This window comes from Hyperolius riggenbachi, chromosome 9 (assembly GCF_040937935.1).
Source record: "Hyperolius riggenbachi isolate aHypRig1 chromosome 9, aHypRig1.pri, whole genome shotgun sequence".
NCBI lineage: Eukaryota > Metazoa > Chordata > Amphibia > Anura > Hyperoliidae > Hyperolius > Hyperolius riggenbachi.
Window position 1 is genome coordinate 126551193 of NC_090654.1, and position 144179 is coordinate 126695371.

At 45.9% G+C, this 144179-nt stretch overlaps 1 protein-coding gene across 1 annotated transcript; it reads left to right on the forward strand.

The window, feature by feature from the left end:
* Positions 1-2862: 2862 nt before the first annotated feature.
* LOC137533559 (Fc receptor-like protein 3) lies at positions 2863-109532 on the forward strand. The gene is made up of 9 exons (XM_068254926.1): positions 2863-2914; positions 22804-22821; positions 39771-40016; positions 53003-53272; positions 70595-70873; positions 74500-74664; positions 104913-104978; positions 108076-108101; positions 109281-109532. Exons 1-9 carry the CDS (start codon positions 2863-2865, stop codon positions 109320-109322), a joined length of 1164 nt encoding a protein of 387 aa, XP_068111027.1. The 3' UTR covers positions 109323-109532.
* Positions 109533-144179: the final 34647 nt, after the last annotated feature.

Consider the following 144179-nt stretch of genomic DNA (forward strand, 5'->3'; position numbering starts at 1 on the left):
CACTTCAATTCTCCTTTAACTGCTCACTTTTTTCACTGTAGTGGTCCTTAAACAGTTGAAATTTGACAGTTGGAAAATTACAGTTTAAAAAAGACAGTTCGAAAATGGCAGCTGAAAAACTGTTTACATTTGGCAGTTGAAAAATGACAGTTGAAATTCAGCAGTTTAAAAATTACAGTTGAAAAACAGCAGCTTAAATTTGGCAGTTGAAAAACAGTTGAACTGTCGTTTTTCAACTGTCATTTTCCCGCTGACATTCTCCAACTGTTGTTTTTCAACTGCTGTTTTCCAACTGCCATTTTCCAACTGCTATTTTCCAACTGTCATTTTTTAACTGTCATTTTTCAACTGCCATTTTCCAACTGTCATTTTCTAACTGCCATTTTCTAACTGTCATTTTCAACTGCCATTGTTCAACTGTCATTTTCAACTGTCATTTTCCAACTGCCATTTTCAACTGTCATTTTCCAACTGCCATTTTCCAACTGCCATGTTTCAACTGCCATTTTCCAACTTTCATTTTCCAACTGCCATTTTCCAACTGTCATTTTCAACTGTCATTTTCTAACTGCCATTTTCCAACTGCCATTTTTCAACTGTCATTTTCAACTGCCATTGTTCAACTGTCATTTTCAACTGTCATTTTCCAACTGCCATTTTCCAACTGCCATTTTCCAACTGCCATGTTTCAACTGCCATTTTCCAACTTTCATTTTCCAACTGCCATTTTCCAACTGTCATTTTCAACTGTCATTTTCCAACTGCCATTTTTCAACTGTAAATTTCTAACTGCCATTTTCCAACTGCCATTTTCCAACTGTCATTTTTCAACTGCCATTTTTCAACTGTCATTTTTCAACTGTCATTTTCCAACTGCCATTTTCCTAATGCCATTTTCTAACTGTCATTTTTCAACTGTCATTTTCCAACTGCCATTTTCCAACTGTCATTTTCCAACTGCCAATTTCCAACTGTCATTTTTCAACTGTCATTTTTCAACTGCCATTTCCCAACTGTCATCTGCTGTTTACTTGCTGATAAGGCCTAATTAGACAGGCTAATCTCTCTAGACCAGGGCTTTGCACCTGTGGTACACGTACCACCGGTGGTACTTTGCTGTTGGCCAGGTGGTACACACCAGGCTTGGCTGCCACTTGTCCTGGTCATGTCCTGCCTCCACAAAGTTTGGCTCCCCCTTCCTCTCTCCTTGCTGTGCTTCTCTGCGGCATACTTCAGACCTCAGATCAGTGGTGAAAAGACAACCAGGCGACCGGTGCACAGTGATGGCGCAGATACAGAAATTGACATCACTGCTCACTTCCTGTATTTGAAGTAAACATGCCATCACCGTGCACCGTTTCCCTGACTGTCTCTTCACTGCAGCTGGCTTACCGATTATGAGGTGTGAACTATATCGCAGGGCAGCACAGCAAGGAGTGAGCAAGGGGGAGCCGAACTTTGTGGTGAGTCACTGCCTAGCTCTCAGCTTTCTAGTGGTGGGACTAGGCTACCTATAATTAAGCAGGGGTGGGGGAGAGGAACTTGCAAGGCTACCTATATTGGCAATCTACCTGCAGATTGCCAATACTGACAAAATGTAGGCTAGCAATCTAATTGTAATCTTTTCCCCACCAATACCTCCTACTTTTCCCCTCCCATATGCCCTCTTTTCTTAAAGTGTATCTGTAAGAAGAAAGTGTCCCCGGGGGGTACTTGCCTCAGGGAGAGGGATCCCCTTCCTCCTCAGTAGAGGGGATCCAGCACTGGGAGCCCCAAAGTTCTCCTCATCGATGTGCGCATGCACAGTAGCTGCTCTCCGGTCAGGCTCCAGCAGAAACAGCCAAGGCCGATCACGTCCAATCTTCTGTGCAGGCACACTGGTGGTACTTGAACATTTTCAGGCGATAAAAGTGGTACAATTAGTGAAAAGGTTGAAAAGCCCTGCTTTAATGGAGTGATCAGATGTTGCTGTGCAACAAGCCTCCATACCACATATAATTCTTTCTGCACCACTGGATAACACTGGATAATGTGTGTACATACCGCTGAAAAACATGTTAACATACCACATACTATTCTTCATGAAACATTGGCTTAAGTGTTTACATGCCACATATAATTTTTCATGAACCACTGGCAAAAGTGTTTACATCCCACATATGATTCTTCATGAAGCACTGGATGCTACATGAACTCATCGGGGGGGGGGGGAGGGCACTGGATAATGTGTGTACATCCCACATATCATTCTACTCATACAAAAAAAATATATAATATTTTACTAAGGGCTCTTTCACATCTAACAATACCCTGCGGCGTGTCGTCGTGATGTTGCAGTGACGCAATCAGCGGCGGTAGCTATTAATTCACCCGACGGGAAAATGTCGGCTCCCGCTGATTAAAAGCTCCCGGGTGCGTCGAACCAAAACGCACCGAAACGCAGCGTGGGTGTGAAAGGTAATATGAAAGTCTATGGACTTTCATTTTACCTTGGCTAACGCAAAGTATCGACTTTGCCTTACACAGCAGAAAACAGGTTCTGGTGTGAAAGAGCCCTTAGTACTGTAAAATTAGATTTTGCCAGGATTTGGTACCACAGACACAATGGCTATCACAAACAACTTCAGGAGAAGGATTTATGCTTGTAGAGTTGCTAAATTAAAGAAGACAAATCTGCAATTTCCCTGTATGTTAAAAAAATGGAATTGGGAAGTGATGATTCAGATTTCAGAAATATGACCTTTTGTTGGCCTGTCTGTAGTGTATCATATTTCCTATACGTAGGTACTCTTTTTTTTTTAGAACTGGCAAATTCTATGTTGAAAAGCAGTGTTATTTATCACAGAAGTCACACTGCAGAAAATGGCTGGAGTGATATGCAGACTACAGATTCCCTGTCATCTCATCCTTGCTGGTAAGTTTATGCATGATGATTCTCAGTGCTATGCCTGAGGTCTCTGGTAGAGCCAGTCACAAAGGATTTGATCTAGACGGTAACGTTTCGGTGATTATCAAGGTTTTAATTTTCCTTTGACTTGTGCTTCCGCTTACTGTATATAGCGTATGAGCCACAGAGACCTTCAGTGTGTTTATTGCTTATCTACCAGAATTTCTCAAATCTATCTAGATAAAATCTTGACCACAGTAATTATCCTGAAGATGTTTGTTGAGATAGCTTATTAAGATTATTAAGGCCCATACATTACTTGATTGTCCACAAAGCGATTAAGCAATCAACTTTATTGGGTGATCAGCAACACTGATCAAAAATTGATTGGCTAGTGGCCCTGTCAGGCATGGACTCACCCCCACCGCCAGCGGTAGTACGAACGCCGCGCTCGCGGCTGACGTCATCGGGACCCCGAACTTCCGGTCTGTCCCGGCGGCCTCCTCCTCCGCTCAACGGGTCACTAGGAGCATGTCTCAGCAGGGCAGGGCAACGCGCGCACGCACGGAGCGTCACGCCCTTTATGCCCTGAGAAGGAGGATCCCATGAGCAGATTGCCGGGACAGTTGCCGCCCCTTTTCTGACGTCATCGGGGGGGGGTGGAGATTGCTGAAGTGACAGTCTGCATTTAAGCAGCAGACTGTCAGTATTCTGTGTCCGCTGTAGCGATCACACCTGTGTTAGCTCTCGGATCCACAGTATACCTATATATTGGTGCGGCCAATATATAAGTACTGGAAGACCATACCATTGTGATTTATCTGTGCCTTTGACCTTTTTGCCTGTTTCTGACCTTGCTCTTGCCTCATCCTCTTGTACTTCTGCCGATCTTATCTCCTGTTGCCGACCTTGCCTTGTCTCTCGTTTTCGCCTCTGAACTTGTATACTGTACCTTGATATTTCTGATCTCCTGTTGCCGAACCCCGGCTCGCTCTTAGACTCCGCCTTAGCCTCCTGATATTGTACCTTAATTGCCTGTGTGTGTACGACCTGGCCTGTCCGACCTCGAGAACCGACCTTGCTGTCAGAGGCGGTTCCTCGCACTGACAGTGACCCTTCCTATTTAGGGTTACTTTCAGTATATCCTTCCTGCTGGCTGCCCGACTCCTTCTGTCTAGGAGAGCTTGGGCTGCGGAAGGAATCTGTACAGTACGCCTTGCTGTACTGAGGCCTAGTCCTCTAGTGTTACTGTTGCACCAATCACTACACTCTTTAGGTACCAGAGGTTAGTTAATATATCGGATTGTCGGTGAGACTGCAGCTCACTTATAATCAGATATATATCTGCATTCCGGTGATACTGCAGATTACCGGCAATCAGACTCTCTCTGGGCCTATCTACCTTCACAGAACGTGACAGTACAGCGGACCAATAATATGGATGCTCTGGTCCAGCAGGTTAACAACTTGACGACAGCCGTCGCTCAATTAAACCAGACCGTTAAAGATCAACAGGTCCAGCTTAACCGTCTAGCAGAGGTTGTGCAAAACCTGCAGGCACCAGTTAATCCCACTCCTGTTTTGCCAGTTGAACCCAAAATGTCGTTACCCAAGTTGTTTTCAGGGGAACGCTCCGATTTCCGTAATTTCCGGGATCGGTGTCAATCATATTTTCAAATGCGTCCCATTTCCTCTGGTTCTGAATTGCAAAGGGTCACGCTCATAAAAACCCTTTTGCAAGGAGACTCACAGACATGGGCCTACAGTTTACCCGTGGGTCATGAGGCTCTTACCTCTGTAGAGAATTTTTTCGAAGCCATGGCGGTCGTATATGACGATCCAGATACTTCCGCCACCGCTGAGAGGAGACTAAAAAGACTCAAACAGGGTCAGAACTCAGTAGAAATCTATGCTGCAGAATTCCGCAAATGGTCATTTTCCACCAGGTGGGAGGCGCAGTCTCTCTTGGATCGCTTCCTAACAGGGTTGTCTGATTCTGTGTCAGAATTAATGTTGAGTCATCCTGAACCTAGAACTTTAGATGAGGCTATAAGTCTTGCTATCAAGATAGACCGCAGAGTACGGTTTCACAGGTCTACCAGGCAACGACCCTTCATGCGCTCACAGCCTTCCACAAGTTTTGCCTCTTCCTCTTCTACTGAGGAGCCCATGCAGCTGGGTCACTCTAAATTATCTGAGACAGAGAAATTAAGAAGGAGGAAGGAGGGTTTGTGCTTATATTGTGGGGACAAAGGTCATATCGCCTCTGTTTGTACCAAGAAGCCGGAAAACTTCTCCGCCTAGGGTTAGTCGGGGGTACTACCCTGGGCGAGAATTCCATACCTCCAAAAGATAAAATCCTATTTCCTATTTCCATTTCTTGGGACAAACAAAACATTGCACTGCAGGCCTTTGTTGATACGGGCGCCGCAGCCAATTTTATGGATTTTAATTTAGCACTTAAATTAGGCATTCCAGTGGTTCCTCTTGAGAAACGCATTATAGTCACTGCAATTGACGATTCCCCATTACAAGGTAGTCAACCTGTCTCTATTACTCCTGAATTAATCTGTACCGTTGGGGTATTACATTGTGAAAAATTACGATTTTACCTTATCAGAATGCCTTCTTGCTCGATTATACTGGGGCTTCCCTGGCTACGGCTACATTCTCCACAGATCGATTGGGCTTCTGGTCAGTTGCTGTCTTGGTCATCCTACTGTCAGAAGCACTGCATATCAAAATGCCCTCTTCGTGCCACTCACTTAACTCCGCAATGTTTACCTCAGCCTTATAGCTCCTTTGCCGATGTGTTTTGTCCTCGATCGGCCGATTCACTACCTCCTCACAGGCCTTATGATTGCCCAATCGAGCTTAGACCAGGAACCATGCCCCCTAGAGGTCATCTTTATAATCTCACAGGACCTGAAAAGGTGGCCATGAGGGAGTACGTTCAGGAGAACTTAGATAAGGGGTTCATTAGACCCTCTAGATCTCCCGCGGGGGCAGGATTCTTCTTCGTGAAGAAAAAAGATGGGGGGCTGCGTCCCTGCATCGACTATCGAGCCCTTAATGCCATAACGATAAAGAACCGTTACCCACTTCCCCTGATTGATGACCTTTTTTCTCAGGTCACAGGTGCCCAGATCTTCACTAAACTAGATCTCAGGGGAGCTTACAATCTGGTCAGAATCAGACAGGGTGACGAATGGAAGACGGCATTTAATACTCAGGATGGGCATTACGAATACCTAGTCATGCCCTTCGGTCTGTGTAATGCCCCCGCTGTTTTCCAAGAATTAGTTAATGACATTTTTAGGGAGGTGGTGGGGAAATTTGTGGTCGTTTATTTGGACGATATTCTGATCTTTTCTCGCAATATCAAGGAACATAGGTCTCAGGTCCAATATGTATTACAAAAGTTACGGGAGAATTCATTATATGCCAAGTTGGAAAAATGTTTGTTTGAGATCAATGAAGTTCCATTCCTTGGCTATATCATTTCCAGATCTGGGTTAGCTATGGATAGCAGTAAAGTTGCGGCAGTTTTGGACTGGCCGCAACCAGTTGGTCTAAAAGCTTTACAACGTTTTCTGGGTTTTGCTAACTATTACAGGAAATTCATAAAGGGGTACTCTGCTCTGGTAGCTCCCCTTACTGACATGACTAAGAAAGGGGCTAATGTTAACAATTGGTCTCCTGAAGCCATTTCTGCTTTCTCGAGTCTTAAAACTGCTTTTTGTTCTGCTCCCATTTTGCACCATGTCGATTCATCCAGGCCATTCATCGTGGAGGTAGACGCATCAGAAATTGGGGTTGGGGCAGTCTTGTCACAGTACTCCGGATCACAAGGGAGACTTCACCCTTGCGCATTTTTTTCGAAAAAATTTTCTGAGGCAGAGAGAAATTACGATATTGGGAACAGGGAGCTATTGGCTGTAAAATTGGCTTTTGAAGAGTGGCGACACTGGCTGGAGGGGGCGGAACATGTTATTACGGTCTATACAGATCATAAGAACTTGGAATATCTGAAGGGGGCTAAGAGGTTAAATCCCAGGCAGGCACGGTGGTCTTTATTCTTTTCTAGGTTTGATTTCATCATCACGTTCAAACCTGGAAGTAAAAATATCAAGGCTGATGCTCTTTCACGATGCTTTGACATTGAATCAGTACTGCCCTCCGAACCAGAGCCAATTTTATCCGAGAAGGTGGTGTTAGCCAGTATAGACTCTATGGGGGATATTGCATCTGTTCTGCTTCCCTACCAACAGGATAGTCCTGCAGGGAAACCGTCCGATCTCATGTTTGTACCGTTACAGTTCAGATTACAAATACTTCAATTCTTTCATGCTCATAAGCTAGCTGGTCACCCTGGAGTGGCTCGAACTAGAGAATTATTGTCCAGGAGCGTCTGGTGGCCTTCTTGGAGGAGTGATGTCGAGGATTTTGTTGTATCTTGTTCAGTGTGCTCACGGAGTAAACCCTCACGTGTATCTCCGGTGGGTACCCTCCAGCCGCTGCCCATACCCTCCGAGCCCTGGACTCATGTATCCATGGATTTTGTGGGGGAGTTACCACCCTCGGACGGTAATACGGTGATCTGGGTCATTGTTGACCGATTCTCTAAAATGGCCCATTTTGTACCTTTGAAGAAACTTCCTTCCGCTAAAGAACTTGCTGACCTTTTCGTAATCCACGTTCTTCGTCTTCACGGGGTTCCTGAAAACATAGTATCTGACAGGGGGGTGCAGTTCGTTTCGGAATTCTGGAGAGAATTTTGCAAGGCACTGGGAATCACCCTCTCCTTTTCTTCTGGGTTTCATCCCCAGACCAATGGGCAAACGGAGAGAATGAATCAGTCCTTGGAACAGTATCTCCGATGTTATGTGGCTGACAATCAAACGGAGTGGGTTCAGTACTTACCATATTCTGAATTTGCCCATAATAATCTTCGGAGTTCTTCCTCAGGGTTTTCACCTTTTCAAATTGTCAATGGAAGGTCCCCAAGGTTTTCATCACTCCCTGTCAGGACCTCACCTTTCCCTGCTCTGGAGGTCTGGCAAGAGACGCTAAGATCTCTTTGGAGGGAGGTTAATAATAATTTAAAGAAAACAGTGTCGGTCCAGAAACAACAGGCTGACCGAAGACGTTCTCCCGAGTGGGAGTTTTCTCCCGGAGATCTTGTCTGGATCTCTACTCGGCACATCGCCTTACGACAGCCATCAGCAAAACTGGGACCTAAATTTATAGGTCCATATCCTATAGCTAAAAGGATCAATCGGGTATCTTATCAAGTGACATTACCTCAGTCAATGCGGGGAGTAAGAACATTTCATGTGTCATTACTGAAACCCGCAGTACATGCGGACTCTGGTCCTCCTCCTGTGCTTGTTGACGGTGAACCTGAATATGAGGTTGAGAGAATTCTGGATTCCCGGTTTGTTCAGAATTCTCTTCAATACCTGGTTCATTGGAAGGGTTATGGCCCGGAGGAGAGATCCTGGGTACCAGCACATCAATTTCATGCACAGGAACTCATACGAGAATTTCATGATACTAATCCTGATAGACCTTCATTGGCGCGTTCGGAGACCACGCCTCAGGGGAGGGGTAATGTCAGGCATGGACTCACCCCCACCGCCAGCGGTAGTACGAACGCCGCGCTCGCGGCTGACGTCATCGGGACCCCGAACTTCCGGTCTGTCCCGGCGGCCTCCTCCTCCGCTCAACGGGTCACTAGGAGCATGTCTCAGCAGGGCAGGGCAACGCGCGCACGCACGGAGCGTCACGCCCTTTATGCCCTGAGAAGGAGGATCCCATGAGCAGATTGCCGGGACAGTTGCCGCCCCTTTTCTGACGTCATCGGGGGGGGGTGGAGATTGCTGAAGTGACAGTCTGCATTTAAGCAGCAGACTGTCAGTATTCTGTGTCCGCTGTAGCGATCACACCTGTGTTAGCTCTCGGATCCACAGTATACCTATATATTGGTGCGGCCAATATATAAGTACTGGAAGACCATACCATTGTGATTTATCTGTGCCTTTGACCTTTTTGCCTGTTTCTGACCTTGCTCTTGCCTCATCCTCTTGTACTTCTGCCGATCTTATCTCCTGTTGCCGACCTTGCCTTGTCTCTCGTTTTCGCCTCTGAACTTGTATACTGTACCTTGATATTTCTGATCTCCTGTTGCCGAACCCCGGCTCGCTCTTAGACTCCGCCTTAGCCTCCTGATATTGTACCTTAATTGCCTGTGTGTGTACGACCTGGCCTGTCCGACCTCGAGAACCGACCTTGCTGTCAGAGGCGGTTCCTCGCACTGACAGTGACCCTTCCTATTTAGGGTTACTTTCAGTATATCCTTCCTGCTGGCTGCCCGACTCCTTCTGTCTAGGAGAGCTTGGGCTGCGGAAGGAATCTGTACAGTACGCCTTGCTGTACTGAGGCCTAGTCCTCTAGTGTTACTGTTGCACCAATCACTACACTCTTTAGGTACCAGAGGTTAGTTAATATATCGGATTGTCGGTGAGACTGCAGCTCACTTATAATCAGATATATATCTGCATTCCGGTGATACTGCAGATTACCGGCAATCAGACTCTCTCTGGGCCTATCTACCTTCACAGAACGTGACAGGCCCACATGCTGCAAGCGAGATCCTATGTGATTCTCCACTAATCCAGCTAAACAATGTTCTGCCTCCTTTGAAGAAAAAATCGATTCTGTGTTGATCATGTGAATAGAAGCCGATTCCTTCAAGATTGATTATATTTTCCATCCTGCCTAATTGAATAAATTGATCGACCAGATATTGGCCAATTTCTACCTGTCGAGCAGAATGGAACATAATGGATTCTCCCCTGATCCGAGCAGGAAAATCAAGTAATGTATGGAACCTTTAGGGCCCTTTTTTATGAGAGATTGAAGGTGGTGAACTCACCACCTGTCAGCTGCTCCCTTGAACCAGCTGATTTAAGTAGCATGTGGGCCCCAGGGCAAAGGTAACTTGGCGGTCCCCTACCAACCCCAGCAAAGAAGTCCGCTGCCTCCCACCCCCTCCCGGTCCCCTGCACGATGCATAGCTGCTTTGTAATAAATCACCTGTCCTGGCAGTTTCTCCGTCTATGCTCTGTCCTCTCTGTGAAGCACATTATGTGTAAAGAACATGCGCCATCTTATGAATAAGAGGCAGGAAGCGGGAAAGAAAATAGAGCCTGGATGGAGCAGCTGCTGAGACAGGTGAGTTATTACAATGCAACTACACATCATGCAGGGGCCTTGGGGAATCTGGAGTAGTCGGGGGAGATCATTTGGGGAGGGGGGGAGGGTGTTGGCGTGGGGACCAGCAGCGGTTGGGGGTGCTGGTGCAATTGTCCCCTTTGAGCAGTACCGGCCTTGCAAGTGCTTTGTAGCACTGAGCACAGGTGTTCACTAAGCAGAAGTTCTGCATTTCTGCATATTTCTGTTGTTGCCGTTGAAGACACATAAAATGGACCTTCCCAACAGCTGTACTCATACTTTATCTGCCCGCCACCCCCACCTGCATCAACCTTAGCTTTTTTATCTATATATGTAAAATTGGATGTATGTGTGTATGTATGTGTGTATGTGTGTATGTGCCGCGATCACTCGAAAACGCCTTCACTGATTTGATCGAAACTTGGTATACAGATCCCTTACTACCTGGGATGATATGTTCTGGGGGTCTCGCGTCCCCCCTGCACAACTGGGCGGAGCTACAAACAGCAAATCAGATTTCACCCATTCATGTCAATGGAAAAAATGTAAAAGACAGCCATTCTCACAGTAATCAAGCCAGAGTCCCCACACCTGGCACTGTTGGTCACTTGGTGACTAAGGTCACAAATCCAGGAAAAGTGGGCGGAGCATAAAACAGCCAATCAAATTTCAGCCATTCATTTGAAATGGGAAAATGTAAACTGCAGCCATTCTTACACTGTTAACCTTCCTGGCGGTAACCCCGAACGTAGTTTGGGGTAAGCCGCGTAGAAGGATTTCTCAGGTCCTGCTGGGCCGATTTGCATAATTTTTTTTTGCAACACGCAGCTAGCACTATGCTAGCTGCGTGTGCACTCCGATCGCCGCCGCTCCGCGCCGATTAGCCGCCGCTCGCCCCGCCGCCTTCCCCCCCCCCAGACCCCGTGCGCTGCCTGGCCAATCAGTGCCGGGCAGCGCTGAAGGGTTGAATCGGGACTCCCAATGACGTCACAACGTCGATGACGTCATCCCGCCTGTCGCCATGGCGACAGGGGACGCCTTCCAGGAAATCCCGTTCTTTGAACGGGATTTCCTGATCGCAGATCGCCGGAGGCGATCGAAGCGGGTGGGGGGATGCTGCTACACAGCGGCTATCATGTAGCAAGCCCTGGGCTCGCTACATGATTTAAAAAAAATAAAATAAAAAAAAACTGCTGCGCTGCCCCCTGGTGGTTTTTAATAGACCGCCAGGAGGGTTAATCGCAGGGTTCTCAAACTTGGTACACTTGGTCACTGGGTGAATGGGATTAATATTCAGGAAAGTGGGTGGAGCCTACAACAGCCAATCAAAATTCACCTATTGATTTTCAAGGGGAATATTTACATTGCTACCATTCTTACACTCTTAATGGCAGAGGCATCAAACCTGATACAGGCAGTCATTGGGTGACTGGGGTCCAAATTCAATAAAGGGGGGTAGGGCCACAAACAGCCAATTAAATTTGTTAGATTGATTTCAGCCATTCTGTTATTGGCAGGGTTCTCAAACTTGACACAGATTCCCACTTGGTGACTTGGATTAATATTCAGGAAACTGGGTGGAGCCTACAGCATACACTCTTAATAGCAGAGGCCTCAAATCTGGTGCAGTCAGTCACTGGGAGACTGCCAGACTGGGGTTTAAATGTTTAATTTCAATGAAAAAATGCAACTTATTGATGCCAAATACCCCACAGCTTATAAACTTGGTCATTGAGCGACTATATGTCTAGGTTAGAAATAGTGGGCGGAGCCAAAAACAACTAACTTTTTACATGGAAAAATATAAACTGCAGCCATTCTTACACTGTTAATGGCAGAGTTCTCAAACTTGACATACTTGGTCACAGGGTGACCGGGATTAATATTCAGAAAAGTAGGTGGAGCCCAGGCACGTGCAGAGGGGGGTGCTCTGGGTGCCCAGGCACCCCCCCCCTTTTAAAAGCTTCAAAAAAGGACCCTCTTGGCGTGCAAAATAAGCCCCGCCCTGACCGTGATAAGCCCCGCCCACCCGCAGAAAGCTCCATCCCCGCCTGGGACACTTTGAAGTGAAGAGGCCCAAACATGAATCCTAGTGTGGCATACTGACCTCTTCCCTCCACCTAGGACCCATAGTGACCTCGACCTCCCCCAGCACCCATAGTGACCTCGACCTCCACCTATTACCCACTGTGACCACTCCCTCCCCTAGCACCCACAGTGACCTCTCCATCCACCTAGCACCCATAGTGACTTCTCCCTCCACCTATGACCCATACTGACCTCTCCCTCCCCAGTACCCACAGGGATATCTCCCATCACCTAGCACCCACAGTGACATCTCCCTTACTCAGCACCCACAGTGACCTTTCCCTCCATCTAGCACCCACAGTAACCTCTCCCTCCCCCAGCACCCACAGTGACTTCTCCCTCCCCCTAGGACCCATACTGACCTCTCCCTCCCTAGTACCCACAGTGATATCTCCCATCACCTAGCAAGCACAGTGACCTCTCCCTCCACCTAGCATCCACAGTGACCTCTCCCTCCCCCAGCACCCACAGTGACCTTTCCCTCCACCTAGCACCCACAGTGACCTTTCCCTCCACCTAGCACCCACAGTGACCTCTCCCTCCACCTAGCATCCACAGTTACCTCTACCTCGTCCTAGCACCCACAGTGACCTCTCCCTCCCCAGCTCTAGCAGTGATCCTGCCTACCCCAGCACCCACACTGACCTATCCCTCCCCCAGCACCCACAGTGATCTTTCCCTCCCCCAGTGGCTACCTTCCTGTCCCCTGCAGCACCCACAGGGACCTCCCAACCCATAAACACCACCTACAGTGATCTCTCCCATTGTCAGCGCCCACAGCGACCTCTCTCAACACCCAGCATCCACTCCCATCTCCAGTAACTACACTGACTATCCCAGCACCCACAGTCACCTCCCCTTCCTCCAGCACCCATACTGATCTCTTCCTTCCACAGCACCCACAGTGAATTACCCTTCCCCCAGCACCCATACTGACCTCTACCTCTCTTAGCAGCAACTATGCCATTCACAGCAGCACCCATAGTGACCTCCCCTTCCTCCAGCACCCACAATGACCTCTACCTCCCCCAAGACACACAGTAACCTCCCCCAAAGGACCCACAGTGACCTCCCTTTCCTCCAGCACTCATATTGACCTCTACCTTCCACAGCACCCACAGTTACTCCCCCCCCTCCAGCACCCACAGTGACCTACCCTTCCCCCAGCACCCACACTGAGCTCTACCTCCCCCAGCAACCACACTAACCTCTACCTCCCCTAGCAGCAACTATGCCATTCATAGCAGTACCCACAGTGATCTCCCACCCCCTGCACCCACAACAATCCCACCAATATTCAGCACCCACATTACACTCAACCAGTAACCCCCACAATAGCAAGCACCCAGTACTTGCACCCTGCACCCAATACTCACATCCGGCCTCAATATGGCACTTAGTACTTGCATCAAACAGCCACATGACACCCAGTACCTGCACCCCTTCACCCTATAGCTAACACCCAGTACTCACACCCACACCACATGGCACAGTACTTGCACCCAGTCCCAACATGGCACTCACTACTCACACCTGCACACCGCCTTCACATGGCACCCACTATCTGCACTCACATAACTAGTACTAGCACCCAAAGTACCTGCACACAGAACCCACATAACACACAATGCCCACCCATAGCTAGCACCCAGTGCAGGCATGGCACCAAGTATTCGCACCTATGTGATACCCAGTACCTGCACCCAACACCCACATGCTTCATCTGCAGTAGTTCCAGTTGCACTAAGCCTCCACTTAGTGCCCAGTACAAACACCAAGCACTCACATATCACATCCAGTACTTGCACCCACAACTCACAAGGGACTGAGTACCTGCAATCAACACCTTCATGATAGTTGATATACACCCATACAGCCAGAATCCACATGACACCCTGTGTCAGCACCCAGAACCCACATGACACCCAGCATCTGCCTTTAGCACCCACATGACAACAAATACCCTACTATCCAGCATCCATCACCCATATGTCACCATGTACTCACTCCCAGTACCCACTTGGCACTCAGTATTTGTATCTAAGACCCACATATCCCCATAATCAACACCCACAAGGGACAGTACTCGCACGTCACCAAGCTCCAAAGCCATTATATGCACCCAGTACCCGTCCATGGCCAGGACCCAAATAGCACCTAGTACCCATCCTTGGTCTGAACCCATATGGGAGAGTACTCAACCATGGCACACATCCAGACCACACATGACACTCCCTACTCACTCATGTCCAACACTCACATGTCTCCCTGTACCAATTAACACTCACATGGCACCCACTATTGTTTATCACCATCTGCTATTCATTCAGCACCCAATACTGCATAGCACCCACTGCAAATAAACACCCAATACAAACTGGACCTTGGTACCCACAGCAGCTTGACACAGACTGTACTTTGGCATCTCATCACCCACTGCAACTTAGCACAAAGTGAACCTTTGCATCTTACCACCCACTGTATCTGGGCACCCGCTGCACCTTGGCACTTACTGCAGTTTTGCATCTACTAATGCTTAGCAACCACTGCATATTGGTAACCACTTATTCTTTGCCTGAAAAGAAGCTCGGGTGCTGATCAAGAGGGACAGAGGTCCCAGTAATGAAAGGTGAGTCTGTGCCTCCACTGTGGGCTCCACTGTGCCCACTCTAACCCACTAACAGTGGGCACCTATCACTGCTGATTTGAGGGTGGTGGCACCAAAAGAGTTGGTTGGAAGGAGACACAAAGTCTGCTTGATACTGCTATAAAGGTATAAGTATCTGCAAGTATCTGCACCCATGCCTAAAATTGCACCCAGTACTCACACCTGCACACAGCCTCCACATGGCCCCCACTATCTGCACCAAGCACCCACTTAACCCGTACTCGCACATAAAGTACCAGCACCCAGTACAGGCATGGCGCCAAGTATTCGCACCCATGTCACATCCAGTACCTGCACCCAGCACCCACATGACATCCAGTACATGCACCCAGATCTTACATGGCACTAAGTACTCCAAACATCAAGTAGGACCGGCACCACTGCAGAAAGTAGTATCAAAGCTCTTTTATTACATCAAGCACGGCTCAGCAATGACAGACGCTGTTTCGGGCTATGCCCTTTATCAAACTGCAACAGCCTTAGTGACTACACCAGTGAACAAGCCTTTAAATAACCCACCCCCAATAAAAACACCAACCGGTGTCCTGCTGGGCGGAGCAACAGGCGGACCTGGTGGGGAACTACATACAATAATATGCAAAGGTAATCTGAGTCATTTACCTGTCATCTGTGATCTGGATGGACGCCATTACCACCAGCGTTTAAACTCCAAGAGGTTTCCTGAACGATAGGAGGACAGATGGGCTTTACCGAAACTGTATCCTCCAATGGACGCACAGCGCACCGTTGCCCGAGGGTCGCAGTCAGATGACGCGGCCAATTTTACCAAAGGGACGCATCCAATGCGTCTCTGCATGCGGACGTCACATCCGGTGTAGCCGGAAGCGACTAACTCAAAGTATATCCGCAGCTATGGAACGCAAACAATGCATATCAATACACGTACACCACGCCCAACTGATGCGGACGTGGCATACATGTTGACTGCAGCCAAGCGTGGTTGCTAAGCAGCAAAAAATATACAACCTCGGCACCAGCCGCGTATGGAGTCAACCAATGCGCCTGGGTCCAGGGGACATAAGACAGTGTAAAGGACAATAAGGTCAAGGTGTCACAATGCACCACATGACAAGTAAACACAGGGGCTAATAAAAGACCCAAAAGCACTGATGCCATCCACAGGACCCAAAAGCACTGACCGACCACAACATGGTACAAAAATAAAAACAAAAATGATTTAACATCCGGATTTATACAGGTAAATGAATCGATACCTCACCCTTCACCAGGTCAGCCACAGTCACACCCAGGGGTATCTAAAAGCAAAAATAAAGAGCATTTGTAAATACATATACATGTATCAGTACATTAATCAATAAAGTAAAAGTAAATAGATGAAGTGGTAAGTGGATACACAAAGGTAACAATCCCCACAGGAAATGTACTAACGTGGATGGATACAAAACCCCAAGTCATATTCACGGTTTAAACCCCGCAGTTCTAATGTACCCAATCTCCTGATTCAAGATGCCTCTTTCCTCAATAGTTCTGTTTCCCTGTTCCCTCTCCTCCAATCCGGAGGGACAGAGTCAATGACTGTCACTTTAAGTTGAGACACAGAGTGTCTCGATGCAGTAAAATGTTTAGAGACCGATTGACCCTTTAATTTGTGTCGTATATCCGACTTGTGAGATGATATGCGATCTTTTAATCTTTGTGTAGTCATGCCTACATACGCAAGGCCACATGGGCACTTGAGCATGTAAACGACATAGCTAGAATCGCAAGTGTAACGTCGGTTTAAATAGAACGAAGTGACCTGGGACAGATGGGTAAACTTGTTACCCTTCAACACCATCCCACACATGTGACATCCTAGACAGGGAAACATCCCCGTATTTTTCCCGACTACATTAGTCTGTTTCCTAGGAGTCAATTTATCACGAATCGTCGGTGCTCTTTTAAACGACATCATGGGTGGACGGCGAAATTCGGAAATCTGAGGAAAAGCATCTGAAAGGATCCGCCAGTGCCTGCGGATGACCCGAGACACAGCATCACTGCAGGCACTGAAGGTTGACACAAATGGTAATCGGGGGCCTATCGGTCTCAGTTTGTCCCTAGCACGAGGTAACAATGTAGAGGGTGGATACCCCCTTCTGTAAAATTTACTAGACATCTGTTCCCTACGTATTTCACGAGTAGATTTGTCACTGACGATCCTGTCAATTCTACCCAACTGGCTAGATGGAATACTGTCTTTAGTTCCAGTTGGGTGGAAACTTGCGTAGTGTAATACTGATATGCGGTCCGTGTCCTTGGTATATAGGTCAGAAGATAAACAACCTTCCTCCCTAACAACCAATGTATCCAAAAAGGAAATGGATTGTACCATTGTGACGTACAATCCATTTCCTTTTTGGATACATTGGTTGTTAGGGAGGAAGGTTGTTTATCTTCTGGCCTATATACCAAGGACACGGACCGCAATTCAGTTTTACACTACGCAAGTTTCCACCCAACTGGAACTAAAGACAGTATTCCATCTAGCCAGTTGGGTAGAATTGACAGGATCGTCAGTGACAAATCTACTCGTGAAATACGTAGGGAACAGATGTCTAGTAAATTTTACAGAAGAGGGTATCCACCATCTACATTGTTACCTCGTGCTAGGGACAAACGGAGACTGATTGGCCCCCGATTACCATTTGTGTCAACCTTCAGTGCCTGCAGTGATGCTGTGTCTCGGGTCATCCGCAGGCACTGGCGAATCCTTTCAGATGCTTTTCCTCAGATTTCCGAATTTCGCCGTCCACCCATGATGTCGTTTAAAAGAGCACCGAAGATTCGTGATAAATTGACTCCTAGGAAACAGACTAATGTAGTCGGGAAAAATGCGGGGATGTTTCCCTGTCTAGGATGTCACATGTGTGGGATGGTGTTGAAGGGTAACAAGTTTACCCATCCGTCCCAGGGCACTTCGTTCTATTTAAACCGACGTTACACTTGCGATTCTAGCTATGTCGTTTACATGCTCAAGTGCCCATGTGGCCTTGCGTATGTAGGCATGACTACACAAAGATTAAAAGATCGCATATCATCTCACAAGTCGGCTATATGACACAAATTAAAGGGTCAATCGGTCTCTGAACATTTTACTGCATCGAGACACTCTGTGTCTCAATTTAAAGTGACAGTCATTGACTCTGTCCCTCCGGATTGGAGGAGAGGGAACAGGGAAACAGAACTATTGAGGAAAGAGGCATCTTGAATCAGGACATTGGGTACATTAGAACCGCGGGGTTTAAACCGTGAATATGACTTGGGGTTTTGTATCCATCCACGTTAGTACATTTCCTGTGGGGATTGTTACCTTTGTGTATCCACTTACCGCTTCATCTATTTACTTTTACTTTATTGATTAATGTACTGATACATGTATATGTATTTACAAATGCTCTTTATTTTTGCTTTTAGATACCCCTGGGTGTGACTGTGGCTGACCTGGTGAAGGGTGAGGTATCGATTCATTTACCTGTATAAATCCGGATGTTAAATCATTTTTGTTTTTATTTTTGTACCATGTTGTGGTCGGTCAGTGCTTTTGGGTCCTGTGGATGGCATCAGTGCTTTTGGGTCTTTTATTAGCCCCTGTGTTTACTTGTCATGTGGTGCATTGTGACACCTTGACCTTATTGTCCTTTACACTGTCTTATGTCCCCTGGACCCAGGCGCATTGGTTGACTCCATACGCGGCTGGTGCCGAGGTTGTATATTTTTTGCTGCTTAGCAACCACGCTTGGCTGTAGTCAACATGTACGCCACGTCCGCATCAGTTGGGCGTGGTGTACGTGTGTTGATACGCATTGTTTGCGTTCCATAGATGCGGATATACTTTGAGTTAGTCGCTTCCGGCTACACCGGATGTGACGTCCGCATGCAGAGACGCATTGGATGCGTCCCTTTGGTAAAATTGGCCGTGTCATCTGACTGCGACCCTCGGGCAACGGTGCGCTGTGCGTCCATTGGAGGATACAGTTTGGGTAACGCCCATCTGTCCTCCTATCGTTCAGGAAACCTCTTGGAGTTTAAACGCTGGTGGTAATGGCGTCCATCCAGATCACAGGTGACAGGTAAATGACTCAGATTACCTTTGCATATTATTGTATGTAGTTCCCCACCAGGTCCGCCCGTTGCTCTGCCCAGCAGGACACCGGTTGGTGTTTTTATTGGAGGTGGGTTATTTAAAGGTTTGTTCACTGGTGTATTCACTAAGGCTGTTGCAGTTTGATGAAGGGCATAGCCCGAAACAGCGTCTGTCATTGCTGAGCCGTGCTTGATGTAATAAAAGAGCTTTGATACTACTTTCTGCAGTGGTGCCGGTCCTACTTGATGTTTGGATTGCTGTGGGTCTTTGTGGGCACTCAGACCTTGACCTTGGCACCCGGGTATTCTACTGCTGTGGTGCTCCTTCTGGATGTCGTTGTTCACATGGCACTAAGTACTTGCAATCAACACCCCCATGACACTCGATACCCAAACATAGCCAGAACCCACATGACACTCTGTACTCATACCCAGAACCCACATGGCACCCAGCATCTGCATTCAGCACTAACATGACAACTGTCAGGAATATTGGGGTGCTTATGATGTAAGGATAACAGGAACATATTCTTTCATTTTTCTGCCTGTGTTCCATGTAGGTCTGCTAGAAGGGAGCTGTTACCTTTGATTGCTTGGGGCAAGGAAGTGGGTATTGTCTTGACCATATGAGGTGCTTTGAGTTTCTGCTAATGGGATTATCTGCCTGGCTTTTTGAACTCAGGAGACGGCCCATTGTCTCAATACACAAAGCAAGCCTAGTCAGGAAAAGTCTAAAACATGTCAGCTTGTGGTGAAGAAACCCTATTTCACTGTGAGGAAATTAAATTATTGGTGGAGTTGAAAAGCCTCACTTAACAATCTCTTGATGTATAGACATTGTAACCTGGGGAAATTGGGCTAAAGAAGTCTTTTGTTGGGTGTGTGTACTATAGTGGATGTTGGATCTCTGGAAATCCAATTATGACTGAGGATGTAATTAAATCTAGCTTCCCCCCGTCCACACAGGCTTACAGCCTCGAGGCGAATATTTCATTATAAAAACCAGGGGACAGCTACCTCAAATCAGTTCTCTTCTGACGGTAGCGGCGGCTGGACTCCCAGCCTAAGCTAGTGGACTCCTGGTCTAGCCAGAACTGTGTCCGTCCACAAAAAAGTCCAAGATTCTTCTATCTGGATCCCTTTATTTTGGTAAGCAAAATCGCTTTGTGTGTTATCTTTGTAACTCTTAATTTTGTAACTTTTTTACTTTGTTTTTTGTACATCTTTTGTATATATTAAGTTCTGCATTGTTCTATGTTTTTATGGAATATTAAATCATTATTTAATAAGCTTGACTTCTGCTGTGCTAAACTAACACTCATAGCCTAGAAGAGACTGCAGTGTAGCTGTGTATAAGTCCATGCCTAGTTGTATGTTTGAGCAACACTACCATATGAAATTGTAATTGCATTGTGTGTGGGGGCGTTTGTCATACGTGGGCCTAAAGCGCGCAGCTGACCCAACGTACGAAACGCCAGTGCGAGTAGCTAACAGTATCGTTCGGATAGACTGTTAGTGGTTTTGCGTCACTATAGTGTAAGATTGCAACGGTGTGTGTGTGCGTAGCGCTCTCGTATTTGGCCTAAGCGCAGAGCTGACCCAAATACGAAAATGCAGATTGCGTATTGAGCACTCGATAGCTGAGTGAACGTGTCTAGAAACGCTAGTGGTGGCAGTGGGAAGTGTTTGAGGGGTTCCAGCCTTGTTTGTAGCTTAAATAAGGCTGTTCCCCACTTAATCTGGTCAAACCCGCAGTCGGGAACCGTATACGCAGGCGTGCCGTGGGCCGGTTCCTGACAACAACCAGTACCCCCCTAGCCAGAAACGAGGATGGGGCATGCGGGGGAAGATGTTGCCAGGCCCCTTTTTTAAATTTGAGCACCCCCCACTTAAGGACCCTCTGCACGGCCCTGGTGGAGCCTACAAGAGCCAATCAAAATTCACCTATAGATTTTCAAGGATAATTTTGAAACTGCTGCCATTTATACACTGTTAATGGCAGAGGCCTCAAACCTGCTACAGTCGGTCATTAGGTGACTGGGGTTCAAATTCACTAAAGGGGCGGAGCCACAAACAGCCAGATTTCTTTGCTGGATAAACTGCTTCCATTAGCACAATTTTGATGCCAGGAACCCGAAAGCTCACAAACTTGGTCATTGATTGACTGTGTGTCAAGGTTACAAAAACTGGGTGGAGTCAAAAACAGATTTTTCTTAAAAATGTAAATTGCGGCCCTTCTTCACTGTTAATGGCAGGGTTCTCAAACTTTGCACAGCTGGTTACTGGATGACTGGGATTAATATTCACCTGCTGATTTTCAAGGGGAATAATAAAATTGCTGCCATTTTTGCACTGATAATGGCACAAGCCTCAAATCTGATCCAGTTGGTTATTGAGTCTCTGGGGTTCAAATTCAGAAAAGGGGACAGAGATACACACAGCCAATCAGATTTGTTTAATTTCACTGGCAAAATACAAATTATTGATGCCAAGGACAACAAAGCTCACAAACATGGTTATTGAGTGATTGTGTGTCCAAGTTACAAAAAGTGTTGGAGCCAAAAACAAATTTCACTGGGAAAATATAAACTGCACCCATTCTTACACCATTAATTGCAGGGTCATTACCTGGCAAAATGTAAACTGCAGCCCTTCTTCATTGTTAATGGCAGGGATCTCAAACTTTGCACAGATGGTCACTGGGTGACTGAGATTAATATTCAGGAAAGTGGCTGGAACCTATAATAACCAATCAAAATTCATCTGTTGATTTCCAAGGGGAATATTTAAATTGCTGCCATATTTACACTGGTAATAGCAGATGCCTCAAACCAGCTACAGTTGCTCATTGGGTGACTGGGGTTCAAATGCTGTAGAGGGGCAAAGCCACAAACAGCCAATCTGATTTGTTTAATTTCTATGGGAATATACAAATTATTGATGCCATAGACCCCAAAGCTCACAAACTTGGTCATAGAGTGTTTCTGCGTTAGGGTTAAAAAAGGGGGCGGAGCTAAAACCAGTCAATACATACATGGGCAAAGCCGGGTCACCAGTGGGTGGAGACAAATATAAATTTCACTGGGAAAATGTAAACTGCAGCCATTTTTGCACTGTTAATGGTAGGGTTCTTAAACCGTGCACAGTTGGTCACTGGGTGACTGGGATTAATATTCAGAAAAGTGGGTGGAGCCTACAAAAGTGAATCAAACTTCACCTATTGCTTTTGAAGAGGAATATTTAATTGCTGCCATTCTTGCACTGTTAATGGCACAGGCGTCAAACCTGGTACAGTTGGTCACTGGGTGACTGGGGCTCAAATTCAGAAAAGAGGGTGGAGCCACAAACAGCCAATCAAATTTTTTTTTCATTTCAATGCAAATTATTGATGCCAAAGACCGCAAAGCTCACAAACTTGGTCATTGAGTAACTGTGTGTTAGGGTAAGAAAAAGTGGGTGGAGCCAACACCAGCCAAATACATACCCGGGCAACGCCAGGCAATCAGCTAGTGTATATATATATATATATATATATATATATATATATATATATATATATATATATATATATATATATATATGTGTGTGTGTGTGTGTACATATACATATATATGTGTATATATACATATATATATATATATATATATATATGTATCAACTTATTCCTCAGTGCAACTTATTACATACTTTACTGTGAATAAGGCAGCAGCTTAGCAATTGGTATTCTCTTTGATCCATGTAGTAATATAAATGACCAATTACGACGAATAAGCTTAGGCCTATTAATAACTATATTTTCCTTTGTTCTTTGTTACAGCTTTGCTAGCCCAGTCAGGTAAGTTATTACACACCATGATTGCTCACTACGTAGAGCTTGAAAGATGTCTTAATGTCTATATGTGTTTCCTTTAGAAGTGCCCATTTGTGCACCGGTGCAAAATGCATTATACACCATATAGGACTACAACAAATGGCTGCTGGAGTCCACATTTGCGGACATGTTTTTCAGTGTATACTGAGCATGCACTATGAAAAATAAGTTCACGAATGAAGACCCCGGTGGCCATATTAATTTTTTTAACCCTAGAATAATTGCTGTGGGTCTATGGGAGAGCAGAGGTCGAGGCAGAGAGGTGACTTCACGTTGGGAATCCCCTGGCCTAGCCATTAATGGGCCAGGTATATCATTACAACTATTGATGCATGCAGCACCACAGCAAAGCCTACATACAATTTAAAACTGAAAATCACTACGCTACATGGACTTTGGTCATGGCCGCCCGCTGTAGTGAACCTAACATAGAGGTTATTATTATTATTTAGTACTAATATAGCGCTGACATGTTCTGTAGCACTGTACAGAGTATATATTGGCCTGTCACTTGAAGTACTCTTGACTCGCATATTGCCTAACCTGTAAAAAAAAAAAAAAAACACCTAATAACTCACCAACTCCTGGTTCCCTTTGCTGTCTTCTCCGCCCTGCCAGTTCTTCCATTCCGCTGCCATGTCCTCTTATATCTGCCGGCATTTTTGCTGCTATGGCCCTGACCCAGTAGTACTTCTGGGTTACTTCCGGGTCAGCACCATAACAAAGAAAATACCGGCAGATATGAGAGAACACAGCGGAACGGGAGAACTAACAGGGCGGAAAATACAGCGAAAGGGAACTAGGAGTAGGTGAGTTATGCAGTGGCTTTGTTTTTAACAGGTTAAGCAATATACAGCATTCAGGGGCGTAACTAGAAATCACTGGGCCCCCCTGCGAATATTTGGATGGGGGCCCCCCCCCCCCATAGGTGCCAAATAATCGTAATGGGGCAGCGTTTCACTGTAAATTAATTGTAAAGTGGGCAGAGTTCACCAGAAAATCGTAATGTGGGCCTTTAGAAAATCATAATGTGGGCAGAGTTCACCAGAAAATCGTAATGTGGGCACCAGTCACCAGAAAATTGTAACGTGGACAGCATTCACCAGACAATCGTAATGTGGGCAGCGTTCACCAGAAAATCATAATGTGGGCAGAGTTCACCAGAAAATCATAATGTGGGCAGAGTTCACCAGAAAATCGTAACGTGAGCAGCAGTCACCAGAAAATTGTAACGTGGACAGCATTCACCAGACAATCGTAATGTGGGCAGCGTTCACCAGAATATCGTAATGTGGGACAGAAAATCGTAATGTGGGCAGAGTTCACCAGAAAATCGCAATGTGGGCAGCAGTCACCAGAAAATCGCCATGTGGGCAGCAGTCACCAGAAAATCGCAATGTGGGCATCAGTCACCAGAAAATCCTAATGTGGGCAGCAGTCACCAGAATATCGTAATGTGGGCAGCAGTCACCAGAAAATCCTAATGTGGGCAGCAGTCAGTCACCAGAATATCATAATGTGGGCAGCACACACCAGAAAATCCTAATGTGGGCAGCAGTCACCAGAAAATCCTTATGTGGGCAGCAGTCACCAGAAAATCGCAATGTGGGCAGCAGTCACCAGAAAATCGCAATGTGGGCAACAGTCACCAGAAAATCGCAATGTGGGCAGCAGTCACCAGAAAATCCTAATGTGGGCAGCATACACCAGAAAATCGTAATGTGGGCAGCAGACACCAGAAAATCGCAATGTGGGCAGCAGACACCTGAAAATCGCAATGTGGGCAGCAGTGACCAGAAAATCGCAATGTGGGCAGCAGTGACCAGAAAATCGTAATGTGGGCAGCAGACACCTGAAAATCGTAATGTGGGCAGCAGGCACCTGAAAATCGTAATGTGGGCAGCAGTCACCAGAAAATCGTAATGTGGGCAGCAGACACCTGAAAATCGTAATGTGGGCAGCAGGCACCTGAAAATCGCAATGTGGGCAGCAGACACCTGAAAATCGTAATGTGGGCAGCAGTGACCAGAAAATCGCAATGTGGGCAGCAGTGACCAGAAAATCGTAATGTGGGCAGCAGACACCTGAAAATCGTAATGTGGGCAGCAGACACCTGAAAATCGTAATGTGGGCAGCAGACACCTGAAAATCGCAATGTGGGCAGCAGTGACCAGAAAATCGCAATGTGGGCAGCAGTGACCAGAAAATCGCAATGTGGGCAGCAGACACCAGAAAATCGTAATGTGGGCAGCAGACACCTGAAAATCGTAATGTGGGCAGCAGTGACCAGAAAATCGCAATGTGGGCAGCAGTGACCAGAAAATCGTAATGTGGGCAGCAGACACCTGAAAATCGTAATGTGGGCAGCAGACACCTGAAAATCGTAATGTGGGCAGCAGACACCTGAAAATCGCAATGTGGGCAGCAGTGACCAGAAAATCGCAATGTGGGCAGCAGTGACCAGAAAATCGCAATGTGGGCAGCAGACACCAGAAAATCGTAATGTGGGCAGCAGACACCTGAAAATCGTAATGTGGGCAGCAGTGACCAGAAAATCGCAATGTGGGTAGCAGACACCAGAAAATCGTAATGTGGGCAGCAGACACCTGAAAATCGTAATGTGGGCAGCAGACACCTGAAAATGGCAATGTGGGCAGCAGTGACCACAAAATCGTAATGTGGGCAGCAGACACCTGAAAATCGTAATGTGGGCAGCAGGCACCTGAAAATCGTAATGTGGGCAGCAGACACCTGAAAATCGTAATGTGGGCAGCAGACACCTGAAAATCGTAATGTGGGCAGCAGACACCTGAAAATCGTAATGTGGGCAGCAGGCACCTGAAAATCGTAATGTGGGCAGCAGACACCTGAAAATCCCCCTGTGTGTGGGCAGCGGGCAGCAGCGGGATACATACCTTCTTCCTTGCGTTCCATCGCCGCCTTCTCGCTCTAGCGGCTGACGTCACTTCCGCTTCCGGAAGTGACGTCAGCCGCTAGAGCGAGAAGGCGGCGATGGAACGCAAGGAAGAAGGTATGTATCCCGCCGCCGCTGCCCGCTGCCCACACACATTCACTAGCTGGAGGGGAGAGCCCCGAGGTGAGGGAGAGGGGGGAACTTCCCCTCTCCCCGCCGACTGTGGGCAAGGCTTTCCCCTCATGCTGCCACCCCTCCAGCCCCCAAAAAATGGCCCCGAGCGGGCCCCAGGGGGGGGGCCGGGCCCTCCCGCGGGCGCAGGCGCTGCAGGGCCTATTGCTACGCCCCTGACAGCATTGCAAGGGCGTGATTGGGGGAATTCCTCCCCTCCCTTATTCGACGTTCTAGTCAGTTGAAGATTTCTGTTGAAGATTTTGGCTGACTAGAACGGGGACCCCTAGGGGCAATGGAATGACAGGACAAAACAGGGCTAACAGCATTCAAAACCCCTCTCAGTTCAGGGCTCTTGAACTGTCCCTCAGAGGGGATCCCAATCTAATCCCTATCATAGCTACTATCGTGTAGTGTATGTATCGTAGTCTAGGCAATTTTAGGGGAAGACAATTATCTTTTCTGTGTGCTTTTGGGATGTGGGGGGAAACCGGACTGACCAGAGGAAGCCCACGCAGACATGGGAAGAACATACAAACTCTGTGCAGATAGTCCATAGCGGCTGAGATTCGAACCGGGGGACCAAGTGCTGCTAAGTGAGAGTGCTAACCACTTCCCAACATTGCTGCCCACTAGTGCTAATGATGTGTTGTACAGCCTTGGCCCTGAACTGCTGCCCAAAAGATCAAGTCTTCATGTATGTACAAGGGTTTAGTTACAAACACTAGTTAGGATTCTCCCAGGGAATATTTGCAACACAAAACGTGTTAAGTAGTTTGGAATAGTTTCATTTCTCTGTCTGCTATTTGTGAATTACCCTCCAAAGTTGCAGGGCTGCAATGGGGTTGAAATGTTCCCCTTTCCTGGTCAACCTAAACATGGAATGTTTGGGAGGAACTATGCCAGGGGCGTTGCTAGCCCTATTTTGGGGGGCCCGTGCCCCCAATCTGTCCTGGGGTGCCACAGATCTCTTTCCCAGGGGAGCCTGCTGTCCCCTCCTGGCTGCCGCTGCCCCCCCGGCTGTCCCCACGGCCAGAGCGTCAGACCTTGATCAGAGGGCGACCAGATAGAGCGGGCTCTAGGACCTAGTGAACACCGCTGATATACAGAAGTGACATCACTTCCGCATATACAGCATGGTGCGCCCGGCGCCTGCTCTATCTGGTCGGGTCGCCCACTGATTGAGGTCTGACGCTGCTGGCTGTGAGGTGAGGGGGGCACCTGTCACTCACTACCTAACGGGGGGGTGCCTGTCACTCACTATCTAACGGGGGTCCCTGTCATTCACTACCTAACTGGGGTCCCTGTCACTCACTATCTAACGGGGGTCCCTGTCACTCACTACCGAACTGGAGGCGCCTGTCACTCACTACCTAACGGGGGTCCCTGTCACTCACTACCTAACCTGGGGGTCCCTGTCACTCACTACCTAACCTGGTGGTCCCTGTCCGTCACTATCTAACCTGGTGGTCCCTGTCACTCACTACCTAACCTGGGGGTCCCTGTCACTCGCTACCTAACTGGGGGTCCCTGTCACTCACTACCTAACCTGGTGGTCCCTGTCACTACCTAACCTGGTGGTCCCTGTCACTCACTACCTAACCTGGGGGGCGCCTGTCACTCACTACCTAACTGGTGGTCCCTGTCACTCACTACCTAACCTGGTGGTCCCTGTCACTCACTACCTAACCTGGAGGTCCCTGTCACTCACTACCTAACTGGGCGTCCCTGTCACTCACTACCTAACTGGGGGTCCCTGTCACTCACTATCTAACCTGGTGGTCCATGTCACTCACTACCTAACTGGGGGTCCCTGTCACTCACTACCTAACTGTGAGAAAACGCGGAAAAGCCGCCGCGTGTACTGACAGCAAGGCAGCTGGCTCCGCGTCCAGCACGGTGGTTTGTATGCAGCAGCATGCGTCTAACACTATGATAGATCGCGGAAAAGCCGCCGCATGTGCTGGCAGCAAGGCGGCTGTTTCCGCGTCCAACGCGGCGGTTTGCACGCAACAGTGTGTAGCTGGTTCTGTTAGTGCACCTGGATGGAGAGCTACGCGCGCGGCTGCCAGAAGTCAGGACCTTTACACCAGTTGGAGATGGATCAGCTGATCAGGACGATCAGCTGATTCCTGCTGGACTCCTGATTGGCTGAGTGGCTCGGGCGGGGTGGCAGAGTCCTGCAACTATATATACAGCTTGCTTGCCAGTTGCTGGTTGTCTGCCAATGCGAACACTTACGTGGAAGCATTCAGACCATAGTCAGATCCTACAGTGTGTTTGAGCCAGGAGGACCTGGGAATTCACACTGAGCCAGATTACTTCTCTTTATCATTGTATATACTCCAGACTAGTTCCAGGGTGCTAAGACCACGGACCTCGCACCCAAGACTAGGGAACTGTATTATCATTTGTGTTATACTCCAGACTAGTTCCAGGGTGCTGAGACCATGGACCTCGCACCCAAGACTAGGGAACTGTATTATCATTTGTGTTATACTCCAGACTAGTTCCAGGGTGCTGAGACCACGGACCTCGCACCCAAGACTAATAACATTTGTGTTATTCTCCAGACCTGCTTGTGACGCCCATCTTCCAGGGGTCACTAGCCACCGGGTCTTCTTGCTATTCAGCCTGGGACTCCGCCCCCTTGGATGTCTCAGGCTGCTGCAGGATTTCTGCACTTCCAAAGGGAGGTATTTCTCATACTGCCAAGGACCACCTGCTCCTCGGGTGGCCCTCACTCAAAGTTATTACTGTTGCACCAAACACTCACACTATATAGGTGTCCAGAGGTTAGCAATATATCTGTATTATCGGTGATTCTGCAGATCATCAATAATCAGGTATATATCTGTATTCTTGGTGATACTGCAGACCACCAATAATCAGATTCTCTCTGCGTGCTGACACCAATCGTTACAGAATGGCAGACCCAACCCAAATGGACGCACTGTATAGACATGTTGAAGTCCTGACCGCCGCGGTAAACAATCTTTCCGGGACAGTTTTGAACCAACAGACCCAGATCAGCCAGTTATATGGGGCTATTCAGGAACTTCAATCAGCTATAAACTCAGTGCGATCTCCTCCTAGCACAGACATACGTATGCCTGTACCTGAAAGGTTTTCTGGTCACAGATCTGACTTCTAGAACTTTAGAAATAGAGTGTTGTCGTACTTTGAGTTGAGACCTAATTCTTCGGGAACCGAGACACAGAGAATTACGTTTATTAAGACTCTGTTTTCAGGGGATTCCCAGACCTGGGCCCTAGCATCAGTTGAGTAATTTTTTAAAGCTATGGCTATAATTTATGATGATCCGGACATTGCCTCGACCGCTGAGCAGAAGCTCAAGACGTTGCAGCAGGGCAAGGATTCGGTTGAAAATTACGCAGCTGAGTTCAGGAAATGGGCAGTATCTGCGAGATGGGGGCCAGTTGCACTCTTGGATTGTTTTTTGGCAGGGTTGTCGGATGCAATTTTTGATGTGATGATTGGACATCCTGAACCCAAATCTGTAGACGAGGCAATTTCTTTAGCCGTGCAGATAGATTGCCATTTGTGCTACCAGAAACAGGTTTGTGGTAGAAATGCTAGAAGGTCTTTCTTAGACGACTCTGCTCGCTCTCCATCACACTCAGACGAGCCGATGCAAATCAGGTATACAGGGCTGAGTCAAGCGGAAAAGAGTCGCAGAAAGCCAATAAAGAGTGGTTTATATGGTGCTAAAGGCCCAGAAGAATGTTGTCGCCTGGGTTTAGTCAATATCAGAGGTGCGCGATCCTCATCTCTAAACAAAGATCATCTGCTTCTCCCTGCTCGATTATATGGGAAGGTCAGACTAGTTCCGCAGAAGCCTTGGTAGACTCCGGTTCTGCGGCAAACCTCATTGATTATGATTTTGTTAAAAAATTGGGGATACCTTTGTCCCCACTTGACCGACAGATTCTGGTCACTGCAGTGGATGACTCTCCGTTGCAGAGTAGTCAATCTCTTCTTCAAACCCCTTTGTTGTCATGTTGTTTAGGGGCGTCACATGAAGAGAGATTTCCTGGTTATGCCCATGGCAACCTCCACCATTGTTCTTGGTATGCCCTGGTTGCAACTCCACTCCCCACAGATTGACTGGGCTTCAGGTCAGCTGCTGGAATGGTCAGCTTATTGCCATCAGCATTGCTTGGGCTACCAAGATACAGGTTGGAGGAGTGGCAGTGCAGGTAAAAGCAGAAGCTGTAGTTAAAGGTGCCAAGCCTGAGACCGGCCTACCTCGAAGGGTGGTCAGGGCACCTGCGGAGACGGTGGAGGGCTGGATGCCTTGTCTGGGCCCTTGCCAGCGAGACATTTTAGGGGGTAAAACATCTCGTCAGACTTCACCGGGTACATTACAAGATTTACCAGTGGCAAGGAAACCCCGGACTCTGAAAGATCAGACTAGTAAGAGAAAGTCTGTAGAGTGGGACTTTTCCCCAGGGGACATGGTGTATGTATCCTCTCGGCATGGGGCCCTGAAGCGATTATCAACCAAACTGGGTCCTACATTCATAGGACCATTCCCAGTGATCAGGAAGGTTAATTTTGTCACCTATGCTGTCGATCTCCCAGCCAGTATGAGAGGTGTAAGATCAGTCCATGTGTCTCTGTTGAAGCCAGCAGTACACGTGGACTCCCCTCCCTCCCTCCCTGTGATGGTAAAAGATCAATCGGAATGTGAGACCGAAAAGATTCTAGACCCACTGTGAGGAAACGCGGAAAAGCCGCCGCGTGTACTCAGAACGGGGCGGCTGATTCCGCGTCCAACGCGGCGGTTTGCACGCATAGGCCTACATCCAGTAAGATGGCTGAACGCAGAGGAACCGCCGCATGCCTTGATAGCGGTGCGGCGGATTCCGCGTCCAGCACGGCAGGTGATTTGCAACACATGTCTGGTGTGGCTGGGACTGATAGTCCACACAGGTTCAGAAAGACGCGCGCGCGCGCAGAGAGGCAGAACTTTTATGACAGCCAGAAGAGAGTCAGCTGACCAAGCCGGTCAGCTGACGATTCAACCAGTTCCCATTGGTCCAGCACTTAGGGGAGGCACTGGAGAGCGCTTTGCTATATATACTGGGTGCTGTTCATTCTCTGGTTGTCTGCTGTTGCGATCACTACGTGGAAGCACTCAGACCTTTTGTCAGATTCTGTGTTATATCTCTGTTATACTTCAGACTAGTTCCAGGGTGTTGATGATCACGGACCTCACACCCAGATTAGGGACTTGTGTTATATCTCTGTTATACTTCAGACTAGTTCCAGGGTGTTGATGATCAAGGAGCTCACACCCAGATTAGAGACTTGTGTTACCAACCTGTTATACGTCAGACTAGTTCCAGGGTGTTGATGATCACGGACCTTACACCCAGATTAGGGACTTGTATTATCATTCTGTTATTCTTCAGACTAGTTCCAGGGTGTTGATGATCACGGAGCTCACACCGAGACTAGGCATTGTATATTATCTGTTATGACCTTCTGTTTTCCTGACCATCCCTCTGCTTTCTGATTCGGTACCACGCATATCTGATATCACGTTGCCAAACCCTGCCTGTCTTGGATACCGAATCAGCCTTCTGTCTTTGTACCTTATCTGTCTGTCTGTTGCCGACCTAGCTAGTCCGACCTCGAGAACTATCTCCTCTGTTTAGAGATAGTTCACAGATAGTTGACACCCTTGGTGTCACTTAAACTCTGGTCCTTCCCTCACTCAGCCTGACTCCCCCCCTTTGGGAGCCTCAGGCCGAGGAAGGAGCCTGTCCTTCGGGCAGTATCCCATACTGCCTTGCATCCCCTTTACGGGGACCCTCCTCAAACTATTACTGTTGCACCAAACACTCATATTACTCAGGTGTCCAGAGGTTAGAGATATATCTGATTATCGGTGATACTGCAGATCATCAATAATCGGGTATATATCTGTATTCTCAGTGATACTGCAGATCACCGGTAATCAGATCCTCTCTGTGTTACACCGATCGTTACACCCACATTCTGAAAGACCTGGTGGGAAGTGTCCGGAGTCCACTCCTCGGGGGGGGGGGGGTTCTGTGAGAAAACGCGGAAAAGCCGCCGCGTGTACTGGCAGCAAGGCGGCTGGCTCCGCGTCCAGCACGGCGGTTTGTATGCAGCAGCATGCGTCTGACACTATGATAGATCGCGGAAAAGCCGTGCATGTACTGGCAGCAAGGCGGCTTTTTCCGCGTCCAACGCGGCGGTTTGCACGCAGCAGTGTGTAGCTGGTTCTGTTAGTGCACCTGGATGGAGAACTACGCGCGCGGCCGCCAGAAGTCAGGACCTTTATACCAGCTGGAGATGGATCAGCTGATCAGGACGATCAGCTGATTCCTGCTGGACTCCTGATTGGCTGAGTGGCTCGGGCGGGGCGGCAGAGTCCTGCAACTATATACACAGCTTGCTTGCCAGTTGCTGGTTGTCTGCCATTGCGAACACTTACGTGGAAGCATTCAGACCATAGTCAGATCCTACAGTGTGTTTGAGCCAGGAGGACCTGGGAATTCCCACTGAGCCAGATTACTTCTCTTTATCATTGTATATACTCCAGACTAGTTCCAGGGTGCTGAGACCACGGACCTCGCACCCAAGACTAGGGAACTGTATTATCATTTGTGTTATACTCCAGACTAGTTCCAGGGTGCTGAGACCACGGACCTCTCACCCAAGACTAGGGAACTGTATTATCATTTGTGTTATACTCCAGACTAGTTCCAGGGTGCTGAGACCACGGACCTCGCACCCAAGACTAGGGAACTGTATTATCATTTGTGTTATACTCCAGACTAGTTCCAGGGTGCTTAGACCACGGACCTCGCACCCAAGACTAGGGAACTGTATTATCATTTGTGTTATTCTCTAGACCTGCTTGTGACGCCCATCTTCCAGGGGTCACTAGCCACCGGGTCTTCTTGCTATTCAGCCTGGGACTCCGCCCCCTTGGATGTCTCAGGCTGCTGCAGGATTTCTGCACTTCCAAAGGGAGGTATTTCTCATACTGCCAAGAACCACCTGCTCCTCGGGTGGTCCTCACTCAAAGGTATTACTGTTGCACCAAACACTCACACTATATAGGTGTCCAGAGGTTAGCAATATATCTGTATTATCGGTGATTCTGCAGATCATCAATAATCGGGTATATATCTGTATTCTTGGTGATACTGCAGATCACCAATAATCAGATTCTCTCTGCGTGCTGACACCAATCGTTACACTAACCTGGTGGTCCCTGTCACTCACTACCTAACACGGGTTCCCTGTCACTCACTAACCTGGTCGTCCCTGTCACTCACTATCTAACCTGGTGGTCCCTGTCACTCACTATCTAATCTGGGGGTCCCTGTCACTCACTACCTAACCTGGGGTCCCTGTCACTTACTACCTAACCTATTGGGCGCCTGTCACTCACTAGCTAACCTGGGGGTTCCTGTCACTCACTACCTAACCTGGGGGGCGCCTGTCACTACCTAAACTGGGGGGGCTTCTGTCGCTAACTAAACTGGGGGACTCCTGGCGCTACCTTAACTAGGGGGCACCTGTCACTACCTAAACTATCCAGGCCAGCCAGCCCAGTATCACCACCAGCCAACCAGCCCAGAATCACTGTCAAAAAGGCCACAGCATCACCACCAGTCAGGCCAGCATTTACTTCAACAGCCCAGCATTACCGCCAGCCAGGTCACAGCATCACCGCCAGCCAACCCGGCCACAGCATCACTGCCAGGCCTTTCAGCCCACACATCATCCCTAATCCAGCCAAAAACGGTATTGCCAGGCACAGCAGCCAATAGAGGAAAATTCAGAAGCCAGGTGAGAGGTGTCTACCATATTCTGCCTATTTATGTGAAATGCTGTCTATTTATGTGCCTCGTGACTGCTGAATTTGTCTTGTTGGGGGCCTCATGATTTGTTGGGGGCCTCAAGATTGCTGAATTTGTCTTGTTGGGGGCCTCATGATTTGTTGGGGGCCTCATGATTGTAAAGATTAAGGAGGTTGGTAAAACTTCAAGTAGCCCATTTCGTGTAAACAAAATTGGTAAATGTGTTGGTAAAAATATAAAGTGCATGGTAACCAATGCTCGGAGCCTTGCAAATAAAATAGACGAACTAGAGCTCATTCTGAATGACAAAGGCTATGACATTGTGGGAATAACCGAGACATGGATGGATGAAAGCCATGACTGGATAGCTAATTTAAAAGGATACAATGTGTTTAGGAGGGATAGAACAGGGAAAAAAGGTGGAGGGGTTTGTCTCTTTGTTAAGAATTCTTTTACAGCTGTCCTCAACGATGAGATGGAGGAAGATTGCGAAGATGTGGAGTCCGTTTGGGTAAATATTCATGGTGGATATAAAAGTTGCCAATTGCTTATTGGGGTATGCTACAGACCACCTCTTATTAATGAAGCTGCAGAACTGCGATTACTACAGCAGATTGAAAAAGCTGCAAGTAAAAACGAGGTCATAATTATGGGCGACTTCAACTTTCCAGACATTGACTGGGGTATTGAGGACTACAGGACAATTACTTGACTCAAATGGTAACGGAACCAACTAGGGGGAATGCGTTACTGGATCTGATCATTTCTAATAGACCAGATAATGTATCAAATGTGCAGGTTCAAGAACATTTGGGAAATAGTGATCACAACATGATAACGTTTGATCTGGTGACTGATAGGCCACGGGGCAGCAGGACCACTAAAACTATGAATTTTAGAAAAGCAAAGTTCAATCAAATTAGGCAGGCACTAAGTTTGGTGAACTGGGATAATGTACTACAAGGGGACGACACTGAAGGGAAATGGCAAGCTTTTAAACGTATTCTCAATCAATATTGTAGTATGTATATCCCATATGGAAACAAAATGTCTAGGAATAAAAAAAGGCCTCTATGGATGAATAGAAAGGTTAGGGATAAAATGAAGAGGAAAAAGAATGCCTATAAGGTCCTAAAACAGGAGGGGACTGAGGCTGCACTAAGCAATTATAAGGAGTGCAATAAAAATTGTAAAAAAGAAATTAGGCTGGCAAAGATCGAAGCTGAAAATCAAATCGCTAGGGATATCAAATCTAACCCAAAAAAGTTTTACAAGTACATCAACTCTAAAAAAAGAAAGGTTGACTGTATAGGAATCCTAAAGGATGAGGGTGGGAACTCAATGGTGGATGACCAAGGTAAGGCAGAGTTATTAAATGCTTTCTTTGCTTCTGTCTTCACAAAGGAAACAGCACTGTTGCAAATTACAGAGGCAGAAGAGTCTCAATCTTCTAACTGTAATATTAAATACTTAACGCAGGAAGAAGTAAAGGCAAGACTAAATAAATTAAAAATAGACAAGGCACCTGGCCCGGATGGCATGCATCCTCGGGTCCTAAGAGAATTAAGTTCAGTTATAGCTAAGCCCCTTTATCTTATCTTTTGTGACTCTCTTGCAACTAGCAGAGTCCCAGTGGATTGGCGTACAGCCCACGTTTTCCCATTATTTAAGAAGGGCAAAAAATCTGATCCAGGAAATTATAGACCTGTAAGCTTAACATCAGTTGTATGCAAACTATTTGAGGGGTTACTAAGAGATACTATACATGACTTCATAGTAGAAAATAATCTTATTTCTCAGCATCAACATGGGTTTACTAAAGACAGGTCCTGTTTGACTAACATGCTCAGCTTTTATGAGGTAGTGAATGCTAATATGGATATTGGGAATGCTGTAGATGTGATATACTTGGACTTTGCAAAGGCCTTCGACACTGTTCCCCACAGAAGTCTGGTGCAAAAGTTGAGGATGCAAGGACTGGGGAAGAGTTTGTGTGCATGGATAGGGAACTGGCTAATGGACAGAAAACAAAGAGTTGTGGTCAATGGATCGTACTCAAAATGGGAGACTGTTAGCAGTGGGGTCCCACAGGGGTCTGTACTGGGTCCAGTGCTCTTCAATTTATTTATTAATGACCTAGTAGATGCAGTAGTGAGCAATGTTGCTATTTTTGCAGATGATACAAAATTGTGCAGAATCATCAACTCTCAGGAAGATAGTGTCATATTGCAACAGGATCTGGATAGGATGGCTATATGGGCACATACATGGCAGATGAAATTCAATGTTGACAAATGTAAAGTCATGCATTTTGGTCGTACCAATGGTCTAGCACCATACAAAATAAATGGGATACAGTTGGGAACATCAAACTTGGAGAAGGACTTAGGAGTACTCATCGACAACAAGTTAAATAATCGTACTCAATGCCAAGCCGCTGCAGCTAAAGCGAACAAAATTTTGGGATGCATTAAAAGGGAAATAAAAACTCGAGATGCTAGCATAATATTGCCCCTGTTTAACTCTCTAGTAAGGCCACATCTGGAATATGGAATTCAGTTCTGGGCACCACATTACAAAAAAGATATTGCAGTTTTAGAGCAGGTGCAGAGACGAGCTACAAAATTGATACGTGGGATGGAAGGTCTCGCTTACCAAGAAAGGTTAGATAAACTGGGTTTATTTAGTCTAGAGAAAAGACGCCTTAGAGGAGATCTAATTAACATGTATAAATACATTAGAGGGCAATATAATAGCTTGGCGGATGAGCTTTTTGTCCCTAGGCCTTCTCAAAGGACTAGAGGACATGAGCTGCGCATGGAGGAAAAACGTTTTAGTCATTTATTTAGGAAAGGGTTCTTTACAGTAAGAGTGGTTAAGATGTGGAATGCATTGCCACAGGAAGTCGTTATGGCAAACTCTATACCTGCATTTAAAGGGGGCTTAGATGCTTTCCTTGCGTTGAAAGACATCCATGGCTACAATTACTAGGTTATGCCTAATGATGTTGATCCAGGGATTTTATCTGATTGCCATCTGGAGTCAGGAAGGAATTTTTCCCATTTGGGGCTAATTGGACCATGCCTGGTGGGGGTTTTTTCGCCTTCCTCTGGATCAACAGGGGTATGTGGGGGACGGGCTGGAGTTGTACTTTGTACTGGTTGAACTCGATGGACGTATGTCTTTTTTCAACCAAAATAACTATGTAACTATGTAACTATGAATTTGTCTTGTTGGGGGCCTCATGATTGCTGAATTTGTCATGTTGGGGGCCTCATGATTGCTGAATTTGTCATGTCGAGGGCCTCATGATTGCTGAATTTGTCATGTCGGGGGCCTCACGATTGCTGAATTTGTCATGTCGGGGGCCTCACGATTGCTGAATTTGTCATGTCGAGGGCCTCATGATTGCTGAATTTGTCATGTCGGGGGCCTCACGATTGCTGAATTTGTCATGTCGGGGGCCTCACAATTGCTGAATTTGTCTTGTTGGGGGTCTCATGATTGCTGAATTTGTCTTGATAGGAGCCTCATGATTGCTGAATTTGTCTTGTTGGGGGTCACATGATTGCTAACTGCGAGACTATGGGAAAAGCTGAATCCTCATCAAACAATAGCATTAAACCTACTTTTTTTTAGCTTTTTAAAACAGAAAAAAAAACTGGGAGGTTGTAAAAAATTTAATACATTTTTGAGGAGTAGGATGGATGAAATTGTTTATCTTCACAGTTTATTTTCAACTTGGATTTTCCATAATGTTCATGTATGCGTTAAAATGTTTGTACAGTATTTAGTTTAAATTGCTGTTGCCACTTTGCGAATTTTGGGTTGCAGTTTGGGCACCCGGCCTCCAAAAGGTTCGCCACCACTGTCCTAATCTAATGTCCCACCATTGCTAGGTTCATGTAAATTTGTCTCCACTCGTTACCACACCCACATTCTGGTCCATGGCCCACCCATTTTTCGGTGCACAACGTGATCCTCATATTTTTTGGCGCGCTAGCTGCAGTGTGCTGAATTCTGCTGCCTACAGTATGTACAGTATACGCTGTTCTCTAGTGCCTGCACTGTGTGCTGATCTACCTCCAGTATGTACAGTATAAGATGTTACTCTGTGCCTTTACTGATTTTTAACGAGCTGTATTGCATGCTGATCCCTGCTACTTTCAGTATGTACAGTATTAGCTGAAAAGCCTGGTACACACATACAATTTTGATTAGCCAATTTTAGCTCTGTTCATCAAATTCATTGTCTGTTGGCCCACTTACTGCACGGGGGTGGTAAAATTGGTCAATGATTGACCAATCAAAATTGTATGTGCGTATACATCTTTGATCTATGCCTATACTGATTGTAAATTATCTAAATAAAGGACAGGGGGCTCCATCCAATATTTCGATGGGCAGGCCCGTTATCTGTAGCTTACACCGCTGCTAAGTTCATGTACATTTGGCCCCACCCTTGGCCACGCCCACTCACTGCATGGTCGCACCCTTTTTTTTTTTTTGCTGCCGCATATACCCACCCTCCTAGTGCCCACAGGTGCCCCGATCTCCAAGGACCCTAGAAATGCCCCTGAACTATGCCCATTTGTAGTTATCAGGTGGTGGAATATGGAAGATATACAAGTGATTTATTAATAATATGGTAGGGTTCAGAAGCAAAGCTCCAGAATTTCATAGCTTTTAAATTATAACAATTTTAATCTTTTAACTATGAACCATCAACCAGAAAATATTGATTTACTAAAATCAAATTTAAAAGAGGATTGCAGGGAGACAGTGCCTGCATGAAGACCTTCAGAAAGAAATATGGTGGGAACACAACCATTAGGACCTCCAGCTGTCATCCATAGAGTACTATATGTGGTGTCTGAGTGGGTGAATTTAATTGAGCCAAGTGGAAGTGTTCCACACAAGAGAGACTTGAGCTAATAGCAAGGGAATGCATTAGACAGTAGGGTCGTCACCAGTAGACCATAAAAAGGGCCAGAATTAAAACTCGTCAGATTTTGCTACCAGTACCAAAATTTTACAGTATAAATAAGGCACTGATAAAGGACTCGAGATCACAAGGCACACAGCAGGGAAGACACAGCTGCAGCAATAAAGGCCACAGGGGATCAATACTGGACAGATGCTGGCTGCAATTGGGAACCAGGAGGTTTTAATATCTTCACTTGGGAACCAGTTGGGGTTAATGGCTGCAGAACTTTATGCAGTACAGACAGACATTAAAGGGAACCCAAGGAGAGAGTGAAATGGAGACTGCCATATTTATTTCCTTTTAAGCAATACCAGTTGCTTGGCTGTCCTTCTGATCCCGTGTCTCTAATACTTTTAGTCATAGACTCTGAACAAGCATATGCAGATCAGATACTCTAACTCAGCTGACCCAGGTTTTACTGGATTAGCCAAATGCTTGTTCCAGGGTTTTTACTGAGATACTACATATGCCAGAAGATCAAAAGGACTGCCAGGCAACTGGCATTGTTTACAAGGAAATAAATATGGCAGCCTCCATATAACTCTCACCTCAGGTTCCCTTTAATGTCTCTTGGTCTGCAAGTGCAGAGCCAGTAACCCTCATAGTCCCCACTTGCAGCCATCAGCTTTCCTGGCGTGACATTCTTGAGTTTTTGAAAAATTCCAACTTAAGGGGGTCAAATTTTGAGGTCGTCTTATACATGAGGTCGACTTGTATCCAAGTATATACAGTAAGTCTACCATAAAATATGGTACAACACTAGCCTGCACCCTCACATATCGCAGTTGATGAAGAGGAAGGCTAACAAAATCCTTACAAGGCTTGGCTCAACTAGAGCTTTCCCAACTCCAAGCGGCATATTTAGTATGATTCAAAATTTATAATTGGGCTTTCTTTGTTTTATATGGTATATTAAGAGAGGACATTACTTTTCACTCTTTTATATCTTACAGTCCTTTGTGATGTCTTATAGGTGCTAAAAGGACCCTCATGGTGACCTTCAGTCCTGACTGGAACAAAGTATTGCAAGGGGAGTCTATAACAATGACTTGCCATGGAGAAAGCTACGTGACTTATTACTGGTATAAGGATTATGAGGTGGTGGCACCTGGACAGAGCTATACAATCCCATTTGCCCATGTTGGACACAGTGGAATCTATCAGTGCCGGACAACTTCTGGAACCAGTAGTGACACATTCAGACTGGATGTCATTGCCGGTGAGCTGATATATCAGGTTTGCTTTAAAGAACATCAGTAACTGTATCTGTAGGACTGATACTAAAGAGAACATTCCTGGACTTCAATGTTCTTACTTTAGCTTTAAGACGTATGGAAAATGACCAGCACCATATGTAGTATTATGCTCTTTTTATTTAATCAAAAGTCATGTACAGCCTTTATCAGCAGCGACGTTTCGGAACGCAGCTCCTTTCTCAAGCCAGGCATATACAGACTACACATTGCATCACAGTACATCCATTTATATATACAACATGATGGGCTATTAACCAATCCCGTTGGCCTGAAGCAGTGGCCTGATGGGAAGCTACATTTCTTGTGGCCCATTGGTCGCCACATTCTGAGTCCCTCCCCTCTCGAACACACATCTTATGCTGCAGTACGGGCGCCCTGCCCTTATCCGCACGTGTGCATAGCGCCGACATCCTGTGCCACCCACTGTCGTCATAGACGGACCTGACGAGGTACCGCAGTGCGGTGACGTCGATGGGAGTGGCCTGCCATGCCACTCTCACACCCACTATGCTATGCGGCCAATGGAAAAGCTCAGGGGAGCCCGCCCACCGCATCATAGTGACACGGTGTGTTGCAGGTAATCCCCCGCTGACCATTGGCTGTTGTAACACGGAAGTTGCAAATCGAGCTCGTCTGCAGTATAATACAATTTTATGCATTAGCAATGATATATAAAGACATTAGGCAAGGCTTTTTAGAAATCGCAAGGTGACTGCAAATCAGGAGAATTAAAAGACATACTAAGAATAATGAATAATATATAAAGACAAAAATAATAATAATGCGTAGACCACATACGTGGAATCGCATGTAATACAATCTTTTATTTTGAATTTTGTGCCTCTGTAGGAGTGTCTGATCTCATCCCCTTTAATTACCGAACTGCAGTGCACACAGTTTAACCACTTGCCGACCGCACACTCATAACGTGCGTCGGCAAAGTGGCAGCTGCAGGACCAGCGACGCAGTACTGCGTCGCCAGCTGCAGCCTAATTAATCAGGAAGCAGCCGCTCGTACGAGCGGCTGCTTCCTGTCAAATCACGGCGGGGGGCTCCGTGAATAGCCTGCGGGCCGCCGATGGCGGCTCGCAGGCTAGATGTAAACACAAGCGGAAATAATCCGCTTTGTTTACATTTGTACGGCGCTGCTACGCAGTAGCGCCGTAAGGCGGATCGGCGATCCCCGGCCAATCAGCGGCCGGGGATCGCCGCCATGTGACAGGGGACGTCCCGTCACTGGCTGCACAGGACGGATAGCCGTCCTGTGCAGCGACGATCACCGGGGGAGGCAGCAGGTAGGAGAGGGAGGGGGGAATTTCGCCGCAGAGGGGGGCTTTGAGGTGCCCCCCCCGCCACCCACAGCAGGCAGGAGAGATCAGACCCCCCCAGCACATCATCCCCATAGGGGGGAAAAAAGGGGGGCAATCTGATCTCCCTGCCTGCACCCTGATCTGTGCTGGGGGCTGCAGAGCCCACCCAGCACAGATCAATCAAACCAGCGCTGGTCCTTAAGGGGGGGTAAAGGGTGGGTCCTCAAGTGGTTAAAAAAGGAAAAGTGCCCCTCCGGGACAGTCCACGGTGGCCAGACCGCACAGTTTGTCTATCAGCATGTACCAGTTTATCTCTTAAAGATAAACTCTGACCAAGAATTGAACTTTATCCCAATCAGTAGCTGATACCCCCTTTTACATGAGAAATCTATTCCTTTCCACAAACAGACCATCAGGGGGTGCTGTATGACTGATATTGTGGTGAAACTCCTCCCACAAGAAGCTATGAGGACCGTGGTACTCCTGGCAGTTTCCTGTCTGTTAACCTTGTTGCATTGTGGGAAATAGCTGTTTACAGATAGTTGGCAGATAGTTTTCCCCGATATTCAGCAATTTAGAAATATCCCCATCTTTTCTTACAAAAAAGCTCCCACCTTAAGAGATAAACTGGTACATGCTGATAGACAAACTTTGCGGTCTGGCCACCGTGGACTGTCCCGGAGGGGCACTGTTCCTTGCTTAAACTGTGTGCACTGCAGTTCGGTAATTAAAGGGGATGAGATCAGACACCCCTACCGAGGCACAAAATTCAAAATAAAAGATTGTTTTACATGCGATTCCACGTATGTGGTCTACGCATTGAAGTGCCCCTGCAGTCCTACATTGGCCAGACCACACAGAAAATCAAAGTGCGTCTCTCGTCGCACAAACATGCGATTAGAGAACGATTTTTTTTAGTATTTATAATCTATTATTTATTTCTATTTTTTATTTTTGTATTTTTATTTTCCATTTATTTTTATTTATTATTTTTGGTTATTCCTTATTTTTTATTCTCAATTTTCAGATTTTTATTGATTTTTATTATTTTTATTCTTATTTTATTTTTGTCTTTATATATTACTCTTAGTATGTCTATTAATTCTCCTGATTTGTAGTAACCTTGCGATTTCTAAAAAGCCTCGCCTTATGTCTTTGTATATCATTGCTAATGCATAAGATTGTATTATACTGCAGACGAGCTCCGTTTGCAACTTCCGTGTTACAACAGCCAATGGTCAGCGGGGGATTACCTGCAACACATCGTGTCACTATGATGCGGTGGGCGGGTTCCCCTGAGCTTTTCCATTGGCCGCATAGCATAGTGGGTGTGAGAGTGGTGTGGCAGGCCACTCCCACCGATGTCACCACACTGCGGGTAGCGCAGGATGTCGACGCTATGCGCACGTGCGAATAGGCGCAGGGCTCCCATACTGCAGCATAAGATGTGTGTTCGAGAGGGGAGGGACTCAGAATGTGGCGACCAATGGGCCACAAAAGGTGTAGCTCCCCATCAGGTCCGCTGATGATGCGTACCTAACCAGTTGGCCACTACTTTAGGCTAACGGGATTGGTTAATAGTCCATCATGATGTATATATAAATGGATGTACTGTGATGCAATGTGTAGTCTGTATATGCCTGGCTTGAGAAAGGAGCTGCGCTCCAAAACGTCACTGCTGATATAGGCTGTACGTGACTTTTGATTAAATAAAAAGAGCATAATACTACAGATGATGATGATCATTTTCCATACGTCTGATGAGAGTCTGCAGTGCTGACAGACTGACCAGGCACATCGATATCTACAGCTATTGAGGTGTGCTCCACCGCATACAATTGCTTACTTTGGCTTTAAGGAATGAAAGTTAGTGTTTGAACCTTGAGCCATATTTACCACCACATTTATATTACTGCTGTTAGTTCATCTCATCTCAAAGTAACGATGGCCTATTGCAATTTTCATTATTACAAATGTTCATACAGCTACACAGAAACGTTATGACCAGGGGCGTAACTACTGTACAAACCATGGGGCTTCCCCAGCAAAACTTGTTGACTGGGCCCCCCAATGTTTACACCCCTTCCCTTGCCTACTCCTGATGCCCCTTATAGCCTGGGGGCCATCTCACAGGGGCCATAAAACAAGTGTGGATATCATAATCTTCACACCCATAACAAGTGTAGCCACAAAAACACCTGAGCTGAAAGATGGACCTCTTTATCTGAGGGAGTGAAATCATAGTTGGGGCCCTCTTATAGCTCTGCCCCCCCCCCCCCTGCAGTAGCAGGAGCTGCCCCCCTCAAGATACACCCCTGGTTATGACCTCTAATTAGTTTTCAGAAGAGCTACTGCTGAAATCCGAAGTCCCCAGCTGCAAATACAGTATAAGGCACTGGTTTATTATCCACCCTGGCGTTCTGATTAAATCGCCAGGGTGGCTGCGGGAGGGTTTTTTTTAAATTAAAAAAAAACTATTTCATGCAGCCAACTGAAAGTTGGCTGCATGAAAGCCCACTAGAGGGCGCTCCGGAGGCGTTCTTCCGATCGCCTCCGGCGCCCAGAATAAACAAGGAAGGCCGCAATGAGCGGCCTTCCTTGTTTTGCTTACATCGTCGCCATAGCGACGAGCGGAGTGACGTCATCGACGTCAGCCGACGTCCTGACGTCAGCCGCCTCCGATCCAGCCCTTAGCGCTGGCCGGAACTTTTTGTTCCGGCTACGCTGGGCTCAGGCGGCTGGGGGGACCCTCTTTCGCCGCTGCTCGCGGCGAATCGCCGCAGAGCGGCGGCGATCAGGCAGCACACGCGGCTGGCAAAGTGCCGGCTGCGTGTGCTGCTTTTTATTTCACGAAAATCGGCCCAGCAGGGCCTGAGCGGCAGCCTCTGGCGGTGTTGGACGAGCTGAGCTCGTCCAGACTGCTCAGCAGGTTAAAGGATACCCGAAGTGACATGTGACATGATGAGATAGACATTGGTATACAGAGTGCCTACCATACAAATAACTATGCTGTGTTCCTTTTTTTCTTTCTCTGCCTGAAAGCGTTAAATATCAGGTATGCAAGTGGCTGACTCAGTCCTGATTTAAACAGGATGTGATTACAGCATGACAATCACTGATAGGAAATTCCAACTATAAAACACTTTCCTAGGAGCAAATGGCTTCTGAGAGCAGAAAAGAGATAAAAAGGGTCAAAAGTTCATAGCTTTTCGCTCTGGCATACGTCAATGAATGTGTCATTGAGCAAAAACAATAAAGCAATTTTGCTTCGGGTGTCCTTTGAGTCTTGCAAAAGGAACACAGGCAAGTTCTAGGTAGGATCAGTAATACATGTTCACATGTTTATCTCATCACGCCACATGTCACTTCAGGACAGGTATCCTCGAAAACTAAATTCCAATTATTCTAGAATTTAGTGTATAGAAAGTATACACCTCATACAACCTCAAAATGTCAGGTTTAAAAAGATTCAAACAACAACTTTTTTCTTGTATGATAGAAGCACTTTTGATATACAAGAATATAACGATATTCACCATGTTAGAAAAAAACACCAACAATCAAATCGGTCTCTTTCTGCTTCCATGAAGTTCACTGGAGAAAGTTTTGAGTTTACCCAAATCTAACATTAAACTATTGCGGTCCTCATTCAGTTCACGCCTACGATTTCTCCTAGGTGATATTTTCACATCTTATCAATAAAATATCTTTTTTTTTTTTTCCACTTTAGTTTTTAATAGTTTTTTTCATAATATACATAGAAAGCGATGTCAAGGTTACAGAGATAAAATTTGCATTTAACAGTTGACTACAGTTTTATACTATCGCATTATGGACCTTAAATGCAAAAGGGGCCTGAAAATTCAAGTCCTGCGGCCCTTGTAATTATGAGCAGTCCAGTCTTCCTAGGGAAATACCAGATAAAGGGGGATAAAGTAAAATAAAATAAAATGAACAGGCATAAACAAAAGAAAGAAAAGGAAGAAACAAAGAAATAAAACAAAAAAAAAACAAAAAAGAGAACCTAAGTCAAAAATAAAAGCCAGTTGAAACTAAACCAGGACTATCTTAGCCGGAAACTGGTCTCCTTCATGCTTACGAAGGTGGGGATACTCAAGGATGGAGCGAGGTCCACACCTCCCATGGCTCCCAAATCCTGTCAAAGGCCGGCATAGTTTCCCTAATATAGGAGGTCATTTTCTCCATTACATATATAGCTTGAATTTTGTTGACCAACTCTGGTTTCGTGGGGGGAGGGGATTTCCAATATTTAGCCAGAAGGGCTTTAGAAGCATTACATATCTGGCCCAGTAACTTGTTCTGGTGTCTAGAGAGCCCCGTTGTTGGTCTATGAAGCAAGGCCGCCCAAGGTTCAGGCGTAATTTGTTTCCCAAGAACCTCAGAAGCCAATGAGAAAGTTATGGACCAGAAATCGGCCACCAATGGACATAACCACCAACAGTGTAATTGATCTGCAGAAAGCAAGCAGCCACGAAAACATAGCTCTGTTTGAGTCAATCCCCATTTGGCAAGCGTGACCGGGGTCCTGAACCAGTCATACATCAACCTGTAGTTCCTCTCTTTGGTTACTGTGTTTTTGGAGGAGCTAGCTATAGCCGAGAAAATGACCTCCCATTGTTGTCCGTCTAACGTTGTCCCTAACCTTTCCTGCCATTTAGTCATAGCCTTGGAGGCCCCAGCATGCTTAACATACCAGAGGTCATAATACATGGAAGATATAAGGCCTTCCGGAAGGGGGTATGAGGAGTAAGTGGACTCAAGGCTGGAACGTGTGAACTGTAAGCCCTTTGCCTTTCTAGATTGTATAAAATGATGGAGTTGCAAAAATCTGAAACTTTCAGCGTTAGTAATCTGGTGTTTCTCCTGTATCTGAGGCCAGGAAAGAATAGAACCCTCTGAGAGTAGATCCGCCACTGACATAATCCCCTCATTCCTCCAGACACCCCAGGCCAGGCCACAAACCCCAGGTGGGAAGTCAAGGTTGTAGAATAAAGATTCCATCCCTGAGGGAGAGGCTAGTTGAGGTAACATTCTGCATAAGGATTTTTTAATACTTAGTGATTCGGTGATTGGTAACCACGGAGCATCTGAGCCTAAACAGGGCCTAGGGGTCCATAAAAGGTACTTGATGGGGAAGGGGTGGATCATTTCCTGTTCAAGGTCTACCCACCTTACTGAGCCCTGGGGGGAAGACCATTGGAATAATTGGGCGAGTCTGGCTGCATAGAAATAATGTAGTAAGCTAGGGGCCCCCAAACCCCCCTGGAGTTTGTGCCTGGCCAGATATGCGTACTTAATGCGAGGTCTACGCCCTGCCCAGATAAAATTTGTGATTCTAGACTGGAGTGCCTCTAAATCTTTCCTAGCAACCCTAATGGGCAGAGCCCTGAAGAGATATAGTAACTTTGGGAGCAGCGTCATTTTTACTGCATAGATCCGTCCCAATAAGGAGATGCGGTAGTGCTGCCACTCGTCCAGTAAAGAGTGTAGTTTTCTAAACATTGGGGTGTAGTTGAGCTTATAAAGGTCCTCGAGGTCGTGCGATACTGTAACCCCCAGATATTTGATTCCCCCATGTTTAAATTTGAAGCCAAACGTATTTGAAAGTGTAGCGCAAAGCTCCTCAGAAATATCAAATGGTATAGCTTCCGATTTGATTTTATTGATTTTAAACCCAGAGTGTTGGCAGAAATTGTCAATTTCACTGAAAAGATTCGGGACCGAGATTAGTGGGTTAGTTAATGTGAAAATTGTGTCATCAGCGAACAACGCTGTCTTGAATTCCAGTGCCCCAACCGTTACCCCCCTAATATCTGGAGAGCGCCTCACTTTAATGGCCAATGGCTCAATGCACAAGGCAAACAATAATGGGGACAGGGGGCACCCCTGTCTAGTTCCATTCTTGATCGGAAAGGGGGGCGAGGTGATGCCCATGTTGCAAACATAGGCTGAGGGGTTGGTATATAGGCTTCTGACCCCATTAAGAAACTCTCCCCTGATCCCAAATTTCTGTAACACCAGTCGTAAGTACCTCCAGTCCACCCTGTCGAACGCCTTCTCCGCATCCAAAGATAGGAGGAGAGAAGGCGTCCGACAGTGCTTCATCCTGGCCAGGAGTCCTACTATTCTGCGTGTGTTATCCGTAGTCTGTCTCCCTGCAACAAATCCTGTCTGGTCCGGATGGATAACACTTGGGAGAATGGGGTTAAGCCTGTTTGCCAAGATCTTCGAAAAGATCTTGACATCCACATTAATAAGTGATATGGGCCTATAATTCGTTACTTCCGCAGGGTCCCGCCCAGGCTTGGGGATAACTACAATCGAGGCGCAGGACATTTCAGGAGGAAAGTCTTCCTCCCCCCTTAAGATTTTGTTGTAAAGGACTGTAAGTTCAGGAGCTAAGATTTGCTTAAAGGCCTTGTAATACGCTGCTGTGTACCCATCCGGACCAGGGGCCTTAGATGACTTAAGTTTCTTAATGACCGTCATCACTTCCTTAACCGTAATTGGGGCATTAAGAGATAAACTCAGTGGGGATGAGATCGTTGGGATTGGGATATCATTTAGGTAATTCAACATGTCAGGGGCGGAGATCCTAGATCTATCCGTGGTAGTGCCATCGTATAGCGACTCATAGTAATGTTGAAATTGTCTAATGATTTGTGTAGGGTCGTGGGTAAGCCTCCCTGAGTTGTCCCTGATAGGGTTGAGCCTGTTTAGGGCCATTCTGTTGCTCAACTTTCTGGCCAGCATAGTATCTGGTTTGTCACCCTTTTCATAATAAATTTGCGAAGTGAGACGCATAGCTCTCTCAGCCTTTTGGAAGAGAAGAGTCTTAAGCTTGAGTCTCAATTCCTTAATCTGGTTGAGTAAAAGAGATGAGGGGTTCTTGGCATGAAGCAGTTCTAAGCGTCTCACTTCAGCTTTCAAGGAGTTCGCCCTGGAGATGGCTTGCTTACGTTTAATAGAGGAAATTTTGATGAGCTCCCCCCTGACAGTGGCCTTATGGGCTGCCCACCTAATCCCCTGTGAGGTATCTCCCACCAGGTTGCGACCAAAAAAAGAGGATATCTCCGAAGTCAGTTGCAACTTAACCTCTTGGTCCACTAAGAGGGACTCATTGATGCGCCACCTGCTGACCGGGCGCGGGACCAGAGAAGAGAAGGCTACCTGAACAGTAGCGTGATCAGACCATGAAATCTCTGAGTGTTCAGCCTGGACTACCTCTGCCAGCAGGGGCGCATCCATAAATACGAAGTCAATGCGGGAGTAAGTGTCATGGGGGTTAGAATAAAAGGTATGACCTGTCTCCCCTGGGTGAAGCGCTCTCCAGACATCCCATGTTCCCGTGTCTGCCAGGAATTTAAGTAAACATTTGGGGGTGGATCTAGCACGACCTCGAGGACCATCTAATGAAGCGTTAAAGTCGCCTGCAATGATTAATTTACCTTCTTTATGCGACAAGACTTTGGAAGAAAGCTTAGCTAGGAAGGGGCGTAAACCTTCAGAGGGGGCGTAGACAGCTACTAATGTCAATACCAAACCGTTGGCATCTCCAGATAGGATCAAATATCTGCCGTCAGGATCTCTAATAACATTCTTAACCGTAAAGTTGAGCCTCTTATGAAGGACTATGGCTACACCACACTTCTTATGTGGGGCTGAAGCGAAGTAGGTCTGGGGATATTGCTTATGCCAGAATTTGGGTTCTTTGCTATGGACATAGTGCGTTTCTTGTAGAAATATAATATCCGCCTTCCCTTGTTTATAATATTGACAAGCAAGGCGTCGCTTTTGCGGGGCGTTAAGGCCCTTTACGTTATGAGTAAAAACTGTTAAAGGATTAGCATAGTTATGGGAGACACCCTGAGGGGACCTCGATTCAGCCGTTGTGAATAACATTATAGAAGATAATGGTGGTGCGGCCATAGTTACCCAGCCAAGGAAAAATCCTATAGAGAGCCCTATAATTCAACCCTTGATTTAGGTAGGTGTGCAAGCAGACTTTACTCCATCGACTAGCATTCCGGCTAAGAAGGATAGTACATATAAAAACTGGCATAACATGAAACAAAAATAAGAGAACTCGCTGCCTTAATAGACTACCTGCTGTAAAGAGAGAAGTAGGTATTCTAGTCTGACAGCAGGTCTGGCTAACAACAGCATGTAAAACAATACTCAACATTAACATAAAAAACAGAGAGACATGTAACCACATGCCCCGAGCGAACATTAAACTAGCTGCAGTCAGAGACCGCAGTTTAGTCCGGGGCTATAGCACCTTCGTACATGCCGGGATAGCACGACAAATGCTCCAACCGTTGAAGCCACTCAAAAGTGCATAATTCTTATGCAGGCGACCGGTGGCGGTTATTGGCTGTTAAACACAAAAAAAAACACAGCCTATGGGAAAATGTGTGGTGAAATAGGAACAGACACCAGGGAGAATCAACCAGGGTTGGAGGATGTAGATCCAGGACTGGAGGGGTTACTGGTGAGGTCTTCAGCCCTTTCGTGCCCCCTTCGACTATGGCCTGGAACGCTAGACCATTCAGGCTGAGGTGGAGAGAGTCTCTTGGGGGGAGGGGAGACCGGTGAGCGAAGTGGTTTCTCCACTTTCAGTCCCAGCTTTTGTAGGATCTCGGGTATAAATTGTGGATCAGAGATGACGAGTTGCCGTCCTTTGTGGGGGATAATGAGTTTAAAGGGGAATCCCCATTTATATCGGATTCCGTGTTTAGCCAGGACTGTGGTGAGGGGTTTCAGGCCCCATCTTCTGCTGAGGGTAATAGGAGACAGATCCGGGTAAATAAAAATGTTAGCCTCTTGGAATGTCACCTGCGGGAGATTGCGGGAGGCAGTAATGATTGCTTCTTTGGTGCTGTAATAATGAAGTTTGGTTATGATATCCCTGGGGGGATTACCCTCTTTAGGTTGTGCTCTTAGAGCTCTGTGTGCTCGATCCATACGGAATTCCGTATCTGGGAGATCGGGGAGGAGGTGGCGGAATAATGCCAAAAGATACACTTGAATCTCCGTAACAGACTCAGGGATCCCCTTTATTCTTAGGTTGCTGCGTCTATCCCTGTTCTCCTGATCTTCCCTGGCGTCATAGAGCTCAGCAATGTCTGCGCGCATTTCATCTATGTCCGTGCCCACCTGCTTGCAGTAGGCCCAGACCCCATCCAAGCCCTGCTCCGTTGCGTGGATCCGCTCCCCGAGAGCAGCCACCTCGGTGCTTATTTCTCTAACTGTGTCAGCGTTTGAGGCCTTAATGAGCTTCTCGAGGTTAGAGTAAAGCTTTTGTAGGTCCGCTTTGGTTACCCCCGTCAAGTCGGAACGCTTACCGTCCTGCCCCGAGTTGTCTCCCAGAGGTCGGGCGCCATCTTGGGCCGGCGCGCCCTTCTGCTTGCCGGCAAAGAGTTCCGGAATTCCGGGGTCCTGACTCCCCTGATTTTTCTTGGGAGGCATCCCTAGGAGTTCAGTGGTGACACGCTGATGTGCTAATCCACGAGAGTGGGAAAGGACGGGGCCCGGGCAGCTGATTTGTGGCTAGATCTGCCGGAGCTATTCAGCCATGCGTCCTCCCGGAAGTCAGGTCAGGCGCCGCCCCAATAAAATATCTTTTTAAAGCAAACCTGAGCAAAAATAAACTTATGAGATAATGAATTACTGTATATGTGTAGTACAGCTAAGAATTAGAACATTAGTAGCAATGAAAAGAGTCTCGTATTGTTTTCCAGTACAAGAAGAGGAAGCCTTTGCAGAGTGGTGCATAGTGCCCTTATAAATTTACCTGTTCCTGGCACTAGATTGGCTCTCCTTTTCCTCCATCAGCTCTCCTCTTCCTTCACTGAGTGGCGCTGCAATCCTGGCATACTCTTCTAGGTCCCGATCACATGATATGATATCGGGACCCAGGGGATGATGTCAGCGTTACAGCACAGCTCGGTGGTGGAAGATTCCACCACCCCTCTTCTACCACCAAGCAGCGCTGTAACACTGATATCATCCTCTTGATCCTGATCACATGTTATATTGTGCGATCAGGACTCAAAAGATGATGTCAGGATTGCAGCGCTGCAGGTGGAGGAAGAGAAGAGGAAGTCGAGAGCCAATTCAGCATCAGGAACAAGAAAATGTAAAGTGCTTCCTGCGCCACTCTGTATGGCTACATAAGGCAGCCCAAGTTTTGCTAGCTGAGGTTGCCCTGCCCTGAGTTGTCTCACACAAGATAACTTGGGCAGGGCTGTTTAAAGGTTAAAAACAAAATCCAATTAGCCAACCTCATCCAATTTGAACAAGTGGGGTTTGTCTAATATTGGAAAGCTATGAATTGAACAGTATAATCCTCGAGATAAACTTTATCCATGAAAATAGCTAGGTCTTAGTCGCCCCACTAACTCTGGAACATTGAAGTCAACTGGTTTCTCTGTAGCTTACTTGGACTACTAGGCAGAGCCGGGACAAGGTCCTCTAGCACCCAAGGCTGAGACAGCAAAGTGCGCCCCTCCATCCCTGCCTCCCCATCCATCACACACTGATTGCTATTAGATTAAGAGGCGCCACAGGGCCCACAACCTCCCCAAAACCTTCATATCTAGTTATCTGGCTTGCAGTCACTGCCATGTATCCCTTTTATTATTTCTTTCTGCTTCAAACACAATTAGGAATGACAGCTGAATGAATTCTGCGCCCCCTCCCACCCTGCGCCCTGAGGCTGGAGCCTCTCCAGCCTATGCCTCGGCCCGGCCCTGCTACTAGGCAATCTACAGCACATACCAGGGCCCTGGCAGTCTATGCCATGCCCTTTCCTAAAAGCCACAAGTGGAAGTGAAAGGCAGTGCACCCTGTGGATTATAGTAGTGGTCAACTATGCAGGAGTGCAGTGGTCAGGGCCGGTTCTCTCATGAAGCAAGATGAAACATTTGCATCAGGTGTAGAGATCACAGGGGCAGCATGTTTGTCCTGTGTTTACACTAACAGCGTACAGTCAGAGTAGGAGGAGAGTCAGGTGAAGAGGTCATCATTGGGGAAAAGCAGCTTGTTGTGCTGTGTGAGGAGAGGAGAGGCAGATGCGCAGCAGTGTTTTATTTGACTTACACAGCAGAAGGGAGGAGTTGGCACTGCAGTCCTGACTGAGGAGGAATGTCATGGCTGAGGGTGAGCAGTTTGTTTATCACAGACTCACAGCTACCTAGTGTGCCATTGTGTTGAGCTGCAGCATGTCATGTGAGAATTGGAGCAGAGTAAATTGTCGAGTGTTGTGCGATCATGCCAAATCGGGAGGGGGGGCGGGGTGCATCCTCACAAGTTTGCCACAGGCAGCAAAAAGTCTAGAACTGGCCCTGGCAGTGGTCACATGAAAGGTTATCTTTAAGAAGAAAAAATAATATGTTTGTATTCAGGAACTCTGTACTTTTGGAGATTGAGGAAGGTGTATGTTTCTATCAGGCTTAATTAGTAATGCAGTGCAAGGAAAATATATGTATGAATAATCCCCTACACCAACCATTTAAATCATCTCTTAATTCATCTGGCTCCAAAAATTTCAAACTCAGTCCCTTCAGCCAAGAGGATATTAATATTTATAGTGTGCTGATTGTTATATATTACAGGTGTGGTCATCCTGCAGGCTCCCTTCAATGTGTATGAGGGGGAAGACCTTATACTGGCATGTCACAGTTATCCTGGGTATCCAGTAGTGCGGACATCATTCTACAAAGATAGAATCCCCATTGAGCCCACACTCGAGAATCTCAGCATATTAAGAATTCCAGGAAACAGTAATATAATTGGAAAATACAGATGTGAACGATTGTTATCACTGTCCACTGGTTATGCATCTTTTGCAGATGAAATATATATAGGCCCTGAACACATCAAAGGTAATTTTCTTCTTAGTACATGTTTCTCTGCAATATTGAAGCATATGTATGTTGCATTTACATCAACACCAACATCCTGATGGCATCATGAATTGGTACCCTAGACAGAATGAAGTCTTAACCAGATCCCACAGCTGGCTACGCCCAAAGAGAATACTGTTTTACATAATATTTACTTGATTACTATATTTATTTATTTACAAAACTGGCCTAATGTATTAAATGTTCTTGGTTGTGCAGCATTTCACCAATATAATCCTCTTAACTGAATACAAAATATGTAATAAATGCCCCATATCTGATCCTTAGACTCTTGTGGCTGGCAGGTCTAGCAACACTGCTCCACACTTTCTTGTACCATGTCACACTGTCTTCATCAATGGAAAATGGGCTGATGAGAGTCTTCCAGGCCATAGATTTTTTTACAACTTCACACAACTCTTTATTCTATGCAACCATCTAGATTTTGTGTCCAGAAAGGTGGAGACACTAATTTTGTAGACCCTATCCCTGAGCCAAAGCTTACTGACTAACTGATATGACTTTAGGACTTACAACTTTGGGGCGGTATCTTGAGAGAATGTCAGAATATTTCCATTTGGATCAATGTTTAGGAACAAGGGCCTCTTCCTCTCACCTTTTGATCTAATCTACTGACCCCTTATTTATTAATGAGAAGTAAAAAAAACTGTAAAAATATTGTATTGGAAAAAGACACAATGGACCATGTGTGCAAGCTACTTATCACCCGACATTGCTCAGGATTTACTGGCAAATTAAATTCAGGCTTAAGCGATGTCTCAGTGAGAATAGCCTCACTCAGGCGGACAGTAGTTATCCGCCTAAGTGTTGCTTGCGGTGATGGGTAGTGAGGCATTTGTGCTGTGGTGTTGTCCTTCAGCACCACAGCATTACTGCCTCGCTCCCCTGGGAGATCTTCTGCACCCATTGCTTGCCACAGCTTCAGCCCCAGGCTCTCCAGATTCACTCAACGCCTGCCCCTACGTGCCAGGCATCCCTGGCACCATTGCTCTCTGAACCGTTGGACCGGGACTTCTGCCACTGTTCCCCTCTGCTTCCAACATCTAAAACAGAACACTGGAGACGCAGCAAAGCATCTTAATAGCTCTCTTAAGGGCTCCCCATTGGCCGACTAGGTGGACCAACAGCCTGTATGGGTAAGAAAGAGTTTAAAAAAAATTTAGAGGGGCATTCCAATTTTTGTTTTTAATCTACTGAAGGATTTCTCTAACCCCTTCTCATCTGCGCAGGCAGGTATAGCCAGGATGGCAAAATCAGCCTTATTAGGCCATACCAGCCCAAATGGTACATGATACCGGGGGCTCTGTAAGAGAGGGGTGACAAAGCCTCCCCCTCTTCTACAAAGTAATTAATGGACTAGGGATTCATCCCCAACTCTGGTGCCCAGGAAGAGGTGGAGGAAACTATCCCATGTAAGTAGAGATAAACCCTTGGGATTAAGGTAGCATCTGGGAGCCCCTTTTAATAAGGTGAATCCTAGATGTCTGTCCCTTTCCAGGTAAATAGACATAGAGGGTCACTTTTGAACTACTACCTATTTAGGGATTAGAATAGTAAACCTTTTTAGTGAATAAAAACCCCTTCTTTGGTTTTTCATCTGTCACTACATTCTTCTTTTAAATCTGTCTTCTCCTTTAAATTTTTATTGAAGTATCCTCCTGCTTTGTTTCTGGGCAACCCCAGTGCTGTCGGTCCCTGCCCCACCACTCTGGCGACCAAGCACCGCATTGCTGCACTACCCTACCCACTGTGAGCATTTGCTGCACTGCTCATTCTTGCTAGATCTCCTGCACTACACTATTAAGGAAGCCCTCCCAAAACATCTTCTAGTCTTCTGCTGAGGCTCCCCATTTTTGTATCAACCAATGAGAATCCTCCCTTAAGAGGATTTTCATTGGTCAGTTTAATGGACCAATAGCATTCCTCCTTAGGGAAGATTCTTATAGGTTGAATTCCTGGATCAATGGGGAGCCCTGGTGGGAAGCTAAAAGATGCTTTGTCAGGGCTCCCTGGATAGTATAGCAACGGAGAGCTGGCAAGAAGGAGAAGTAGGGGACAAGAAAGGTTTTTTTTTTTAATTTCTACTTTATTTTTATACTAAATTTTATACTAAATGGGTAAGGAGGCAAAAATTATTACATCTACCTATTTAAAAGACGGGCATTTTGGGTCTCCTGAGTAAAGAATGTAGCCTACAGGTACCACTGTACAACACTCACCCCTTAAATATTGCAGAGGGATCAACTTCCGATCACTGCGGGAAACAATATACAGTATGAGCGTGTAACTTAAGAATTAACATTATTACATTTTCTGCAGTGCTTTACTATTATTTTGAATGTATATAGAATCTTTTGTAGCACTGTACAACAAAGAATACAAAGTATACACTATTACTAAACAGTGATAGGGTACGGGTAATACACAACTGAAGAAGTCAGCTAATTAATTGTACATAGAATTGGGTAATCTGTACCCAGATAATGCTGGCCATACATCACTCAATGTATGGCCAGATCGACCATTAGATAGATCCCTCTCTAATTGAATCTGATCAGAGAGGGATCTATTGCCTGCCCATACACTGCCCAACAATTTCCAATATATTTCAGCACGAAATCGTCCTGCCGGGCCCCCCAAGGGTAATGTGTCCCCCTCATGCCTGTGCTCTGTGTTTTAAAGTCAGGCCTCTCTGCCAGTATGACTCCTGGCCTTCTCCGTTGCCCACTACCATAGAGAGCGCCAGTATCTTTTGATTCGGCACATGCTGTGATGTCACACATGCACCAGTGTCACGTGGTACAGGCGCTCATGGCAGAGTGGTGAGACTTTGAAATACGAGGAGGGCTCAGGGCACTTTACATTTCGGGGACACCAGCTGGGGGTCTGTTAGGTCCATCAGTCATTACGATATCAAATGCAGTTACCTTCTCAAACTAGATCAAGCCCTTACGACCAAGATTTTTCCACCATTCCCAATCCAATTTTACCAATTTTGTCCAGAAATTATCAAAAAATGATGGAGCTGCTATTTTGCAGTACCAACTCTCTTACAATTCGATAACTTTATTGACTCGGAAGGCTGATCGGGCCTCAACATCAAGCTTGCCTGGAGAGGTGAGTTTTCAGGTTCCATCAAAAATGGTGAAAATGTGATGAACAGATCATGGAAGGAAGTTCCCAGGGCCGGTTCTAGACTTTTTTCCACTTGAGGCAAGCGTGTGAGGATGCCGCCCCCCCCCCCCTCGATAGGTAGCCTGGAGGGGGTAGCAGCCAGGAATGGGGAGCAGCGGCCACAGCAGTAGGGAGGGGGGCAGACCCCCCCTCCCTCACCTGGGGCTCCCCTGTCCAAGCTCCCCCTCCACTGAAATGTGGTGGCTGGCATTGCAGGAAGTGACTCGGCGAGCGGTGGAGTGCAAGGAAGTAAGTGAGTAATTCCCTGTTCCCTGTTCGCTGACCCAGGTGAGGGAGGGGGGGGTCTGCCACCCTGCTCATGTAGGGTGGTCTCTAAAAATAAGTGTGGATATGTAAGAGGGGGCTAGACTGTAAAGTGCTTTTTAGGTTTGAGTTAGAATCTTGAATTGTACCCTCTGTTTAATAGACCCAGTAGAGGGACTGACAGAGAGATGGATGAGTGGTGGCACAGAGTTTATGATAGACTGTAATGGGGCCACCCGGTTAGCAAGTAGGCCACAGAGGAGAGAGTTGCAATAATCAAGTTTGGAAATATTCAAAGCTTTTCACGAGTAATTTTAGTGCAAGAGTGGGGTTAATGAGAGAGATGTTATTAAGGTGGAGACACTAGGAGGTGTATAGTTTATTAATATGTGGTTTTAATGAGAGAGTCACATCAAGTATTACATCTAGGCAGAGATCCTGTGGAGCAGGGGTTTTTAAAGTCCAGCCAACACTGATTGTTATATATAATATGGTGTAGGAGTTAGCGCTTTTGCCTTGCAGTGCTGGGTCTCCAGGGCATATCCCAGCCAGGGAACTATCTGCATGGATTTTGTATGTTCTCCCTGTGTCTGCACGGGTTTCCTCCCAAAACATACAATTAAGTTAATTAGCTTCCCACTAAATCAGCCCCCAGACTACGATACATTCACTGGCATACAACTATGATTGGACAGTGAGCCCCTCCGAGGGACAGTTAGGTGACATGACAATATACTCTGTACAGTGTTGCAGAAGATGCAGAAGATGTTGGCGCTACATAAATAATAATAATAATAGTAAAGATATTAATCTAGTAGAAACTCTTAGATTTAGAAGTCTGTAGATCATTAATCACTTTGACTAGGGCTGTTTCCATTGAGTGACTGGGGTGGGAAGCCAGATTGAAGGTGCTCAAACCATTAGTGGTAAAGTAACACACCAAGTCTGAGTGAACATGTTGCTGAAGTAATTTGAAAGAGAAGAGAAAAAGGGAGAGAGGGCAGTAGTTTGGCAGGGCAGTAGGATCCAGGAGGTTGAGGGAAAGGTTGAAGTGAAAAATTAGTTATGATGGAAGAGGAAGGGTAAGTAATAAGGTAAGGAGAAAAGGCAGTGGGACGTGATTTAGAGATTAGAGAGTAGAGTATGTAAGGACTAGGCTTCTCTCTGGCGCTGTTTCCGGGTTTTGCATTACAAACATTATTATCTATATATATAATAGACTAAGTGCCTCAACCTTCAAGCAAGAAGAAGAAGTACTTTGCATGAGAAAATGTATGCGTGCTCAAACACCAAGTTTAAGGCCTCTTTTCCACGGACTGTTGAGCTGTGTGCTCAGCAAGCAGTTACCAGGCAGCAGCAAGCAGTTACCAGGCAGCAGCAAGCAATTACCAGGCAGCAGCAAGCAATTACCAGGCAGCAGCAAGCAATTACCAGGCAGCAGCAAGCAATTACCAGGCAGCAGCAAGCAGTTATCATGCAGCAACAAGCAGTTACCAGGCAGCAGTGAGCAGATACCAGGCAGCAACTAGTGTTGGGCGGCGAACAGTGTTCGCCACTGTTCGGGTTCTGCAGAACATCACCCTATTCGGGTGATGTTCGAGTTCGGCCGAACACCTAGTGGTGTTCGGCCAAACTGTTCGCGTTCGCCCGAACGGCTCAATTCCTGGCCGAACCTGGCCGAACAGGGCCCCTGTTCGGCCGAACAGGGCACTGTTCGGCCGAATACGGCCCCCCTATGGGGTCGCAGGCATAAGGGGGGAGCATGCCCCGATCGCAGGGGGGGGCGGAAATTCCCCCCACCCCCTCCGCTAGCGCTCCCCCCTCTGCCCGCTTCCCCATACAAAAGTTTAAGGAAAGTACCGGTGGTAGTGGATGGCCTGGCAGTGGCACTGTGGAGTGAGGAGGAGGAGTCCGGAGAGTGACGCGTTGAGGGAGGCCGGGCAGCGGGCGTGAGCTCAGAGAAAGGGCGGAAGTACCACAAGGGTACTACCGCTGAACCGCACGCTGCCCGGCCTCCCTCAACGCGTCACTCTCCGGACTCCTCCTCCTCACTCCACAGTGCCACTGCCAGGCCATCCACTACCACCGGTACTTTCCTTAAACTTTTGTATGGGGAAGCGGGCAGAGGGGGGAGCGCTAGCGGAGGGGGTGGGGGGAATTTCCGACCCCCCCCCCCCGCGATCGGGGCATGCTCCCCCCTTATGCCTGCGACCCCATAGGGCCCCTAAAAGCGGGATGTTCGGGGAGTTCGGGGTTCGGCCCGAACATGCCGAACATCGCGGTCATGTTCGGTGAACTTTCCCGAACCCGAACATCCAGGTGTTCGCCCAACACTAGCAGCAACAAGCAGTTTCCAGGCAGCAGCAAGCTGTTACCAGGCAGCAGCAAGCAGTTTCCAGGCAGCAGCAAGCAGTTTCCAGGCAGCAGCAAGCAGTTTCCAGGCAGCAGCAAGCAGTTTCCAGGCAGCAGCAAGCAGTTTCCAGGCAGCAGCAAGCAGTTGTAAGAGTTTGAGAGGCATTTTACTGCCTATCAATTGTCCGTGGAAAAGAAGCCTACCCTAGCAAATCTGGCTTTGCAAATCTGGCTTAATTGGCTATTCATGAGGCAATGCTCATGCAAATTTGCTTTTGCATGCCAAACTATGCAGGGTCAAAAAACCAATACCGCAAAGCGGTCGCCCTTCTACATGCCAGTGATGAGCGAAAATGCAAAAATTTGTTTCGATAAATTTTTACAGAATTTTCGCCTAATTTTGTTTTGACGGGCAAATTTTCCATCTAATTTTTTCACGTTAATTTTCGCCTAATGCCAGTCATTTTCGCATTACTTGCGTATAATTGCGGACATTTTCCACATAAGGGCATTAGCGCCCGCATTCAGAGAAGTTTCTTGCGCATTATTGCTGGCATTTTTCCGTATAAACGTCCGCATAGATTGAATTTCCATGCGGATTATTGTGGACATTTTTCCGCATAAGGGCATAAGCATCCACATACAATGAATTTTCGATGCTGGTCGAAAACGCAAATATTTCTGAAGATTTTCGTGAAAATTCGCCCAAAAATGAAAACGGGATTTTCGAGGCGAAAATTCGCAAGCAACACTGCTACATGCTACAGTAGCACTATCCAGGAGCGCCACGGGGAGGGTTCCCAATGCCCCCTTCTTATACAACCGGGGGAACAAAGGGTCCCAGGCTCTCTCACTGCCTGGGAACCACAGCGACACCCCCCCCCCCAAGCGTGGCCAGCGTCGGGGAGAGCCGTCCACACCCACCTCCCAATATTAAAAACAGGCACTTACCTTAACATCCATTGCGTTCTACTACATGCGCATTAACTTGGGGGCACCACATGAGAAAGGAGTGAAGCATGGGTCACCCCGAGCTTTAGAGCTCAGAGCTGGCTCACATACAGCACTCCAGAGGGGGGGAGGACAGGTGCAGACAACTCACTCCAGGGCTCACACCATCGGAGCAAGCCGTCCACCACCTGCCTCCAAAGGATACAAACTGCAAAAAATGCTTTCCATGAGAAAATGAATGCGCATGTAGCAGAATGCAATGGGCGTTAAGGTAAGTGCCTGTTTTTAATACTGGGAGGTGGGTGCAGACGGCTCTCCCCGGTGCTGGCCACGCTTGGGGGGGGGGGAGGGAAGAGTCGCCTGCGGCACCTAGCCTCCCCCTCCGGGGTGCCGCTGTGGTTCCCAGGCAGTGAGAGAGCCTGGGACCCCGCGGTCCCTCCGGTTGTATAAAAAGGGGGCATTGGGAATCCTCCCTGTGGCGCTCCTGGATAGTGCTAATGTAGCATGTAGAAGTCATTTTCGCATCGAAAATCCTGTTTTCGTTTTTTGGAAAATTTTCACGAAAATCTTCAGAAATATTTGCGTTTTCGACCAGCATCGAAAATTCATTGTATGCGGATGCTTATGCCCTTATGCGGAAGAATGTCCACAATAATCCGCATGGAAATATAGACTATGAATGTATTTTGTAGGTACTGATCTTTTGCAGGAACGGATCTTTTGCAGATACTGATCTGTTGCATGTGTGCAGCATCTTTGTGTGCATCATCTTGCAAATATTTCTATCTGATGGGGAGTGCAGCTCAATAGAATAGACTGTGTAGGTGTGGCTCTCATACTACATGGAAGGGGGTAAAATTGGTCTGTGATCTTTGATTTTTCCAAAGACTTTTATCTGATGTGTGTACCCACCTTTATTCATTCTTGCTTCAAGGTTGAGGCACGTACTCTATTAGATAGATAGATAGATAGATAGATAGATAGATAGATAGATAGATAGATAGATAGAAGATGCGGCGTATGCTACGACGCGGGATGGCTAGTTGTTATTATTTAGTATTTACAGTATATAGTGCTGAAATCTTCCACAACACTTCACAGAGTATATACTGTATATATCTTTACCCAAGAGGTGGCGCTCAAGGTACACGTGTAGATGTTAGCACATATAGAAATACAGGCAAATTATAGCAGACAAAACAAATGAGTCCTTGATGTTAAATATAGTCCACAATCAATTGTAGATATCTCCAGTTCAAAGGACGAATATAATGAGTTCCAGCAGAATCAACGTCTCAGGCATTAACCACCACCAGCACCCTTTGTGTGCCACTCACCGAATTGACTGACCACCAGGTCAGTATGAGCCTTGGGACAGTTCCCAGGTCGTCCCCCACCTTTCCGACCACATCAACAATCCACTTTAGTCCCAGAAGGTTTCTTCAATGTCAATCACCTCAAAGAAAACTCCACATAGTGTGATACCGTATAAAAATTGTATTTATTTAAAACATATTGCACTCACATGCTCCAAAGGATAAAATCGCCTAGAGTTTTAAAACGGGCTCTCCCCCGTATGGATGGCCAGGGCTGGCAGGCTACAGATCCGCCGGGCTCTCTCCCATCACCGCCGCGCGCTCGGTGTGTGGTGGATTCCCTTCCGCGTACCGCCTCGCCGCCTCCACGCCAGTCCGTGTAGCCTCAGTCCCGCTTCCGCATCAGGCTCCGCCCTATCGATTTCGTCACACAGTGACTCATCAGGGGCATGGAGCCTGATGCGTGCTGCGGGGATACTTATGGGACAATGCACATCTCGCGCATGCTCCCTCCAAACTTCCCAAAAGCCTGCAAACCCGCCATCTAGTGTTCGATTTACATATTGCACCAAGTTTAAATGCCAATACAAGCCACATCTACTAAGGCTATCCTATTAATATGATCATTAAGATCATTTTATCTGACTGTAAAAGACGCCATCATGCCAAAAATAATTGCGTTCTAAAGCGAATTTAAGTAACCTCAAAATATATATTCTCTGGTCATCTTTAATTTTCCCTTGTCGTTTGAAAAAATAGTCCACCGCCTCCAGTCCCAGTTCATGCTTAATATTAGTATATAATGAGGCGACATCCATTGTCACCATAATTTCCTCCTCATTCAGTTCTTCCCCCTGTATGACCTGAAGCATATGCTTCGTGTCCTTCAGTATATTGGGCAGGTCCTCCACCAAGGGTTTCAAAAACTCATCCAGATATTGTCCCAACCTGTGTGTGACCGATCCTATCCCACTAATTATGGGACGTCCGGGGGGTTCAGTTTTATTTTTGTGCATTTTTGGAACCTGATAGATAATAGGTATCCTCGGCCGGGAAAGCCTACAGGTTATGGATGGAGGGTGGATGGGGGTGGGGGTAGAGGGGAGATGTATAGCACCACATACAACCTGGCGGATGGCAGGAGTGGTATACCACACACCACATGCAACCCCAAAGAAAGTTGTATGGAGATAATTATAATTATTTTTAGCACACAGATGTATTGTAGTATGCATTAATTGAGGGATCTCTCACCTCTAAGAGGGTATCGTATAATGTTTTTTATTTTTAGGATTTTTAATCTTAATGATCATATTAATAGGATAGCCTTAGTAGATGTGGCTTGTATTGGCATTTAAACTTGGTGCAATATGTAAATCGAACACTAGATGGCGGGTTTGCAGGCTTTTGGGAAGTTTGGAGGGAGCATGCGCGAGATGTGCATTGTCCCATAAGTATCCCCGCAGCACGCATCAGGCTCCATGCCCCTGATGAGTCACTGTGTGACGAAATCGATAGGGCGGAGCCTGATGCGGAAGCGGGACTGAGGCTACACGGACTGGCGTGGAGGCGGCGAGGCGGTACGCGGAAGGGAATCCACCACACACCGAGCGCGCGGCGGTGATGGGAGAGAGCCCGGCGGATCTGTAGCCTGCCAGCCCTGGCCATCCATACGGGGGAGAGCCCGTTTTAAAACTCTAGGCGATTTTATCCTTTGGAGCATGTGAGTGCAATATGTTTTAAATAAATACAATTTTTATACGGTATCACACTATGTGGAGTTTTCTTTGAGGTGATTGACATTGAAGAAACCTTCTGGGACTAAAGTGGATTGTTGATGTGGTCGGAAAGGTGGGGGACGACCTGGGAACTGTCCCAAGGCTCATACTGACCTGGTGGTCAGTCAATTCGGTGAGTGGCACACAAAGGGTGCTGGTGGTGGTTAATGCCTGAGACGTTGATTCTGCTGGAACTCATTATATTCGTCCTTTGAACTGGAGATATCTACAATTGATTGTGGACTATATTTAACATCAAGGACTCATTTGTTTTGTCTGCTATAATTTGCCTGTATTTCTATATGTGCTAACATCTACACGTGTACCTTGAGCGCCACCTCTTGGGTAAAGATTTGTTAATGATTAAGAGGAGGCGAACAGGTGTCATTTAAGTTTTCCACTGTGAGCGCTACCTCTTGGGTTTTAATATACTGTATATAGTCTTGTCACTAACTGTCCCTCAGAGGAGCTCACAATCTAATCCCACACCATAGTTGTGACGAATATTACGAAAGTCGTGCGCGTAAGCGCCATCGACTTTCGCATGGTCGTGCACAGTTCCTGTCAGTCTTGGGTAAATGCACAATAGATGTCAATTTCCCTCTCTCTTACTGAGTACAGTAACCTCCCCCACATCCTGTGTCAGGAAAGAATTTCACAAGTAGCCAGACCACCTGGGGAGCAGCATTTGGTACATAGCTCATCTTTCCCCAAAAGGAAAACCAGCTCAAACTGGTTGAGATTCAAAATTTCCCTCCAAGCGTATAGCTTCACACAAAGGGAACGTTAACTTATTAATAATTCAAAATAGGTTTGTCACAGCAAGACCAAAATTACATTTCCTGATACCTAGGAAACAGGTCTATAATTCACATGAATTATCCTTCTCTAGCTATCAGGAATCAATTGAGAAACCGCTTTATCCGGCATGCGTAGAGCAAATTCGTTAGACTAGGCGTGTATAGTCTCATTTAATACAGAGTCGCATGCTGCTTATGAATATGGTCTCGGATCTGCGATGCACCCATCTGGGGCGGAATTACACAAATTATTAATAATTGGTACATTCCTTGCTCCAAGTCTGTGGGTGGTAACCTGACTTGCCAGGAGGTAACCCTGCCTCCAACACACCTACTTTCCAGGTAGTGACCGCCCCAAAACTCTGGTCAGTAAAAAGCGTTTGCAAGGAACTCCACCCAGTTCTTCAATTTACATCGACTAGGGAAGTCCAGACATGTGCTCACGGAAGAACCGGGCGCATGTTGTGTACAAAGGACTTTTAAGCTGAATGCCTACGTTTAAACTGGACTATTTTCTTCATGATTCAAATGGACTGCTCAGCTAACTAAGTAAGAACTTTCTGTTTTATTCCTTTTATTTTTAAGCTCTGTGTTTTATATGTTAATAGGTGTATATAACTGTATGTAATGCATTTGTGTTATTAAACGTTTAAAAATCGTTTAGCGGTTATGACCTGTTGCTGAACATACACAATCGTACCTATTCTCCTGAACTCGCTACCCTGTGTTTAATAGAAGTATACATTTATAACCCGTATGCGAGAACCCGGCCCAGACATAACGATCTGGCCCAGATTCTTGCATACTGCTAGGGGTTACTAAAGTGTTCTCGAAGTCCTAGTAAAATTACAGTAGCGGGCTGTGTAACTCGCTTGGTGGCAGATCTTTGAATTGTATATGTGTGTGGAGTGATTCGGTTGGTATCAGAACGCTCCCTTCGCGAGTCAGTTCATCAAATTGCGAATGCGGGTTACCCTTCGTGATGAACAAATGACCGTGTAAGAGGATTTCTGACGCTGATCGATTTACCCCATCCGCAGACCGGCTCGCGGTCTGTGACATTTGTTTGGCAGCTTTTTGGGATTTGTGTATGTTCAGAACATCAACGGCAACGTTATTTGATTAACCTGCCAGAACAGATCAAAAATCTGTGGTTGATAACCGGTGCATTACCATTTATATAGACTAAACGTGTAGCACAGAGTTCCCCCCCAATCTCTTTTCCTATCCTATCTTTTATTTGGCGAAAATGGCTGCAGCAAGATACAAGAAAATGTCAGTGGCAGACCTAGTAAACTTGTGTGAGGAAAAAGGCATTGTGACTTATAGAAAAAAGAAATCGCAATTGATTGAGGACTTGTTGCGACTGGATACCCAGCCGGAGCAGATGCTGGGAGAGCACACTCCTGGTTCAGACGGTGCTGTAACTGGGGCAGAGGAAAGTGAGCGGTTGGAGCAAAGCAACCCACTTCCAGACCCAGAGGAAAACGGGACCGCGTCTGAACCGGTCGCTGTAACTGCTGAGGAGCATGGTGGCCGGCAGGAGCCCGCCCATGCCAACCTGTTCTGTGTTCCTGATGCTGGAATGCAACCTGGATTACAAAGGCTGTTGGAGACAAATCCTGAGCTGTACATGCAGATTGTCAGAGAAAATGCTGACCGCGCAGAACGCCAGGCTGAACGGGAATCTTCAGAACGCCGGTGGCGGGCTGAGCAAGTAGCGGAAAGAGAGGAGAGAGAAGCCGCACGCAGACATGACCTTGAAATGGCCAAACTGCGAGCGCAAGGCCAAAATCCCTCGCAAAGTGCTCCGGAACCCCGGCCCACAGCAGGCCCGTTTGGGACTCCAAAGTTTAAGTTCCCAGAAATGGAGAAGGGAACCGACCCGGACACTTATTTACACTCCTTTGAAAAGACTTGTCGTCAGCATCATCTGCCCCAGGAGCAGTGGGCGAGATATCTGACACCCAACTTGCGGGACAAAGCGCTTGAGGCGTTTGTGGACTTACCCGCTGAGAAAGACAATGACTATGCTGCGATAAAAGCTGCAATTATCGCCAAATATCAGTTGACCCCAGAGGTCTATCGCAAAAAGTTTCGCTCCCTGCAGAAAGGCCCCACCGACTCTTACACCGACCTGGAGAGTCGCCTGCTGACCGTGTTCCGGCAGTGGTCGCGGGGCCTCAAAAAAGACTCTCACCAAGGTCTGGAGGACCTCATCGTACAGGAGCAGTTGCTGAACTGCTGCACTCCAGATGTCCGGCAATTTGTCTTGGAGCGGAAGCCTGAATCCGCCAAAGCTGCCGCAGAACTTGCAGACACTTTTGTGGCCACCCGTGTGCCGGACAGCCGCAAACCTCCAGCCCAGAGCTGGAGAGGGGGGAGACCTATGCAACCCAGCTCTCCTCCCCCTGCTAACCGTGGGAATCGGGTCCCACAGCCACAGAGGCCGGATGCTGCACCTGCTACTCATCCGCCTGATGCCACATATGTTCCGAAGTGTTACCACTGTGGACAGCGAGGACACCTCAAGTCTGCCTGCCCCGAGGTGAGGACGCCGTCTCCAGAGCCTAGCGCAGAACCGGCTAGCGCATCCTCTACTGCACACGCCTACCTCGTCATGGGAGCAGCAAATCCTCGACTTTCCGGAAATCATCAAGTCGTGGAAGTTAACGACCAGATCGCTGTTGGTTTCCGCGACACAGGCGCAGAGCTTACCTTGGTTCGCTCTCATCTTGTAGCCAGGGAGAATTTCCTGCCTAATGAGCGTGTCACACTTTTGGGAGTTGGTGGCACACACGCACGCATCGCCAAAGCTCGTGTTGTTCTCGATTGGGGAAGGGGCCGCCAGTCAAAAGTTGTGGGGGTGACAGATGACATCCCAGTGCCTGTGCTGTTGGGCACCGATCTTGGCACCCTACGATCCTTTTATGAACCTGTGATCAACACCCAGGATTGCCAGTCTGGCCCCACTCAGGTACTGTACAAGCTTGGGGTGGGACAGAGGGAGGCAGCAAGGGTAATGGTAACTAGCCCTCCTAGGGAAGGAGGCAAGGAAGAGGTACCTGTTTCTAATGGACAGCTGGCTAATCACGGTTTGTCTGACTCTAAACCTGTCACTGTTGTTCCAGATACCTGTGTACATGTGAAAAATGAACGTAACTGTGATGTTAATGTTGTACCAGATGTTGCTAATAGCTTTCATGCTGAATCTCACAGTGCTAAAAATGATGTATGTTCAAATGTGACAGTCTCTAATCTAAGAGGTAACAGTCTTGTTTTGCCTGGGTCATATCCGTCCAGGGCAGTGGAAGCAGGCCAGGTGTCAGAGCAGGCAGCTGGGGGCCTAGACCTCCCCTCCTGCTATGACAGCCAGAGTGCTCCACCATTGTCTGCTGTTAACAAACAGCTGGTGGAGACAGGCCGTTCCTTCCCTGTCTCACCCTTGCATGTCTTCCCCTTGCAGAAGCAACCCAGTGCAAAACTGCCCACAGGTCCACCCTCTATCCTTCCTGGAGAAGGGGCAAGCCTCGCCACCCAGGTAAAGGCTAATTCGTTTTTTAAAATGTACTCTAATGTCCACCTAGGTTGTGCTGACCAAAATGTTGTGCCAAGGTGTAGTCAGTTAGAGCAGGGGTATGCCACGCTGCTTCCAGATTCGCAGGCTGACACCCGAGAGTCAGGAAGTGACCCGGATGTCAGCCAGCGACTCTCTCCCTTACAGGAAGCGCTACGCAAACCCAGCCAGGCCTTTAGCGGTAAGCCTGTTGGTGTGCATCGCACCGTCTGCAAAGCGGACACTGGGACACACCGGACCATGAGGCCTTATGCTTCTGGTGAGTTGTCTAACGGGCAGTCAGATAAGAAGTCGAGAACCCGTTCAGTAGCTAAGCGCCGCGTAGAGCGGGTCATGCAGACCCACTCTGTGCGTCCGTCTGGTAGGGGAGAGATGTGACGAATATTACGAAAGTCGTGCGCGTAAGCGCCATCGACTTTCGCATGGTCGTGCACAGTTCCTGTCAGTCTTGGGTAAATGCACAATAGATGTCAATTTCCCTCTCTCTTACTGAGTACAGTAACCTCCCCCACATCCTGTGTCAGGAAAGAATTTCACAAGTAGCCAGACCACCTGGGGAGCAGCATTTGGTACATAGCTCATCTTTCCCCAAAAGGAAAACCAGCTCAAACTGGTTGAGATTCAAAATTTCCCTCCAAGCGTATAGCTTCACACAAAGGGAACGTTAACTTATTAATAATTCAAAATAGGTTTGTCACAGCAAGACCAAAATTACATTTCCTGATACCTAGGAAACAGGTCTATAATTCACATGAATTATCCTTCTCTAGCTATCAGGAATCAATTGAGAAACCGCTTTATCCGGCATGCGTAGAGCAAATTCGTTAGACTAGGCGTGTATAGTCTCATTTAATACAGAGTCGCATGCTGCTTATGAATATGGTCTCGGATCTGCGATGCACCCATCTGGGGCGGAATTACACAAATTATTAATAATTGGTACATTCCTTGCTCCAAGTCTGTGGGTGGTAACCTGACTTGCCAGGAGGTAACCCTGCCTCCAACACACCTACTTTCCAGGTAGTGACCGCCCCAAAACTCTGGTCAGTAAAAAGCGTTTGCAAGGAACTCCACCCAGTTCTTCAATTTACATCGACTAGGGAAGTCCAGACATGTGCTCACGGAAGAACCGGGCGCATGTTGTGTACAAAGGACTTTTAAGCTGAATGCCTACGTTTAAACTGGACTATTTTCTTCATGATTCAAATGGACTGCTCAGCTAACTAAGTAAGAACTTTCTGTTTTATTCCTTTTATTTTTAAGCTCTGTGTTTTATATGTTAATAGGTGTATATAACTGTATGTAATGCATTTGTGTTATTAAACGTTTAAAAATCGTTTAGCGGTTATGACCTGTTGCTGAACATACACAATCGTACCTATTCTCCTGAACTCGCTACCCTGTGTTTAATAGAAGTATACATTTATAACCCGTATGCGAGAACCCGGCCCAGACATAACGATCTGGCCCAGATTCTTGCATACTGCTAGGGGTTACTAAAGTGTTCTCGAAGTCCTAGTAAAATTACAGTAGCGGGCTGTGTAACTCGCTTGGTGGCAGATCTTTGAATTGTATATGTGTGTGGAGTGATTCGGTTGGTATCAGAACGCTCCCTTCGCGAGTCAGTTCATCAAATTGCGAATGCGGGTTACCCTTCGTGATGAACAAATGACCGTGTAAGAGGATTTCTGACGCTGATCGATTTACCCCATCCGCAGACCGGCTCGCGGTCTGTGACAATAGTCATATGTATATTATAGTCTAGTGCCAATTTAGGGGTAAGCCATTTAACTTATCTGTTTATGTTTTGGCATGTGGTAGAAACAGGAGTGCTAAGGGAAAACTCACGTAGACACAGGGGGAACGTACAAACTCCTTGCAGATGTTGCCCTCTCTGGGATTTAAACAGGAGGCCCAACACTGGAAGGCGAGGGGGCTATCCTCTATACCAGCATGTTAACCCACTAACAGATTCAAAATCTAATATTCCTTCCAAAGTCTAGGGACAGTGTTGGGGGTAAGCCAATTACCTTACCACTATGGTCGGAGGGTCGTGATAGACCACACAGATCATACCAAAGCAGACATGGAGAGAGCAAACAGTTTGAATGACACGTAGACTGTATACTGGGTGGACCCAGGATTCTAGATCTGAGAGTTGATAGTGGTAACCACTTAGCCACCATGGTGTCTACTCTAGAATCAAACGTATGTTATCCAGAAACAACATTAGTGTTTATTAACCACTACCCAATGACCTGCTGCATTAAAATGCCCTGTTGGAGCCTTTTAAAGACTCCAGGATGTTTTAATGCGTCGCTTGCTCCCGCCTCCGCTGTGCACGCATGCACAATTCACAATTGGGGAAAAGTGTTCCCCTACCAAATCCCAATGCCTGGAATGAATGGACATGACCCCGACCAGGGGCCACCAGGGGCCATGTACATTCATAAGACAGAAAGTAGGATGAAGCTAATAAAATGTAAAGAAAAAAAAAAGGGAACACTCAACTTTTTTAATATGTATTGAGGGTATATATTCCTGTTATTTTACTACATAAGGGCTTGTAATTATGGACTGGACAAAAAAAACAAACAAAACAAAAACAGAAAATTGCACCTATATTTCCAGATAATATTTTGTCACCATACATTTTGATATATATTTGACATAATTTAAAGGGTGTAATAACCAGGACAAATGGGCAAATACAATATGTGAGTTTTAATTATTGTAGCATGTTTTATTTTAAAACTACAATGGCTGAAAACTGAGAAAGAATAATTTTTTCCCATTTTTTTCATATTATTCCCATTAAAATGCATTTAGAATAAAATATATTGCCCAAAAAAAGCCTGATTGGTGGTGAAAAAAAAAAAGGTATAGATCATTTTGTTGTGATAAGTAGTAATAAAGTTATTGGCGAATTAAAGAAAGGACTGTTGACAGGTGAAAATTGCTCTGGTCTGTTATGGTAAAAAACCATTGGGGTGAAGTGGTTAAAAACAAACAATTGTACCATTCACTGCTTCCCACTAAAATAACTTTATTTTTTATTTTTTTTATAGAGCTGTTCACAAAACCAAACATTAGTGTAATTGCCTATCCAGAAATAAAAGGTGACAACATGACCCTGACATGCAATACTACGCTTAGTCCATTGAGAAAGATGACAAAACTACAGTATGCTTTTCACAGAGATGGATACAGGGTGCAAGATTTTAGTTCATCTGACCAGTACTGGATTCAGTCTACTCGGCAAGAGGATTCTGGAAATTATACATGTGAGGTGAAAGCTCCAACCAGCAGGAGCAAAAGGAGTCAGCAATTATCCATCCAGATACCTGGTGAGTGTGGGAGGGTGAGGACATTTATATAAGACAAAAGAGACTATTTATAAAAAATATATGAAAGAATCCAGACAGATTTTTCCAAATCTGATGCTATTCACAATTGACATTCATCATTTGCAAAGATGGTCGGCAAATGGTGCTACAGCTAACTGCCACTACAATTAAATAATTTATGGAATCAATCTCAAATTTGCAACAAATGTGGATTTTATATTAGGTTTAGTACTGAAAATACATGTAAAAAATAAATATATTTTTATTTTGTACATCAGGAAAACATTAAGGACTAGTTCACAGTCCCTCAGTTGCATTGCAGAATAATTCTGCATGTCAATTCACTGCCCATTCAATTCTATTGGCCTGTTCACAGTATTGCGTTGTAACTTATCATGTTATTCTAACTCGCTGCATGCAGGCTTTGTAGTAAAGTCTATGTCCAGTCTCCACTGCAGTTCAAAGTCATTATAACTTGTGCGTTATGCAACTGACCACTGTGAACCTAGCCTCAATCTCATAAATTAAAATGTTTCCTTTTAAGCACCTGATTTTACTAGCACCTGGTTTAACTAGTAAGCTTCGTAAATTCTAGAAATGCCTCACTTTGGTGCAATTCATTGAGCAGAGATAAGCAAGACAAAATTTGTAAAGATAATTTTGCAGCAAGAACAGCAATTCAAATGGAAAATGTGCTTCAGTAGCGGTGATCATAATGGGAAATTTAACTTTTGTTAATTTTCACAATTACGATTCTGATCATAATTATGACTTTGTAGGCGATCTTGATTTCAGATAATTTATACAAGTTACGCAGTGCATTTTTCACATAAATGCATTGATGTCTATTGGCATGAGAAAACACATTTTTTTGGAATTGAAGCTTGTAAATCTATGGGCCTGACAGCGACTACAGAGCTTCACCTAAAATTAAAAACAATGGTGCATGAGCCAGCCTGGGGCCCCGGGAACTCTCACTGCCCGGGGCCCCAGAACCAGCATCTAACACCATATGTGAGCGCAGCCAAAACCTTGGAGCTGCCACCTCCAAGGCCTGTTTCCTACTGCTCTAAAACTTACCAAACACACAATTGGAGAAACTCACTCCCAAACAGTTCTCTGCTGCTTTATAAAGCCTGCAGGCTGCTTATAAGCCAATGAGAAATGCACACATATAATACACCTAGCTTGCAGTGATTAATCAAGCAGAAGCTGAGCAAGTCAGCCAGTCAGTAGGAGAGGGCTTCAGTTGCATATAGACAATGGCTATATGACCAGCAGGGGGCACCAGCGTGCAGGATATTCCCTCTCATCTGCCCCCTCGTAACTAAACTGCATGGGATACTACAATAAAATTAAAAACAATGGTGCATGAGCCAGCCTGGGGCCCCGGGAACTCTCACTGCCCGGGGCCCCAGAACCAGCATCTAACACCATATGTGAGCGCAGCCAAAACCTTGGAGCTGCCACCTCCAAGGCCTGTTTCCTACTGCTCTAAAACTTACCAAACACACAATTGGAGAAACTCACTCCCAAACAGTTCTCTGCTGCTTTATAAAGCCTGCAGGCTGCTTATAAGCCAATGAGAAATGCACACATATAATACACCTAGCTTGCAGTGATTAATCAAGCAGAAGCTGAGCAAGTCAGCCAGTCAGTAGGAGAGGGCTTCAGTTGCATATAGACAATGGCTATATGACCAGCAGGGGGCACCAGCGTGCAGGATATTCCCTCTCATCTGCCCCCCTCCTAACTAAACTGCATGGGATACTACAATAAAATTAAAAACAATGGTGCATGAGCCAGCCTGGGGCCCCGGGAACTCTCACTGCCCGGGGCCCCAGAACCAGCATCTAACACCATATGTGAGCGCAGCCAAAACCTTGGAGCTGCCACCTCCAAGGCCTGTTTCCTACTGCTCTAAAACTTACCATACACACAATTGGAGAAACTCACTCCCAAACAGTTCTCTGCTGCTTTATAAAGCCTGCAGGCTGCTTATAAGCCAATGAGAAATGCACACATATAATACACCTAGCTTGCAGTGATTAATCAAGCAGAAGCTGAGCAAGTCAGCCAGTCAGTAGGAGAGGGCTTCAGTTGCATATAGACAATGGCTATATGACCAGCAGGGGGCACCAGCGTGCAGGATATTCCCTCTCATCTGCCCCCCTCCTAACTAAACTGCATGGGATACTACAATAAAATTAAAAACAATGGTGCATGAGCCAGCCTGGGGCCCCGGGATTTCTCACTGCCCGGGGCCCCAGAACCAGCATCTAACACCATATGTGAGCGCAGCCAAAACCTTGGAGCTGCCACCTCCAAGGCCTGTTTCCTACTGCTCTAAAACTTACCAAACACACAATTGGAAAAACTCACTCCCAAACAGTTCTCTGCTGCTTTATAAAGCCTGCAGGCTGCTTATAAGCCAATGAGAAATGCACACATATAATACACCTAGCTTGCAGTGATTAATCAAGCAGAAGCTGAGCAAGTCAGCCAGTCAGTAGGAGAGGGCTTCAGTTGCATATAGACAATGGCTATATGACCAGCAGGGGGCACCAGCGTGCAGGATATTCCCTCTCATCTGCCCCCCTCCTAACTAAACTGCATGGGATACTACAATAAAATTAAAAACAATGGTGCATGAGCCAGCCTGGGGCCCCGGGAACTCTCACTGCCCGGGCCCCAGAACCAGCATCTAACACCATATGTGAGCGCAGCCAAAACCTTGGAGCTGCCACCTCCAAGGCCTGTTTCCTACTGCTCTAAAACTTACCAAACACACCAGAGCTTCACCTGTCTAATAAATTATGGCTGAGTGGACGAGTTACTAACCCCCTACTTTTTGCACTCAAACTCAGGCAAACTCAGTTATTTGTACATGGCGAGGAAAGGAACAGCGCTACTTAAAAACAGATTGCATACTTATGACTACCTGCTTGAGAGTGCAAGCCCCAATAGTGGGATAAAATACACACCCAGCATTCAAATAAAATGCACCTGTCTACCACTGGTGGCTCCACTCTCAAGACAGGTGCATTTTATTTGAATGCTGGGTGTTTATTTTATCCCACTAGTGGGGCTTGCACTCTCAAGCAGGTAGTCATAAGGATGTAATCTGTTTTTAAGTAGGGATGGCCCTGCTTAGGAGAACTCATGGAAAAGCATGTGATAAGTTTGATCAGCTGATAGATTTGTAAGGTTCTGATTTGTTGGTTCTGATCATGTGTTAAACCAGGAAGTCATCACAGCAAATCAGGACCTTACAAATCTATCAGCTGATCAAACTGATCATGTGCTTCTCCATGAGTTCTCCAAGGCTGGGCCATCCCTATTTTTAAGTAGCGCTGTTCCTTTCCTCGCCATGTACAAATGTAAGTAACTTTGGTCAGCTGCTCCCATTTAATAGCATTGATTTTTTATGTTTATGCAGAGCTTCTGTTTGGTTTCAAGGTGCGTTTGTAGTTTCCTGGCGGGGCTCAGTGCACCTCTGATTAGTGGCCATTCCGATGGTGATGCGCTGATCCACGGAAACTCAGTTATTTGCAGCCATAGTATTTGTATGTGAGCAAGAGTTTGATTTTCATTTTGCTATATTAATGTGTCTCTTTTTCCCATAGAGATGAAAACTGACTCCCAGGCCACACCAACCACAGCCATCAGCATAGGCATCGTCATCATCCTTCTCCTTATCACAATACTTGTTGGTACCATAGCTAAGTACAGATGCGAGCACTCATTACAGCTGACCGGCAGAAATCCAACTATAGAACCTCCAAAAGAAGGTAATAGAATAGTCTATGGCCTATATCCTATTAACTTTTCTCCTATGTTTTCTCCAAGGAGATATTTTCAAACCTTAGCAATAAACTACCTTTAAAGCTCCCACCATGCTAAAAAATACTCAAAATAAGTTTGATATTACTTTTTTACCTACTTTTTAGTATTTTTTAAATTGCTTAGTGAAAAGTTATTTTTTAGATGAGATTAAAAAAATCTCCTGGGAGAAAAAGTTATTGGGATAATGGCCTCAAGAAAATCCAAAAGACAGATTAACTACTTTAGCATTTTGGATGTAGCTGCTACTTCCAAAATGCTGCCCCTGCTGCCGCTTGTCGCCATGGCCAATCCTCCCGCCGCCGCCCGTTAGCCCAGAGATCAATGAATGGGAACACATGGATCTAAGTCCCCGTATGAAAGACTGACGCCATCGACGAGACGGCTTCATCTTTCATAAAGCCCATGCTTTCATGTCCAGGCATTACTTAAGTTTTTTCCTAGTAATACTACCTATACAGAAGATATGTGAGAGGCCATCTTGTGGCCAAATAGTAAAATTACATGTACAAAATGTTTTTTCATTTTTTTTCATTTTTTTTTTACATTTAAAATGAACCCTCCCCCCTTACCTCCCACACTCCCCAATAGTTATCCATTTTTATTTTTGTAAAAAAAAAAATACAAAAATACACAAATACACAAATAAAAAAAATACATACCGTAAATAGTTACCTTAGGGACTGAACTTTTTTAATATGTATGTCAAAAAGGTACATTTCTGTTACTTTTTAAATTATGGGCTTGTAAATAGTGACGGATGCAAAACTAAAAAAAAAAACACCTTTATTTCCATATAAAATATTGGCGCCATGTGATAGGGTCTTCATTTAAATGGTGTAATAACTGGGACAAATGGGCAAATAAAATATGTGAGTTTTAATTAAGGTAGCATGTATTATTTTAAAACTATAGTGGCCATAAACTGAGAAATAATGATTTTTTTCCATTTTTTTTCTTAATTTTCCTGTTAAAATGCATTTAGGACCCAAAGAAAGCCTAATTGATGATGGAAAAAAACAAGATATAGATAATTTGGTTGTGATAAGAAGTGATAAAGTTATTGGTGAATGAATGGGAAGTTAAAGTTGCTTGGATGCATAAGGTGGAAAAAACACTGAAGGCTGAAGTGGTTAAAAAGTGGTATGATACTCAAAATGTTATCTCTGCTCTGAATGATTGTATGCGCCATTACAACTTATAGGAAAAAAATACTGACATAAAGTTATTGGAAAGGTTAATAAAAAAAAAAGTTCCACTCCACTCAGGAATCTAATAGATTTTGCCAGTAGAAATGTTGAGATCAAATAAAGCAGCAACGGTTCACTTCCTCCCCCTGGATGCTGCTATGATTGCTCTGCAAATACCAAACCAAAGACAATCTGGTCATTTAGTACCCAGCAAAATTAACAATGTTATCTATTAACTTCCAGTGACTTTATGCCAGTAATCTTTTTTCCCAGAAATTCTTAAGGTGTGTTCAATCATATAGAGCAGAGATTCATTTTTGAGTTTCGTATCACTTTAAGTAATATGTGTAACTTAACCAAGTTTATGTTTTAGACACAGTTATCATGTGTGCAATTACTAAGTAGGTCTTAAGGTGGCCACTAACGGTCCAATTTCTAGCGAAAAATCGTTTGAGCGATCAGAAATTCTGATTGGATGAAAAATCGTTCACTACACCATCAACTAACCAATCATTGCTTCCTATCTATCACGACCACCAAGAAAATCCAAATTTTCATTGGGCGACATTTTTTTCACTCATTCATAATCGATTGTGTCCACCAATGGAGATTATTTACAACCAATCCGATCAGAATTTCTGATCGCTCGAACGATTTTTTGCTAGAAATTGGACCGTTAGTGGCCAGCTTTAACCACTTGAGGACCACAGTCTTTTCACCCCTTAAAGAGAACCAGAGAGGAAGCACCCTCATGTATTTTATTACATTTATCAGTGGGAACATGACAGTAAACACCTACCCTGCTTTTAGTTTCATTGTTATCTGCTTAATTAGTCTATTAGCAACTGTGATAAGAATCCACCGACTATTCAGTCGAGGTTTGACCTGGAATCATTATAGCTGAGTCACTCTTCTGTGTCTTTTCAAGCCCAAGCCTCCCCCCTCCTGGCTTAGATTTCCTGCTTTGCATACTGAGAGCTGTGATGACATGGGAGGGGTTGCTGCTCCTGAGAGAGAAGCTCTGTGGCTGTAATATGATCCCTGTGTGCTCTGTGTGCACTAGATACTGATAATAACTGCAGTTTCATTCCTATGAGAGACACTTCCTACAGGCAGCTGTGCATCATACCAAAATGAAAGCACATAGATGAAAGGCTGCATTTAGCCTAGATAGCAGCATAGTCTCATATAGCCTAGACAGCACATCCAGAACAACTCATACCCCGGAAGCAGAAGGGATATGAGCCGGCGGCCATATTTGATTTTTCCTGGAGCAATAATGGATAAAAAACACTAAAAAAGGCACACCAGAGCGGCGAAATTATCAGGTAGAGCATTTATTCTTTACAAGCTATCAGCTGATATGTTTATTTTGTGTGAAACGTTCATCTCTGTTTTTTTCCATTCAGACCACTGCAGCTTTCACGGTTTATTGCTCAGTCATACAACCTACCACCTAAATGAATTTTACTTCCTTTTCTTGTCACTAATACAGCTTTCTTTTGGTGCTATTTGATTGCTGCTGCGAGTTTTAGTTTTTATTATATTCATCAAAAAAGACATGAATTTTGACAAAAAATTTTTTTTTACTTTCTGTGTTGACATTTTTCAAATAAAGTAAAATTTCTGTATACATTTTTGTCCAAATGTATTGTGCTACATTAAAAAAAAATCCATTCAGTGTATATTTATTGGTTTGGGTAAAAGTTATAGCGTTTACAAACTATGGTGCCAAAAGTGAATTTTCCCATTTTGAAGCATCTCTGACTTTTCTGACCACCTGTCATGTTTTATGAGGTGCTAAAATTCCAGGATAGTATAAATACCCCCCAAATGACCCCATTTTGAAAAGAAGACATCCCAAAGTATTCACTGAGAGGCATGGTGAGTTCATAGAAGATTTTATTTTTTGTCACAAGTTAGCGGAAAATGACACTTTACTACTTCTCCTGAGTACGGCGATGCCACATGTGTGGCACTTTTTTGCACCCTAAGTGCGCTAAGGGGTTCAAAGTCCAATGAGTACCTTTAGGATTTCACAGGTCATTTTGCGACATTTGGTTTCAAGACTACTCCTCACGGTTTAGGGCCCCTAAAATGCCAGGGCAGTATAGGAACCCCACAAATGACCCCATTTTAGAAAGAAGACACCCCAAGGTATTCCGTTAGGAGTATGGTGAGTTCATAGAAGATTTTATTTTTTGGCACAAGCTAGCGGAAATTGATTTTAATTGTTTTTTTTCACAAAGTGTCATTTTCCGCTAACTTGTGACAAAAAATAAAATCTTCTATGAACTCACCATACTCCTAACAGAATACCTTTGGGGCCCTAAACCGTGAGTAGTAGTCTTGAAACCAAATGTCGCAAAATTACCTGTGAAATCCTAAAGGTACTCATTGGACTTTGGGCCCCTTAGCGCACTTAGGGTGCAAAAAAGTGCCACACATGCGGTACCGCCGTACTCAGGAGAAGTAGTATAATGTGTTTTGTGGTGTATTTTTACACATACCCATGCTGGGTGGGAGAAATATCTCTGTAAATGACAATTTTTTGATTTTTTTTTTACACACAATTGTCCATTTACAGAGAGATTTCTCCCACCCAGCATGGGTATGTGTAAAAATACACCCCAAAACACATTAAACTACTTCTTCTGAGTACGGTGATACCACATGTGTGACACTTTTTTGCAACCTAGGTGCGCTAAGGGGCCTAACGTCCTATTTACAGGTCATTTTGAGGCATTTGGATTCTAGACTACTCCTCACGGTTTAGGGCCCCTAAAATGCCAGGGCAGTATAGGAACCCACAAGTGACCCCATTTTAGAAAAAAGACACCCCAAGGTATTCTGTTAGGAGTATGGTGAGTTCATAGAAGATTTTTTTTTTGTCACAAGTTAGCGGAAATTGAAACTTTGTGAAAACCAATACAAATCAATTTCCGCTAACTTGTGACAAAAAATAAAAACTTCTATGAACTCGTCATACACCTAACAGAATACCTTGGGGTGTCTTCTTTCTAAAATGGGGTCACTTGTGGGGTTTCTATACTGCCCTGGCATTTTAGGGGCCTTAAACCGTGAGTAGTAGTCTTGAAACCAAATGTCGCAAAATTACCTGTGAAATCCTAAAGGTACTCATTGGACTTTGGGCCCCTTAGCGCACTTAGGGTGCAAAAAAGTGCCACACATGTGGTACTGCCGTGCTCAGAAGAAGTAGTGCAATGTGTTTTGTGGTGTATTTTTACATATACCCATGCTGGGTGGGAGAAATATATCTGTAAATGACAAATTTTTGATTTTTTTTAAACACAATTGTCCATTTACAGCAGGGGTCTCAAACTTGCGGCCCGTGGGCCATTTGCGGCCCTCGATACAATATTTTGTGGCCCTTGGCCGGCAAAAGCTTCCTTATAGTTTGCTTCAGTGCTCCCAAGTAATCCGCCGCATCCCCGCCGCTAAACGAGGGCTGCAGAGCCCCCAAATCGCCCGGGGGGGGGGGGGGCAATCCGCTGGCATTTCCTGGAAGGGGCAGAGCTTTCAGCTTCAGCTCTGCCCCTCCTGACGTCAATCGCGGCGCAGCTGAAGCTGAAAGCACGGCGGATTACTTGTAATGGGAGCACTGAAGCGAACTATAAGGTAAAATAGGCAAAATAGTTCGCTTCAGTGTGAATTTGAGGTGTAAATAAAAATCAATGCAAGGGACCGGGGGGGGGGGGAAGCTGCTGACTGATTGACGCCCTTATGCGGCCCAGCCTCATCCTGACTTTGCCTCCTGCGGCCCCCAGGTAAATTGAGTTTGAGACCCCTGATTTACAGAGAGATTTCTCCCACCCAGCATGGGTATGTGTAAAAATACACCCCAAAACACATTATACTACTTCTCCTGAGTACGGCGATACCACATGTGTGGCACTTTTGCCAGGGCAGTATAGGAACCCCACAAGTGACCCCATTTTAGAAAGAAGACACCCCTAAGGTATTCTGTTAGGTGTATGGTGAGTTCATAGAAGATTTTATTTTTTGTCACAAGTTAGTGAAAAATGACACTTTGTGAAAAAAACAATACAAATCAATTTCCGCTAACTTTTGATAAAAAATAAAATCTTCTATGAACTTGTCATACACCTAACAGAATACCTTGGAGTGTCTTTTTTCTAAAATGGGGTCACTTGTGGGGTTCCTATACTGCCCTGGCATTTTACGGGCCCAAAACCGTGAGTAGTCTGGAAACCAAATGTCTCAAAATGACTGTTCAGGGGTATAAGCATCTGCAAATTTTGATGACAGGTGGTCAATGAGGGGGCGAATTTTGTGGAACCGGTCATAAGCAGGGTGGCCTCTTAGATGACAGGTTGTATTGGGCCTGATCTGATGGATAGGAGTGCTAGGGGGGTGACAGAAGGTGATTGATGGGTGTCTCAGGGGGTGGTTAGAGGGGAAAATAGATGCAATCAATGCACTGGGGAGGTGATCGGAAGGGGGTCTGAGGGGAATCTGAGGGTTTGGCCGAGTGATAAGGAGCCCACATGGGACAAATTAGGGCCTGATCTGATGGGTAGGTGTGCTAGGGGGTGACAGGTGGTGACAGGAGGTGATTGATGGGTGTCTCAAGGTGTGATTAGAGGGGGAATAGATGCAAGCAATGCACTGGCGAGGTGATCAGGGATGGGGTCTGAGGGTGTTCTGAGGGTGTGGGCGTGTGATTGGGTGCCCTAGGGGCAGATAGGGGTCCAATCTGATGGGTAACAGTGACAGGTGGTGATAGGGGGTGATCAGTGGGTTATTATAGGGAAGAACAGATGTAAATAATGCACTGGCGAATTGATAAGGGGGGGTCTGAGGGCAATCTGAGCGTGTGGGTGGGTGATTGGGTGCCCGCAAGGAGCAGATTAGGGTCTGATCTGATGGGTAACAGTGACAGGTGGTGATAGGGGGTGATTGATGGGTAATTAGTGGGTGTTTAGAGGAGAGAACAGAAGTAAACAATGCAATTGGGAGGTGATCTGATGGCGGGTCTGCGGGTGATCTGATGGTGTGGGTGGGTGATCAGATTGCCCGCAAGGGGCAGGTTAGGGGCTGATTGATGGGTGGCAGTGACAGGGGGTGATTGATGGGTGATTGACAGGTGATTGACAGGTGATCAGTGGGTTATTACAGGGAAGAACAGATGTAAATAATGCACTGGCTAATTGATAAGGGGGGGTCTGAGGGCAATCTGAGCATGTGGGCGGGTGATTAGGTGCCCGCAAGGGGCAGATTAGGGTCTGATCTGATGGGTAACAGTGACAGGTGGTAATAGGGGGTGATTGATGGGTGATTGATGGGTAATTAGTGGGTGTTTAGAGGAGAGAACAGATGTAAACAATGCACTTGGGAGGTGATCTGACGGCGGGTCTGCGGGTGATCTGATGGTGTGGGTAGGTGATCAGATTGCCCGCAAGGGGCAGGTTAGGGAATGATTGATGGGTGCCAGTGACAGGGGGTAATTGATTGGTGATTGACAGGTGATTGACAGGTGATAGGTGGGTTATTACAGGGGGGATAGATGCATACAATACACAGGGGGGGGGGGGGGTCTGGGGAGAATCTGAGGGGTGGGGGGTGATCAGGAGCCCCCAGGGGCAGTTTAGGGCATAAAAAAATAGCGTTGACAGATAGTGACAGGAAGTAATTGATGGGTGATTAGGGGGGTGATTGGGTGCAAACAGTGGTCTGGGGGGTGGGCAGGGGGGGGGGTCTGAGGGGTGCTGTGGGCGATCAGGGGGCAGGGGGGGGAGATCAGTGTGCTTGGGTGCTTACCGTGGTGGCTGCAGCCTGCCCTGGTGGTCCCTCGGACACTGGGACCACCAGGGCACGAGGCAGCCTGTATAATATACTTTGTATACATTACAAAGTGTATTATACACTTTGTAGCGGCGATCGGGCAGCTAGTAACCCGCCGGCCGTTCTGAAGCGCCGAGGGTTACCGCGCAAGGGGGGCGGCGCCTGTCACCGGCGTCTGATCGCGTCACACGTGACGCGATCGGCGCATAACCACTCCCGCCGCCGCCACCACCGATGGACGTATTGTGGTCGTTTAGGCCCAGCCTTTGCCGCCGCCCATCGGCTGGGGGAGGTCGGCAAGTGGTTAATTTACACTTATGCATTATGCAGTGTGCTTTGAGAATGTACGGCATTGCAATGCACTGCAATTCGCTGTCTGTGCAACAGGACTTTTCCACAATGGCCAAAACCAGAACAGAAATCATTGCAGTCTTTGGCCTGGTGCACACCAAAACCCGCTAGCAGATCCGCAAAATGCTAGCAGATTTTGAAACGCTTTTTTTTAGTTTTCTGTAGCGTTTCACCTAGCATTTTGCGGTTTTGTGAAGCGTTTTTGGTGTAGTAGATTTCATATATTGTTACAGTAAAGCTGTTACTGAACAGCTTCTGTAACAAAAACGCCTGCAAAACCGCTCTGAACTGCCGTTTTTCAGAGCGGTTTGCGTTTTTCCTATACTTTACATTGGAGGCAGAAACGCCTCCGCAATCCAAAAAATTGCCTCACACCGGGAGTATGCGTTTCAGCAAAACGCCTCCCGCTCTGGTGTGAACCACCCCATTGAGATACATTGACCAAGCATATCCGCAGTCGCAAACGGCTGCAAAAACGCCGAAAAACCCGCTCGGTGTGCACCAGCCCTTTGACCTGATTTCTGTCCACCGCTGTGCATTTTGACCATCCAGGCAGTGGACAGAAATGAACAGATTAACCATTTCAGCCCGCAGGCATTTTTCACCTTATGCATCAGAGCAATTTTCACCTCCCATTCATTCGCTAATAACTTTATCACTACTTATCACAATTTATTGATCTGTATCTTGTTTTTTCCACCACTAATTAGGCTTTCTTTGGGTGGTACATTTTGCTAAGACTTATTTTTTTATAAATGCATTTTAACAGGATTAATAAGAAAAAAAATGGAAAAAATTCATTATTTCTCAGTTTTCAGCCATTATTGCTTTAAAATAATCCACGCTACCATAATTAAAACCTATGTATTTTACTTGCCCGTTTGTCTCGGTTATGACACCATTTACATTTTGTCCCTATCACAATGTATGGCGCCAATATTTTATTTGGAAATAAAGGTGCATTTTTTCCGTTTTGCGTCCATCACTATTTACAAGCTTATAATTTAAAAAAGATTCGTAGTATACCCCTTCAAATGCATATTTAAAAAGTTCAGACTTTTAGGTAACTATTTATGTCTTTTTTTTTTTTTTTAATTGTCATTTTTTTTCCATTAAAAATTTATTTTGAGTAATATTTTGGTGTGGGAAATAAACAGTTAATTTTTAATGTTATTATATGTGTAAATTTTAATGTAAAAAATACGTAGATGTAGTTTTAATATTTGGCCACAAGATGGCCACCTTGTATTTTTTTTTTCCTCCTTGTGCTTCTCGCTAAGCGGAAGCACAAGGGGGATGCGGAAATTTTTACGTACAGAAAGACTGAAGCCTCTAGTAAGAGCGCTTCTGTTTTTCTGCTGGGGACACGGATTGGTGATCGGGAACCATGTTCCCGTTCACTGATTCCAGGGCAACTGGGGGACACCACGGGGGCACGCCCGCGATCGCGTGGGAGCGTGCCGAAGCGCGGCACCGCAGCAGAGCAGCCGCCCGGACATGAACTTCACGTCCGGGCGGCAGAAATAGTTAAAGAACACAATTAATTCCTATTGGCCAGTCAAATACAGGTATTTTCCCAGTTAACAAACAAGATAGGGACTGTAGGTCCGTCCTTGAGTCAGAATTCTGTGCCATCTCTGTCCCCTGTACCCCCTCTGTGCCCCAGTGTCCTCCTTTGTGTCATCTCTGTTTCCCTGTGCCCCCAGTGTCCCCCTCTTTGTCACCTCTGTTCCCTCAGCGTTCCCCTCTGTACCATTTCTGCCTCCACTGTGTCCTTCTGTACCACCTCTGCCCTCCTGTCCCCCTTTGTGCCTCCTTCTGTCTTAGTGATGATTATAATGTGCTAATTTCACTCATGATTATGATTACATGTAATTACAATTCTGAAATTGAATTGATTTCATGTATTTCACGCAAACTACTAGGGGGTCCAAGCACTGGATCATAGGTTAGTTTTAAAATGTGTATGCAGAACTCGGTATATAGTATAGTGCATCACAGTAAAATGTCACTTTACAGAGTGTTTTCATTTAATTTTTTTTAAACTCAATTTTCTCAAAAACTACATGACCTTTTTGGAAAAATAAAAGTTTTTTGACTTGTTCCCATTTTCGGGCCGTTTATATCGTCGGGTTGTTCATATGTTGGACATTCTTGAGTCAGGAACTACCTGTACGGTGAAAATATCACACCAAGGTGTGAACCTAGCCTGACTCCCCTCTTGGAGACTCAATATCCAATAATCCAACACATCACTTAACTGAGCACCCACCTCTGTGTTTTCTCCCCTGAAGTTCAGCAGAAAGATAAGGAGATGGATTTGAAGAAGCTTGCCATCTGAAGAACAGGCATGCTTTTAGCTAGTGTATAGATTCAGAACAAAAGGCCTGAGAAAGACTAACATTTCTTTAAAGTGGTATTGTTACCATAAAAATCTAATTTCAACAGCAACTGGTCTGAGTATATTAAGTGATAAAGATGCTAATCCTGCATTCAAAACTTGCAAAACTTTTTCTGCTGTTATGTTTTTTAGTTATCATATACTTTAGGAGCACTGGCCCTAGTGCCAAAGAGTTGAATGCTGGGAGTTCTTTATCTATAATATATTCCTCCTCTTCCATTTATTTCCCTGCCTAGATGCTTATCAAAAAACACCCTCTGATTACTTGTGTTTACAAGCAAGGCTGAGGTGACTCAGTTATTGGAGGATAAGGCAGTGTAGTTCCTAGTATACACCTCACTGGTAGTGTCTGAAGACTCTGGGAGGAGGGCAGCTAATGAATACACAATGAGCAAGAGAAGAGAGGGGGGAAACAAGAGTCAGGGAGGATATGATGTCAGCATTAGCTTGGCAAGATGGCCACTGCCTGGAATAGGATTTTCTGCTTTTCCTTTATAAAATTCACAGGAATCATTATGTGGATAGCACAATATATCTGTTATGTAAGTAGAAGTAGTATTTATCTACTTATATATGTGTTTTTTATTTCTAAGTTAGCATGGGTGTCGCTTGTTCTTTAACCCCCCTGGCGGTAACCCCGTCTCAGAGACGGGGTGGAAAGCCGCAGCAAATAACGGTAACCCCGTGTGTGACACGGGGTAGCAATGTGGCTCACCTCTCCCTGGCCAGCAGTGATCGGCGCTCCCCCCGCTGCCTCAATCTCCCGCAGGAGACATCAACTGCAGATCTGGCAGCTTCCCGGCAGCTTCCCGTCCTCTCCCCGTCTTCTCCCTGTCTTCTGGCCGGTCTCCCCCGGTCTGATTGCCACTCCTCCTGCCCTCTCCCTCTGATCGTGTGCCCCTGCCCCTCACGCGTTGACGTCATCGGCGTGATGACGTCATCAGTGCCTGAACGGCACTTGTAAAAAAAAAAAATTCAATAAAGAAAAAAAAAAGTAATAAATAAAAATATGAAAAATAAATGTAAATAAATAAAAATCATAAAATAAAGTAACACACACACACACACAAACACACACACATATATAGAAAATAAAGTAACACACACACACACACACACACACACACACACACACACACACACACACACAAATAAAGCTACATACTTTCAATACAAAAAAAAAATGAACACACACACAAAAAAAAAACAATGTACACATAAATAAAGTTACATACAAGCTACATTTGTTACAAACTTACCTCAGAGCGATTTCAGAGATTTGATTTGATTCTCTCTGCTTCATTGATCTGCGTCCATGGCGTCCAAGCGTGCGTCCAGCGCAAAAGCTGTTCTTCAGCTGCAGGAAAGTGACAGCGAACTTGACGCACTTGATGCAAGAGATAGCGAATCCTGGCAAAGTTTGTCATCTGATGCTGAAAGCGACAGCGGTGAACTTCAAGCAGACCTATGTGCCTGAGAGGGACATCAGCATCGATGAAAGCCTCATGGCATATAAAGGACAGCTCAGCTGGATACAATATATTGCGTCTAAAAGGGCACGATTTGGGATAAAATCTTATCGCCTGTGTGAATCCAGCTCTGGATATATATGGAATGCCGTTATCTACACAGGAAAGGGGACAACATTTAGCAAGACTTTCCGCAGCTATGGTCTGGCCACGTCCTCTGTCCTGACACTTCTCGTGCCACTTCTAAATCAGGGCTACTGTGTCACAAACGACAACTTTTATACCTCTCCAGAGCTAATTGAGGTCCTTGTGCATAACCGAACTGATTGCTATGGCACAGTTAGGCCTAACAGGCGCGACATGCCACCGTCATTTGGCGCCAAAAAGCTTAAGCCTGGAGACATTGTGGCCTGGCAAAAAGGCATAATTATGGCGCTGAGATGGCGGGACAAAAAAGACGTGTGTCTGATGAGCACCGTGCACAATACCGCCACAGTGACGGTCCACACAAGAGGTGGGAAAGAGGTTGTCAAACCACAGCTTGTGTTGGATTACAACCACACTATGGGAGGCGTGGACAAATCTGACCAGGAGACGACCTTCTATCCAGCGATGCGGAAACAACAAAAAAAATTATAAGAACATTTTTCGTCATCTTCTGGAGCAGTGTCTTTGGAACTCCTATGTGCAGTGGCGTACCTAGGGCATTTGACACCCGATGCTGGGTATTATACGACCCCCCCCCCAAAATGTTAAGGAGCAAAAAATGGGTGGTGCTATAACATGGGCGTGGCCATGACCGGATGAGGGCGGAGCTAACTGTAATTTAACGTGAACCCGGGTGAGAGTGATATGGAGGCTGCCATATTTATTTCCTTTAAAACAATACTAGTTGCCCTGCTGATCTATTTGGCTGCAGTAGCGAACTGAATCACACCAGAAACAAGCATGCTTGTTCAGGGTCTATGGTTGAAAGAATTAGAGGCAGGGGACCAGCACGGCAGCAAGGCAACTGATATTGCTTAAAAGGAGATAAATATGGCAGCCTCAATATTATTTTCACCTCGGGTTCCCTTTAAAAGTGCAACGCAAAGACAGTGGACCCAAGTTTTGGTGACCCTTTCCCCAGAAAATTCACATACTTGTGCAGGTTTTCTCAAGAAAATAAACGTAATGTGTGCAGATTTGCCCAGAGAATACGTTCAATCATGTCGGCAGATTTGCCCAGAGAATAAGTTCAATCATGTCGGCAGATTTGCCCAGAAAATACATGCAATCATGTCAGCAGATTTGCCCAGAAAATACATGCAATCATGTCGGCAGATTTGCCCAGAAAATACATGCAATCATGTCGGCAGATTTGCCCAGAAAATACATGCAATCATGTCGGCAGGTTTGCCCAGAAAATACATGGAATCATGTCGGCAGATTTGCCTAGAAAATACATGCAATCATGTCGGCAGATTTGCCCAGAAAATACATGCAATAATGTCGGCAGATTTGACCAGAAAATACATGCAATCATGTAGCAGATTTGACCAGAAAATACATGCAAATGTGTGGCAGACCAGTCCAGAAAACACTTCAATCGTGTAGCAGACCTGGCCAGAACATAAACGCTACACCTGGCTGCTAATATAAATTTAAAAAAAAAAACACACATTTACTCACCTGCAGCAGAGCTCCTGTTCCGACCTCCGTCCGGTGCGCAGCTCCCACGATCCTCTGCAGCCAGCAACTGAAACTCCCAAAGTCTCCAGAGCAGGGCTTCAGACATTTTACTATAGCCCTGCTCTGCCACTGCAGTGAACTGACACGGCATCTATTAGATGCCGAAAGTCAGTTCACGCTGGGGGGTGCTTGGAGAATTTTAGGGGGTGCTTCAGCACCCAAAGCACCCCCCCCCCCCCGTGCCGCCACTGCCCCCAGTATAGGTAGCTAGCAGTTGCCCCCAGTATAGGTAGCTAGTTGCCCCCAGTGAAGGTAGTATAGTTGTCCCAATATAGCTAGTATAGTTGCCCCCAGGATAGGCAGCATAGCTGCTGCCCTTCAATGTAGGTATTGTTGCTGCCCCCAGTGTAGCTAGTATAGTGGCCCCCGTACAGCTGCCCTCCAGTATAGGTAGTATAGTGGCACACAGTTTAGATAGTATAGTTGCCCCCAGTGTAGCCTCCATTGTAGCTGGTATGGTGCCCCCCCCCCCCGTATAGGTAATATAGTGGCCCCCAGTATAGCTAGTATAGTGACCCCCAGGCCCAGTGTAGCTAGTAAAGTGGCCCCCCGTTTAGCTGCCCCAGTATAGTGGCCCCAGTATAGCTAGTATAGTGGCCCCAAGTTTAGGTAGTATAGTGGCCCCCAGTTTAGGTAGTATAGTGGCCCCCAGTTTAGGTAGTATAGTGGCCTCCAGTTTAGGTTGTATAGTGGCCCCCAGTTTAGGTAGTATAGTGGCCCCCCATTTAGCTGCCCCCAGTATAGTGGCCCCAGTTTAGATAGTATAGTGGCCCCCCGTTTAGCTGCCCCCAGTTTAGGTAGTATAGTGGCCCCCAGTTTAGCTGCCCCCCAGTTTAGGTAGTATAGTGGCCCCCAGTATAGTGGCCCCCAGTTTAGGTAGTATAGTGGCCCCCCGTTTAGCTGCCCCCAGTATAGTGGCCCCAGTTTAGGTAGTATAGTGGCCCCCAGTTTAGCTGCCCCCAGTATAGTGGCCCCCAGTTTAGGTAGTATAGTGGCCTCCAGTATAGTGGCCCCCAGTTTAGGTAGTATAGCGGCCCCCGTTTAGCTGCCCCCAGTATAGTGGCCCCAGTTTAGGTAGTATAGTGGCCCCGCGTTTAGCTGCCCCCAGTTTAGGTAGTATAGTGGCCCCCAGTTTAGCTGCCCCCAGTATAGTGGCCCCCAGTTTAGGTAGTATAGTGGCCCCCAGTTTAGCTGCCCCCAGTATAGTGGCCCCCAGTTTAGGTAGTATAGTACCCCCCCCCCCGTGTAGCTAGAAGAAGGGGTGACAGCAGGGATAGCGGTGGGGAGGGGGGGACATATCTCCCCCTCCCTCACCTGGGTCCCCTCCTTCTGCCTCTGCCTCTTCCCCCCCCCCCCAAAAAAAAATGTGGGCAGCGGGCAGCAAACAGGGCGAGCAGGCAGGCGCGGAGAATACTCACGTTACTTCCGCGTATCAGCCTGGAACATGCGTCGCCGTCACGTGCCTCTACTGCGCCTCCAATGATTGGAGGCGCAGAAGAGGCACGTGACGGCGACGGAGCGTTCCAGGCTGATACGCGGAAGTAAAGTGAGTATTCTCCGCGCTCGCCTGCTCGCTGACCACTGCCCCCGGCCCGCTGCCCGCATTTTGAGGGGGGAGAAGAGAGGCAGAAGGAGGGGACCCAGGTGAGGGAGGGGGGATATGTCCCCCCTCCCCACCGCTATCCCTGCTGTCACCCCTCCTCCAAGCGCTGCTCTTCCCCTCCTGAGTCCGGCATCTATGGGGGGTCGTGGCGACACCCCCCTGGCTGTCTGGCACCCGGTGTGCCACGCCCCCCTGCGCCCTGTGGTAGAAACGCCACTGCCTATGTGCTCTTCAAAAAATATAGCGACCAGCCTGGGATTCATGCTGACTTTATTTGGAAAGTTGTGGAGTCCATATTTGCTAGACACCAAAGTTCACCCACAGTGGCGAGGAGACCTGGACGTCATGGTGCTGGAGTGGTAAATCCAGAACGCCTGATTGCACGCCACTTTGTGGAATACGTCCAGCTGACAGAAAAAAAGGCAACACCAAGTCGGATGTGTGTTGCGTGCTGCTCAAAGAGGGACAGCAGTGGCAAAAAAATAAGAAAAGAAACCAGGTTCCACTGTCCTGACTGTGACGTGGGTCTTTGTGCAGTCCCATGTTTCAAGATTTATCACACCCGGGAGCTTTATTAGTTTTTTTTCTGATTAGCATTACATTCATTACATGGTATTATTTTATTTGTATTATTTTTTCATGCAAAAAAGTATGAGTTTATTTGCATTACCCTTTCATGCTAAATTATCTGTGGGGATGTGCAGATTTATTATACCCGGGAGCTTTATTAGCTTTTTTTCTGATTTGCATTATTTTTTCATGCAAAAAACTATGAGTTTATTTTTATTACCCTTTCATGCTAAATTAACTGCAGTACTGGGTTTATGATCTTGTTATTTATTAATATGTCTGTATGTCTGATTTTTATGTTGTGCATTTTTTGAAATGTAAGGGAGTTTATAAATCCTTGCATTGAAAAAAAAAGTCTTTGCATCTGTCTATTTATTACTAAAATTCTTAGCACTAGTTAAAAAATTAGATATGAGTTGGTTATTGCTATTTGCTAAAAATTACAGGTCAAAAGAAAACAACACATTTCCATCACAAAAATTGTACCGCTTTCAGTAAGTAATTCCAGCAGTAATCATACCGCCAAGGAGGTTAAGATACTCTTGGCGGTGTTATAGTTGCTTGTACTTTATGAAATGACTTTAGTGAATGTATGTATTCCATGTTATAATGAGTCACCCGACCAGTATTATGTAATACTAGATATTTCTGCATCCTTAGAGTTACCCTATGACTCATCTGTGAAGAGGGGTGTGTGCTTCTTAAACATTAATGGTAACCATGAAGGTAGGTTCACAGGAATGTGACTGCGGCTTCTCCACTAGGCTTGGTGATCAGATGGCATCATACAGTTAAGTGAATCATATTTAAAGGGTATTATTTTAAAAGGAATAATAAGAATTTTACCCAGAACTGACTTACTGTATTTATTTTCCTATTTACAGTCTCTTGCTTTTCCCTCCTGTCCTAAAATCATTTAAAGATAAACTTTATCGAAAGTAGTAGGAGGAAAAAAAATCAATACATCGCAAAGTGAGAAGATAAAAAATAGACGTTAGAACAAGAAATGACTGATACTCGCTGTGTAAGGGCTGGTTCACACGGACGCTTTTGCGGCGTTAAACGCGGCATTTTGGATGCAACTTTTTGGGGATTTACCGCTGTCCCATTCAAGTGAATGGGAGCGGTTGATCCCGGCGTCGCGTCTAGTCTCGAAAGCAACATGCAGCTTCTGGAAGGCGGTTGTGTCTGGTGGCGTTGTGTTTAAAAGCAAGCAAAAGCCACTGAAAGCCAATGACAGCCACTCAAAAGCCTGTAAAGGCATCTGGAGGAGGGGTATAAACAGGAAGGAGGAAGAAGGAACCACAATACATTGCGAGAGGAAATGGCACAGCCGAAGACGTCAGCAATGACAGCAATGGAGACTGCAGTGAAGCGCAGTGGAGCTGGGTGAGCTGGTAGAGCAGATCCATGCTCACCCAGCAGTTTGGGACAGCACCTGTGCGGATTATAGCAACAACGTCCGCAAGAGCCACGTTTGGGAGGAAATCTACAAGCACTTCTTTGAGCAGTATCCTGAGTACAGTGCATCCACCAAAGACAAGATTTGTAAGTGTACACTGCGGCCCACTGTATGATTTGTAGCTCACCTGTGGGCCACGTTTATGCTTTGTACCTCACCTGTGGCCCACTGAATGCTTTGTACCTCACTTGTGGCCACTGAATGCTTTGTACTTCACCTGTGGCCCACTGAATGCTTTGTACCTTACCTGTGGCCCACTGAATGCTTTGTACCTTACCTGTGGCCAACTGAATGCTTTTTACCTCACCTCTGGCCCACTGAATGCTTTTAACCTCACCTCTGGCCCACTGTGGCTGTGGCGGAGATGGTCCATTCCCTCATGGCTGGACTATCTGTCTGTGTCTTGTAGTGAAGCTTTCCCTTCCCCAGGGCACAAACAGAGGGTCCCCCTTGAGGTGATGGACTTTCTCTCCATCAGCCACAGACCTCTCTTCTCTCAGGCTGACCTCCACTGCCTGCAACTGTGTGTGCTACTTGTTAAGTGATACACCATGTGTGCCTGTTGTTAAGACACCGTGTTTGTTTAAAAATGTAAGTTTTATAACGTTATATTATACAGTTAATATAATAATAATATTGAAAAAAAAACATTTTTTACATAACTTAGTAAAAAAAATGTTATTCTTAAAAACAATGTCAATATTTACTTTATTCAATATGTCTTGCTTCCCCAAGGCCCACTATACCCGCATGCTTTTCCCAAGGATTTTTCCAGGACCTTGCATGTGGCTATTGCAGGTAACATTGCTTCCCCCTCCCACAAAGAGAGTAATTCAGCACCAGAATATGGACTATCATGCCAAATTTTGCTGCTTCCCCAATGCCCACTATACCTGCATGCTTGTTCCAAAGGATTATTCTAGGAACGTGCATGTGGCTATTGTAGGCAACATGCAGTAACATAACATACATTCATACAGTATACAGCACATTAAAAAACAAAACAAAACTTATATCTGGCTATACTGATAGGGAATTGCTCCCACACAAGACACAAAATAATTTGTAAATTTGTCCCGTACAGTTCCAGCTGCTGAGGTACCACGTATGATGGGGCAAGTGTGATCAGTGAAGGCCGCATCCTCAATTTCTTCATAATTCACCCCTTCCTTTTCACGCACAAAATTGTGCAGTACACACGCTGCTTGTCAACATGGTCCAGGGTCATCACCAGAGTGCTGTGGAAAACCCGCCATTTGTTAGACAACACTCCAAAGACACACTCCACAAAACGGCGGGCTCTGGTGAGAAAGTAATTAAACACCTTCTTCTTTGTGTCCAGATCTCTCTTTAGGAATGGCTTCATCAAATTGACATAAAGAGCAAAGGCTTCATCTCCGACCATCACATTTGGCATAGGCTCTCCATCTTTCACTATTGGTTTAGGCCCTGGAAGGTTCAAAGTACCATTGTACAACCGGCTGCCAATGACAGACGATCGGATGTTGGAATCTGGAGTACTACCATATGATCCTACATCGATCATCAGAAACTTATAGTTGGCATCTACAACTGCCATGAGCACCACCGAAAAGTACTTCTTATAGATGTAGTACCATGATCCAGAGCCACTCGGAACTTGAATCCGAATATGTTTTCCATCCACGGCACCAACACAATTTGGAAACTGGGCCTTTTTAAAGTGAACCTCCGGACTAAAAATCGACTGAGCAGCACTGAAAAGGCTTGGTGTTTCTTTAACAGTTTCACAGCATCAGAACTTTGTTTCTCTTTTACAAGCCTCATTTTTAGCCGCACAGAAGAAAACTCCCCGGGCTTTTTTCCCCTGATGCTGTGCAAAGCATGATGGGATTTCTGATGTTGTTATTCTCTTTCTGCTGTTATGGTGCAAATTTTTTTTTTTTTTTTACATTGTGAATTTGACATTTGAAGCCTAGCGTGTGCAGCTGGGAGGGGTAATCAGGACACAGGACAGTTGGAACTGTGTCTCCTGCTCCTTGTCACCTCCTTTCAACCAAAAAGATGGCTGCCCCCATGACAAAGATGGCAGCCCCCATGACAAAGATGACAGCCCCCATAAATCACAAACATTTGCCTGTTCTTTTAAAACAGGGCGAGTAAGAGATTATATTACCTATCTATTCTAATTAACATACCTAATGTAACTTGATGACAGTATGTTTGTTTAGACTGAAGTTCCCCTTTAATGAAAGACACTGCAGCATCCTTCCACAACTGCTCAGTCAGTGTAGGCATGAAGATTGGCTGCAAGACGTCCCATATCTTTTGACAAGTGTCATGAACAATCCCTTGCACAGTCGATCTACCCAATCGAAATTGGTAGTGTAAAGAGGCAAAAGACTCACCCGTAGCAAGAAATCTAGAAAAGTGGAAAATAACAATTAGCCTTCAAAAACACTATCCCCACAATAATCATCATATGTTCCTAAGGTATGCTTTACCCACCCTCTGCTACACCATCTCTATCACCCACTATACCTCCTAACTATGCAAAACAATGTATTACTTCATATATACTGGTGAATAAAGGCGCTGCAAAAAAACAAACAAAAAAACGCTGATGACACACCCAATAAACTACATACGTTTTCGTTAAAAAAGTGTACTCACCGCAGTGTCACCAGGAGACGTTCAGCGGGACTCACTGGTGAACGCATGTTAGTATGATGCCTCTGAAGGGAAGGAGATAGCAGGATCAACAGCTCATCAAAAGAATCCACAGTCATCTGCACATAGCCAAAGAAACGAGCAGGATGTCTTTTGAGATCGTGGTAAAGTAAAGGGACATAAATGCACCTCTACTGGATCTCGCTGCAACAATGGAATGAACCCACTGCCTCCCAGCACTCACCCTGTGACCGGTCGGAGGACTCAACAGAAGCGTCCTGAGAGCCACAAGCTTCAGCTGAACAAGGCAAGCTTGAATCTCATCCATATCTCCAGCAAGAAAAACACAATTCAAAATGCAAAACAGAGCTCTGGGAAAAGTATGTCACCAGCACTCGGAGTACAGAAGGCACAGAAAGTCCACTTCCTGCAGGCACATAACCAAACACTTTCCCTTTAAAAACACCCACTTCCTGTAAAAGCCAGCAAAAGCCCAGAAAACGCAACGCTCACAAACGCTACTATCTGAAAGCTATTAAAAACTTAGCAGTTAAACGCTGGCGTTCTTTTAAAAAAAACGCCAGCGTCTGAATGCTGCGTTTAAAAAACGCTCCGCAGATGTTTTAATGTAACTTTATTATTTCATGAGTTATTTACAAGTTTCTGACCACTTATAAAATGTGTTCAATGTGTTCAGCCTGTGCGAGCATCTCTTCTTTTGGTGTTGCTACCAGTGTGTGAAGAGTGGGAGAAGAGGGTTGCATTGACAATCCAACACAATGGGAAGCACATTGAACACATTTTATAAGTGGTCAGAAACTTGTAAATAACTCATGAAAGAATAAAGTTACATTAAAACGGAGCTTGAGGACCTGATATTCAACCTACGTGAACTTTGTTTGCAAGCTGTTATGCGGAAGTGTCTGTGCGGAGGGATTTTAACGTCCGTAGGACCTTTGCTTCTCTGGCGGGATAGCGTCCCGCAGCCAGTGTGACTACAAGCCATTCAGCCATCATTATCCACGGGAATGGAGCGTTACTGAGGAGGACACGGGCAGGCCAAGGAACTGTGAGTGCAAACTTTATAGGCTGCATGATTTGCAACTGTTGAGGCGAACGTTGTTTGTCCACAAGAACTATCTGTGCCATCCGTACTCATACCTGCAGCCTCAGCTTTTACCCTATCGCTTGTCCTTTTGTGTGCCAGCCCTCTCCTCTGCCAACCTTGCCTTGCACATTTTGCTTATCTTGCTTATCCTGGGAGTCTGCAAGTGGGACTTTCATTGCAATTAAAAGTATTTACCTTGAGACAAGATGTTTGATGGCATACTAAACTGTGCAATAGCGCCCTTTCCGTGACAGGATGGACGGATATGCTGTGTTGGTCCTTACAGCTGATTCTACCCAACTTCATTTTGTTCATAGTATTTGGATAAAACAGGGTCCTAGCTCCTTGGACTTTTGGGTTTTTATTAGTGGGTGGGTGGGTTCTTATTTTTTTTTTTCTTCACTTCAAAGAACAGAAAAAATCTGGCACTGCATCAAGGTTTCTTATTTTGTCAGTTTTAATTTCCATTCACGTACAAACAAATCCATTTCATGATGTCAACAAAACCTTCTACTGACATACCCTTCCAGAGGTGCCAAGCGTACACTGGACCTGCGCAAGTGTAATACTCCTACTGTTGAATGCCTGATGAAGCGGGATTGTGCCCGTGAAACGCGTTGCGATACTGTCTTTGGAGTATGTGAATAAATTGTATGTTCCTTAATTGACGCATCAAGTCCATTTTTGAGTGGCTGGTCCACCACCGCCACCCGAATGTTTTAAACGTTTTAGACATCTTTTATCCTACTGGCGCCTCTGCACATCGTTTAGTCAAGATTTCCACCCTGGGTGGAAGGGTGATATACCCTCTTTCTTCCTTCAGAGAGCGACTTCTTAATCCTGAGTGGGGACAGGTTTAATCTCCCCACCTGCCTATACAGTGGTTACCTGAGCGGTAACCCACGTTTGTGAGTATAATACTTACTTGTCATATTCATTCCAGTTGGTTCTAACATACTACACCATATTGGGCTCTCGGTTTCTCTCCTTTTATCTTCCAGAGTCCTGGCTGTGGGGCAATGTGGGGGCGGCAGCGGCCTGCCTGACGACCGTTTCGCTCAACGAGCTTCCTCTGAGGCTCCGTGCGCGTTGAGCGAAACGGTCGTCAGGCAGGCCGCTGCCGCCCCCACATTGCCCCACAGCCAGGACTCTGGAAGGGTATGTCAGTAGAAGGTTTTGTTGACATCATTAAATGGATTTGTTTGTACGTGAATGGAAATTAAAACTGACAAAATAAGAAACCTTGATGCAGTGCCAGATTTTTTCTGTTCTTTGAAGTGAAGTGAATTATATCTATTTAATCCATCTGAGCACGCAAAAGGTGATACCCTGTACTCTGATACCAGGAAGTGAAACCCTCCCTAAGGCGGATATCCACTGTGCCTACTTTTTTTTCTTTCTTTGCAACTATAGGGTTCTTATTTTTGTCTGACATCCAGTTAAAATTTTTATCACATTTTTGATATAATAAAGTGAAGATTTTTTTTACCAATTATATACTTGTCTAGTTTTGGTCTTATCTCGCTTGTTGTGCACTATCCCCTATTTTTATTTACTTTACATTAAAACCAAGCATACCATTGTTTTTCTTGTGAAATTCCCAATAAGTTTGATGTGTCACATGACCCTCTTCCTGTTGAAAAAAACAAAAGTCGGATTCAATATGGCCGACTTCAAAATGGCCGCCATGGTCACCACGCATCTTGAAAAGTTCCGCCCCTCACATATACTAGTGTGCCACAAACAGGAAGTTAATATCACCAACCATTCCCATTTTATTAAAGTGTATCCATATAAATGGCCCATCCTGTGTATGTGTATATATATATATATATATATATATATATATACCGTATATACTCTCGTGTAAGCCACATTTTTTCAGCATGAAAAAAATTTGCTTATAGGTCCCTCGTTTGGCCTATACACAAGTCGGCTGGCAGTGCTCCCCAAAGGTGAGTGCAGTAGCGTGCTGTATAAAACTGTCCTATGCCCCCGGCACTTGGTCCACAGTGTCTGCAGGTGAGGATGGGTGGAAGCTGATCACATGTGACCACTGTTTGGGCAAGTGATGGAGTAAATGTTATTTTTAGAAAACCACAGTACCTCCACTAAATCCTAAGGACTTGTTTCTAGGAGGAGCTATTCACAGTGTTTCCCTGCATGTGAATTTGGATGGGGAAACACAGACTATTGAAATCAATAGGCTGCCTCTATATTCACATGCAGGGAAAAATGAACAGTCAGCAGAAAAATATTTTAGAACGCATGTGAATCCCATAGACATGCATGGCACAGCTAGGGGGATTGGGAATTGTATAAAGGCTGGTGTGCGTCTCAGAGATGCATGCAGGCACAAGTGGAGAGTCAGAGCAACATTGACTACAAAGAAACCCAATTAAATATTAAACAGAAAAGGGCAGATGTGCTCTACTGATGTAGAACCAGCAAATCAAATAAGCAATAGAAAATACAGTAAATGCTAGATGGTGTGACTGAGCACCAATATGGACGACACCCAACTGGAGAACTGCGACTACCAGAATATAAATAAACCAAGCAGGACTAGCAATGTCCATATAAGTTATACATATTTATTGATATATACAAAAAAGTGCACATTAGACACCATAGTAACAGTTACAACCACAGTCCCATATATGCCCAACATGATATCAGTTACAAAATATAACAGAATTTAACAATTATTGATATAGCCAACTAGTGGTCTGTGTCCTACCAGTAGTGTAGCTAAAGAGCTGTGGACCTTGATGCAAGTTTTACATTGGGGCCCCCCAAGCACTCAATACATAACAATTGATACGGCGCATCGAAATCAGCCAATGGCAACTACAGTGTCAGAGGTGCAAGAAGGGGATGGGAAAGAGTTTGTTAATGATTACCAATATTCAAAGTATCTATAGAAGTTATTATTATGAGCACAGGACCAATAGAGAGCTAATACTGCAGTTGAGGGAGGGTCCTTCGGGGCCCCTCTGGCCTAAGGGCCCCAATGTGGTCGCTACCTCTGCAACCCCTATTGCTACGCCCCTGTGTCCTACAATTTACAAAAGACAGGATTCCCCTCTGCAATAGTTTCACATAATCTAACAAGAATACAGGCAATGTGGGAACTGGGTTCAATATCAGGGTATCCATGAGAAACCTACTCCAACAAGCCTAGGTACATATTGTAAATAAGAGTTACAGTAATGGCTGTTGATGTGCTCCTACAAATTTGTGGGTGCATGCTGTATCTGTGGGCGTGCATGAAATAGTGGCGCTGTGAAAAAAAGGGCGCAGGATAAAGCCGAAATCATTGTTTTTCAGCAATGATAAGGAAAATATTAGTTTGCAAGTAAATATAGGTTAAAATTAACAACTGTTTCTGAAGTCATTTTTAATGATTTTTAACCTCTATCCGACAGCGTCATGCGATGGGCATGACTGCGGCAGCAGGACTGCCTAACGCCGATCGGCGTAAAGTCCTGGGGCGGGGATTTGCAGGAGATTGCGTTCGCTGCCAGGAGACTGTTAGATGACGAAACCACCGTCTATTTAGTCTGTACAGCGCTGCGATCTACGGCAGCACTGTACTGGGGACAGCCGTGTGACATAGCTATCCCCCTGAGAGACACCAAAGCGATCCGCTGTCATAGGCTGAAGCCTATGAAAGCCGATCGCACTGATTGGCTGGCGGAGGGAGGAAGGGAGAGCTGTAAAATAAAAAATTTAAAAAGCAGATATTTATTAAAAAATAAATCAGAAAGATATTTATAAGAAATAAACAAACATCCTGGGAGCCATCACAGCCCACCAACAGAGAGCTATGTTGGTGGGCAGAAAATGGGGGGAATCACTTGTGTGCTGAGTTGTACGACCCTGCAGCAAGGCCTTAAAGCTGCAGAGGCCTATTTTGTTAAAAATGACCTGGTTTTTAGAGGGGATTAAGCCCGCGGTCCTTAAATGGTTAAGGATTGCAAAGCCAATTATTTAGGTTATTTTTATAATTTCTTTATTTTTATCTGAAATCTTACTGATATTATAAATGTTTGGATGTTTAGATGTTTGTTACTCAATCACGCAACAATGGCTGAACAGATTTGAATGAAATTTGGCACACACATAGTACATGGAACAACATATAGGATACTTTTTATCCCCATAGCCAAAAAGTGGGTGGAGACAAATACACATTTCACTGGGAAAATGTAAGCTGCAGCCATTATTACACTGTAAGGTCTTGTTTCCATTTATGCGCTTCTGTCCGCTTCTGTCTGCTTTTTATCAGCACATCAATGTTACAGATTGATACATGCTGCTAAAAAGTAGACAGAGGTGCACAGATGGAAACAAGGCCTTAATGGTAGGGTTCTCAAACTTTGCACAGTTGGCCACTTTTGACTGGGATTAATATTCAGAAAAGTGGGTGGAGCCTACAAAAGCCTATCAAAATTCATCTATTGATATTTAATTGCTGCCATTCTTGCACTGTTAATGGCACAAGCCTCAAACCTGGTACAGTTGGTCAAGGGGTGTCTGGGGTTCAAATTTTTGAAAAGGGGGTGGAGCTACAAACAGCCAATCAGATTTGTTTCATTTCAATGCAAATTATTGATGCCAAAGACTGCAAAGCTCACAAACTTGGTCACTGAGTAAATGAGTAATTGTGTGTTAGGGTTAGAAAAAGTGGGAGCAGCCAACACCAGACAAATACATACCCGGGCAACGCCAGGTCATCAGCTAGTAGAATAATAAATATATTAAAATGACAATAATAAAAAGTGTGCTGAGTAAAACTAAAAGTCGCAAAATAGTAAATAGTACATAATGAGAAACAAAATATATTTACATTCGTAATAAGCATAGTAAAACATTGGTAAATATTATGTATATTCTATTCTACTGCTACTAAACCTAACCCTACTCTCACACAGAACCCTCCATCTACCTGTCCTTAACCCTCTCAACCCCCCCCCCTGGTGGTGCCTAACCCCAAGACTCCCCTGGTAGTGCCTAACCCTAAGAACCCTCCTGGTGGTACCTAACCCTAATACTCCACTGTTGTTGCTTAACACTAAGACCTTCCCCCCCCCCCATGGTCATGGCTAACCCTAATACTTCCCTGATGGTGCCTAACTATTAGACCCCCCAGGTGGTGCCTAACCCTAAGACCCCCTTACTGCTACCTAACCCTAAAACCCCCCTTCTCTGCTGCAAATAATGCAAATACAAAAAGCAGTATATTTGTAAGGTAATACATTTAAAAATTATAATTTACAAAATTATAATTAAATATAAATTATCAACTCAATATCAATTATAAATTCTCAAAACAAATTTCAAAATGTTAAAACAGTTAAAGCAATAATTTACAAAACATGATAATTGTCAAAAAAATTTAGAAACAATAAAAAAAAAAAACCTCACTAATTCTGCAAAGGAAAATTTCCCGCTATTTAATGGCGCCCGAATTGCCCAGTTTTGCGCCCAATAGCCGATATTTAAAGCGGAATGAAACCCAGCATTTTTTCTTTGCTCTAAAAAAAAGTATTTACAGCATATTATATACAACCAGCATTCAAAGGGTTACACACAGGACTTAAAAGTTCAGTGCAGAGAAATCTGGACGCATCGCATCCAAAGTGGAGATAATGTTATCTTGTGTTTACTTAATTGTATCAAGTGAGGAATGTGACACATTCTCTGACTGTGCAGAAGCTCCTGGACACAGACAGACAGTCAGAAAGCATTTCTGCCTTCAATACATAATGAATAAAACCAGTTATGAATAAAATGCAAAGTCAACCTACAAAGCAAAAAAATGTACTTTTGGGAACTTGTTATTTCTAAATGAATAATAATACTTATGTACAAAAGCAAATATGATAACCGTATGGCATATAAAAAGTAGGAAAACATGTTTTTATTGTTTATTATGTCAGGGTTTTATACCGCTTTAACATTAGAGTGAATGGCAGTGCCCAATTTGTCCATTTTTCATATGTGCCTAATTATCCTGCTTTCATCTGTGGTTTTGATTTCAACCTTAGCCTAGAACAGGGGTGGGCAAACTACGGCCCGCGGGCCGTATACGGCCCGCGGACATCCTCAATCCGGCCCCCCAAAGCCTGCAGCTTGTTTATTTTTATTTTTTTTTCGTTTGAAATAAATCCGCCCCGCAGCGTGTTGCACGCAATCAGACAGGGGGACTGAGGCGGCGGCCGTGGCGTGCCCTGGTGCGTGGCTCCGTCATGCTGCTTGACTCCGCCCCCCGCCTGGAGCCATTGCCGCAATTTTGCTGCGCTCTGCCCGCCTGTCGGATCAAGACAGAGCAAGCGAGCGTTGTGTGCTGGGGCATGCTGGGGCCTGGTGGACTTGCCTGAGGGACCTGTGTGGGGCAGCGGCTGCCTGGGCTGCATCTGGCTGGCTGACACGAGGAGGGGACACGCCACGTGCCTGGCTGCTGCTGCTGCTGCTGCTGCTGCTACGGAGGAGGAGGAGGTCGGATCTGGGGCAGCTGCTGCCTGGGCTGCATCTGGCTGGCTGGCCGACACGCGGAGGGGACACGCCACGTGCCTGGCTGCTGCTGCTGCTATGGAGGAGGAGGTCGGATCTGGGGCAGCTGCTGCCTGGGCTGCATCTGGCTGGCTGGCTGGCCGACACGCTGAGGGGACACACCACGTGCCTGGCTGCTGCTGCTGCTGCGGAGGTCGGATTGAGGTCGGAGAGAAGGTAATCCTACTTTGCCTTCCATTTTTCAACATGTGCTGGCAATCTCATCGCATTTGTGGGGGGATCTGTGCTGGCAATCTCATAGCATTTGTGGGGGATCTGTGCTGGCAATCTCATAGCATTTGTGGGGGATCTGTGCTGGCAATCTCATAGCATTTGTGGGGGATCTGTGCTGGCAATCTCATAGCATTTGTGGGGGATCTGTGCTGGCAATCTCATAGCATTTGTGGGGGGATCTGTGCTGGCAGTCTCATAGCATTTGTGGGGGATCTGTGCTGGCAATCTCATAGCATTTGTGGGGGGATCTGTGCTGGCAAGCTTATAGCATTTGTGGGGGGATCTGTGCTGGCAAGCTTATAGCATTTGTGGAGGATCTGTGCTGGCAGTCTCATAGCATTTGTGGGGTGATCTGTGCTGGCAATCTCATAGCATTTGTGGGGGATCTGTGCTGGCAGTCTCATAGCATTTGTGGGGGATCTGTGCTGGCAGTCTCATAGCATTTGTGGGGGGATCTGTGCTGGCAATCTCATAGCATTTGTGGGGGATCTGTGCTGGCAATCTCATAGCATTTGTGGGGGATCTGTGCTGGCAGTCTCATAGCATTTGTGGGGGGATCTGTGCTGGCAATCTCATAGCATTTGTGGGGGATCTGTGCTGGCAATCTCATAGCATTTGTGGGGGATCTGTGCTGGCAATCTCATAGCATTTGTGGGGGGATCTGTGCTGGCAGTCTCATAGCATTTGTGGGGGATCTGTGCTGGCAATCTCATAGCATTTGTGGGGGGGATCTGTGCTGGCAAGCTTATAGCCTTTGTGAGGGGATCTGTGCTGGCAAGCTTATAGCCTTTGTGAGGGGATCTGTGCTGGCAGTCTCATAGCATTTGTGGGGGGATCTGTGCTGGCAATCTCATAGCATTTGTGGGGGATCTGTGCTGGCAGTCTCATAGCATTTGTGGGGGATCTGTGCTGGCAGTCTCATAGCATTTGTGGGGGATCTGTGCTGGCAATCTCATAGCATTTGTGGGGGGATCTGTGCTGGCAAGCTTATAGCATTTGTGGGGGATCTGTGCTGGCAGTCTCATAGCATTTGTGGGGGATCTGTGCTGGCAGTCTGTCTCATAGCATTTGTGGGGGATCTGTGCTGGCAGTCTCATAGCATTTGTGGGGGATCTGTGCTGGCAATCTCATAGCATTTGTGGGGGGATCTGTGCTGGCAAGCTTATAGCATTTGTGGAGGATCTGTGCTGGCAGTCTCATAGCATTTGTGGGGGGATCTGTGCTGGCAAGCTTATAACATTTGTGGGGGACATTTGACATTTAAGGTTAGTTCAGTAGTTCAGAAAAAACAGTTTATTATGCACTCCTATCTGTCTGAGCTCTCTCACACTCTCTCACTCCCTGCCAGCATCCCTTTTCCTGTTACCACCCACATCCTGTCATGGCCACACCCTTTCCTGCTATGTCACCGCCCACATCCGGACATGGCCACGCCCATTTTTTGCTGCGGCCCCCGGCCCATTTTCAAAACTCAATGTGGCCCTTGATGTAAAAAGTTTGCCCACCCCTGGCCTAGAACATTACCACATCCCAATCTATCACACAAATCAATAAGTGTATGTTGTAAATGTGACAAAAGCTTCAGTTCTAAGTTGACTAAACACCATGGATCCAACCTTTGACATCACATAAACCAGCAAGAGTGCAGGCAGTTGGCTGTGGGTGTGTCCTCCCAGGTTTGTGTGATAGGTGAGGGCATGGGATTGATATCTTTTAGAACTGAAGCAAGAGCCACAGATCCAGCATGGAGGCAGCTTTGATCAAATGCCTGGGTCCACTATTAGGGTATCCTTGAGGTCCTTGAGGTACTCACTCCAACAAGCCTAGGTACATACAGTATTTTAAGTGTGACATCCAGCACGGGTCCTTCTGACGAAGTGGTCTTCAAGACCAAGCTATGCATTAAGGACATCATTTTGCACTGACTCTCCTCCCCATTCTTATCTAATTATTGGGATTGAATGGTGTCACTGCAGGTAATATCGCTCCACAAGGGTTGCACTGCCATTGCATTGGAGCTCATTCTCACTATTGTGTTATAGAGGATTACTACATTATATTGATTTTGCACAGGCACTTTATTGATTCATGATTTATTGATATATATGTCTAAATGAATGGTACTGCACTGTTTGATATGTAATATACTCTATGCATTCACTATATGACTCGGGTCATACTCTTCTACGGGCTTAATTAGCCCATACTGGAGAGGTCTGTCTGTTGCTCATTATTATAATATTAGCTGTCATTCTGGTCGGTATGTGCCTCTGGTCCTTTTGTTAACCCTCCTGGCGGTTTATTAAAATCCGCCAGGGGGCAGCAAAGCCGTTTTTTTTAAAGTTTTTTTTTTTTCATGTAACGAGACAAGGTCTCGCTACATGATAGCCGCTGCTCAGCGACGGCGACGCTGACGGGATGACATCACCGACATCCTCGACGCCGTGGCGTCAAAGGGGACTCCGATCTACCCCTCAGCACTGCCTGGCACTGATTGGCCAGGCAGCGCTCGGGGTCTGGGGGGGGGGCGGCTGCGGCGCGACAGATAGCGGCGAATCGGCGATCAGATTGCACACGCAGCTAGCAAAGTGCTAGCTGCGTGTGGCAAAAAAAAATTATGCAAATCGGCCCAGCGGGGCCTGAGCGGTGCCTTCCGGCGGCATAGCCCGAGCTCAGCTCGGGCTTACCGCCAGGAAGGTTTTTAATTGCTTTTATGGCCTGAATATGTATAATGTTGCCTATGATTAATAAATGTTTGCAATTTTGAATACAATTGCATTGGTTCAGCTTTAATTAATTGAGGTGATTTATAATATGACAATGGTGTTATTTTAAGGGAATATACCTCCTCAATTGTACATTTTCCTTGTTTCCCTAGCACACTGTACATAGCCATATTAACTACCATAAGTGGCGTGCAACTTTTTGCTTTATTGTTATGTTCCAGTCATGCTTTACACAAATACTAGTAATTTCCTTTCCTTCCTTGTTGTAGCTATTCACTTCCTTTTTTTAATTAATTTGCATTTTCTGTGTGTTTGCAGAGCCTGTCACAAACTTCAGTGTCGAAGAAGAATTATGTTATGCCACACTAGCAATCAGAAATAAAGGTGAGCTCCCCCACTGGCAGCTACTACTACTTTAATATGCAGTTATCCAAACTTAAGGGACAGGTATCGATAAACATATTTTTTTAAACTAGAATGCAAATATTTCCAAGTTTATGCAAATGTGTGTAATTTTTTATGCAAATATATACAGCTTGAAAACAGACCAATGAAGTCCCACCCAGGTTTAAACTGATTGCTCCATTTTCAAGCAGCATATATTTACATAGATTTGCATGAACATGAAAATACTTGCATCTCATTGATCACCCCTAATCACCACATCAATGGCTGTCAGAGACGGAACTTTAGACTACTTCCACACCGCAATATGATTATATTGTAAATGTATTGTTCACATTGGCAGATCGGTGCAATGGTGCCGTTGGCAATAATGTGATGCATGCAGTATGTTACCGCATAACGTGAGGTTAATAGTTGCAATGAGGCATACTTTCTATGTACTGTATGTGTGCAGGGCTGGTTCTAGTAATAATGGGGCTCCCGAGCAAGATTAACGTGGGGGCCCCCTGACAGACCCTCCCGACCAAAAATGGTATTGGGGCCCTTGCAGCCAAATTTCCCCCAGGGCCACTGAGCCGGCTACCCGCCTTCCCCCAGATCACACCTCAACTTAACTGTACCCTTTGGGGCTCCTGCGATTTCCTCGGTAGAGGGGCGCACCTCTGTCAGTCTTTCATTACTCCATTGCAGGTAAGTTGGGGGGCACCTTGGGGGACCCCTACTGGCTCTGGGGCCCTGCAGCAAGTTTCCCCCTTTGCCTCTATGGAAGTGCCGTCCCTGTATGCACCACAGACATAATGTGCGATGCAACTTTTCCCGTGCTGCGTTGCTATCCTGTTCTTACTCCACTGTGAATGTAGCTAATACAAGGTGGCACATGCATATACCTGTCACTAATTCAGTGAGGTCAAGGCCCCTCCATCCACTACCTACTGAAAGTGAGAGCTGTGCACAGTGAGATCTAATGACTAGTTTTAGTTTCAAAAAGTTTTATTGAACACATTGCTCATTTTAACAATAACAGCCAATAACGTATTCCCCTAAAAGGAGAGAGAACAGAAGATTTCAACATAAGAAATGTTACAAAACATTCCACACATGGGTTCAAAGGCACAACACAATCATGGTGTATGGCTCAGGAGGCATTAGAAAATCAATACAATATTATAAGTTATTAATCTAATTGATGGCGACTTGCGAAATGAGATCAGGGTGTCAGTACTAGAGACCGGAGGCCTGGGTTATCTATGTAATACAGCCAAGGCTGCCAAGTTTTAGTAAACACGTCCATTGTGTCATTGCTTATTGCAATTAATCTCTCTGAAGTCAAGATATCTGTAACTATAGATATTGTCATATCAAGGGAAAGCATAGGTTTTTGCCACATTCTGGCTATATGAAGCTTGGCTGCTTTGGTGATGTGTTGGGCTAAACGATGTGACGGAAATTTCCATTGTTTGGGTTTATTACCAAGCAATAGCATAAATGGGTCTGGGGATGTGTCTCTTTCTAGGACTGAACTGATAAGAGCTATAATTGAAGACCGGTAGTCCTTGACTTTTGGGCAAAACCACCAGATATGGGAGTGATTACCCTCTCTACCGCATTGTCTAAAGCATGTTTTGGGCCTACTGCTGTCCATTACATGTAGCATTGCTGGTGTGATGTGGGTTCTATGTAGAACCTTCAAGCTCGTTTCTATGTGAGAGTAGTAGCTGCTACCTTTGTTAATAGTGAGGCAGCATTTAGTCCATTGGGGAATGGTCAAAGAAGTGTTAAAGTCAGCTTCCCACTGTAGCATTGATTTAAGTTTTGTTGTTTCTAGAGGTTGCGGCAGAATCAAATAAAGATAAGAAATAAGACCCCCTGTCAGGGGAGAGTGTTCACACCATCTTTCGAAGTGTTTGACAGCAGTAGGCCCCTTAGCAGCTCGTGACGTGGGATGGATTTAAGGAAGTGGTATATCTGTAATGCTGGGAAAAATTCAGCAGAAGGAAATCTATGTGTATCTCTAAATTGCTCCCAGGTAGGGAGTTCTCCCTCACCAAGAAATGGTGTAAATGGGTGTAATTGTTGTTTTTCCACCATGTGAAGGAGCCAGACTCCATCCCAGGGAGAAAAGCTGGGTTATTAAAAATTTGGGTGAGAGGGGAGAGAGCTGATTGCAGCCTCTTAGTGAATCTGACTCTATACCATAGGGCAGGAGTCTCAAACTCAATTTACCTGGGGGGCCGCAGGAGGCAAAGTCAGGATGAGGCTGGGCCGCATAAGGAATTTCACAATCGCGGTGCATCGCCGCCTCTGCCCGCTCCTCTCACTCTTCCTTCACAGAAAGGGGCGGGGAGAGGCGGTGCCCTTCCAGGAAATGCCGGCGGATTACCCCCCGGGCGATTTGGGGGCTCTGCAGCCCTCGTTTAGTGGCGGGGATGCGGCGGATTACTTGGGAGCACTGAAGCAAACTATAAGGAAGCTTTTGCCGGCGAGGGCCACAAAATATTGTATCGAGGGCCGCAAATGGCCCGCGGGCCGCGAGTTTGAGACCCCTGCCATAGGGAGAGAGCATGATATGACACTGGAGAGATTGACTTGAGTGTTGCTATTTTTGTATTAGTGGACCATAGGAGAGAGGGTAGGCTGAGAGGCGCCAGTATATCATTTTCAATCTGGGGCCACAGGGGTGGGTTATATTTGGAGAAGATCAGGGCAAATTGCGCAATCCTAGCTGCATGGTCGTAATTATATAGATCTGGTAGGACTAGACCTCCTCTGTCCCTATGCCAATACAATGTTTTTCTGGAAATTCTACTACGCTTTCGGGCCTATTGACTAGTAGTAAGCAATAGCCCTGTGTTTATTTAAATTATCATCTTTAGAAATATTTTAAATTAAACCTACCACCAGCCCAGTTTTTCTGATTCAGTTGGGTGTTAAGGAAGTAATAACAGATATATATTTTACACTTTATAGCATTTATAATGTGAATACTGTAAATCATAATTATATTCATTATATGTGTCTTCTGAAATATATCTCCTGTATGTGACATGAAAATAATAGTCATTCCACTTCTTTTCAGTATCTCCATCTACAGTCACTGATAATGTAAGTAACCTGACTTATTCTAGCTATAGTGGGGCTTTTTGTAGAAGCTTGTCCTAATGGGATATGTGGAGGCCTCCTTATTGTAAGGAGGTGGAGGTGGCAAGGTGATGTTTGAGTTGGGAGCCCTTTTTTGTATGAAGTTTTCTTTTTTTATGTAACACATTCTTTGAGGGGGCTTGACTTTTTACTTAGATGAAACTTAGGTGAGAAGTTTAGCATTTTAGATGAACAAGGCAAAGGTTGAGAGCAAGCTTTAATTTATGGGGAATGGTGGTGGGTAGGGATGGGTGAGAATGTTCTCGCTCATTTCTAGTGGTGAGGTGGGAGAGGTAGTAGCAAGGGAGAGGTTACCATTAGTGTTAGGTATAGGAATACCTACTGGGAATAAAAATGGCAAAAAGTGAGATAATAAAAAAGGCTACATGGCGGGTGCAGCAAGCAATTAATGTGAGAGGTGTTGAGGGAATGGGAATAATGGGCTAAATGGTACCTAAGACCAAGTATATAGAAAAATGTATACTTACCTGGAGCTTCCTCCAGGGAGGACGGCGAGGAAGCCCAGAGAGTTCATGGGGCTGGAGGAAGCCCCAGGTAAGTATAAATTATTTTATATACTTTGTCTCAGGTTTCCTTTGAACCTAAAGGGAAAGTAATGTGTCCAGTTTAACTTACCTGAGGATTATTTCAGCTCTCTGTAACCCTTTTGGCCCCTTGCCATCCTTCCAAAAGCTACATGTGTGATCCCAGGGCTGCGCGCCTCATTGGTCGCGCTCCCGTTGACGGGAGCATTCTGTGCTTGCGCAGTTCACAGAAACTGTGCATATGTTCATAGAAACTGTGCAATGCGCTGAAAGCGATCAAGTAGGTGAAGGGATCTCACATACTGTGGAAAGTTGGATGGATAGACAGGGGCCACACAGTAGAATACTGGGTTAGGTGAGCAGGTGTGTGTTTGTGTGTGGGGGGGGGGGAGATCTTAAGAGTGGAAATGGTAGGCTAGATGAGGGGGTAATACAGTGAGCATGGTGGATACTTCAGGATGCCACTGCTTGTATATATAGGTATTGTTACAGGCACTTGCAACTGTGCACAAGAAATCACATTCACTAGAGGGAACAGTATGTGCTTACATTGCATTCATACACCGTGGCTCAAATTATTTATGTCTTTTTCCTGCAGGTTGTCTACTCTGAAATCAGAACCAGAGGAGAGAGTTGGTAACAATCCAACCCAGCTCCGAGATCTCCTCTACCTGTGTTTGAGAAGTACAGAATTTCCCTTCTCTTCTGGGCTTTACAAATCTAGAAACAATGGTGACATGTTGTGGAGGGCTTTATCCCTAAAGCAAAGCTAAGCTATAAAATCCATATATAATAAACACAAGAAGGTATTTCTATGATATTCTAAGCTTATAGACAGCGAGAAAGAACATTGATGAATGGTACTCAGATTGCAGAAATCCCATGGCGTAAAAAAATTAAAAGTCCACAAAACACACCAGTGCACAAGGATGTCTTAGCTGCCAGGTTTAAGGATTGCGTACAATTCATGCATTGCACCTCCAGCATGAGACACTTTATGAGCAATGCATGAATGCTGCAACCAAATGAAAGTGTCACTGTTCAGGAAATGACTGAAATACTGAGACAAGGCGTACATGAATAATGTGAGTTTATTAACCAAGAACACAAAAGGAACGTGACCAGCAATGTACATTAATCTCATGCACAGCAATGACAATACTATGCAATGATAATCTCATGGGCAGCATGGTGGCGTAGTGGTTAGCTCTCTCGCCTTGCAGCGCTGGGTCCCTGGTTCGAATCCCAGCCAGGGCACTATCTGCAAAGAGTTTGTATGTTCTCTCTGTGTCTGCGTGGGTTTCCTCCGGGCACTCCGGTTTCCTCCCACATTCCAAAAACATATGGATAAGTTAATTGGCTCCCCCTAAAAAAAAAAAAAAAAAAATTGGCCCTAGACTACAGTACTTACACTACATAATATGATGGTGTAATGGTTAAGGGCTCTGCCTCTGACACAGGAGACCAGGGTTCGAATCTCAGCTCTGCCTGTTCAGTAAGCCAGCACTAATTCAGTAGGAGACCTTTGGCAAGTCTCCCTTACACTGCTACTGCCAATAGAGCGCGCCCTAGTGGCTGCTGCTCTGCTCTGGAGCTTTGCGTCCGCAAGGAGAAAAGCGCAATATAAATGTTATTTGTCTTGTCTTGTCTTGTAATATAGACATATGGCAATGGTAGGGATTAGATTGTGAGCTCCTTTGAGAGACAGATAGTGACAAGATATATATATATATATATATATATATATATATATATATATATATATATATATATATATATATATATATATATATATATATATATATATATTGCTGTGTGCACACAGACCCCAGAACCTGATTTATATATACACACAATGAATATTTACAATATATACAAGAGATAATTTGCAGTACAGAAGGAGCAAGCTAACGGGCAGTCATACAGGCAAAACATTAACCAGGATATCAAACCATACAATGTAGTCGCTAGGCAAAGAATTGTCGAGAACAAGGCTAGAGGTCATACACAGGAAATCAAGAACACAGGATAACAGGATACAAGATTCAAGATACAAGGGCCAGAACTCCAGCTGGGAGGGCCAGGTCACAGATAAGATGAGCTAGCACTGGAGTAATGCTCAGGCTTTGCTTTTATCCTTGTGCAGAGACATCAGGTGATCATCCAAATCTCCTCCCAACAATAGTCTGTAGAGGAGAACAAGTTCTGGAAGAGTGAGCCCTCTGCTGGCAGGCAGAGAAATAACATGATTCACGATGAGTTTATACTGACATCTGCTGATGAAGAGAGGAAGTTAATGAATCGTATTCACAGCGATGTCACCAGCAGATGCAGAGCCTGACACCAGGTAAATTGAGCCCAGTCCCACAAGTACAGTACAAAGAAGATTACCGACACTGCGGGCTGGGATCTCAGCCCTTCTCTCTTACTGCTATGGAAGGTAGATGAATTGAGGAGAGATAAATGTGTCAATCTCCAATTGCCACTACTCACTAGTCCCAAATGGTGTGCAGAAGATGTCCAACAAAAGCCTTATGGCCAAAAAGGCTAAAGGCCTGAGGAGCAGGAATTATGGGGGATGGCGTAAAAACTGCCATTTTTTGTGTAAAGATTTTAGTAAATTCGCTATAGGAAGGGAGAAGAAGAAGAAAAAGAAGGCATTTGGTATTGGTCTGATCATTGAAGGTATGAGGAACATACGAAAGATAGAGAAGTCCATTTGGTAGATGATCAAGGTCCACCACCCATTATCACTACCAACACCTTGCTTTCAGAGACGGTCAATGAGATGCTAATAATTCCTACTTGCATGATAATTTAATGGAAATTGTATGCAGCTTGGAACTGGACCAATCACATGTACTTCCTGTTGACACGGTTTCTACTTATATGCAATTTGCATCAAATTTGAATGCAAGACAGAATTACCCATTGACCATTTCTTCTTATTTCCATCACTATTACAGGACTTCCGAGGCCAAATAAAAAAAACAGTTAAATACCTGCAACATATTTGAAGGCACGGAGGACGCTGTCCGCGCCCTCCGTGCCTTTCCCTGGGCCGGCTCCCGACCTCACTGCCCGGGTCGGGCTCTCCTGCCTCTACAAACATGGCCGCATGAGCTGCCCGCGGCTGCGCAGTCCGCATAGCCGCGAGTTCGGCTGCGCAGCTCTAGGGCCAACCCAGCCTGTAGTGTGGATGAAGTAGGGATATGTTAAGTAGAGATATGCACAAGCATAAAATTTAAATCCAAAAATCTAAGATCCAGGGTACTTCAGTGGGGCAGAATATGCACCTTCATATGTTTGCTTCCATCTTGGTTATGGAAACAGTGTCATGTCTATAAAGTAGATGGGTATCAATATTTGTGGAGTTCTGGTTGAGATTTACTGATGATTTACTGGTGATGTGGAAAGGAACTGAAATCCAGTTAAAGAAATGTTCAATGACATTAATATACATCTTCCATATTGTGAAAGTGTGTGAGATTTCATTCCTTGAGCTATTAATCACAAATATAATAATTTCCCCATACAAAAATTCTGTTCTCTCTCATTCCTTGAAAGCTTCTAAACAGCCACACTCTAATGCAGGGGTGCCAAACTCAAATACAAAGTGGTCCGGAATTGAAGAGTGGGAGCAAGTCATGGGCCCACCTCAATATCTAGTAGCCACCACCTTCCCGTATAAAGTTCCCGGGTGTTGAAATGCCCCCCCCCTTTATACAGTTCCCTGGTGTCTAGTGGTTCTCCCACCCTCCCCTATACAGTTTCCCGGTGTCCAGTGACCCCCCCCCCCCCCCGTACAGTTACCTGGTGTTTATTGATTTCCCCCTACCTCCCACATATGGCTTTCCTGGTCATCTAGGGCCTCACCTCCAATACAGCTTCGCTTGTGCTCTAGAGTGGACCAAACATATTGCAAATTGGGGAAACCACAAATGTGATGGCTCTGGGGGCCAGATGTGACCCATGGGCCAGAGTTTGACATGTTTGCTTTAAAGACAGTGACACAATGATTCATCTAGGTCAGCTGTGCCCAACCTACGGCCCGCGGGCCATTTGTGGCCCGCGAGGCGAGTTTCTCTGGCCCACGCGGCCGTGTCCTGCGGAGGGAGAGGATCGGGTGGTATTGTTACAGTTATAAGTATCGGCACTCGGCAGGTAAGTAGTCCCGCGCATACACCCGCGTGTGCTCGTATTCAGCCCCGGGTAGCGCTGGGATAGTTAGAAAGCCTCGCTCATTGGTTACTGCAGGAACCTTCCTCCAATAGGAATCAGCCTTATTCCTATTGGAGGAAGGTTCCTGCAGTAACCAATGAGCGAGGGTTTCTAACTATCCCAGCGCTACCCGGGGCTGAATACGGAGCTCACGCTGGTGTATGCGCGGGACTACGCAATACCTGCCGAGTGCGACACAACAATACCACCCAATCCTCTCCTCCGCAGGACACCGCGGACAGCCTCAGCCGATAAGTTAGTGCTGCGCAATACCACCCTATCCTCTCCTCCTCCGCAAGACACCGCGGGCAGCCTCCTCAGCCCCACACAGAGCCAGCAGCCCCCTCAGCCCCACACAGAGCCGACAGCCCCCTCAGCCCCACACAGAGCCGACAGCCCCCTCAGCCCCACACAGAGTCGACAGCCCCCTCAGCCCCACAATTTGGAGCCAAATATCCAGAAATTGGTTTCTGAAAAACAGCCGCAAACTTCTCATTAAGAAAATGTGCATCAAATGGTGAGTACAACAATTCTTATATTGTCGTTTTCTTTCCATTTCCAACACCATGTTAACTGTTACTAGAAAAACGTTAAAAGTTTAAAATCGAAATTTTGTATGCATGTGTTCCGGCCCTCGAGATTTTTCTTGATTTGAAGTTCGGCCCTCGGGCCAAAAAAGGTTGAGCACCACTGATCTAGGTTGTAGTTCTTATTTAAAAGCTTAAAAATGCAGGTAGAAGACAAAGAAAACAAATATAAAAATGCAATGCAATCTTCAATGATGCACACAAAATTACAGTAACACACAATTTAAATGGCTGTTTTTATTTATTTTTGTAGTGTGAGCAAATCATAAATATTCCTCAGTGGAACTCAGTCTAGTATCCCCACCTAGGATTTAGGGTCAGTTTTTAGGGAAGCGCTAATTAACTATATATTTTTTGCGACATGTAAACAGCATGGAAATGCTATTGTGATCCTGTTCTGGCTGAGATTTACACTGGTGGTTAACGAAGGTGCACATATTTTACACAAAACGTTCCTATAGCAATAATTTTATCATTTATCCTTAGCTCTGAATATACTACGTGGTGACCAAGTAAGCAAAGTTGCTACCTTCTTCACCAAGCAAAGCTAGCGCAGTTAAAACATTTTGTTTAAAAAGTTGTCACAATGCCTGAGGCAATACAACTGAAGGGGTTAACAGAAAACTCTGCAGATGCCTGACTAAAACCTGGTACACATCCAATTTTGATTGGCCAATGACTGACCAATGTTACTACTCCCATGTAGTATGACAGCCGACACATTTTAAATACTATGAATAGATTGTGTTGGTACACATAGAATTGGCCAATCAAAATTATTACTATATGTACCTGGGAATCCCAAGAGTAATCATGCTCAATTCAACTGCAATAAGCCAGGGCACACACAGAGCTGCCTGACAATTTCACAGCCCACAGCTCGGGAAGTATGTGCTGCTGGAAATGGTGGAGAGGCATTCCTGAACAGGTACTGTCAGGAACCGGCCCGCGGCACGCCTGCGTACACGGTTCCCGACTGCTGGTTTGACCAGATCGAGAGGGGAAGCAGCCTTAGTCAAGCTACAAACAAGGCTGGGACCCCTTAAACACTTCTCACTGCCACCACTAGCTGTTGCTAGACACTTCCACTCGGCTGTCGAGTCTCAGCGCACAATCCGCGTTTTCGTATTCGGGTCAGCTTTGCGCTTTAGGCCGAATACGGGAACGCCACGCACACACACGCACAATTGCAATCTTACACTGTAGTGAAGCAAAACCACTAACAGTCGTTCTGAACGATACTGTTAGCCACTCTGCTGTCGAGCTACTTGCACTGGCGTTTTCGTACGTTGGGTCAGCTGCGTGCTTTAGGCCAACGTATGACAAACGCCTCACACACAATGCAATTACAATTTCATACGGTAGGGTTGCTCAAACGTAAAATTAAGCTGTAAAAGTATTGTGTAGCGACTCAAATGTCTGATTATATGGTGATCTGCAGAATCACCAATAATGCAGACTCTATATTAGATTATGTGGTGACCTGCATAATCACCAATAATACTAGTATAGCAGAGGAATACAATAACACATTATTGTATTCCTCTGCTATACTAGTATTACTACTACTAGTATAGTAGTGTTTGGTGCAACAGTAGTACTGATAGGCTTGGCTGTACCTTTCCAGAGGAGCTGGAGGGCCCTAACAGTACAGAGCCCCTCACCAGAGACAAGGGCCCACTGGTGAGAGTAGAGGAGTCAGACTAATCGAGTTGGCAACAGAGAGGTAAGTATCGGTACAAAATCATAAGGCAAGAGAGTAGTCGGTAATCAGGCAGAAGGTTCAGCAACAGAGAGGTAAGTATCGGTACAAAATCGTAAGGCAAGAGAGTAGTCGGCAATCAGGCAAAAGGTTCAGCAACAGTTAAGGCAGATAGGCAGAAGTACAGAGTCAGAAAGCAGGATCAGTGTCAGAGTTAGCCGAGAATCATACACAGGAAATCAAATACAATATCAGCAATGTCCTAATCTTGGTGTCGAATCCTTAGCATCAACACCAGGGATCTAGTCTAAGGTCTGAGCGCTAGCACACGAGGTATTCACGACAGCAGACGAGGAGCAACTGACAAACAGCTCCTTTTATGCTGGGAGCGCTTCTGCAGCGCCACCCAGCCGCCCAGCCAATCCGGCAGCTAGCTGGAGTCAGCTGACCGGCGAGTCAGCTGACTCTCCATCTAGCTGCATAAAGGTCCTGCCGCCGGGCGCACGCACGCGTAGCCCATGCCCTATGTGCGGCCGAAGGACCTGTCTGTGAGAGCGAGGCGGGGGCCGCCGCTGGCTGGCATGCGGAGATGGCTGACATGACGCTCTCCACCACGGCGGCATCCCCGCCGTATGTTACAGCACCCCCCCCCCTTGAGGAGTGGACTCCGGACACTTCCTACAAGGCTTCTCGGGATGTGCCTTATGAAAGTCTTGTCTTAACTCCTCAGCATGGAGACGATGACTCGGCACCCAAGATCTTTCCTCTGGCCCATAACCCTTCCAATGAACCAGGTATTGTACAGAATTCTGTACAAAACGAGAATCCAAAATTCTTTCGATCTCGTATTCTGGTTGGCCATCGACCATCACCGGGGGGGGGGGATGGGGGAGGGGAGAGGAACTCACATGCACCGCAGGTTTCAGTAAAGAAACATGAAATGACCTTACCCCTCTCATACTAGCATGGAGGTCAGTTACATATGTGACTGCATTGATCTTTCTGGACACTGGGTATGGGCCAATAAATCAGGGACCCAACTTCGGTGACGGTTGCTTCAAGGCTAAATACAGAGTGGACACCCAAACCATGTCCCCTGGTGAAAAGTTCCACTCTATAGATCGCCTCTTGTCCGCCTGTTTCTTTTGTGTCTGAAATGCCCTACCCAGGTTGTCTTTGACCAACCTCCAAATCTCCTTTAAGGCCTTTTGCCAATCTTCCAAGGCCGGGAAAGGTGTTGAAACCACGGGTAGTGGAGCAAACTTAGGAGATTTTCCTGACACTACCTGAAATGGAGAAAACCCAGTGGAAGAGCTTTTCAGGTTATTGTGTGCAAATTCCGCAAACGGCAAGAATTGACCCAATCCGACTGAGCGGCGGCCACATAACACCTGAGGAATTGCTCCAAGGACTGGTTGACTCTCTCTGTCTGCCCATTGGTCTGTGGGTGGTAGCCCGATGAGAACGAAAGGTTCATGCCCAACTGGTGACAAAAAGCCCTCCAAAACTTTGAAACGAACTGGACTCCCCTATCTGACACCACATTTTCCGGAATGCCATGCAGCCAGAAAACGTGCCGAACAAAGAGATCAGCCAACTCTTGAGCTGAGGGGAGTCCTTTTAACGGAATAAAATGAGCCATCTTACTGAACCTATCGACTACCACCCAAATGACCGTTTTCCCCTCTGACCTAGGGAGTTCACCCACAAAATCCATGGACAAGTGGGTCCAAGGTTCGTTTGGAACTGGCAGGGGTTGTAGTGTACCCACTGATGCCTGACGAGAGGGCTTACTTTTTTGTCACAAACAGCACACTCCCTCACAAACTCCTTACAATCTAATGCCAGGGAAGGCCACCACACACACTTGGCAAGCAAATCCTGAGTTCGGGCAGCCCCAGGATGCCCAGCATTTTTATGTGAGTGAAAGAGTTGAAGGAGTTGGAGGCGAAAGGAAGCGGTACAAACATAACCCCTGCAGGTTTCCCTTCAGGGATATCTTGTTGATAATCATGCAGAATAGTGGCCCAGTTGTCCCAGGTGTCAGTAACTGCTAAAACCACCTTTTGAGGTAGTATGGTCTCTGAAGTTGAATGTTGCACTATCTCGGGTTCGAAGCATCTAGATAAGGCGTCAGCCTTGACGTTCTTGCTGCCTGGCATATATGTAATAATAAATTTGAACCTAGAGAAAAATAAAGACCAGCGGGCCTGTCGGAGACTGAGCCTCTTGGCCCCTTCAATGTACTCTAAGTTCTTGTGGTCTGTGTAAACCGTGACAGTATGTTCTGCCCCTTCCAGCCAGTGAGGCCACTCTTCAAAGGCCAACTTAATAGCCAGCAGCTCCCGGTCAGGGCCGTGCCGAGGCATAGGCTGGAGAGGCTCCAGCCTCAGGGCGCAGTGTAGGAGGGGGCGCAGAATTCATTGAGCTGTCATTCCTAATTGTGTTTGAAGCAGAAATAAATAAGAAAAGGGGATACATAGCAGTGACTGCAAGCCAGATAACTAGATATTAAGGTGTTGGGGAGGTTGTGGACTCTGTGGCCCTCTTAGTCTAATAGCAATCAGTGTGTGACAGCTGGGGTGGGAGGGATGGAGGGGCGCACTTTGGTGTCTCAGCCTTGGGTGCTGGAGGACCTTGTCCCGGCTCTGCTCCCGGTTGCCAATATCGTAGTTTCTCTCCGCAGGAGAGAATCTACGGGAGAAAAAAGCACATGGGTGCAGTTTACCCTGCGAACCTGAACGTTGAGAAAATACAGCTCCAACCCCAATCTCTGATGCATCCACTTCCAGAATGAAAGGAAGGGTGACATCTACATGTCTCAGGATTGGTGCAGAACAAAATTATTTTTTCAGAGTGGCAAAGGCCACCTGTGCCTCCGGCGTCCAAAGGTGTGGATCAGCCCCCTTTTTGGTAAGACTGGTAAGGGAAGCTACTATCGAGGAAAATCCTTTGATACATTTCCTAAAACCAAGAAATCTTTGGAGTGCCTTTAGACCTACAGGTTGAGGCAACTCCAAGACGGCTGAGACCTTTTCTGGATCCATCAAGAGACCAGCAGTGGAAATAATGTAACCCAGAAATGAACCTTAGTGACCTCGAAGAGGCATTTCTCAAGTTTCGCGTACAGCGAATTCTGTCTCAGTTTCCTTAACACGAATTTGACATGTTTACGATGCTCGGTAAGGTTTGGAGAAAAGATCAAAATGTCGTCAAGATAAACCAAGATGAATTTTCCCAATACCTCCCTAAACACCTCGTTAATCAATTCCTGGAAGACAGCAGGGGCGTTACACAACCCGAAGGGCATAACCAAATATTCGTAATGCCCGTCGGGCGTGTTGAAGGCCGTCTTCCACTCATCACCGTCCCTGATGCGTACCAGGTTGTGTGCCCCACGTAAATCTAACTTGGAAAAAATACTGGCGTTGGTTATTTGAGAGAACAGATCGTCTATCAGAGGCAAAGGATAGCGATTCTTGATTGTGATCTTGTTTAGACCTCGATAATCAATACAAGGCCTAAGACCACTGTCCTTTTTTTGCACAAAAAAGAACCCAGCCCCGGCCGGTGACCGGGAAGGACGGATGAAACCTTTGGCTAGGTGTTCCTTTATGTACTCCTGCATGGCCAGCTTTTCAGGTCCTGATAAATTATAAAGATGACCTCTGGGGGGCATACAACCAGATCTTAAATCTATGGGGCAATAAAAACTCAGATGAGGTGGGAGTTTATCCGCGGACTTGGGAGAGAACACGTCAGCGAACTCTGCGTATTGCATAGGTACTCCTTTAACCTCTACCTTGGTGGCACGAATAGCAACCTTCTCTAAACAATGATGATGGCAGTGGGTTGACCAGCTCAGTAGCTGACCTGAGGCCCAGTCTGAGGTGAGTGGAGTTGCAACCAGGGCATCCCGAGAATAATGGTAGAGGTTGCCATTCGCAGTACGAGGAATTGTAATTTTTCCCTATGTAGAACCCCTATAGTACATAACAATACCGGAGTCTGTGAGAGGGGCTGTCTGTATTGCAATGGAGAGTCATCAACTGCAGTGACTACTACTTGTCGGTCTAACGTATGTAACGGAATTCCCAATCTTTTTACGAACTCGTAGTCAATAAAATTGGCCGCCGAGCCAGAGTCCATGAAGGCCTCAGTGCACGCGGCCCGGTCTTCCCAAGAAATAGAACAAGGTAGGAGTAAACGATTATTGTTTAGAGGTAAAGTCTGCTTGTCTAGGGTACTACCTTCAACTACTCCGAGGCGACAGAGTTTCCCGACTTCTTGGGGCAATTTTGTACAATGTGGCCCTCCTCTGCACAATACAGACAAAGCTTCTCAGACCTTCTGCGATCCTTCTCTGCTTGTGACAAGCGGGAATGTCCTCAGTTGATGTGGAAGGGGAGGAGGAAGCGTAAGAAACAGACCTTACTGCATTCTTCCCACGGGTTTGTCGCTGATAGCATAGCCGGTGGTCAACCCGCACAGCCAGCGAAATAGCATCATTGATTGATTTAGGTTCAGGGTGTCCCAACATTATCTCAGAGACTGCATCTGATAGGCCAGAAAGGAAGCAATCTAACAAAGCATAAGACCCCCACCTAGCCGACACAGCCCACCTTCTAAATTCAGCTGCATAAATCTCTGCAGAATTCCATCCCTGGCCTTGAGCCTTGAGTTTCCTCTCAGCAGTGATCGAAACTTCCGGGTCATCATATGTGATGGCCATTGTTTTGAAGAATTCCTCAACTGAGGACAGAGCCTCATCTCCAGGAGGAAGGCTATATACCCAAGTTTGCGAGTCTCCTGATAACAAGGTCTTTATAAAAGTCACCCTTTGTTGCTCTGAACCTGACAAATTAGGCCTTAACTCGAAATAGGATAGCTCTCGATTTCGAAAGTTTTGGAAATCAGAGCTGTGCCCTGAAAATCTCTCGGGTACCGACATGTGAAGGTCTATGGCTGAGGGGGATCGCATTGTGTTGACGGCCGTTTGGAGGGCCTGTACTGACCCAGACAATTGAGTGATCTGGGTCTGTTGCGTATTAACCACCCCAATGAGGTTATTTACTGAAGTGGCTTATACCTCAACCTGGCTGCGTAGTGCATCCATAATGTTGGTCTGCTGTTCTGTAAAAGTATTGTGTAGCGACTCAAATGTCTGATTATATGGTGATCTGCAGAATCACCAATAATGCAGACTCTATACCAGATTATGTGGTAACCTGCATAATCACCAATAATACTAGTATAGCAGTGGAATACAATAATGTGGTGTTTGGTGCAACAGTAGTACTGATAGGCTTGGCTGTACCTTTCCAGAGGAGCTGGAGGGCCCTAACAGTACAGAGCCCCTCACCAGAGACAAGGGCCCACTGGTGAGAGTAGAGGTGTCAGACTAATCGAGTTAGCAACAGAGAGGTAAGTATCGGTACAAAATTGTAAGGCAAGAGAGTAGTCGGTAATCAGGCAGAAGGTTCAGCAACAGAGAGGTAAGTATCGGTACAAAATCGTAAGGCAAGAGAGTAGTCGGTAATCAGGCAAAAGGTTCAGCAACAGTTAAGGCAGATAGGCAGAAGTACAGAGTCAGAAAGCAGGATCAGAGTCAGAGTTAGCCGAGAATCATACACAGGAAATCAAATACATTTAAAACTCCAATAAAAATTATTGAAATTGGAAATCAAATACAATATCACCAATGTCCTAATCTTGGTGTGAAATCCTTAGCATCAACACCAGGGAACTAGTCTAAGGTCTGAGCGCTAGCACACGAGGTATTCACGACAGCAGACGAGGAGCAACTGACAAACAGCTCCTTTTATGCTGGGAGCGCTTCTGCAGCGCCACCCAGCCGCCCAACCAATCTGGCAGCTAGCTGGCTCTCCGTCTAGCTGCATAAAGGTCCTGCCGCCGGGCGCACGCACGCATAGCCCGTGCCTTATGTGCGGCCGAAGGATCTGTCTGTGAGAGCGAGGCAGGGGCCGCCGCCGGCTGACATGCGGAGATGGCTGACATGCCGCTCTCCGCCGCAGCAGCATCCCCGCCGCATGTTACACAGGCATGGACTTATACACAGTTACACTTCAGTCTCTTCTAGGCTATGAGTGTTAGCTTAGTACAGCAGAAGTCAAACTTATTAAATAACGATTTAATATTCCAGGAAAAAAAGTGGAACAATGCAGAAAATAATATATACAAAAGATTACAAAGTAAAAATTACAGAGATAAGAAACAAAGTTACACACAAGGACAGTTGCATAAAATAAAAGAGGATAAAAAGAACATTACCAGCGTATCGATCTGGGCGTTGTTGGCGGGAGAACGCCGTTTTTCCGACCAGTAGTCGGGGAAGCCCTAGCGTTGTTGCTACCTCCAGAGAGCTACGATTTGTGACTGTCCCAGGCTGGGGTTATATAGTCTGCTGGATGGCCTGAGGCCACTCACATGTCCATATCCAGGAATAATCCAATCTCCTACATAACGCGCATCATATCCTTTCCTGTGATATGCAACTTCAAAGCTTTCCTGTCTCAGTTTTCAGATCATCAAAAAGGACTTCCCCCACGCCAGGTGACAATTGATTAAGGCTTCCTCAACATTCCAGCAGGCCTGTCATATGTAAATGTCAAACATTCCTGTCCACTTTGAACTTGGCAGACTCACTTAGTCGGATATTGTTTTGAAAAACAGGCAGCCGTCTACATTAATGCAAAAGATCAAAGCAATGGCCCACATTTGCAGGATAGAAGACAAAAGGGAACCTCATTACCTGGCTGTCCAGAGGAATTGTATGCTAATGTCGGTCTGTTGACCCACACACACAATCACATTTACAGTCCATGAAGCTAGCTGCCAATACCTTCAAAGCCAGACTGGCTGACATAATACACAGCAGATAGAAAAATGATAGACTATGTTCCTGGATTATCCCGAACATCATTAGCATCCCAATATATCACCACAGGTACTTTTAAAGAGAACTGGACCTAGAATGTGTCTGGAAGTTTTTTTTTTTTAAATCCATTGTAAGCCTCAATTGCATGCTCAATTTCATGCTGAAATCGATCTGGAATCGGCCTTGTGACGTTGCATCTGATCGCCTCATTGCTATCCCCAATGTTAAATGTCCCCCCCCCCCCCCAGTGCCCAGTGCCCAGTGCAAGTTATACATTACCTATCTGCAGCCTCTGCTTGGCCCCGCTGGCTCTGGGTGCACTGTTTTCCATACATGCTCGCCTCGTGTTTGCCTAGTAATGTGGCCACGTGTGTGATGTCTAATGAACGCGCCCTTACTGGGCAACCACGTGGGGCGCGCGTGTATGGAGAGCGGAGTGCGCCCGGAGGAGACAGGTAATGCATAATATGCACTGGGCACTCGGGGGGACAGCACCAGTGGTTTTGTCGATTATCCCGAACGAGCAAGTCAGCCCAACATCTTGCAGTATGTGCCATCGACTTATGTGACCAATTTTATCCCGAAATTGGTTGCATTGTTTGTCGGGCATGCACATGGCGGCACTCAATCATGAAAAAAAAATGTAATTTTCAAAATTATGATCAAACCTGGGAAAGTTTCAGCAAAACTACACAAGTCGGTAGCTTACAAAATACCCACTTTTAAATAGCTCTGGTTGTTAGCTTTCCACAATGGTGGCATTTGTTGCCTTTTACAGTAGCTTAAAAAACACCCACATTTGAATAGGCCTGGCTGTTAGTTTTCCATAATGGTGACATTTGTAGCATTTTTCTGCTGTCCAGACTCTTCTGGGGCTATGCAAACAAAGTATGGCGCCAAAATACTTTGTGGAAAAAATTGGCCTGTCCAAAGCTACATGGACACTTTGTCGTTAATGGCATGTTAGATGCCCAGATAGTTATCAGGTGACATATATGGGGTATCCTTTTAACCGTGACAAGTTGTAGAATAGATTTTAGTTTTTTTTTGGGTTGAGGCCTATTTCTTGTGAATTACCTTTAGTGCAAAGAGCACACGTCTCCAGCGTATACTGCATTTGACTGACGGAAGTGCGGGGACCCGTTACCGGCGCTGCAGAAGACTGAGGAGGCGTGGGAGCGATCAGAGCGTATGGGGCTGGAGGAAACTCCAGGTATGTATAAATCTTTTGCTTTTTTAGAGCTCTGAATCCCTTTCAGGGAAAAGCAGGAATATAAATTGTTCATTGTGCACAGTGAACCACTGAATAAAGACATTTCAAAAGTGTATTAGTATTTAGTTAATATCCATTCATGTTAGTTTTCCCTTTCCTCTTCTAATCAAAGATACAAGTGGCCATACAAAATCAATTTGTCCGATTGCACATTGTGTAGAACTTTTATGAAGTAAAGTTGTAATCAGTTCGTTGGATATCTAAAGCAAATAAAACTCCTACGTAGTAGAAGAGTTGGTCAAAGTTATGCATGTGATTCAGACTAGCGTGAAAATTCCATGCAAAATGTAAGCAATTTGGAATTGGCTAAATCAAAATTAGTAGGAAGTGCACTTGATCCCATTTCTAAACAAAATAAAGTTTGCATACCATTTACGTGCAAGTAGATATTATTTGCATGTCATTTGCCACCTCTACCAAGCAGCACTACTTTAGTTCATAGTCATACTAGTGATGGTCAATATTTCTGAACTGATGCAAATTTTATGCAGCTTAATGATGGGCCAATCAAATGCAGCAGCAGCTAACCAAATTTCGGTAGAGTTGTCATTAGGTAGTTCAATGGGCCAATGGGAAGGCCTAGCAAAAATGTGTTTGCCAGGGTTCCATAAGTTCAGTATTGCAGGGATGCGACAAGATGCAAGCTCCAGCAAAAGGATACTTGAATTTATGGCATGGGTGACCACTGGGTGTTCCACCCAAGGATTCTCAGTGGTCTGGATCAATGGACTAATGGGATGTTCCAAGAGGCGTATTAAAGAGCAACTGTTAGCTCTAAAATGCCCCCTCAAAAAAAAACACATATGTAAGTAGATAAATACATGCTCTACTTACATGACAGATGTATCGTAGTGTCCACGTTTTGATTTCTGTTATTTTCATGTTTATATATTAGAAGGCTCCTGTTGCTGGCAGGGGCCATCTTGTGTCCGGCTAGATCTTCTTCCCCCCCAGCATCCCCCTCCTCCCCGCACTGACTCTGAGCACAGCGGGGAGGAATAAATGCAGCAGCCACACACAGACTCACATAATAATGGATCCAAGCGCTGTCGTTCCCATCTAGGATACTGCAGCGCCTGGAACCATTATTCCGGGAGTCTGTGTGTGTGCACCACCTTTATCCTTCCCCAACGCTCAGTGCGGGGAAAAAAGAGAATGCGGCGGCGGCGGGCGGCAGAACGACGGGGGGGGGGCGCGCGGACATGCCACTGGAGGAGGGGAGCAGAGGACAGTGACAGGAGATGGCCTCTGGCCCCCCTCCGTGCGCTCTAACAGCAGCGGCGACCAGGCAGACAAGGGGAGACCAGGCGGCCAATCGCAGTGCAGAGAGATGAGTGACAGAGGCATCAGCCAATCAGGCTGATTCAGCATGCCTGTCACTTCTCTCTGCGGCTTGCGTACACTTTTAGAGCCTGGGGCATGAGGAGAGAAATCTACAAAAGTAAGAATGATTTGAAACTTTTACATTGCCTGGTTAGCATCCTTTCTACTGACGGAACCCCCCACTCTTGACAAAGCGGCGTGACTGCCGCGATACCGGTAGAGCAGTCTACCGGGGGCCTCTCTACTTCACTGGACACCTCGAAGGTTCACTCCTATCCTGGGTCACGTAAGCCTTCTCCATCTGCCACTCACCATTGCTGCGTTGGTCTCAGCATCAATCACTCAGTTCTCCTTATACCCTTGTCTTTTGGGGGCTGATTTATTTAAGCACGTTGGCACTTTATTACACTGATCACTGTTGTTGTCATGAAATGTTTTTTGATATTTGTTGTACTTTCCTATCACACATGCACTTTAATTGAGACCTTACTTCTTGAACCCGGGTTCTGTCCCTGCGATAGCTCTCACATTGAGCTATCCAGGTGATTCTCTTACTTATTCAATCAATTATGCTCAATTTGAGTTATTATATACGATCATGAATTGTTATATATAACATGAGGTGTCCATTGTGTTTTTAGATGTTTTTATTGATGGTGCTTTCTGAAGATATATAAATAAACTTTATTTGAATCGAGATACATAGGTGTGGTGCTGCATTTGGTCATAAACCTTGAGCTATCCTTTCTACTGCTCTATTAGCATGCAGTAGAGAACTTATTGTGTATTTTCTGCCTAACAGTTACTCTTTAAAGGTGCTTATGCTTCAGCCGGGGTTCCTTATATGTTCAATATCGTGATGAGATGCTTCAAGAGCTCTTGCAAAGGATCTTTGGATTTGCCACCAGTGCTTCTCATTGATTCATCCAGATCAATGGACCAATGAGAAACTTTGAGCGGAGATCTAAAAGTGTATCTGAGATGGTACACTGCATTTTATTTATACTTACCTGGGAAGATCATGGTGCTCATGGGGCTTGAGGAAGCCCCAGCTAAGTATAAATAGGCGCTAGTGAACCATCTCAGGTTCACGTTAAGATTCTTATGGTGGTGTTCCCTTTCAGTAAAGCATTGGTGCAAAACAGGTCATCGGTGGGTTCCTCCAATCGGGGTTTTAGGAGGTCTCCAGAGGATTACACCAACTGAGACAGCTCATTAGTATTTTTTGGGGGAAGAAGAATAATTTATTTAAGCATTTTCTCACTGTCTAATCATTTATTACTTTTAATTCCTGATTGAAAAGGAAAGTGGTGCGATCATGCCCATAAACTCCTTTAAAACCTCTGTTAACCTCCCCCACACCTAATATCACTACTTTGGGGGATACTGAATAGAAAAGAAGGATGGGATGATAAAAAAAACACGTATCTGAGTCTCTTATTACCAGAGAGTGCCCGTATGACACTATTTATTCCTTAATGCTACCAACCATGGTAATTACACTCTCACTGGGCATGCAGTTTGGAGCTCGCGCATGCCCAGTTCAAATGCTTCATGGCCTGGTGAACTTCTGGGTCTCCCGATGCAGAAGTGAATGGAGGAGACGGGACGCGGATGCGGGCGTGCGATAATCTGCAGCATGCTGCAGCTTCTCGGATTGCTCTGCACCACTCTGCATAACCAGCATGCAATAGAAACTGATCCATTGGCGTGCATTGGTTTCGGTTTGGCCGCAGTGCGATGCGGCTATATAGCCACATCACACCGCGTGTAGTGGAAACAGGCCTGAACAGAACCCCTCACCATGTAAGATGCGGGGCCCCCCTCCCCCATAATGCATGAATGTCATTACTAGCCACCAGCTGCACATCTATTCAGTCCTTTACACAATCCACAAAGATGTGTAAGACCGCACACTAGCGATGTCGGGGAATAGGCGTGCAGCGGATCCACCCCTGTACCCACAGGGTATAGCGTACAATTCCTCCAAAACGATCCAGCACAGCTCTTTTAATCAGAAGATTATTTTATTGGATCATAAAAATACAAATATTAAAGCTGCATAGTGGCTACGGTCCACCGTTTCGGACCATCACAGTCAGGGGCGAGCCTGGGGTGCCTGGCACCTGGGTGCAAGATTTTCTCTGGCGCCTATGGGAGTGGTTAAATTTACCGCGCCCAACCACATAACCACACCAGTGTCCTGCCTAATCACACCCACACCTTCCACCTCTTTCCGCATGCATGTGATACCCCATTCCTACCCCTCTTCCATGGGCTTGCTCCTGGCTGGCTTTGGCTTCCTGCGAGTCTGCTAGTCTCTGGACTGACTCAGGCTGAGAGGCTCTGCGAGTGCGACGCAGTCACACACTGCGTATTTATGGCTGCCTGCGGCCACCCTACTCTCACTGTCGTAGGCTCCTCCCCCCGCCAAGCCCAAGCGTGAGGTGGGCTGCCTGTATCTTTCCCGTTGCGCCGCGCAGCCTGCCAGTGTTGCCAACCTTTCACGTTATTTTTTTACTGACAAATACCTAAAAATTTACTGACAAAAGATTATTTTTACTGACAAAATTTCCCCACTAAATGCACATAAGAGACAGCTTTTCCCCATGTAAATGCACATAAGAGACCGCTTTTCACCAGCAAATGCACATAACAAGAGACCGCTTTTCACCAGCAAATGCACATAACAAGAGACCGCTTTTCACCAGCAAATGCACATAACAAGAGACCGCTTTTCACCAGCAAATGCACATAACAAGAGACCGCTTTTCACCAGCAAATGCACATAACAAGAGACCGCTTTTCACCAGCAAATGCACATAAGAAGACAGCTTTTCACCAGCAAATGCACATAAGAAGACAGCTTTTCACCAGCAAATGCACGTAAGAGGACAGCTTTTCACCAGCAAATGCACATAAGAGAGATTTTCACCAGTAAATGCACATAATGACAAACAGACAGTGTCCCCAGAATATATAGCCAGGGATATATGTCCCCAGGATAGGTAGCCAGGGGGTATATGCGCCCAGGATAGGTAGCCAGGCGGTATATGCGCCCAGGATAGGTAGCCAGGGGGTATACACGCCCAGGATAGGTAGCCAGGGGGTATACGCGCCCAGGATAGGTAGCCAGGGGGTATACGCGCCCAGGATAGGTAGCCAGGGGGTATACGCGCCCAGAATAGGTAGCCAGGGGGTATACGCGCCCAGGATAGGTAGCCAGGGGGTATGTGCGCCCAGGATAGGTAGCCAGGGGGTATGTGCGCCCAGGATAGGTAGCCAGGGGGTATGTGCGCCCAGGATAGGTAGCCAGGGGGTATGTGCGCCCAGGATAGGTAGCCAGGGGGTATGTGCGCCCAGGATAGGTAGCCAGGGGGTATGTGCGCCCAGGATAGGTAGCCAGGGGGTATGTGCGCCCAGGATAGGTAGTCAGGGGGTATGTACGCCCAGGATAGGTAGCCAGGTGGTATCTGTGCCCAGGATAGGTAGCCAGGTGGTATCTGTGCCCAGGATAGGTAGCCAGGTGGTATCTGTGCCCAGGATAGGTAGCCAGGGGGTATGTGCGCTCTGGATAGGTAGCCAGGGGGTATCTGTGCCCAGGATAGGTAGCCAGGTGGTATCTGTGCCCAGGATAGGTAGCCAGGTGGTATCTGTGCCCAGGATAGGTAGCCAGGTGGTATCTGTGCCCAGGATAGGTAGCCAGGGGGTATGTGTGCCCAGGATAGGTAGTGAGTGACAGGAGCGCGCCCCGCCGCCGCCGCCGCCGCTCCCTCCTCCGCTCCCCCCTCACCTTTCAGCAGTCCTTAGTCAGACCTCAATCAGCGGGCGACCCGACCAGGAAAAGGGCGCCGGACGCACCCGCTCTATATGCGGAAGTGATGTCACTTCCGCATATCAGTGCGGCGTGCTAGGTCCTAGCGCCCGCCCGCCTGATCGAGGTCTGACGCGGCGGCTAGAGGGAGGGAGCTTGAAGCGGCGGCGGCGGCCACAGGGGGAGAGCGGGGCCGGGCGAGCGGGGCCGGGCGGCGCCTCTCAGAGGCAGGCGCCTGGGTGCCTTGCACCCGCAGCACCCGCCCAGGCTCGGCCCTGATCACAGTCCTTGTTCACGCCACACAGCCAAATGAACAACTGCAGACATGCTCTTTATATAGTCAAAGCTCCAACAGGGCAACCAATCAGAGGAACCTATGCAAATGACTGGACCTGATGGGGAACTACAGGGCTTGTCCACAAAGGGTACCGCCCTCCCACTCCATTGGTCAAACATTTTACTTTACACAATCCAGGCTTTTCCCACCCTACCCAGAAAGTGTAACCTTGGTCCCCCATAAAATATAGCCCTTGCCTCCAAGGAAATCGTGCCTGTGTCTCTCATATCATGCTGCTGTTTCCCCTGCAATCACAGGTGTTCTGTGACAGCTGAGAAAAAAAATTGTACTTGCCAGCAGCTTTGGTGTTTTGCTCCAGCTTCTCCTCGTGACCTCTTATGTTCCACACTGGTGTGCGCCAAGCACAGACTTTAAAAAAGAAACATTGGTTAACATGCCGAGTCTAATACCAAACCATCAGTTGCAGTACTAGGAAAATCAGGACTGTTTCTCCTCCAACACAGATAGGGAGACGAGACTGTCTTGACACACAGATGTATGAGAAATGACATTGAACCCCTGAAAGATTGTCATGGAACCCTGGGTGAGAAATCAATCCTGGATTAGACTGTGAGTGCAATATAAATACATAATAATAATAATAATAATAATATATTAGGACCTCAGATTATGACAGTATTAGGCATTACATTCTGAGCTCCTCTAAACGAAAGTAAGGGCGCTTTTCCACTGCAAATAGTAAGAGCATGGGGAGAATATAATCAATTTTCCTCTGCATTTGCAATTAAAGTTTAACAATTAAAGAAACAATTAAACTCTGAAACAAAACCTAAATATATAGATAAATACTTGCTCTACTTACATAACATATGTATTGCACTGTCCACGTTTTGATTTTAGTGATTTTTCTACAGTAACAAAAGAGAAAATCCTTCTTAGCATTTCCCATTTTAAGGCCTGGTGCACACCAAAGGAGTTTTTCTGAGCGTTTTGAGTTTTTAAATCTGCTGCTAATGTTATCCTATGTGTCTGTGCACACTGGAGCAATGAGGTTTTGTAAAAAAAAACCATAGCATTACATTGGGAAGAGCTTTTGAAACCTCTAGCGCCCAAACGATAGAGGTTTCAAAAGCTCTTCCCAATGTAATGATATGGTTTTTTTTTTTACAAAACCTCATTGCTCCAGTGTGCACAGACACATAGGATAACATTAGCAGCAGATTTAAAAACTCGAAACGCTCAAAAAAACTCCTCTGGTGTGCACCAGGCCTAAGTGTGGCTATTTTGAAGCAAATTCTGATGTAATTTCCTGCCTTAGTCTCCTCTGCCTGACTTGCCCGCCCTTCACTTTAGAAAGTGCATTGTCAGCATGAGAAATTATGGCCAATCAGAGAGGAACAGAGGTGTGGTAGGGGAGAACAGGAGGGAAAGAGGCTTCAGCCAATCAGGCTGCATTAGTTAAATCTGAGGAGAAGTACAGAAGCAAAAAAGGACAACCCAGCATGCCCTGCAACTTCCTTTTTGTGTACCAAATTTTGTGTGTACCAAATAAGAGTCAGGTAAACTGGGGAATGATCATTTATCAACAAGAAAAGTAATAGTGATTTTAACTTTTGGATTGCCTGGTTAGCATCCTTATTACTTGTTTACCAGATAAAAATAAAGAATTGATTTTTGATGTTATGCCCGACAGTTACACCTTAAAAAGTCCCATTCATTTACATTGTATAGCAATTGCACTAAAAATGCAGCATGCAGTACATTTGCAATTCAAAAAGAATTGCAACACATTACAGTACACTAGCAGATAGGGGACCCTGCAATTTGCTTACAAAAAAAGTGTCCGTGCGGTTACAAATTGCAAGCGCTCCAAAAATCCAACTGAAGTGCTTGCAGTGGATAATGGCTTCAATGACAATGTACTCTGTAAGGTGCTGGAGAAGATGTCATTGTTATAAATACATAATAATATGGTAAGACTTTCAGTTACGCTGGGAATACACGGTTTGTTTCTGCCGCATATAGATAATTTCCGCCATGTCCGATCTCCCGTTTGATCGTTTTGCTGCTCGATTTCTCATAGAAGTGAATGGAAAAAGATAAGAGCAACAAGCAAAAGATAAGAGAATTGAGTGGCAAAATCGATCGAGCGGAAAAAACGCATCGTGTATTAACAGCATTACACACACACACACATATATCTGCAGTACAGGTGTACAGTACACGTGTTCCCAGAGCTCATTTTATTTTAAAGAACAGCCACCCCTGAAAGACATTGTCCAAAAAATTAGCAAGTTTATGGGTGGTTAATCAGATCAAGCATAAGCTGGCTTGATCTGATTAACTAACCATACACTTTCTGATTGTTTGGACAATTCTTTCATGCTACAAACAGGATTATTTCAGGCTGGGGTAATGGATTTATGGTTGCAACCTTACTCAATATCAGTAATCTGGTACCAGGTAAGGACACATGACGCCACAAATTCCGGAAGACAACCGGAAGTACCTGTGGAGGGATGCGAGGCGATGCGGAGATCGCCTCGCATCCGATTCGCCAGTGGAAACGGGCCCTTAATTGTTGCTCAAGCATTCTTGATTATTATGTGCACATGGCAAAGGCTATTGCCCTCTATATAGAAGTGTTTATCTTGCATTTAAAGATATATTTTATGAAATGCTGTGCAAGGTGCTTTTGGTAAACTTTATCCCTTTGCTTATCCATAGTTTATCATAATATTATGGCGATATTATTTTTGCGGTAAAAGTTCCAATTTGCATTTCACATTGAAGTCAATGGCTGCCGACTTTAGCAGTGAATAGCAAAGCCCTCATACATGCTAGAATCAAATAATTGAAGAGAACTGAGGAGAATCGAGGAATTAAGGAGAACTGTGGGAACTTTAATGGCAAAATACAATTTTTTAAAAAGACCTGGAAATGAGATTGACGTGTGCAGGCAGGGCATGAATCAAAGTGATGGGCGATCCATGTTGTTTGTCGGGTACCGAGAGGATATAGCGCCAGATCATTTCTGAGGATACCAAAGGAACAAAAGGTAAGTTTTTATGGTTAATTATGATCATTAAAGGACTTTGTCGTGATTGTATTTTTATTCAATATAAGTCTTTTTGAAAAAGTTCAGAGTGTGGGAAATATTTTTGCCAAAAAGGAAACCTTGTCAAACATGAGAAAACTCACGCTGGTAAGAAACCACAATCATGTGCTAAGGGTGGGAAATCTTAGTGTGGGAAATGCTTTTTCAGGCCTGAGAGATCTCACACTGGTGAGCATAAATACTCATCTGCTGAGTGGGGGGAAATGTTTTGCACTGAAATCAGTTCTTGTCACACATGGGAGATCACACACTGGTGAGAAGCACTATCCATGTGCTGATTGTGGGAAATGTTTTGCTTGGAAATTACATCTTGTCAATCATGAGAGATCTCACACTGGCAAGAAACTGTTTTCATGTTACAGTATTCATGTGGGAAATGTTTGGGATTAAATCATAGCTGGTCATTCATGAAAGATCTCATACTGTTGAGAAGCTCTATCTGTGTGTTGAGTGTGGGAAATACTTTATTTCAAAATCAGCTCGTCGTTCATAAGCACTGCCAAACTGGTGAGAAGTCCTATTCATGTGCCGAGTATGGGAAATGTATTGCACAGAAACCACAAAGTCTCACACATGAGATATGTCACACTGGTGAAAATCCTCATTTGTGTACTGTGTGTGGGAAATGTTTCCAGTGTAAAGACTCATTCAAATCTCCAATTTAATCAGGCCTGGATTTACTTCATAGAAGCCTATAGGCACAGATGTCCTGGCACCTTAGATTTTGCCCTCCATGAACCTTCAAACCCCCACTGCAAGTGTGCTGGCTGTCCCATCAATCACTTCTCCCTTTACTTCCCTTGCCTGTCATAGGTAGCTACAGGTGCCCTTTAGTATTAGGTAGCCAGAAGTACCCTCAATATTAACTAACTAGAGGTGCCCCCAAATATTAGGTAGCTAGAGAAACCTCAATATTAAGTAGTTGGAGGTGCCCCAGACTGAAGTCAGTGGAATGCTGGGAGCTGGGTGAGTAACCTCATTTTACACTCTCATCAGTACTCTGCATAGGGAAGGAGGGTGGGAGGCACTCGGGGAGGGGAGTGAGCTGCCTTTCCATCAGGCGCCTGTAGGCACGTGCCTACAGTGCCTTATGGTAAATCCAGCCTTGAATGTAATGCACAACCAACCACACACCGTGACCAACCACAAAACAAGTTGTTTACCTGACAAGTGCGTGCACACACGCCAACCAACTCACTTAAATACTATGAGCTTGATTCACAAAGCGGTGCTAACTGTTAGCACGCCTGTGAAAACCCCCTTAGTACGTCTAAACGAGCTTTTCTCGTGTAAAACTTTACGCGCGCACTGCACAGAGCGCAGGGCGCTCCGCGCGAAGTGCCCATTAAAGCCTATGGAGGCGGGTGCAGACGGCTCTCCCCGGCGTTGGCCGTGGTCTCCGAGCAGTGAGAGAGCTTGGGGCCCCGTGGCTCCCCAGTTGTATGGGGACATTGGGAAGCCTCCCCGTGGTGCCCCTGGATAGTGCTAATGTAGCATAAACTAATTCCCGCAGGGCAACCACTTTGCGGCATTGGTTTTTGACCCTGCATGATTTGGCATGAGAAAGCAAATGCATATTTGCATGAGCATTGCCTCATGAATAGCCAATAAGGCCAAATTTGCTAGCCAGATATGTCAGGTGCTCACTTGGTGTTTAATGCACACATTAAACTCTGTGGAAGCATTGCATGAACAATCGAGCTGCCTTTATACCGCAATTGTCCTGCCTTTATACTATGATCTGTCATGCATTTATATCGCAATTGTGCTTTTATACTGCAATTGAACTTATTTTATACCGCGATTGTGCTGCCTTTATGCTGCAATTTTCCTGCCTGTGATTGTGGTGCCATTATACTGCGATTGTCCTGCCATTATAATGCAAATGTACCTTTGCCCTTTATACTGCAATTGTGCTGCCTTTATACTGTGACTGTGTTGCCTTTATGCGGTAGCAGGAAAAAAAGGGCGCCGGCGGCTAGTGGACGAAAAGGGTGCTGCAATAGACTCTAATGCAATTATCGTTAATACAGCGAAAAAAAGCAGAAAAAAATATCATTAAAGATCATTAACAACATTAGAATATTACAGTTTTTGAAGTATGTTATCATCTTAGAAGCTTGCAACATTATAGTTTTGTCATATTATTTTGTTTGTATGTACAGATTTTACATATTATCGTTTCTATGTGTAAAAGGTTGATTCTGAAGAGGGAGTGGTTAGGGTTAGGCACCACCCGGGTGGCGGTTAGTTTTAGGCAACACTGGGGGGTGGTTAGGTGTCACCAGGAGAGTGGTTAGCTTACAGCTTACAGCGCAGGTGCAGTACGGGGTTCTCGTACTGCGCCTGCGCAGTAAGCTCCCGGAGACGCGAGCGGGAGCAAGCACACACGCGGCCACAGCAGTAGTTGTATTTGTAGCAGTATTTGTCTAGTTATATAATTGGAATATGAATAATTGGACCGTGACCGGCGGAGGGGAACGTAGCAGGACGGCGCGGCACATGTCAACTGCAGGGGGCTGAGAGAAGCCCCAGGTAAGTGTCAGTTTATGTTTTTAATACCCATCCACAGAACCCCTTTTAAAAGAGAACCGGACCTAGAGTGTGTATGGGAGTGTAGAAGATTACATTGCAGGGACAATTTGGGATGTAAATTGGCGTGCATGGCGTGTTGCCGACCGGTCACTTTGCCAAATAACGGCTCACCCTTTTGCCAGTAAAATTCCAAACAGCATTAATTACTATTCCTCTTCCAAGTCATAACTACTCGCAGGCAGAAGTGATTCGGATACCGACTACCACCGACACCGTAAAGAGAACCCGAGGTGGGTTTGAAGAATATTATCTGCATACAGAGGCTGGATCTGCCTATACAGCCCAGCCTCTGTTGCTATCCCAAACCCCCCCCCCCCCCCCAATGTCTCCCTGCACTCTGCAATCCCTCATAAATCACAGCCACGCTGCTGACAAACAGCTTGTCAGAGCTGGCTGTGTTTATCTCTATAGTGTCAGTCTGCTGCTTTCCCCGCCTCCTGCAGAACTCCAGTCCCCGCCTGCATCCCTTCCCTCCCTGCTGATTGGAGGGAAGGGACAGGGGCAGGGACTGGAGCTATGTAGGAGGCGGGGGAGCAGCTGAGACTGACACTACAGATGTAAACACAGCCTCACAGCATGGCTGTGATTTATGAGGGATTGCAGAGTGCAGGGGGACCTTAGTGGGGTTTGGGATAGCAACAGAGGCTGGGCTGTATAGGCATATCCAGCCTCTGTATGCAGATAACATTCTTTAAACACACCTCGGGTTCTCTTTAATTACATTGCTGTGCAGCCATAGACGTAATAACATTTTATGCCTATGGCAGCGCACAGGTCAGGCGCAGCGAAGGGAAGAGCTCGCGTCAAAATTACCTGCCTCATGTAATTCGTTCAATGCGCGCAGTGAACCAGTGAAAAATGAATTTTAAAAATGTACTTATATGTTAGTCAATATGCATTTATGTTAGTGTTCCCTTCGCTCTTCTAATCATATACTCTGTTGCCATCTAGTGGCCATACAGAATCAATTTGCTAGCTCTAATAGCTTCAATTCACAAAGCATTACCACATGCAGTAATGCAGAAAACAGCTGATTTTACCGAGCATTTAGGAAAACGTTAATTCATAAAGGCTTTTTTACGGCATGGCAAGCAGAAATTAATGACCAGTGAGGTAAATTTCAGACTAGTGCGATAATTACCTCAACAAATGTCAGTAAATGTCAATTCACAAAGATTAGAACATGAGGTAAAGCCAAGAAACATGTTCGGTAATAACCTCCAGCTCTGACGTGTTGGAAACCAGCTTCAGCGTGCCATAGCCCATGAATGATAGAAGCAGAGAGCCATTAGGAACAGCTTTCCCCCTCCTGCTAGTCCCTCTAATAGGCTCCGACATGTTATAGGGAAGAACAAATTTCTCTACTCCCAGGCAGCAGAGGAGAGAACCAACACAAAAGAGTTTCCCTCTGCAGCCCCTTCAGATGTTTAACCCTTTAACCTCCCTGGCGGTATGCCCGACCTGAGCTCGGGCTGGGAGAGATGAGCTGCGAGCGGTAAGCCTGAGCTCAGGTCGGGCTAGGGAATTCCCTGCATTTTAGGAGTCCCACAGCCCCGCTCTTGTTCCGGGGACCTGGCGGCCAAGTGACGTCACGGGGCGGGACAAAAATTTAAGGTGGCCCTGAAAAGTCACACAGGGCAGAAAAAAAAAAAGGATCTGCATGTGTATATACATATATACTGTGTATGTATGTATATATATATATTTATATATTATATGTGTGTATATATATATATATATATATATATGTATATATATATATATATGTATATATATATATATATATATATATGTGTATATATATATATATATGTATATGTATATATATATATATGTGTATATATATATATATGTATATGTATATATATATATATATATATATATATATATATATATATATATATATATATATATATATATATATATATATATATACACACACACACACACAGGGGGTGCAGAATTATTCGACAAGTAGTACTTTTGAGGAATAATTTTATTATTGAACAACAACCATGTTCTCAATGAACCCAAAAAACTCATTAATATCAAAGCAGAATATTTTTGAAAGTAGTTTTTAGTTTGTTTTTAGTTTTAGTTATTTTAGGGGGATATCTCTGTATGCAGGTGACTATTACTGTGCATAATTATTAGGCGACTTAACAAAAAACAAATATATACCCATTTCAATTATTTATTTTTACCAAATATACATTTCTGACATTCAAAAACAAAACAAAAACAAATCAGTGACCAATATAGCCACCTTTCTTTGCAAGGGCACTCAAAAGCCTGCCATCCATGGATTCTGTCAGTGTTTTGATCTGTTCACCATCAACATTGCGTGCAGCAGCAACCACAGCCTCCCAGACACTGCTCAGAGAGGTGTACTGTTTTCCCTCCTTGTAAATCTCACATTTTATGATGGATCACAGGTTCTCAATGGGGTTCAGATCAGGTGAACAAGGAGGCCATGTCATTAGTTTTTCTTCTTTTATACCCTTTCTTGCCAGCCACGCTGTGGAGTACTTGGACGCGTGTGATGGAGCATTGTCCTGCATGAAAATCATGTTTTTCTTGAAGGATGCAGACTTCTTCCTGTACCAATGCTTGAAGAAGGTGTCTTCTAGAAACTGGCAGTAGGACTGGGAGTTGAGCTTGACTCCATCCTCAACCCAAAAAGGCCCCACAAGCTCATCTTTGATGATACCAGCCCAAACCAGTACTCCACCTCCACCTTGCTGGAGTCTGAGTCGGACTAGAGCTCTCGGCCCTTTACCAATCCAGCCACGTGCCCATCCATCTGGCCCATCAAGACTCACTCTCATTTCATCAGTCCATAAAACCTTGAGATATTTCTTGGCCCAGTCTTGACGTTTCAGCTTGTGTGTCTTGTTCAGTGGTGGTCGTCTTTCAGCCTTTCTTACCTTGGCCATGTCTCTAGATTGCACACCTTGTGCTTTTGGACACTCCAGTGATGTTGCAGCTCTGAAATATGGCCAAACTGGTGGCAAGTGGCATCTTGGCAGCTGCACGCTTGACTTTTCTCAGTTCATGGGCAGTTATTTTGCGCCTTGGTTTTTCCACACGCTTCTTGCGACCCTGTTGACTATTTTGAATGAAACGCTTGATTGTTCGATGATCACACTTCAGAAGCTTTGCAATTATTTTTCTTTTAATATTCTTTATTGTACAAGGAAAAATATGGTACAGCATTGATTTACGGAACATATGAAATACATCATATTCAGATCACAGTCAACGTAACAGTAGAATATAACTTCCAGAAGCCGATATATCCACATAATCCAACTCGTCACTACATTCTTGACAAGGTGTCCTATATATTATAATCTATGAGCCTGTTGAGGCGTTGGTTATAGAGACAGCATATATCTATGAGTAGGCCTGTGGGAATCAACCATGAGGGAAAACAATGCTTGACTGTGGGCACTATTAAGTAACCCTTTTTTCCCTGAGATTTTTAAAACTTTACTCCCTATAAACTCCCTACCCTCCCCCCCTTTCCTCCGGTCGCCAAGCCCCTCGCCATCTATGTATTAAGTGATATCATTCGTATCTAGAACAATTGCTTCTTGTTGAAACACCAAAGGACCATATCTTATTTAGTAGAATACATCCCTGTACAGCAGTTATGTATCATAAAGGCTCTGTTGGAACTCCTCAGAAGCTCTGAAGTGATTCCAAAATGACCACGTTTTCTTAAATGAGTCTACCGTGTTGGTAGCAACAGAGGTGAGGTCTTCCATTAGTTCTGTGTAGTCCAATTCCTTAATTAATTCTTCCGTCCCTGGGGGAGTAGTGTGCTTCCAATGTCTTACTATGAGGCACTTTGCTGCATTCAATATGTGCCTGACCACCGAACGCTTATAGCTTTTTATCTTCCAGTCATTAATATGTAAGAGATAAAATTCAGGTAGGAATGGGACAGGTCTGTTTTTCAACTCTCTTCCAAAAATCTGCCAAAACCGAGCAAGACCACATAATATGCAGCAAAGTGCCCTTTTCTGAATGACATCTCCAGCATCAGTCGTCTTGTTCAGGGTAAATATCGTGGAGCCTGTTGGGGGTGTAATACCATCGCGTAAGCAATGTATAGTTCACCTCCTGGATTCTCACCGACCTCGAGGACTTATGAGCATATGTGCACATCTTGGTCTTCTGACTAGGAGTAAAGGTTAAACCGATTTCCCCCTCCCACCCCCGAATGAAGGATAGGGACGGGGAGGCAAGCAACGACATTATAGTGTATAGTGTAGAGAGAGTTTTCCTAATTGGGCCTGATCCTGTGCACAAGTCCTCAAACTCCGTTTTGCGTCTTAGTTGAGAAGGTTGGATACCAGTGTGAGTGAGGAGCAGTAGCGTCCCTACCATAGGGCGGCAAGGGGCGCCCCGCACCGGGTGTCGGGCGCCCCAGGGGGTGTCATCAAGGCCTCCCACAGAGGCCTGTGCAAGACAGGAGGGGAAGCAGCACGGAAAGGAGGGGTGGCGGGGAAAGCGGCGGGGAGGGGGGCCGGACCCCCCACCTCCCTCACCTGGGTCCCCTCCTTCTGGCGCTTCCCCCTCCTAATTAGTCGCAGCGGGCAGCAGCGGGCAAGAGACTCACCTTCCTGCGTTCCAGGCGATGGCAAATAGCGTCATCGTCACGTGACGCTGGTCTCCGCCTTCTCCACCGCTCACTGTGCTTCCTGATTGGCGGAAGCACAGTGAGCGACAGAGAGGTCGGAGACCAGCGTCACGTGAGGATGACGCTATGCGCCGCCGCCATCGCCAGGAGCAGGTGAGTGAGTCTTCTTCGCCGCTCCTGCCCGTTGCTGTTAATTAGGAGAGGGAAGCGCCAGAAGGAGGGGACCCAGGTGAGGGAGGTGGGGGGTCCGGCCCCCCTCCCCGCCACCCCTCCTTCCAGGCTTTCCTCACACTGGGGGCAATTGTACTAGCTATTCTGGGGGCAACTAAATTAGCTATACTGGGGGCACCTAAACTAGCTATACTGGGGGCACCTAAACTAGCTATACTGGGGGCAGCTATACTAGCTATACTGGGGGCAGCTACACTGGGGGCAGCTATACTAGCTATACTGGGGGCAGCTGTACTGGGGGCAACTAAACTAGCTATACTGGGGGCAACTAAACTAGCTATACTGGGGGCAACTATACTAGCTATACTGGGGGCAGCTATACTGGGGGGGCAGCTATACTAGCTATACTGGGGGCAGCTGTACTGGGGGCAGCTATACTGGGAGCAACTAAACTAGCTATACTGGGGGCAGCTATACTGGGGGGCAGCTATACTAGCTATACTGGGGGCAGCTATACTGGGGGCAACTAAACTAGCTATACTGGGGGCAGCTATACTAGCTATACTGGGGGCAGCTATACTAGCTACACTGGGGGCAGCTATACTAGCTATACTGGGGGGCAGCTATACTAGCTATACTGGGGGGCAGCTATACTAGCTATACTGGGGGGCAGCTATACTAGCTATACTGGGGGGCAGCTATACTAGCTATACTGGGGGGCAGCTATACTAGCTATACTGGGTGGGGGGCAGCTATACTAGCTATACTGGGGGGCAGCTATACTAGCTATACTGGGGGGCAGCTATACTAGGGGCAGCTATACTAGCTATACTGGGGGCAACTAAACTAGCTATACTGGGGGCAACTAAACTAGCTATACTGGGGGCAGCTATACTAGCTATACCTGGGGGCAGCTATACTAGCTATACTGAGGGGCAGCTATACTAGCTATACTGGGGGCAGCTACACTGGGGGCAGCTATACTAGCTATACTGGGGGCAGCTGTACTGGGGGCAACTATACTGGGGGCAGCTATACTGGGGGGCAGCTATACTGGGGGGCAGCTATACTAGCTATACTGGGGGCAGCTATACTGGGGGCAGCTGTACTGGGGGCAACTAAACTAGCTATACTGGGGGCAACTATACTAGCTATACTGGGGGCAGCTATACTGGGGGGCAGCTATACTAGCTATACTGGGGGCAGCTGTACTGGGGGCAACTAAACTAGCTATACTGGGGGCAACTAAACTAGCTATACTGGGGGCAGCTATACTAGCTATACTGGGGGCAGCTATACTAGCTATACTGGGGGCAGCTATACTGGGGGCAACTAAACTAGCTATACTGGGGGCAGCTATACTAGCTATACTGGGGGCAGCTATACTAGCTATACTGGGGGCAGCTATACTAGCTATACTGGGGGCAGCTATACTAGCTACACTGGGGGCAGCTATACTAGCTACACTGGGGGCAGCTATACTAGCTACACTGGGGGCAGCTATACTGGGGGGCAGCTATACTAGCTATACTGGGGGGCAGCTATACTAGCTATACTGGGGGGCAGCTATACTAGCTATACTGGGGGCAGCTATACTGGGGGCAGCTGTACTGGGGGCAACTAAACTAGCTATACTGGGGGCAACTATACTAGCTATACTGGGGGCAGCTATACTGGGGGCAGCTATACTGGGGGGCAGCTATACTAGCTATACTGGGGGCAGCTGTACTGGGGGCAACTAAACTAGCTATACTGGGGGCAACTAAACTAGCTATACTGGGGGCAGCTATACTAGCTATACTGGGGGCAGCTATACTAGCTATACTGGGGGCAGCTATACTGGGGGCAACTAAACTAGCTATACTGGGGGCAGCTATACTAGCTATACTGGGGGCAGCTATACTAGCTACACTGGGGGCAGCTATACTAGCTACACTGGGGGCAGCTATACTAGCTACACTGGGGGCAGCTATACTAGCTATACTGGGGGGCAGCTATACTAGCTATACTGGGGGGCAGCTATACTAGCTATACTGGGGGGCAGCTATACTAGCTATACTGGGGGGCAGCTATACTAGCTATACTGGGGGCAGCTATACTGGGGGCAGCTATACTAGCTATACTGGGGGCAGCTATACTGGGGGCAACTAAACTAGCTATACTGGGGGCAGCTATACTAGCTATACCTGGGGGCAGCTATACTAGCTATACTGAGGGGCAGCTATACTAGCTATACTGGGGGCAGCTATACTAGCTATACTGGGGGCCGCTATACTGGGGGCAACTAAACTAGCTATACTGGGGGCAGCTATACTAGCTATACCTGGGGGCAGCTATACTAGCTATACTGAGGGGCAGCTATACTAGCGATACTGGGGGGCAGCTATACTAGCTATACTGGGGGGGGCAGCTATACTAGCTATACTGGGGGGCAGCTATACTAGCTATACTGGGGGCAGCTATACTAGGGCCAGCTATACTGGGGGCAGCTATACTAGCGATACTGGGGGCAGCTATACTAGCGATACTGGGGGCAGCTATACTAGCGATACTGGGGGCAGCTATACTAGCGATACTGGGGGCAGCTATACTAGCTATACTGGGGGCAACTAAACTAGCTATACTGGGGGCAACTAAACTAGCTATACTGGGGGCAACTAAACTAGCTATACTGGGGGCAGCTATACTAGCTATACTGGGGGCAGCTATACTGGGGGCAAATATACTAGCTACACTGGGGGCAAATATACTAGCTATACTGGGGGCAACTATACTAGCTCCACTGGGGGCAGCTATACTGGGGGAAACTGTACTAGCTCCACTGGGGGCAGCTATACTGGGGGAAACTGTACTAGCTATACTGGGGGCAACTATACTAGCTAATACTTTAAAATACAGTTAGCTCCGCCCTCATCTGGTCATGACCACGCCCATTTTTTGCTGCGCATCGCGCCGCAGGTTGTGGCCACGCCCATTTTTAGGAGGGGGGGGGTGTCTTTTAATACCCAGCACCGGGTGCCAAATGCCCTAGGTACGCCACTGGTGAGGAGGTACCTAAACTGAAAGTATTCCCACCACCGTAAGTTAGTGAAGTTTGGTCTACTCCTTATCTCTTCAAGGGAGGCCCATTGGCCGTTCTGATACATATCTCGGAAACACAGATTTCTTGATCTGCGCCAAATGTTCCCCCTAAAGTCCGCACTGCCTTCCCCTATATTTGGATTGTTTGACACTGGAAGTAGGGGGGAGGGAGTGGGTGCCAGGTTTAGGATTGTATTTGCCCTGTGGAGAGTGAGTAGGGTGGAGTAGCATAAAGGTGGTAGACCCCAAGAGGATTTTGGTTTATCCATGGTCCAGGCTAAGCTGGGCAGTGGATATGGAGATAGAGAGGTTTCCAGCTCTACCCATTGTTTCTGTTCTAGGTGTCTATGCCAGTCTGCCACTCTGGTAAGAATGGCTGCAAAATAGTATCTGCGCACACTGGGAAGGGCCACTCCTCCATTTGCTTTAGGACTGTATAATATATCTCTTTTGAGTCGCGGGGGTTTGTGCTTCCAAACATACTTATTGAAGAGTGTTTGCATTTGTTGGAGGAAGTGTAGAGGTATTTTAATTGGTAGGGCCTGAAATAGGTACAATAACCTGGGCATAACGTTCATCTTAATGACAGCGATTCTTCCGAACCAAGATATATAGGGGAGGTCCCATTTTTTGAGGTCTTTTGTGAGTGTTCCTAAAATTGTGGGGAAATTAAGCTTGAAAACATTTTTAAGGGAGTCTGAAATATATGTGCCCAGATAGCGTATCGCCTTGGGGTTCCATTTAAAGGGGAAATTTTGTTTTATGTGCTCAACTTCCGCAGTAGTAAGGCCCGCATTGTAAGCCTCACACTTGTCAAAATTAATTTTGAAGAAGGATAGCCTACCGAAGCGTTCAAATTCTGCAATTAGATTGGGTAGAGCAATTACCGGGTGTGTTAAAAAGAATAAAAGGTCATCAGCGTATGCTGCGACTTTGTGGTCAGTGTTTCCAGCTCGTAGACCTGTGATATCTGGGTTTCTCCTAACCATGCACAGGAAAGGCTCCAGGGCGAGGGCAAAGATCAGAGGGAAAAGGGGACAACCCTGCCGAGTACCATTAGTGATGTGCAGGGGATCAGAGAGAATACCATTCACTTTAACCCTTGTAGATGGAGTAGTGTAGAGGGCATTGATGCAGGATAGCATTCTTTCCCCTAAGTTTATTTGTTGCAGAACCATTCGTAACCAGCCCCAGCCCACCCGGTCAAATGCTTTTTTGGCATCGGTTGATAATAGCATACATGGGGTCCTCCCCGATCGGGTGAGCTGGAGCAGATCCAATGCCCTGATCGTGTTGTCTCTGGCCTCTCTTTGCGGTATAAAGCCAGCTTGATCCCAATGCACTAACAAGCCCATATGTTCAGCAAGTCTGTTTGCCAGAATTTTAGCAAATATTTTTAGATCTGTATTGATTAACGATATGGGTCTGTAGCTTCCACAGGCTTCGGGATCTTTCTGTGGTTTAGCTATTACCGTGATATGTGATTCCAGGGATTGAGTCGGTAGAGCAGAGTTCAATTTTCCCTCTGCTAAGTCATTGAACAGTTTACATAAGTAAGGGGTGAGCGTGTCTCTATATTTTTTGTAGTACTCGGCAGGGTATACATCCGGCCCTGGGGCCTTCCCTGATTTAAGTCCCATGATAACTTTTCAGATTTCGAGATCAGTGAATGGGGTTTCCATGGTTTTTTTCATGTCTTCAGTTAGTTTAGGCATACCGGAGCGAGTGAGATAGTCTTTAATTTCAAGATTATCGGGGGTCCTAACTT

Excerpts from the sequence above, each read along its gene's own strand:
- LOC137533559 (XM_068254926.1), top strand. The coding sequence starts at position 2,863 with ATGGCTGGAGTGATATGCAGACTACAGATTCCCTGTCATCTCATCCTT. Across the intron at positions 70,874-74,499 it reads ATTATCCATCCAGATACCTG|AGATGAAAACTGACTCCCAG; the intron begins GTGAGTGTGGGA and ends TTTTTCCCATAG. Across the intron at positions 74,665-104,912 it reads TATAGAACCTCCAAAAGAAG|AGCCTGTCACAAACTTCAGT; the intron begins GTAATAGAATAG and ends GTGTGTTTGCAG.